This window comes from Nansenia antarctica (genome assembly GCF_963989245.1).
Source record: "Nansenia antarctica genome assembly, chromosome: 5".
Lineage (NCBI taxonomy): Eukaryota > Metazoa > Chordata > Actinopteri > Argentiniformes > Microstomatidae > Nansenia > Nansenia antarctica.
The window spans coordinates 26,343,811-26,486,968 of record NC_137690.1 but is presented as its reverse complement, the minus strand read 5'-3'; the positions used below and the strand labels follow the sequence as shown (position 1 = coordinate 26,486,968).

At 42.1% G+C, this 143,158-nt stretch overlaps 3 protein-coding genes across 4 annotated transcripts in view; 2 read left to right on the top strand and 1 right to left on the bottom strand.

Annotated features, from left to right (window-relative positions):
* Nucleotides 1-47,135: 47,135 nt before the first annotated feature.
* On the top strand, nucleotides 47,136-126,005 carry dapk1 (death-associated protein kinase 1; the record flags this gene model as incomplete). The annotated part of the gene is made up of 25 exons (XM_080530887.1): nucleotides 47,136-47,197; nucleotides 72,655-72,876; nucleotides 78,524-78,662; nucleotides 81,508-81,637; nucleotides 83,242-83,290; nucleotides 84,316-84,342; nucleotides 87,181-87,333; nucleotides 88,804-88,849; nucleotides 89,069-89,158; nucleotides 89,996-90,088; nucleotides 93,056-93,175; nucleotides 97,198-97,296; nucleotides 98,543-98,641; nucleotides 99,158-99,256; nucleotides 99,458-99,655; nucleotides 99,821-100,018; nucleotides 100,684-100,782; nucleotides 105,427-105,504; nucleotides 106,568-106,784; nucleotides 109,858-110,043; nucleotides 113,256-113,453; nucleotides 118,963-119,101; nucleotides 119,586-119,706; nucleotides 121,228-121,416; nucleotides 124,290-126,005. 25 exons carry the CDS (start codon nucleotides 47,136-47,138, stop codon nucleotides 125,634-125,636), a joined length of 4,398 nt encoding a protein of 1,465 aa, XP_080387013.1. The 3' UTR covers nucleotides 125,637-126,005.
* An 8,423-nt stretch (nucleotides 126,006-134,428) lies between these two features.
* Nucleotides 134,429-139,238, top strand: ctsla (cathepsin La). Its single transcript, XM_080533113.1, has 8 exons — nucleotides 134,429-134,508; nucleotides 135,567-135,701; nucleotides 135,826-135,948; nucleotides 136,069-136,221; nucleotides 136,990-137,214; nucleotides 137,825-137,993; nucleotides 138,367-138,484; nucleotides 138,759-139,238. The coding sequence occupies exons 2-8, from the start codon at nucleotides 135,573-135,575 to the stop codon at nucleotides 138,856-138,858; spliced, it is 1,017 nt and encodes a 338-aa protein (XP_080389239.1). The 5' UTR covers nucleotides 134,429-134,508; nucleotides 135,567-135,572; the 3' UTR covers nucleotides 138,859-139,238.
* A 2,365-nt stretch (nucleotides 139,239-141,603) lies between these two features.
* The window catches only part of fbp1a (fructose-1,6-bisphosphatase 1a), a gene marked incomplete at both ends in the record, with an annotated part of 17,445 nt that continues 15,890 nt past the window's right edge, over nucleotides 141,604-143,158 (bottom strand). For both annotated transcript variants that reach the window (XM_080531100.1, XM_080531101.1), the window contains one exon: nucleotides 141,604-141,789. In XM_080531100.1, the coding sequence (XP_080387226.1) occupies nucleotides 141,604-141,789 (186 nt within the window). The remainder of the gene's footprint in view (nucleotides 141,790-143,158) is intronic.

Below are 143,158 nucleotides of genomic sequence, written 5' to 3'. Positions count from 1 at the left end.
TTCCGTGTTCCGTGTTCCGTGTTCCGTGTTCCGTGTTCCGTGTTCTGTGTTCTGTGTTCTGTGTTCTGTGTTCTATGTTCTGTGTTCTGTGTTCTGTGTTCTGTGTTCTATGTTCTATGTTCTGTTCTGTGTTCTGTGTTCTGTGTTCTGTGTTCTGTGATCTATGTTCTGTGTTCTGTGTTCTGTGTTCTATGTTCTATGTTCTGTGTTCTGTGTTCTATGTTCTATGTTCTGTGTTCTGTGTTCTGTGTTCTGTGTTCTATGTTCTATGTTCTATGTTCTGTTCTGTGTTCTGTGTTCTGTGTTCTGTGTTCTGTGTTCTGTGTTCTATATTCTGTGTTCTATGTTCTATGTTCTGTTCTGTGTTCTGTGTTCCGTGTTCCGTGTTCCATGTTCTATGTTCTGTTCTGTGTTCTGTGTTCTGTGTTCTGTGTTCTATGTTCTGTGTTCTGTGTTCTGTGTTCTGTGTTCTATGTTCTGTGTTCTATGTTCTATGTTCTGTGTTCTGTGTTCTATGTTCTGTGTTCTGTGTTCTATGTTCTATGTTCTGTGTTCTATGTTCTATGTTCTGTGTTCTATGTTCTGTGTTCTGTGTTCTATGTTCTATGTTCTGTGTTCTGTGTTCTATGTTCTATGTTCTATGTTCTATGTTCTATGTTCTATGTTCTGTGTTCTGTGTTCTATGTTCTATGTTCTGTGTTCCGTGTTCCGTGTTCCGTGTTCCGTTCTGTTCTGTGTTCTGTGTTCTGTGTTCTATGTTCTATGTTCTGTGTTCTGTGTTCCGTGTTCTGTGTTCCGTGTTCCGTGTTCCGTGTTCCATGTTCCGTGTTCTGTTCTGTGTTCTGTGTTCTGTGTTCTGTGTTCTGTGTTCTGAGATCTATGTTTTGTGTTCCGTGTTCCGTGTTCCGTGTTCCATGTTCCGTGTTCTGTTCTGTGTTCTGTGTTCTATGTTCTGTGTTCTGTGTTCTGTGTTCTGTGTTCTATGTTCTGTGTTCTGTGTTCTGTGTTCTGTGTTCTATGTTCTGTGTTCTATGTTCTATGTTCTGTTCTGTGTTCTGTGTTCCGTGTTCCGTGTTCCGTGTTCCGTGTTCTATGTTCTGTTCTGTGTTCTGTGTTCTGTGTTCTATGTTCTGTGTTCTATGTTCTATGTTCTATGTTCTATGTTCTGTGTTCTGTGTTCTGTGTTCTATGTTCTATGTTCTGTGTTCTGTGTTCCGTGTTCCGTGTTCCGTGTTCCGTGTTCCATGTTCCGTGTTCTGTTCTGTGTTCTGTGTTCTATGTTCTGTGTTCTGTGTTCTGTGTTCTGTGTTCTGAGATCTATGTTCTGTGTTCCGTGTTCCGTGTTCCGTGTTCCATGTTCTGTGTTCTGTTCTGTGTTCTGTGTTCTATGTTCTGTGTTCTCTGTTCTGTGTTCTGTGTTCTGTGTTCTATGTTCTGTGTTCTGTGTTCTGTGTTCTGTGTTCTGTGTTCCGTGTTCCATGTTCTATGTTCTATGTTCTATGTTCTGTTCTGTGTTCTGTGTTCTGTGTTCTGTGTTCTGTTCTATGTTCTGTGTTCTGTGTTCTATGTTCTGTGTTCTGTGTTCTATGTTCTATGTTCTGTGTTCTGTGTTCTGTGTTCCGTGTTCCGTGTTCCGTGTTCTGTTCTGTGTTCTGTGTTCTGTGTTCTATGTTCTGTGTTCTGTGTTCTGTGTTCCGTGTTCCGTGTTCCGTGTTCCGTGTTCCGTGTTCTGTGTTCTATGTTCTGTGTTCTGTGTTCTGTGTTCTGTGTTCTATGTTCTGTGTTCTGTGTTCTGTGTTCTGTGTTCTATGTTCTATGTTCTGTTCTGTGTTCTGTGTTCTGTGTTCTGTGTTCTATGTTCTGTGTTCTGTGTTCTGTGTTCTATGTTCTATGTTCTGTTCTGTGTTCTGTGTTCTGTGTTCTGTGTTCTATGTTCTATGTTCTGTGTTCTGTGTTCTATGTTCTATGTTCTGTGTTCTGTGTTCTGTGTTCTGTGTTCTGTGTTCTATGTCCTATGTTCTGTTCTGTGTTCTGTGTTCTCTGTTCTATGTTCTATGTTCTGTGTTCTGTGTTCTGTGTTCTGTGTTCTATGTTCTGTGTTCTATGTTCTATGTTCTGTTCTGTGTTCTGTGTTCTCTGTTCTATGTTCTATGTTCTGTGTTCTGTGTTCTGTGTTCTGTGTTCTATGTTCTGTGTTCTATGTTCTATGTTCTGTTCTGTGTTCTGTGTTCTGTGTTCCGTGTTCCGTGTTCCATGTTCTATGTTCTGTTCTGTGTTCTGTGTTCTGTGTTCTGTGTTCTATGTTCTGTGTTCTGTGTTCTGTGTTCTGTGTTCTATGTTCTGTGTTCTATGTTCTATGTTCTGTGTTCTATGTTCTGTATTCTATGTTCTATGTTCTATGTTCTGTGTTCTATGTTCTATGTTCTATGTTCTGTGTTCTGTGTTCTATGTTCTATGTTCTGTGTTCTGTGTTCTATGTTCTGTGTTCTGTGTTCTATGTTCTATGTTCTGTGTTCTGTGTTCTATGTTCTATGTTCTATGTTCTATGTTCTATGTTCTATGTTCTGTGTTCTGTGTTCTATGTTCTATGTTCTGTGTTCTGTGTTCCGTGTTCCGTGTTCCGTGTTCCGTTCTGTTCTGTGTTCTGTGTTCTGTGTTCTATGTTCTATGTTCTGTGTTCTGTGTTCCGTGTTCCGTGTTCCGTGTTCCGTGTTCCGTGTTCCGTGTTCCGTGTTCCATGTTCCGTGTTCTGTTCTGTGTTCTGTGTTCTGTGTTCTGTGTTCTGAGATCTATGTTTTGTGTTCCGTGTTCCGTGTTCCGTGTTCCGTGTTCCGTGTTCCATGTTCCGTGTTCTGTTCTGTGTTCTGTGTTCTATGTTCTGTGTTCTGTGTTCTGTGTTCTATGTTCTGTGTTCTATGTTCTATGTTCTGTGTTCTGTGTTCTGTGTTCTATGTTCTATGTTCTATGTTCTGTGTTCTATGTTCTGTGTTCTGTGTTCTATGTTCTATGTTCTATGTTCTGTGTTCTATGTTCTATGTTCTATGTTCTGTGTTCTGTGTTCTATGTTCTATGTTCTGTGTTCTGTGTTCTGTGTTCTATGTTCTGTGTTCTATGTTCTATGTTCTATGTTCTATGTTCTGTTCTGTGTTCTGTGTTCTATGTTCTATGTTCTGTGTTCTATGTTCTATGTTCTGTGTTCTGTATTCTGTGTTCTGTGTTCTATGTTCTGTTTTCTGTGTTCTGTGTTCTATGTTCTGTTTTCTATGTTCTGTTCTTTGTTCTGTGTTCTGTGTTCTGTGTTCTATGTTCTGTGTTCTGTGTTCTGTGTTCTGTGTTCTATGTTCTGTGTTCTGTGTTCCGTGTTCCGTGTTCCGTGTTCCGTTCTGTTCTGTGTTCTGTGTTCTGTGTTCTATGTTCTATGTTCTGTGTTCTGTGTTCTGTGTTCTATGTTCTGTGTTCTGTGTTCCGTGTTCCGTGTTCCGTGTTCCGTGTTCCGTGTTCCGTGTTCCATGTTCCGTGTTCTGTTCTGTGTTCTGTGTTCTATGTTCTGTGTTCTGTGTTCTGTGTTCCGTGTTCTGTGTTCTGTGTTCTATGTTCTGTGTTCTGTGTTCCGTTCTGTTCTGTGTTCTGTGTTCTATGTTCTATGTTCTGTGTTCTGTGTTCTGTGTTCTATGTTCTGTGTTCTGTGTTCCGTGTTCCGTGTTCCGTGTTCCGTGTTCCGTGTTCCGTGTTCTGTGTTCTGTGTTCTGTGTTCTATGTTCTGTGTTCCATGTTCTATGTTCTGTTCTGTGTTCTGTGTTCTGTGTTCTGTGTTCTGTGTTCCATGTTCTGTGTTCTATGTTCTGTGTTCTGTGTTCTGTGTTCTGCGTTCTGTGTTCTATGTTCTGTGTTCTATGTTCTGTGTTCCGTGTTCTGTGTTCTGTGTTCTATGTTCTATGTTCTGTGTTCTGTGTTCTGTGTTCTATGTTCTATGTTCTATGTTCTGTGTTCTGTGTTCTGTGTTCTGTGTTTTGTGTTCCGTGTTCCGTGTTCCGTTCTGTGTTCCGTGTTCCGTGTTCCATGTTCCGTGTTCCGTGTTCCGTGTTCCATGTTCTATGTTCTGTGTTCTGTGTTCTGTGTTGTGTGTTCTATGTTCTATGTTCTGTGTTCTGTGTTCTGTGTTCTATGTTCTATGTTCTGTGTTCTGTGTTCTATGTTCTGTGTTCCGTGTTCCGTGTTCCGTGTTCTGTGTTCTATGTTCTATGTTCTATGTTCTGTGTTCTGTGTTCTGTGTTCTATGTTCTGTGTTCTGTGTTCTGTGTTCTATGTTCTATGTTGTGTTCTGTGTTCTGTGTTCTGTGTTCTGTGTTCTATGTTCTATGTTCTGTTCTGTGTTCTGTGTTCCGTGTTCCGTGTTCTGTGTTCTGTGTTCTGTTCTGTGTTCTGTGTTCTATGTTCTATCTTCTATGTTCTGTGTTCTGTGTTCTGTGTTCTGTGTTCTATGTTCTGTGTTCTATGTTCTATGTTCTGTGTTCTGTGTTCTGTGTTCTGTGTTCTATGTTCTGTGTTCTGTGTTCTATGTTCTGTGTTCTGTGTTCTATGTTCTATGTTCTGTGTTCTGTGTTCTGTGTTCTATGTTCTGTTCTGTGTTCTGTGTTCTGTGTTCTGTGTTCTATGTTCTGTGTTCTGTGTTCTGTGTTCTATGTTCTATGTTCTGTTCTGTTCTGTGTTCTGTGTTCTGTGTTCTGTGTTCTATGTTCTATGTTCTGTGTTCTGTGTTCTATGTTCTATGTTCTGTGTTCTGTGTTCTGTGTTCTGTGTTCTATGTTCTATGTTCTGTTCTGTGTTCTGTGTTCTGTGTTCTATGTTCTATGTTCTGTGTTCTGTGTTCTGTGTTCTGTGTTCTATGTTCTGTGTTCTATGTTCTATGTTCTGTTCTGTGTTCTGTGTTCTGTGTTCCGTGTTCCGTGTTCCATGTTCTGTTCTGTGTTCTGTGTTCTATGTTCTGTGTTCTGTGTTCTGTGTTCTGTGTTCTGTGTTCTATGTTCTGTGTTCTATGTTCTATGTTCTGTGTTCTGTGTTCTGTGTTCTATGTTCTGTGTTCTGTGTTCTGTGTTCCGTGTTCCGTGTTCCGTGTTCCGTGTTCCGTGTTCCATGTTCTGTGTTCTGTGTTCTGTGTTCTGTGTTCTATGTTCTGTGTTCTGTGTTCTGTGTTCTATGTTCTATGTTCTGTTCTGTGTTCTGTGTTCTGTGTTCTGTGTTCTGTGATCTATGTTCTGTGTTCTGTGTTCTGTGTTCTATGTTCTATGTTCTGTGTTCTGTGTTCTATGTTCTATGTTCTGTGTTCTGTGTTCTGTGTTCTGTGTTCTATGTTCTATGTTCTATGTTCTGTTCTGTGTTCTGTGTTCTGTGTTCTGTGTTCTGTGTTCTGTGTTCTATATTCTGTGTTCTATGTTCTATGTTCTGTTCTGTGTTCTGTGTTCCGTGTTCCGTGTTCCATGTTCTATGTTCTGTTCTGTGTTCTGTGTTCTGTGTTCTGTGTTCTATGTTCTGTGTTCTGTGTTCTGTGTTCTGTGTTCTATGTTCTGTGTTCTATGTTCTATGTTCTGTGTTCTGTGTTCTATGTTCTGTGTTCTGTGTTCTATGTTCTATGTTCTGTGTTCTATGTTCTATGTTCTGTGTTCTATGTTCTGTGTTCTGTGTTCTATGTTCTATGTTCTGTGTTCTGTGTTCTATGTTCTATGTTCTATGTTCTATGTTCTATGTTCTATGTTCTGTGTTCTGTGTTCTATGTTCTATGTTCTGTGTTCCGTGTTCCGTGTTCCGTGTTCCGTTCTGTTCTGTGTTCTGTGTTCTGTGTTCTATGTTCTATGTTCTGTGTTCTGTGTTCCGTGTTCTGTGTTCCGTGTTCCGTGTTCCGTGTTCCATGTTCCGTGTTCTGTTCTGTGTTCTGTGTTCTGTGTTCTGTGTTCTGTGTTCTGAGATCTATGTTTTGTGTTCCGTGTTCCGTGTTCCGTGTTCCATGTTCCGTGTTCTGTTCTGTGTTCTGTGTTCTATGTTCTGTGTTCTGTGTTCTGTGTTCTGTGTTCTATGTTCTGTGTTCTGTGTTCTGTGTTCTGTGTTCTATGTTCTGTGTTCTATGTTCTATGTTCTGTTCTGTGTTCTGTGTTCCGTGTTCCGTGTTCCGTGTTCCGTGTTCTATGTTCTGTTCTGTGTTCTGTGTTCTGTGTTCTATGTTCTGTGTTCTATGTTCTATGTTCTATGTTCTATGTTCTGTGTTCTGTGTTCTGTGTTCTATGTTCTATGTTCTGTGTTCTGTGTTCCGTGTTCCGTGTTCCGTGTTCCGTGTTCCATGTTCCGTGTTCTGTTCTGTGTTCTGTGTTCTATGTTCTGTGTTCTGTGTTCTGTGTTCTGTGTTCTGAGATCTATGTTCTGTGTTCCGTGTTCCGTGTTCCGTGTTCCATGTTCTGTGTTCTGTTCTGTGTTCTGTGTTCTATGTTCTGTGTTCTCTGTTCTGTGTTCTGTGTTCTGTGTTCTATGTTCTGTGTTCTGTGTTCTGTGTTCTGTGTTCTGTGTTCCGTGTTCCATGTTCTATGTTCTATGTTCTATGTTCTGTTCTGTGTTCTGTGTTCTGTGTTCTGTGTTCTGTTCTATGTTCTGTGTTCTGTGTTCTATGTTCTGTGTTCTGTGTTCTATGTTCTATGTTCTGTGTTCTGTGTTCTGTGTTCCGTGTTCCGTGTTCCGTGTTCTGTTCTGTGTTCTGTGTTCTGTGTTCTATGTTCTGTGTTCTGTGTTCTGTGTTCCGTGTTCCGTGTTCCGTGTTCCGTGTTCCGTGTTCTGTGTTCTATGTTCTGTGTTCTGTGTTCTGTGTTCTGTGTTCTATGTTCTGTGTTCTGTGTTCTGTGTTCTGTGTTCTATGTTCTATGTTCTGTTCTGTGTTCTGTGTTCTGTGTTCTGTGTTCTATGTTCTGTGTTCTGTGTTCTGTGTTCTATGTTCTATGTTCTGTTCTGTGTTCTGTGTTCTGTGTTCTGTGTTCTATGTTCTATGTTCTGTGTTCTGTGTTCTATGTTCTATGTTCTGTGTTCTGTGTTCTGTGTTCTGTGTTCTGTGTTCTATGTTCTATGTTCTGTTCTGTGTTCTGTGTTCTCTGTTCTATGTTCTATGTTCTGTGTTCTGTGTTCTGTGTTCTGTGTTCTATGTTCTGTGTTCTATGTTCTATGTTCTGTTCTGTGTTCTGTGTTCTGTGTTCCGTGTTCCGTGTTCCATGTTCTATGTTCTGTTCTGTGTTCTGTGTTCTGTGTTCTGTGTTCTATGTTCTGTGTTCTGTGTTCTGTGTTCTGTGTTCTATGTTCTGTGTTCTATGTTCTATGTTCTGTGTTCTATGTTCTGTATTCTATGTTCTATGTTCTATGTTCTGTGTTCTATGTTCTATGTTCTATGTTCTGTGTTCTGTGTTCTATGTTCTATGTTCTGTGTTCTGTGTTCTATGTTCTGTGTTCTGTGTTCTATGTTCTATGTTCTGTGTTCTGTGTTCTATGTTCTATGTTCTATGTTCTATGTTCTATGTTCTATGTTCTGTGTTCTGTGTTCTATGTTCTATGTTCTGTGTTCTGTGTTCCGTGTTCCGTGTTCCGTGTTCCGTTCTGTTCTGTGTTCTGTGTTCTGTGTTCTATGTTCTATGTTCTGTGTTCTGTGTTCCGTGTTCCGTGTTCCGTGTTCCGTGTTCCGTGTTCCGTGTTCCGTGTTCCATGTTCCGTGTTCTGTTCTGTGTTCTGTGTTCTGTGTTCTGAGATCTATGTTTTGTGTTCCGTGTTCCGTGTTCCGTGTTCCGTGTTCCGTGTTCCATGTTCCGTGTTCTGTTCTGTGTTCTGTGTTCTATGTTCTGTGTTCTGTGTTCTGTGTTCTATGTTCTGTGTTCTATGTTCTATGTTCTGTGTTCTGTGTTCTATGTTCTATGTTCTATGTTCTGTGTTCTATGTTCTGTGTTCTGTGTTCTATGTTCTATGTTCTATGTTCTGTGTTCTATGTTCTATGTTCTATGTTCTGTGTTCTGTGTTCTATGTTCTATGTTCTGTGTTCTGTGTTCTGTGTTCTATGTTCTGTGTTCTATGTTCTATGTTCTATGTTCTATGTTCTGTTCTGTGTTCTGTGTTCTATGTTCTATGTTCTGTGTTCTATGTTCTATGTTCTGTGTTCTGTATTCTGTGTTCTGTGTTCTATGTTCTGTTTTCTGTGTTCTGTGTTCTATGTTCTGTTTTCTATGTTCTGTTCTTTGTTCTGTGTTCTGTGTTCTGTGTTCTATGTTCTGTGTTCTGTGTTCTGTGTTCTGTGTTCTATGTTCTGTGTTCTGTGTTCCGTGTTCCGTGTTCCGTGTTCCGTTCTGTTCTGTGTTCTGTGTTCTGTGTTCTATGTTCTATGTTCTGTGTTCTGTGTTCTGTGTTCTATGTTCTGTGTTCTGTGTTCCGTGTTCCGTGTTCCGTGTTCCGTGTTCCGTGTTCCGTGTTCCATGTTCCGTGTTCTGTTCTGTGTTCTGTGTTCTATGTTCTGTGTTCTGTGTTCTGTGTTCCGTGTTCTGTGTTCTGTGTTCTATGTTCTGTGTTCTGTGTTCCGTTCTGTTCTGTGTTCTGTGTTCTATGTTCTATGTTCTGTGTTCTGTGTTCTGTGTTCTATGTTCTGTGTTCTGTGTTCCGTGTTCCGTGTTCCGTGTTCCGTGTTCCGTGTTCCGTGTTCTGTGTTCTGTGTTCTGTGTTCTATGTTCTGTGTTCCATGTTCTATGTTCTGTTCTGTGTTCTGTGTTCTGTGTTCTGTGTTCTGTGTTCCATGTTCTGTGTTCTATGTTCTGTGTTCCGTGTTCTGTGTTCTGTGTTCTATGTTCTATGTTCTGTGTTCTGTGTTCTATGTTCTATGTTCTGTGTTCTGTGTTCTGTGTTCTGTGTTTTGTGTTCCGTGTTCCGTGTTCCGTGTTCCGTGTTCCGTGTTCCGTGTTCCGTTCTGTGTTCCGTGTTCCGTGTTCCGTGTTCCGTGTTCTGTGTTCTGTGTTCTATGTTCTATGTTCTGTGTTCTGTGTTCTGTGTTCTATGTTCTATGTTCTGTGTTCTGTGTTCTGTGTTCTATGTTCTATGTTCTGTGTTCTATGTTCTGTGTTCCGTGTTCCGTGTTCCGTATTCCGTGTTCCGTGTTCTATGTTCTATGTTCTATGTTCTGTGTTCTGTGTTCTATGTTCTGTGTTCTGTGTTCTGTGTTCTATGTTCTATGTTGTGTTCTGTGTTCTGTGTTCTGTGTTCTGTGTTCTATGTTCTATGTTCTGTTCTGTGTTCTGTGTTCTGTGTTCCGTGTGCCGTGTTCTGTGTTCTGTGTTCTGTTCTGTGTTCTGTGTTCTATGTTCTATCTTCTATCTTCTGTGTTCTGTGTTCTGTGTTCTGTGTTCTATGTTCTATGTTCTATGTTCTGTGTTCTGTGTTCTGTGTTCTATGTTCTGTGTTCTGTGGTCTATGTTCTGTGTTCTGTGTTCTATGTTCTATGTTCTGTGTTCTGTGTTCTGTGTTCTATGTTCTGTTCTGTGTTCTGTGTTCTGTGTTCTGTGTTCTATGTTCTGTGTTCTGTGTTCTGTGTTCTATGTTCTATGTTCTGTTCTGTGTTCTGTGTTCTGTGTTCTATGTTCTATGTTCTGTGTTCTGTGTTCTGTGTTCTATGTTCTATGTTCTGTGTTCTGTGTTCTGTGTTCTGTGTTCTATGTTCTATGTTCTGTTCTGTGTTCTGTGTTCTGTGTTCTGTGTTCTATGTTCTATGTTCTGTGTTCTGTGTTCTGTGTTCTATGTTCTGTGTTCTATGTTCTATGTTCTGTTCTGTGTTCTGTGTTCTGTGTTCTGTGTTCCGTGTTCCGTGTTCCATGTTCTGTTCTGTGTTCTGTGTTCTATGTTCTGTGTTCTGTGTTCTGTGTTCTATGTTCTGTGTTCTATGTTCTATGTTCTGTGTTCTGTGTTCTGTGTTCTATGTTCTGTGTTCTGTGTTCTGTGTTCCGTGTTCCGTGTTCCGTGTTCCATGTTCCGTGTTCTATGTTCTGTGTTCTGTGTTCTATGTTCTATGTTCTGTGTTCTGTGTTCCGTGTTCCGTGTTCCGTGTTCCGTGTTCCGTGTTCCGTGTTCCATGTTCCGTGTTCTGTTCTGTGTTCTGTGTTCTATGTTCTGTGTTCTGTGTTCTGTGTTCTATGTTCTGTGTTCTATGTTCTATGTTCTGTGTTCTGTGTTCTGTGTTCTATGTTCTATGTTCTATGTTCTGTGTTCTATGTTCTGTGTTCTGTGTTCTATGTTCTATGTTCTATGTTCTGTGTTCTATGTTCTATGTTCTATGTTCTGTGTTCTGTGTTCTATGTTCTATGTTCTGTGTTCTGTGTTCTGTGTTCTATGTTCTGTGTTCTATGTTCTATGTTCTATGTTCTATGTTCTGTTCTGTGTTCTGTGTTCTATGTTCTATGTTCTGTGTTCTATGTTCTATGTTCTGTGTTCTGTATTCTGTGTTCTGTGTTCTATGTTCTGTTTTCTGTGTTCCGTGTTCCGTGTTCCGTGTTCCGTGTTCCGTGTTCCGTGTTCCATGTTCCGTGTTCTGTTCTGTGTTCTGTGTTCTATGTTCTGTGTTCTGTGTTCTGTGTTCCGTGTTCTGTGTTCTGTGTTCTATGTTCTGTGTTCTGTGTTCCGTTCTGTTCTGTGTTCTGTGTTCTATGTTCTATGTTCTGTGTTCTGTGTTCTGTGTTCTATGTTCTGTGTTCTGTGTTCCGTGTTCCGTGTTCCGTGTTCCGTGTTCCGTGTTCCGTGTTCCGTGTTCTGTGTTCTGTGTTCTGTGTTCTATGTTCTGTGTTCCATGTTCTATGTTCTGTTCTGTGTTCTGTGTTCTGTGTTCTGTGTTCTGTGTTCCATGTTCTGTGTTCTATGTTCTGTGTTCCGTGTTCTGTGTTCTGTGTTCTATGTTCTATGTTCTGTGTTCTGTGTTCTATGTTCTATGTTCTGTGTTCTGTGTTCTGTGTACTGTGTTTTGTGTTCCGTGTTCCGTGTTCCGTGTTCCGTGTTCCGTGTTCCGTTCTGTGTTCCGTGTTCCGTGTTCCGTGTTCTGTGTTCTGTGTTCTATGTTCTATGTTCTGTGTTCTGTGTTCTGTGTTCTGTGTTCTATGTTCTATGTTCTGTGTTCTGTGTTCTGTGTTCTATGTTCTATGTTCTGTGTTCTATGTTCTGTGTTCCGTGTTCCGTGTTCCGTATTCCGTGTTCCGTGTTCTATGTTCTATGTTCTATGTTCTGTGTTCTGTGTTCTATGTTCTGTGTTCTGTGTTCTGTGTTCTATGTTCTATGTTGTGTTCTGTGTTCTGTGTTCTGTGTTCTGTGTTCTATGTTCTATGTTCTGTTCTGTGTTCTGTGTTCTGTGTTCCGTGTGCCGTGTTCTGTGTTCTGTGTTCTGTTCTGTGTTCTGTGTTCTATGTTCTATCTTCTATCTTCTGTGTTCTGTGTTCTGTGTTCTGTGTTCTATGTTCTATGTTCTATGTTCTGTGTTCTGTGTTCTGTGTTCTGTGTTCTATGTTCTGTGTTCTGTGGTCTATGTTCTGTGTTCTGTGTTCTATGTTCTATGTTCTGTGTTCTGTGTTCTGTGTTCTATGTTCTGTTCTGTGTTCTGTGTTCTGTGTTCTGTGTTCTATGTTCTGTGTTCTGTGTTCTGTGTTCTATGTTCTATGTTCTGTTCTGTGTTCTGTGTTCTGTGTTCTATGTTCTATGTTCTGTGTTCTGTGTTCTGTGTTCTATGTTCTATGTTCTGTGTTCTGTGTTCTGTGTTCTGTGTTCTATGTTCTATGTTCTGTTCTGTGTTCTGTGTTCTGTGTTCTGTGTTCTATGTTCTATGTTCTGTGTTCTGTGTTCTGTGTTCTATGTTCTGTGTTCTATGTTCTATGTTCTGTTCTGTGTTCTGTGTTCTGTGTTCTGTGTTCCGTGTTCCGTGTTCCATGTTCTGTTCTGTGTTCTGTGTTCTATGTTCTGTGTTCTGTGTTCTGTGTTCTATGTTCTGTGTTCTATGTTCTATGTTCTGTGTTCTGTGTTCTGTGTTCTATGTTCTGTGTTCTGTGTTCTGTGTTCTGTGTTCTGTGTTCTATGTTCTGTGTTCTGTGGTCTATGTTCTGTGTTCTGTGTTCTATGTTCTATGTTCTGTGTTCTGTGTTCTGTGTTCTATGTTCTGTTCTGTGTTCTGTGTTCTGTGTTCTGTGTTCTATGTTCTGTGTTCTGTGTTCTGTGTTCTATGTTCTATGTTCTGTTCTGTGTTCTGTGTTCTGTGTTCTATGTTCTATGTTCTGTGTTCTGTGTTCTGTGTTCTATGTTCTATGTTCTGTGTTCTGTGTTCTGTGTTCTGTGTTCTATGTTCTATGTTCTGTTCTGTGTTCTGTGTTCTGTGTTCTGTGTTCTATGTTCTATGTTCTGTGTTCTGTGTTCTGTGTTCTATGTTCTGTGTTCTATGTTTTATGTTCTGTTCTGTGTTCTGTGTTCTGTGTTCTGTGTTCCGTGTTCCGTGTTCCATGTTCTGTTCTGTGTTCTGTGTTCTATGTTCTGTGTTCTGTGTTCTGTGTTCTATGTTCTGTGTTCTATGTTCTATGTTCTGTGTTCTGTGTTCTGTGTTCTATGTTCTGTGTTCTGTGTTCTGTGTTCCGTGTTCCGTGTTCCGTGTTCCGTGTTCCGTGTTCTATGTTCTGTGTTCTGTGTTCTATGTTCTGTGTTCTGTGTTCTGTGTTCTGTGTTCTATGTTCTATGTTCTGTGTTCTGTGTTCCGTGTTCCGTGTTCCGTGTTCCGTGTTCTGTGTTCTGTGTTCTGTGTTCTATGTTCTATGTTCTGTTCTGTGTTCTGTGTTCTGTGTTCTGTGTTCTATGTTCTGTGTTCTGTGTTCTATGTTCTATGTTCTGTGTTCTGTGTTCTGTGTTCTGTGTTCTATGTTCTATGTTCTATGTTCTGTTCTGTGTTCTGTGTTCTGTGTTCTATGTTCTGTGTTCTGTGTTCTGTGTTCTGTGTTCTATGTTCTGTGTTCTATGTTCTATGTTCTGTTCTGTGTTCTGTGTTCCGTGTTCCGTGTTCCATGTTCTATGTTCTGTTCTGTGTTCTGTGTTCTATGTTCTGTGTTCTGTGTTCTGTGTTCTGTGTTCTATGTTCTGTGTTCTATGTTCTATGTTCTGTGTTCTGTGTTCTATGTTCTGTGTTCTGTGTTCTATGTTCTATGTTCTGTGTTCTATGTTCTATGTTCTGTGTTCTATGTTCTGTGTTCTGTGTTCTATGTTCTATGTTCTGTGTTCTGTGTTCTATGTTCTATGTTCTATGTTCTATGTTCTGTGTTCTGTGTTCTATGTTCTATGTTCTGTGTTCCGTGTTCTGTGTTCCGTGTTCCGTTCTGTTCTGTGTTCTGTGTTCTGTGTTCTATGTTCTATGTTCTGTGTTCTGTGTTCCGTGTTCCGTGTTCCGTGTTCCGTGTTCCGTGTTCCATGTTCCGTGTTCTGTTCTGTGTTCTGTGTTCTGTGTTCTGTGTTCTGTGTTCTGAGATCTATGTTTTGTGTTCCGTGTTCCGTGTTCCGTGTTCCGTGTTCCGTGTTCCATGTTCCGTGTTCTGTTCTGTGTTCTGTGTTCTATGTTCTGTGTTCTGTGTTCTGTGTTCTATGTTCTGTGTTCTATGTTCTATGTTCTGTGTTCTGTGTTCTGTGTTCTATGTTCTATGTTCTATGTTCTATGTTCTGTGTTCTATGTTCTGTGTTCTGTGTTCTATGTTCTATGTTCTATGTTCTGTGTTCTATGTTCTATGTTCTATGTTCTGTGTTCTGTGTTCTATGTTCTGTGTTCTGTGTTCTGTGTTCTATGTTCTATGTTCTGTGTTCTATGTTCTATGTTCTATGTTCTATGTTCTGTTCTGTGTTCTGTGTTCTATGTTCTATGTTCTGTGTTCTATGTTCTATGTTCTGTGTTCTGTATTCTGTGTTCTGTGTTCTATGTTCTGTTTTCTGTGTTCTGTGTTCTATGTTCTGTTTTCTATGTTCTGTTCTTTGTTCTGTGTTCTGTGTTCTGTGTTCTATGTTCTGTGTTCTGTGTTCCGTGTTCCGTGTTCCGTGTTCCGTGTTCCGTGTTCCGTGTTCCATGTTCCGTGTTCCGTGTTCTGTGTTCTATGTTCTGTGTTCTGTGTTCTGTGTTCTGTGTTCCGTGTTCTGTGTTCTGTGTTCTATGTTCTGTGTTCTGTGTTCCGTGTTCCGTTCTGTTCTGTGTTCTGTGTTCTGTGTTCTGTGTTCTATGTTCTATGTTCTGTGTTCTGTGTTCTGTGTTCTATGTTCTGTGTTCTGTGTTCCGTGTTCCGTGTTCCGTGTTCCGTGTTCCGTGTTCCGTGTTCTGTGTTCTGTGTTCTGTGTTCTATGTTCTGTGTTCCATGTTCTATGTTCTGTTCTGTGTTCTATGTTCTGTGTTCTGTGTTCTGTGTTCTGTGTTCTGTGTTCTATGTTCTGTGTTCTATGTTCTGTGTTCCGTGTTCTGTGTTCTGTGTTCTATGTTCTGTGTTCTGTGTTCTGTGTTCTATGTTCTATGTTCTGTGTTCTGTGTTCTATGTTCTGTGTTCCGTGTTCCGTGTTCCGTGTTCCGTGTTCCGTGTTCTGTGTTCTATGTTCTGTGTTCTGTGTTCTGTGTTCTGTGTTCTATGTTCTATGTTCTGTGTTCTGTGTTCTGTGTTCTATGTTCTATGTTCTGTGTTCTGTGTTCTATGTTCTGTGTTCCGTGTTCCGTGTTCCGTGTTCCGTGTTCCGTGTTCTATGTTCTATGTTCTATGTTCTGTGTTCTGTGTTCTATGTTCTGTGTTCTGTGTTCTATGTTCTATGTTCTGTTCTGTGTTCTGTGTTCTGTGTTCTGTGTTCTATGTTCTATGTTCTGTTCTGTGTTCTGTGTTCCGTGTTCCGTGTTCTGTGTTCTGTTCTGTGTTCTGTGTTCTATGTTCTATCTTCTATGTTCTGTGTTCTGTGTTCTGTGTTCTGTGTTCTATGTTCTGTGTTCTATGTTCTATGTTCTGTGTTCTGTGTTGTGTGTTCTGTGTTCTGTGTTCTATGTTCTATGTTCTGTGTTCTGTGTTCTATGTTCTGTGTTCTGTGTTCTGTGTTCTATGTTCTATGTTCTATGTTCTGTGTTCTGTGTTCTGTGTTCTATGTTCTATGTTCTGTTCTGTGTTCTGTGTTCTGTGTTCTGTGTTCTGTGTTCTATGTTCTGTGTTCTGTGTTCTGTGTTCTATGTTCTATGTTCTGTTCTGTGTTCTGTGTTCTGTGTTCTGTGTTCTATGTTCTATGTTCTGTGTTCTGTGTTCTGTGTTCTATGTTCTGTGTTCTGTGTTCTGTGTTCTGTGTTCTGTGTTCTATGTTCTATGTTCTGTTCTGTGTTCTGTGTTCTGTGTTCCGTGTTCCATGTTCTGTTCTGTGTTCTGTGTTCTGTGTTCTATGTTCTGTGTTCTGTGTTCTGTGTTCTGTGTTCTATGTTCTGTGTTCTATGTTCTATGTTCTGTGTTCTGTGTTCTGTGTTCTATGTTCTGTGTTCTGTATTCTATGTTCTATGTTCTATGTTCTGTGTTCTATGTTCTATGTTCTGTGTTCTATGTTCTGTGTTCTGTGTTCTATGTTCTGTGTTCTGTGTTCTGTGTTCTATGTTCTATGTTCTGTGTTCTATGTTCTATGTTCTATGTTCTGTGTTCTGTGTTCTATGTTCTGTATTCCGTGTTCCGTGTTCCGTGTTCCGTTCTGTGTTCTGTGTTCTGTGTTCTGTATTCTATGTTCTATGTTCTGTGTTCTGTGTTCCGTGTTCCGTGTTCCGTGTTCCGTGTTCCGTGTTCCATGTTCCGTGTTCTGTTCTGTGTTCTGTGTTCTGTGTTCTGTGTTCTGAGATCTATGTTTTGTGTTCCGTGTTCTGTGTTCCGTGTTCCATGTTCCGTGTTCTGTTCTGTGTTCTGTGTTCTATGTTCTGTGTTCTGTGTTCTGTGTTCTATGTTCTATGTTCTGTGTTCTGTGTTCTATGTTCTGTGTTCTATGTTCTATGTTCTGTGTTCTGTGTTCTATGTTCTGTGTTCTGTGTTCTATGTTCTATGTTCTATGTTCTGTGTTCTATGTTCTATGTTCTATGTTCTATGTTCTGTGTTCTGTGTTCTATGTTCTATGTTCTGTGTTCTGTGTTCTGTCTTCTATGTTCTATGTTCTGTGTTCTATGTTCTATGTTCTATGTTCTATGTTCTGTTCTGTGTTCTGTGTTCTGTGTTCCGTGTTCTATGTTCTGTGTTCTGTGTTTTGTGTTCTGTGTTCTGTGTTCTGTGTTCTGTGTTCTATGTTCTGTGTTCTGTGTTCTGTGTTCTATGTTCTGTGTTCTGTGTTCTATGTTCTGTGTTCTGTGTTCTGTGTTCTGTGTTCTGTGTTCTATGTTCTGTTCTGTGTTCCGTGTTCCGTGTTCCGTGTTCCGTGTTCTGTGTTCTGTGTTCTATGTTCTGTGTTCTGTGTTCTGTGTTCCGTGTTCCGTGTTCCGTGTTCCGTGTTCTGTGTTCTGTGTTCTATGTTCTGTGTTCTGTGTTCTGTGTTCCGTGTTCCGTGTTCCGTGTTCCATGTTCTCTGTTCTGTGTTCTGTGTTCTGTGTTCTGTGTTCTATGTTCTGTGTTCTGTGTTCTATGTTCTGTGTTCTGTGTTCTGTGTTCCGTGTTCTATGTTCTGTGTTCTGTGTTTTGTGTTCTGTGTTCTGTGTTCTATGTTCTGTGTTCCGTGTTCCGTGTTCCGTGTTTCGTTCTATGTTCTGTGTTCCGTGTTCCGTGTTCCATGTTCTGTGTTCTGTGTTCTGTGTTCTATGTTCTGTTCTGTGTTCTGTGTTCTGTGTTCTGTGTTCTGTGTTCTGTGTTCTATGTTCTGTTCTGTGTTCTGTGTTCTGTGTTCTGTGTTCTATGTTCTGTGTTCTGTGTTCTGTGTTCTATGTTCTGTGTTCTATGTTCTATGTTCTGTTCTGTGTTCTGTGTTCTGTGTTCCGTGTTCCGTGTTCCGTGTTCCGTGTTCCGTGTTCCGTGTTCTGTTCTGTGTTCTGTGTTCTGTGTTCTGTGTTCTATGTTCTGTGTTCTATGTTCTATGTTCTATGTTCTGTGTTCTGTGTTCCGTGTTCCGTGTTCCGTGTTCCGTGTTCCATGTTCCGTGTTCTGTTCTGTGTTCTATGTTCTGTGTTCTGTGTTCTGTGTTCTGTGTTCTGAGATCTATGTTCTGTGTTCCGTGTTCCGTGTTCCGTGTTCCATGTTCCGTGTTCTGTTCTGTGTTCTGTGTTCTATGTTCTGTGTTCTCTGTTCTGTGTTCTGTGTTCTGTGTTCTATGTTCTGTGTTCTATGTTCTATGTTCTGTGTTCTGTGTTCTGTGTTCTATGTTCTGTGTTCTGTGTTCCGTGTTCCATGTTCTATGTTCTATGTTCTATGTTCTGTTCTGTGTTCTGTGTTCTGTGTTCTGTTCTATGTTCTATGTTCTGTGTTCTGTGTTCTATGTTCTGTGTTCTATGTTCTATGTTCTGTGTTCTGTGTTCTGTGTTCCGTGTTCCGTGTTCTGTTCTGTGTTCTGTGTTCTGTGTTCTATGTTCTGTGTTCTGTGTTCTGTGTTCCGTGTTCCGTGTTCCGTGTTCCGTGTTCCGTGTTCTATGTTCTGTGTTCTGTGTTCTGTGTTCTATGTTCTATGTTCTGTGTTCTGTGTTCTGTGTTCTGTGTTCTATGTTCTGTGTTCTGTGTTCTATGTTCTATATTCTGTTCTGTGTTCTGTGTTCTGTGTTCTGTGTTCTATGTTCTATGTTCTGTGTTCTGTGTTCTATGTTCTATGTTCTGTGTTCTGTGTTCTGTGTTCTGTGTTCTATGTTCTATGTTCTGTGTTCTGTGTTCTGTGTTCTATGTTCTATGTTCTGTGTTCTGTGTTCTGTGTTCTATGTTCTGTGTTCTATGTTCTATGTTCTGTTCTGTGTTCTGTGTTCTGTGTTCTATGTTCTATGTTCTGTGTTCTGTGTTCTGTGTTCTGTGTTCTATGTTCTATGTTCTATGTTCTGTGTTCTGTGTTCTATGTTCTATGTTCTGTGTTCTGTGTTCTGTGTTCTGTGTTCTATGTTCTGTGTTCTATGTTCTATGTTCTGTTCTGTGTTCTGTGTTCTGTGTTCTGTGTTCCGTGTTCTATGTTCTGTTCTGTGTTCTGTGTTCTGTGTTCTATGTTCTGTGTTCTGTGTTCTGTGTTCTATGTTCTGTGTTCTATGTTCTATGTTCTGTGTTCTGTGTTCTGTGTTCTGTGTTCTATGTTCTGTATTCTATGTTCTATGTTCTGTGTTCTATGTTCTATGTTCTGTGTTCTATGTTCTGTGTTCTGTGTTCTATGTTCTACGTTCTGTGTTCTGTGTTCTGTGTTCTATGTTCTATGTTCTATGTTCTGTGTTCTATGTTGTATGTTGTATGTTCTATGTTCTATGTTCTATGTTCTGTGTTCTATGTTCTATGTTCTGTGTTCTGTGTTCTATGTTCTGTGTTCTGTGTTCTGTGTTCTGTGTTCTATGTTCTATGTTCTATGTTCTGTGTTCTGTGTTCTATGTTCTGTGTTCTGTGTTCTGTGTTCTGTGTTCTATGTTCTATGTTCTGTGTTCTGTGTTCTGTGTTCTGTGTTCTATGTTCTATGTTCTATGTTCTGTGTTCTGTGTTCTATGTTCTATGTTCTGTGTTCTGTGTTCTGTGTTCTGTGTTCTATGTTCTGTGTTCTATGTTCTATGTTCTGTTCTGTGTTCTGTGTTCTGTGTTCCGTGTTCCGTGTTCTATGTTCTGTTCTGTGTTCTGTGTTCTGTGTTCTATGTTCTGTGTTCTGTGTTCTGTGTTCTATGTTCTGTGTTCTATGTTCTATGTTCTGTGTTCTGTGTTCTGTGTTCTATGTTCTGTATTCTATGTTCTATGTTCTGTGTTCTATGTTCTATGTTCTGTGTTCTATGTTCTGTGTTCTGTGTTCTATGTTCTACGTTCTGTGTTCTGTGTTCTGTGTTCTATGTTCTATGTTCTATGTTCTGTGTTCTATGTTGTATGTTGTATGTTCTATGTTCTATGTTCTATGTTCTGTGTTCTGTGTTCTATGTTCTATGTTCTGTGTTCTGTGTTCCGTGTTCCGTGTTCCGTTCTGTTCTGTGTTCTGTGTTCTGTGTTCTATGTTCTATGTTCTGTGTTCTGTGTTCCGTGTTCCGTGTTCCGTGTTCCGTGTTCCGTGTTCCATGTTCCGTGTTCTGTTCTGTGTTCTGTGTTCTGTGTTCTGTGTTCTGAGATCTATGTTTTGTGTTCCGTGTTCCGTGTTCCGTGTTCCGTGTTCCGTGTTCCATGTTCCGTGTTCTGTTCTGTGTTCTGTGTTCTATGTTCTGTGTTCCGTGTTCTGTGTTCCGTGTTCCGTGTTCCGTGTTCCATGTTCCGTGTTCTGTGTTCTATGTTCTGTGTTCTATGTTCTATGTTCTGTGTTCTGTGTTCTATGTTCTGTGTTCTGTGTTCTATGTTCTATGTTCTGTGTTCTATGTTCTATGTTCTATGTTCTATGTTCTGTGTTCTGTGTTCTATGTTCTATGTTCTGTGTTCTGTGTTCTATGTTCTATGTTCTATGTTCTGTGTTCTGTGTTCTATGTTCTATGTTCTGTGTTCTGTGTTCTGTGTTCTGTGTTCTGTGTTCTATGTTCTATGTTCTATGTTCTATGTTCTGTTCTGTTCTGTTCTGGGTTCTGTGTTCTGTGTTCTATGTTCTATGTTCTGTGTTCTATGTTCTATGTTCTGTGTTCTGTATTCTGTGTTCTATGTTCTGTGTTCTGTGTTCTGTGTTCTGTGTTCTATGTTCTATGTTCTATGTTCTGTTCTGTGTTCTGTGTTCTGTGTTCTATGTTCTGTGTTCTGTGTTCTGTGTTCTGTGTTCTATGTTCTGTGTTCTATGTTCTATGTTCTGTTCTGTGTTCTGTGTTCCGTGTTCCGTGTTCCATGTTCTATGTTCTGTTCTGTGTTCTGTGTTCTATGTTCTGTGTTCTGTGTTCTGTGTTCTGTGTTCTATGTTCTGTGTTCTATGTTCTATGTTCTGTGTTCTGTGTTCTATGTTCTGTGTTCTGTGTTCTATGTTCTATGTTCTGTGTTCTATGTTCTATGTTCTGTGTTCTATGTTCTGTGTTCTGTGTTCTATGTTCTATGTTCTGTGTTCTGTGTTCTATGTTCTATGTTCTATGTTCTATGTTCTGTGTTCTGTGTTCTATGTTCTATGTTCTGTGGTCCGTGTTCTGTGTTCCGTGTTCCGTTCTGTTCTGTGTTCTGTGTTCTGTGTTCTATGTTCTATGTTCTGTGTTCTGTGTTCCGTGTTCCGTGTTCCGTGTTCCGTGTTCCGTGTTCCATGTTCCGTGTTCTGTTCTGTGTTCTGTGTTCTGTGTTCTGTGTTCTGTGTTCTGAGATCTATGTTTTGTGTTCCGTGTTCCGTGTTCCGTGTTCCGTGTTCCGTGTTCCATGTTCCGTGTTCTGTTCTGTGTTCTGTGTTCTATGTTCTGTGTTCTGTGTTCTGTGTTCTATGTTCTGTGTTCTATGTTCTATGTTCTGTGTTCTGTGTTCTGTGTTCTATGTTCTATGTTCTATGTTCTATGTTCTGTGTTCTATGTTCTGTGTTCTGTGTTCTATGTTCTATGTTCTATGTTCTGTGTTCTATGTTCTATGTTCTATGTTCTGTGTTCTGTGTTCTATGTTCTGTGTTCTGTGTTCTGTGTTCTATGTTCTATGTTCTGTGTTCTATGTTCAATGTTCTATGTTCTATGTTCTGTTCTGTGTTCTGTGTTCTATGTTCTATGTTCTGTGTTCTATGTTCTATGTTCTGTGTTCTGTATTCTGTGTTCTGTGTTCTATGTTCTGTTTTCTGTGTTCTGTGTTCTATGTTCTGTTTTCTATGTTCTGTTCTTTGTTCTGTGTTCTGTGTTCTGTGTTCTATGTTCTGTGTTCTGTGTTCCGTGTTCCGTGTTCCGTGTTCCGTGTTCCGTGTTCCGTGTTCCATGTTCCGTGTTCTGTGTTCTGTGTTCTATGTTCTGTGTTCTGTGTTCTGTGTTCTGTGTTCCGTGTTCTGTGTTCTGTGTTCTATGTTCTGTGTTCTGTGTTCCGTGTTCCGTTCTGTTCTGTGTTCTGTGTTCTGTGTTCTGTGTTCTATGTTCTATGTTCTGTGTTCTGTGTTCTGTGTTCTATGTTCTGTGTTCTGTGTTCCGTGTTCCGTGTTCCGTGTTCCGTGTTCCGTGTTCCGTGTTCTGTGTTCTGTGTTCTGTGTTCTATGTTCTGTGTTCCATGTTCTATGTTCTGTTCTGTGTTCTATGTTCTGTGTTCTGTGTTCTGTGTTCTGTGTTCTGTGTTCTATGTTCTGTGTTCTATGTTCTGTGTTCCGTGTTCTGTGTTCTGTGTTCTATGTTCTGTGTTCTGTGTTCTGTGTTCTATGTTCTATGTTCTGTGTTCTGTGTTCTATGTTCTGTGTTCCGTGTTCCGTGTTCCGTGTTCCGTGTTCTGTGTTCTATGTTCTGTGTTCTGTGTTCTGTGTTCTGTGTTCTATGTTCTATGTTCTGTGTTCTGTGTTCTGTGTTCTATGTTCTATGTTCTGTGTTCTGTGTTCTATGTTCTGTGTTCCGTGTTCCGTGTTCCGTGTTCCGTGTTCCGTGTTCTATGTTCTATGTTCTATGTTCTGTGTTCTGTGTTCTATGTTCTGTGTTCTGTGTTCTATGTTCTATGTTCTGTTCTGTGTTCTGTGTTCTGTGTTCTGTGTTCTATGTTCTATGTTCTGTTCTGTGTTCTGTGTTCTGTGTTCCGTGTTCCGTGTTCTGTGTTCTGTTCTGTGTTCTGTGTTCTATGTTCTATCTTCTATGTTCTGTGTTCTGTGTTCTGTGTTCTGTGTTCTATGTTCTGTGTTCTATGTTCTATGTTCTGTGTTCTGTGTTGTGTGTTCTGTGTTCTGTGTTCTATGTTCTATGTTCTGTGTTCTGTGTTCTATGTTCTGTGTTCTGTGTTCTGTGTTCTATGTTCTATGTTCTATGTTCTGTGTTCTGTGTTCTGTGTTCTATGTTCTATGTTCTGTTCTGTGTTCTGTGTTCTGTGTTCTGTGTTCTGTGTTCTATGTTCTGTGTTCTGTGTTCTGTGTTCTATGTTCTATGTTCTGTTCTGTGTTCTGTGTTCTGTGTTCTGTGTTCTATGTTCTATGTTCTGTGTTCTGTGTTCTGTGTTCTATGTTCTGTGTTCTGTGTTCTGTGTTCTGTGTTCTGTGTTCTATGTTCTATGTTCTGTTCTGTGTTCTGTGTTCTGTGTTCCGTGTTCCATGTTCTGTTCTGTGTTCTGTGTTCTGTGTTCTATGTTCTGTGTTCTGTGTTCTGTGTTCTGTGTTCTATGTTCTGTGTTCTATGTTCTATGTTCTGTGTTCTGTGTTCTGTGTTCTATGTTCTGTGTTCTGTATTCTATGTTCTATGTTCTATGTTCTGTGTTCTATGTTCTATGTTCTGTGTTCTATGTTCTGTGTTCTGTGTTCTATGTTCTGTGTTCTGTGTTCTGTGTTCTATGTTCTATGTTCTGTGTTCTATGTTCTATGTTCTATGTTCTGTGTTCTGTGTTCTATGTTCTGTATTCCGTGTTCCGTGTTCCGTGTTCCGTTCTGTGTTCTGTGTTCTGTGTTCTGTATTCTATGTTCTATGTTCTGTGTTCTGTGTTCCGTGTTCCGTGTTCCGTGTTCCGTGTTCCGTGTTCCATGTTCCGTGTTCTGTTCTGTGTTCTGTGTTCTGTGTTCTGTGTTCTGAGATCTATGTTTTGTGTTCCGTGTTCTGTGTTCCGTGTTCCATGTTCCGTGTTCTGTTCTGTGTTCTGTGTTTTATGTTCTGTGTTCTGTGTTCTGTGTTCTATGTTCTATGTTCTGTGTTCTGTGTTCTATGTTCTGTGTTCTATGTTCTATGTTCTGTGTTCTGTGTTCTATGTTCTGTGTTCTGTGTTCTATGTTCTATGTTCTATGTTCTGTGTTCTATGTTCTATGTTCTATGTTCTATGTTCTGTGTTCTGTGTTCTATGTTCTATGTTCTGTGTTCTGTGTTCTGTCTTCTATGTTCTATGTTCTGTGTTCTATGTTCTATGTTCTATGTTCTATGTTCTGTTCTGTGTTCTGTGTTCTGTGTTCCGTGTTCTATGTTCTGTGTTCTGTGTTTTGTGTTCTGTGTTCTGTGTTCTGTGTTCTGTGTTCTATGTTCTGTGTTCTGTGTTCTGTGTTCTATGTTCTGTGTTCTGTGTTCTATGTTCTGTGTTCTGTGTTCTGTGTTCTGTGTTCTGTGTTCTATGTTCTGTTCTGTGTTCCGTGTTCCGTGTTCCGTGTTCCGTGTTCTGTGTTCTGTGTTCTATGTTCTGTGTTCTGTGTTCTGTGTTCCGTGTTCCGTGTTCCGTGTTCCGTGTTCTGTGTTCTGTGTTCTATGTTCTGTGTTCTGTGTTCTGTGTTCCGTGTTCCGTGTTCCGTGTTCCATGTTCTCTGTTCTGTGTTCTGTGTTCTGTGTTCTGTGTTCTATGTTCTGTGTTCTGTGTTCTATGTTCTGTGTTCTGTGTTCTGTGTTCCGTGTTCTATGTTCTGTGTTCTGTGTTTTGTGTTCTGTGTTCTGTGTTCTATGTTCTGTGTTCCGTGTTCCGTGTTCCGTGTTTCGTTCTATGTTCCGTGTTCCGTGTTCCGTGTTCCATGTTCTGTGTTCTGTGTTCTGTGTTCTATGTTCTGTTCTGTGTTCTGTGTTCTGTGTTCTGTGTTCTGTGTTCTGTGTTCTATGTTCTGTTCTGTGTTCTGTGTTCTGTGTTCTGTGTTCTATGTTCTGTGTTCTGTGTTCTGTGTTCTATGTTCTGTGTTCTATGTTCTATGTTCTGTTCTGTGTTCTGTGTTCTGTGTTCCGTGTTCCGTGTTCCGTGTTCCGTGTTCCGTGTTCCGTGTTCTGTTCTGTGTTCTGTGTTCTGTGTTCTGTGTTCTATGTTCTGTGTTCTATGTTCTATGTTCTATGTTCTGTGTTCTGTGTTCCGTGTTCCGTGTTCCGTGTTCCGTGTTCCATGTTCCGTGTTCTGTTCTGTGTTCTATGTTCTGTGTTCTGTGTTCTGTGTTCTGTGTTCTGAGATCTATGTTCTGTGTTCCGTGTTCCGTGTTCCGTGTTCCATGTTCCGTGTTCTGTTCTGTGTTCTGTGTTCTATGTTCTGTGTTCTCTGTTCTGTGTTCTGTGTTCTGTGTTCTATGTTCTGTGTTCTATGTTCTATGTTCTGTGTTCTGTGTTCTGTGTTCTATGTTCTGTGTTCTGTGTTCCGTGTTCCATGTTCTATGTTCTATGTTCTATGTTCTGTTCTGTGTTCTGTGTTCTGTGTTCTGTTCTATGTTCTATGTTCTGTGTTCTGTGTTCTATGTTCTGTGTTCTATGTTCTATGTTCTGTGTTCTGTGTTCTGTGTTCCGTGTTCCGTGTTCTGTTCTGTGTTCTGTGTTCTGTGTTCTATGTTCTGTGTTCTGTGTTCTGTGTTCCGTGTTCCGTGTTCCGTGTTCCGTGTTCCGTGTTCTATGTTCTGTGTTCTGTGTTCTGTGTTCTATGTTCTATGTTCTGTGTTCTGTGTTCTGTGTTCTGTGTTCTATGTTCTGTGTTCTGTGTTCTATGTTCTATATTCTGTTCTGTGTTCTGTGTTCTGTGTTCTGTGTTCTATGTTCTATGTTCTGTGTTCTGTGTTCTATGTTCTATGTTCTGTGTTCTGTGTTCTGTGTTCTGTGTTCTATGTTCTATGTTCTGTGTTCTGTGTTCTGTGTTCTATGTTCTATGTTCTGTGTTCTGTGTTCTGTGTTCTATGTTCTGTGTTCTATGTTCTATGTTCTGTTCTGTGTTCTGTGTTCTGTGTTCTATGTTCTATGTTCTGTGTTCTGTGTTCTGTGTTCTGTGTTCTATGTTCTATGTTCTATGTTCTGTGTTCTGTGTTCTATGTTCTATGTTCTGTGTTCTGTGTTCTGTGTTCTGTGTTCTATGTTCTGTGTTCTATGTTCTATGTTCTGTTCTGTGTTCTGTGTTCTGTGTTCCGTGTTCCGTGTTCTATGTTCTGTTCTGTGTTCTGTGTTCTGTGTTCTATGTTCTGTGTTCTGTGTTCTGTGTTCTATGTTCTGTGTTCTATGTTCTATGTTCTGTGTTCTGTGTTCTGTGTTCTATGTTCTGTATTCTATGTTCTATGTTCTGTGTTCTATGTTCTATGTTCTGTGTTCTATGTTCTGTGTTCTGTGTTCTATGTTCTACGTTCTGTGTTCTGTGTTCTGTGTTCTATGTTCTATGTTCTATGTTCTGTGTTCTATGTTCTATGTTCTGTGTTCTGTGTTCTATGTTCTGTGTTCTGTGTTCTGTGTTCTGTGTTCTATGTTCTATGTTCTATGTTCTGTGTTCTGTGTTCTATGTTCTGTGTTCTGTGTTCTGTGTTCTGTGTTCTATGTTCTATGTTCTGTGTTCTGTGTTCTGTGTTCTGTGTTCTATGTTCTATGTTCTATGTTCTGTGTTCTGTGTTCTATGTTCTATGTTCTGTGTTCTGTGTTCTGTGTTCTGTGTTCTATGTTCTGTGTTCTATGTTCTATGTTCTGTTCTGTGTTCTGTGTTCTGTGTTCCGTGTTCCGTGTTCTATGTTCTGTTCTGTGTTCTGTGTTCTGTGTTCTATGTTCTGTGTTCTGTGTTCTGTGTTCTATGTTCTGTGTTCTATGTTCTATGTTCTGTGTTCTGTGTTCTGTGTTCTATGTTCTGTATTCTATGTTCTATGTTCTGTGTTCTATGTTCTATGTTCTGTGTTCTATGTTCTGTGTTCTGTGTTCTATGTTCTACGTTCTGTGTTCTGTGTTCTGTGTTCTATGTTCTATGTTCTATGTTCTGTGTTCTATGTTGTATGTTGTATGTTCTATGTTCTATGTTCTATGTTCTGTGTTCTGTGTTCTATGTTCTATGTTCTGTGTTCTGTGTTCCGTGTTCCGTGTTCCGTTCTGTTCTGTGTTCTGTGTTCTGTGTTCTATGTTCTATGTTCTGTGTTCTGTGTTCCGTGTTCCGTGTTCCGTGTTCCGTGTTCCGTGTTCCATGTTCCGTGTTCTGTTCTGTGTTCTGTGTTCTGTGTTCTGTGTTCTGAGATCTATGTTTTGTGTTCCGTGTTCCGTGTTCCGTGTTCCGTGTTCCGTGTTCCATGTTCCGTGTTCTGTTCTGTGTTCTGTGTTCTATGTTCTGTGTTCCGTGTTCTGTGTTCCGTGTTCCGTGTTCCGTGTTCCATGTTCCGTGTTCTGTGTTCTATGTTCTGTGTTCTATGTTCTATGTTCTGTGTTCTGTGTTCTATGTTCTGTGTTCTGTGTTCTATGTTCTATGTTCTGTGTTCTATGTTCTATGTTCTATGTTCTATGTTCTGTGTTCTGTGTTCTATGTTCTATGTTCTGTGTTCTGTGTTCTATGTTCTATGTTCTATGTTCTGTGTTCTGTGTTCTATGTTCTATGTTCTGTGTTCTGTGTTCTGTGTTCTGTGTTCTGTGTTCTATGTTCTATGTTCTATGTTCTAAGTTCTGTTCTGTTCTGTTCTGGGTTCTGTGTTCTGTGTTCTATGTTCTATGTTCTGTGTTCTATGTTCTATGTTCTGTGTTCTGTATTCTGTGTTCTGTGTTCTATGTTCTGTTTTCTGTGTTCTGTGTTCTATGTTCTGTTTTCTATGTTCTGTTCTTTGTTCTGTGTTCTGTGTTCTGTGTTCTGTGTTCTGTGTTCTGTGTTCTATGTTCTGTGTTCTGTGTTCCGTGTTCCGTGTTCTGTTCTGTTCTGTGTTCTGTGTTCTGTGTTCTGTGTTCTATGTTCTATGTTCTGTGTTCTGTGTTCTATGTTCTATGTTCTGTGTTCTGTGTTCTGTGTTCCGTGTTCCGTGTTCCGTGTTCCGTGTTCCATGTTCCGTGTTCTGTTCTGTGTTCTGTGTTCTATGTTCTGTGTTCTGTGTTCTGTGTTCTATGTTCTGTGTTCCGTGTTCTGTGTTCTGTGTTCTGTGTTCTATGTTCTGTGTTCCGTGTTCCGTGTTCCGTGTTCTGTGTTCTATGTTCTGTTCTGTGTTCTGTGTTCTGTGTTCTATGTTCTGTGTTCCATGTTCTATGTTCTGTTCTGTGTTCTGTGTTCTGTGTTCTATGTTCTGTGTTCTGTGTTCTGTGTTCTATGTTCTATGTTCTGTGTTCCGTGTTCCGTGTTCTGTGTTCTATGTTCTGTGTTCTGTGTTCTGTGTTCTATGTTCTATGTTCTATGTTCTGTGTTCTGTGTTCCGTGTTCCGTGTTCCGTGTTCCGTGTTCTGTGTTCTGTGTTCTATGTTCTGTTCTGTTCTGTGTTCTGTGTTCTGTGTTCTATGTTCTGTGTTCCATGTTCTATGTTCTGTTCTGTGTTCTGTGTTCTGTGTTCTATGTTCTGTGTTCTGTGTTCTGTGTTCTATGTTCTATGTTCCGTGTTCTGTGTTCTGTGTTCTATGTTCTATGTTCTGTGTTCTGTGTTCTGTGTTCTATGTTCTATGTTCTATGTTCTGTGTTCTGTGTTCTATGTTCTGTGTTCTGTGTTTTGTGTTCTGTGTTCCGTGTTCTGTGTTCCGTGTTCCGTTCTGTGTTCCGTGTTCCGTGTTCCGTGTTCTGTGTTCTATGTTCTATGTTCTGTGTTCTGTGTTCTGTGTTCTATGTTCTATGTTCTGTGTTCTGTGTTCTGTGTTCTATGTTCTATGTTCTGTTCTGTGTTCTGTGTTCTGTGTTCTATGTTCTGTGTTCCGTGTTCCGTGTTCCGTGTTCCGTGTTCTATGTTCTATGTTCTGTGTTCTGTGTTCTGTGTTCTATGTTCTGTGTTCTGTGTTCTGTGTTCTATGTTCTATGTTCTGTTCTGTGTTCTGTGTTCTGTGTTCTGTGTTCTATGTTCTGTTCTGTGTTCTGTGTTCCGTGTTCCGTGTTCTGTGTTCTGTGTTCTGTGTTCTGTGTTCTATCTTCTATGTTCTGTGTTCTGTGTTCTGTGTTCTGTGTTCTATGTTCTGTGTTCTATGTTCTATGTTCTGTGTTCTGTGTTGTGTGTTCTATGTTCTGTGTTCTGTGTTCTGTGTTCTATGTTCTATGTTCTGTGTTCTGTGTTCTATGTTCTATGTTCTATGTTCTGTGTTCTGTGTTCTATGTTCTATGTTCTATGTTCTGTGTTCTATGTTCTGTGTTCTGTGTTCTGTGTTCTGTGTTCTGTGTTCTATGTTCTATGTTCTGTGTTCTGTGTTCTGTGTTCTATGTTCTATGTTCTGTGTTCTGTGTTCTGTGTTCTATGTTCTGTGTTCTATGTTCTATGTTCTGTTCTGTGTTCTGTGTTCTGTGTTCTATGTTCTATGTTCTGTGTTCTGTGTTCTGTGTTCTGTGTTCTATGTTCTATGTTCTATGTTCTGTGTTCTGTGTTCTATGTTCTATGTTCTGTGTTCTGTGTTCTGTGTTCTGTGTTCTATGTTCTGTGTTCTATGTTCTATGTTCTGTTCTGTGTTCTGTGTTCTGTGTTCCGTGTTCCGTGTTCTATGTTCTGTTCTGTGTTCTGTGTTCTGTGTTCTATGTTCTGTGTTCTGTGTTCTGTGTTCTATGTTCTGTGTTCTATGTTCTATGTTCTGTGTTCTGTGTTCTGTGTTCTATGTTCTGTATTCTATGTTCTATGTTCTGTGTTCTATGTTCTATGTTCTGTGTTCTATGTTCTGTGTTCTGTGTTCTATGTTCTACGTTCTGTGTTCTGTGTTCTGTGTTCTATGTTCTATGTTCTATGTTCTGTGTTCTATGTTCTATGTTCTGTGTTCTGTGTTCTATGTTCTGTGTTCTGTGTTCTGTGTTCTGTGTTCTATGTTCTATGTTCTATGTTCTGTGTTCTGTGTTCTATGTTCTGTGTTCTGTGTTCTGTGTTCTGTGTTCTATGTTCTGTGTTCTGTGTTCTGTGTTCTGTGTTCTGTGTTCTATGTTCTATGTTCTATGTTCTGTGTTCTGTGTTCTATGTTCTATGTTCTGTGTTCTGTGTTCTGTGTTCTGTGTTCTATGTTCTGTGTTCTATGTTCTATGTTCTGTTCTGTGTTCTGTGTTCTGTGTTCCGTGTTCCGTGTTCTATGTTCTGTTCTGTGTTCTGTGTTCTGTGTTCTATGTTCTGTGTTCTGTGTTCTGTGTTCTATGTTCTGTGTTCTATGTTCTATGTTCTGTGTTCTGTGTTCTGTGTTCTATGTTCTGTATTCTATGTTCTATGTTCTGTGTTCTATGTTCTATGTTCTGTGTTCTATGTTCTGTGTTCTGTGTTCTATGTTCTACGTTCTGTGTTCTGTGTTCTGTGTTCTATGTTCTATGTTCTATGTTCTGTGTTCTATGTTGTATGTTGTATGTTCTATGTTCTATGTTCTATGTTCTGTGTTCTGTGTTCTATGTTCTATGTTCTGTTCTGTGTTCTGTGTTCTGTGTTCTGTGTTCTATGTTCTGTTCTGTGTTCTGTGTTCCGTGTTCCGTGTTCTGTGTTCTGTGTTCTGTGTTCTGTGTTCTATCTTCTATGTTCTGTGTTCTGTGTTCTGTGTTCTGTGTTCTATGTTCTGTGTTCTATGTTCTATGTTCTGTGTTCTGTGTTGTGTGTTCTATGTTCTGTGTTCTGTGTTCTGTGTTCTATGTTCTATGTTCTGTGTTCTGTGTTCTATGTTCTATGTTCTATGTTCTGTGTTCTGTGTTCTGTGTTCTATGTTCTATGTTCTATGTTCTGTGTTCTATGTTCTGTGTTCTGTGTTCTGTGTTCTGTGTTCTATGTTCTATGTTCTGTGTTCTGTGTTCTGTGTTCTATGTTCTATGTTCTGTGTTCTGTGTTCTGTGTTCTATGTTCTGTGTTCTATGTTCTATGTTCTGTTCTGTGTTCTGTGTTCTGTGTTCTATGTTCTATGTTCTGTGTTCTGTGTTCTGTGTTCTGTGTTCTATGTTCTATGTTCTATGTTCTGTGTTCTGTGTTCTATGTTCTATGTTCTGTGTTCTGTGTTCTGTGTTCTGTGTTCTATGTTCTGTGTTCTATGTTCTATGTTCTGTTCTGTGTTCTGTGTTCTGTGTTCCGTGTTCCGTGTTCTATGTTCTGTTCTGTGTTCTGTGTTCTGTGTTCTATGTTCTGTGTTCTGTGTTCTGTGTTCTATGTTCTGTGTTCTATGTTCTATGTTCTGTGTTCTGTGTTCTGTGTTCTATGTTCTGTATTCTATGTTCTATGTTCTGTGTTCTATGTTCTATGTTCTGTGTTCTATGTTCTGTGTTCTGTGTTCTATGTTCTACGTTCTGTGTTCTGTGTTCTGTGTTCTATGTTCTATGTTCTATGTTCTGTGTTCTATGTTCTATGTTCTGTGTTCTGTGTTCTATGTTCTGTGTTCTGTGTTCTGTGTTCTGTGTTCTATGTTCTATGTTCTATGTTCTGTGTTCTGTGTTCTATGTTCTGTGTTCTGTGTTCTGTGTTCTGTGTTCTATGTTCTATGTTCTGTGTTCTGTGTTCTGTGTTCTGTGTTCTATGTTCTATGTTCTATGTTCTGTGTTCTGTGTTCTATGTTCTATGTTCTGTGTTCTGTGTTCTGTGTTCTGTGTTCTATGTTCTGTGTTCTATGTTCTATGTTCTGTTCTGTGTTCTGTGTTCTGTGTTCCGTGTTCCGTGTTCTATGTTCTGTTCTGTGTTCTGTGTTCTGTGTTCTATGTTCTGTGTTCTGTGTTCTGTGTTCTATGTTCTGTGTTCTATGTTCTATGTTCTGTGTTCTGTGTTCTGTGTTCTATGTTCTGTATTCTATGTTCTATGTTCTGTGTTCTATGTTCTATGTTCTGTGTTCTATGTTCTGTGTTCTGTGTTCTATGTTCTACGTTCTGTGTTCTGTGTTCTGTGTTCTATGTTCTATGTTCTATGTTCTGTGTTCTATGTTGTATGTTGTATGTTCTATGTTCTATGTTCTATGTTCTGTGTTCTGTGTTCTATGTTCTATGTTCTGTGTTCTGTGTTCCGTGTTCCGTGTTCCGTTCTGTTCTGTGTTCTGTGTTCTGTGTTCTATGTTCTATGTTCTGTGTTCTGTGTTCCGTGTTCCGTGTTCCGTGTTCCGTGTTCCGTGTTCCATGTTCCGTGTTCTGTTCTGTGTTCTGTGTTCTGTGTTCTGTGTTCTGAGATCTATGTTTTGTGTTCCGTGTTCCGTGTTCCGTGTTCCGTGTTCCGTGTTCCATGTTCCGTGTTCTGTTCTGTGTTCTGTGTTCTATGTTCTGTGTTCCGTGTTCTGTGTTCCGTGTTCCGTGTTCCGTGTTCCATGTTCCGTGTTCTGTGTTCTATGTTCTGTGTTCTATGTTCTATGTTCTGTGTTCTGTGTTCTATGTTCTGTGTTCTGTGTTCTATGTTCTATGTTCTGTGTTCTATGTTCTATGTTCTATGTTCTATGTTCTGTGTTCTGTGTTCTATGTTCTATGTTCTGTGTTCTGTGTTCTATGTTCTATGTTCTATGTTCTGTGTTCTGTGTTCTATGTTCTATGTTCTGTGTTCTGTGTTCTGTGTTCTGTGTTCTGTGTTCTATGTTCTATGTTCTATGTTCTGTTCTGTTCTGTTCTGGGTTCTGTGTTCTGTGTTCTATGTTCTATGTTCTGTGTTCTATGTTCTATGTTCTGTGTTCTGTATTCTGTGTTCTGTGTTCTATGTTCTGTTTTCTGTGTTCTGTGTTCTATGTTCTGTTTTCTATGTTCTGTTCTTTGTTCTGTGTTCTGTGTTCTGTGTTCTGTGTTCTGTGTTCTGTGTTCTATGTTCTGTGTTCTGTGTTCCGTGTTCCGTGTTCTGTTCTGTTCTGTGTTCTGTGTTCTGTGTTCTGTGTTCTATGTTCTATGTTCTGTGTTCTGTGTTCTATGTTCTATGTTCTGTGTTCTGTGTTCTGTGTTCCGTGTTCCGTGTTCCGTGTTCCGTGTTCCATGTTCCGTGTTCTGTTCTGTGTTCTGTGTTCTATGTTCTGTGTTCTGTGTTCTGTGTTCTATGTTCTGTGTTCCGTGTTCTGTGTTCTGTGTTCTGTGTTCTATGTTCTGTGTTCCGTGTTCCGTGTTCCGTGTTCTGTGTTCTATGTTCTGTTCTGTGTTCTGTGTTCTGTGTTCTATGTTCTGTGTTCCATGTTCTATGTTCTGTTCTGTGTTCTGTGTTCTGTGTTCTATGTTCTGTGTTCTGTGTTCTGTGTTCTATGTTCTATGTTCTGTGTTCCGTGTTCCGTGTTCTGTGTTCTATGTTCTGTGTTCTGTGTTCTGTGTTCTATGTTCTATGTTCTATGTTCTGTGTTCTGTGTTCCGTGTTCCGTGTTCCGTGTTCCGTGTTCTGTGTTCTGTGTTCTATGTTCTGTTCTGTTCTGTGTTCTGTGTTCTGTGTTCTATGTTCTGTGTTCCATGTTCTATGTTCTGTTCTGTGTTCTGTGTTCTGTGTTCTATGTTCTGTGTTCTGTGTTCTGTGTTCTATGTTCTATGTTCCGTGTTCTGTGTTCTGTGTTCTATGTTCTATGTTCTGTGTTCTGTGTTCTGTGTTCTATGTTCTATGTTCTATGTTCTGTGTTCTGTGTTCTATGTTCTGTGTTCTGTGTTTTGTGTTCTGTGTTCCGTGTTCTGTGTTCCGTGTTCCGTTCTGTGTTCCGTGTTCCGTGTTCCGTGTTCTGTGTTCTATGTTCTATGTTCTGTGTTCTGTGTTCTGTGTTCTATGTTCTATGTTCTGTGTTCTGTGTTCTGTGTTCTATGTTCTATGTTCTGTTCTGTGTTCTGTGTTCTGTGTTCTATGTTCTGTGTTCCGTGTTCCGTGTTCCGTGTTCCGTGTTCTATGTTCTATGTTCTGTGTTCTGTGTTCTGTGTTCTATGTTCTGTGTTCTGTGTTCTGTGTTCTATGTTCTATGTTCTGTTCTGTGTTCTGTGTTCTGTGTTCTGTGTTCTATGTTCTGTTCTGTGTTCTGTGTTCCGTGTTCCGTGTTCTGTGTTCTGTGTTCTGTGTTCTGTGTTCTATCTTCTATGTTCTGTGTTCTGTGTTCTGTGTTCTGTGTTCTATGTTCTGTGTTCTATGTTCTATGTTCTGTGTTCTGTGTTGTGTGTTCTATGTTCTGTGTTCTGTGTTCTGTGTTCTATGTTCTATGTTCTGTGTTCTGTGTTCTATGTTCTATGTTCTATGTTCTGTGTTCTGTGTTCTGTGTTCTATGTTCTATGTTCTATGTTCTGTGTTCTATGTTCTGTGTTCTGTGTTCTGTGTTCTGTGTTCTGTGTTCTATGTTCTATGTTCTGTGTTCTGTGTTCTGTGTTCTATGTTCTATGTTCTGTGTTCTGTGTTCTGTGTTCTATGTTCTGTGTTCTATGTTCTATGTTCTGTTCTGTGTTCTGTGTTCTGTGTTCTATGTTCTATGTTCTGTGTTCTGTGTTCTGTGTTCTGTGTTCTATGTTCTATGTTCTATGTTCTGTGTTCTGTGTTCTATGTTCTATGTTCTGTGTTCTGTGTTCTGTGTTCTGTGTTCTATGTTCTGTGTTCTATGTTCTATGTTCTGTTCTGTGTTCTGTGTTCTGTGTTCCGTGTTCCGTGTTCTATGTTCTGTTCTGTGTTCTGTGTTCTGTGTTCTATGTTCTGTGTTCTGTGTTCTGTGTTCTATGTTCTGTGTTCTATGTTCTATGTTCTGTGTTCTGTGTTCTGTGTTCTATGTTCTGTATTCTATGTTCTATGTTCTGTGTTCTATGTTCTATGTTCTGTGTTCTATGTTCTGTGTTCTGTGTTCTATGTTCTACGTTCTGTGTTCTGTGTTCTGTGTTCTATGTTCTATGTTCTATGTTCTGTGTTCTATGTTCTATGTTCTGTGTTCTGTGTTCTATGTTCTGTGTTCTGTGTTCTGTGTTCTGTGTTCTATGTTCTATGTTCTATGTTCTGTGTTCTGTGTTCTATGTTCTGTGTTCTGTGTTCTGTGTTCTGTGTTCTATGTTCTATGTTCTGTGTTCTGTGTTCTGTGTTCTGTGTTCTATGTTCTATGTTCTATGTTCTGTGTTCTGTGTTCTATGTTCTATGTTCTGTGTTCTGTGTTCTGTGTTCTGTGTTCTATGTTCTGTGTTCTATGTTCTATGTTCTGTTCTGTGTTCTGTGTTCTGTGTTCTGTGTTCCGTGTTCTATGTTCTGTTCTGTGTTCTGTGTTCTGTGTTCTATGTTCTGTGTTCTGTGTTCTGTGTTCTATGTTCTGTGTTCTATGTTCTATGTTCTGTGTTCTGTGTTCTGTGTTCTATGTTCTGTATTCTATGTTCTATGTTCTGTGTTCTATGTTCTATGTTCTGTGTTCTATGTTCTGTGTTCTGTGTTCTATGTTCTACGTTCTGTGTTCTGTGTTCTGTGTTCTATGTTCTATGTTCTATGTTCTGTGTTCTATGTTGTATGTTGTATGTTCTATGTTCTATGTTCTATGTTCTGTGTTCTGTGTTCTATGTTCTATGTTCTGTGTTCTGTGTTCCGTGTTCCGTGTTCCGTTCTGTTCTGTGTTCTGTGTTCTGTGTTCTATGTTCTATGTTCTGTGTTCTGTGTTCCGTGTTCCGTGTTCCGTGTTCCGTGTTCCGTGTTCCATGTTCCGTGTTCTGTTCTGTGTTCTGTGTTCTGTGTTCTGTGTTCTGAGATCTATGTTTTGTGTTCCGTGTTCCGTGTTCCGTGTTCCGTGTTCCGTGTTCCATGTTCCGTGTTCTGTTCTGTGTTCTGTGTTCTATGTTCTGTGTTCCGTGTTCTGTGTTCCGTGTTCCGTGTTCCGTGTTCCATGTTCCGTGTTCTGTGTTCTATGTTCTGTGTTCTATGTTCTATGTTCTGTGTTCTGTGTTCTATGTTCTGTGTTCTGTGTTCTATGTTCTATGTTCTGTGTTCTATGTTCTATGTTCTATGTTCTATGTTCTGTGTTCTGTGTTCTATGTTCTATGTTCTGTGTTCTGTGTTCTATGTTCTATGTTCTATGTTCTGTGTTCTGTGTTCTATGTTCTATGTTCTGTGTTCTGTGTTCTGTGTTCTGTGTTCTGTGTTCTATGTTCTATGTTCTATGTTCTGTTCTGTTCTGTTCTGGGTTCTGTGTTCTGTGTTCTATGTTCTATGTTCTGTGTTCTATGTTCTATGTTCTGTGTTCTGTATTCTGTGTTCTGTGTTCTATGTTCTGTTTTCTGTGTTCTGTGTTCTATGTTCTGTTTTCTATGTTCTGTTCTTTGTTCTGTGTTCTGTGTTCTGTGTTCTGTGTTCTGTGTTCTGTGTTCTATGTTCTGTGTTCTGTGTTCCGTGTTCCGTGTTCTGTTCTGTTCTGTGTTCTGTGTTCTGTGTTCTGTGTTCTATGTTCTATGTTCTGTGTTCTGTGTTCTATGTTCTATGTTCTGTGTTCTGTGTTCTGTGTTCCGTGTTCCGTGTTCCGTGTTCCGTGTTCCATGTTCCGTGTTCTGTTCTGTGTTCTGTGTTCTATGTTCTGTGTTCTGTGTTCTGTGTTCTATGTTCTGTGTTCCGTGTTCTGTGTTCTGTGTTCTGTGTTCTATGTTCTGTGTTCCGTGTTCCGTGTTCCGTGTTCTGTGTTCTATGTTCTGTTCTGTGTTCTGTGTTCTGTGTTCTATGTTCTGTGTTCCATGTTCTATGTTCTGTTCTGTGTTCTGTGTTCTGTGTTCTATGTTCTGTGTTCTGTGTTCTGTGTTCTATGTTCTATGTTCTGTGTTCCGTGTTCCGTGTTCTGTGTTCTATGTTCTGTGTTCTGTGTTCTGTGTTCTATGTTCTATGTTCTATGTTCTGTGTTCTGTGTTCCGTGTTCCGTGTTCCGTGTTCCGTGTTCTGTGTTCTGTGTTCTATGTTCTGTTCTGTTCTGTGTTCTGTGTTCTGTGTTCTATGTTCTGTGTTCCATGTTCTATGTTCTGTTCTGTGTTCTGTGTTCTGTGTTCTATGTTCTGTGTTCTGTGTTCTGTGTTCTATGTTCTATGTTCCGTGTTCTGTGTTCTGTGTTCTATGTTCTATGTTCTGTGTTCTGTGTTCTGTGTTCTATGTTCTATGTTCTATGTTCTGTGTTCTGTGTTCTATGTTCTGTGTTCTGTGTTTTGTGTTCTGTGTTCCGTGTTCTGTGTTCCGTGTTCCGTTCTGTGTTCCGTGTTCCGTGTTCCGTGTTCTGTGTTCTATGTTCTATGTTCTGTGTTCTGTGTTCTGTGTTCTATGTTCTATGTTCTGTGTTCTGTGTTCTGTGTTCTATGTTCTATGTTCTGTTCTGTGTTCTGTGTTCTGTGTTCTATGTTCTGTGTTCCGTGTTCCGTGTTCCGTGTTCCGTGTTCTATGTTCTATGTTCTGTGTTCTGTGTTCTGTGTTCTATGTTCTGTGTTCTGTGTTCTGTGTTCTATGTTCTATGTTCTGTTCTGTGTTCTGTGTTCTGTGTTCTGTGTTCTATGTTCTGTTCTGTGTTCTGTGTTCCGTGTTCCGTGTTCTGTGTTCTGTGTTCTGTGTTCTGTGTTCTATCTTCTATGTTCTGTGTTCTGTGTTCTGTGTTCTGTGTTCTATGTTCTGTGTTCTATGTTCTATGTTCTGTGTTCTGTGTTGTGTGTTCTATGTTCTGTGTTCTGTGTTCTGTGTTCTATGTTCTATGTTCTGTGTTCTGTGTTCTATGTTCTATGTTCTATGTTCTGTGTTCTGTGTTCTGTGTTCTATGTTCTATGTTCTATGTTCTGTGTTCTATGTTCTGTGTTCTGTGTTCTGTGTTCTATGTTCTGTGTTCTGTGTTCTGTGTTCTATGTTCTGTGTTCTGTGTTCTGTGTTCTATGTTCTATGTTCTATGTTCTGTGTTCTGTGTTCTATGTTCTGTGTTCTGTGTTCTGTGTTCTGTGTTCTGTGTTCTGTGTTCTATGTTCTATGTTCTGTTCTGTGTTCTGTGTTCTGTGTTCCGTGTTCCGTGTTCTGTGTTCTGTTCTGTGTTCTGTGTTCTATGTTCTGTGTTCTGTGTTCTGTGTTCTGTGTTCTATGTTCTGTGTTCTATGTTCTATGTTCTGTGTTCTGTGTTGTGTGTTCTGTGTTCTGTGTTCTATGTTCTATGTTCTGTGTTCTGTGTTCTATGTTCTGTGTTCTGTGTTCTGTGTTCTATGTTCTATGTTCTATGTTCTGTGTTCTGTGTTCTATGTTCTGTGTTCTATGTTCTATGTTCTGTTCTGTGTTCTGTGTTCTGTGTTCTGTGTTCTATGTTCTGTGTTCTGTGTTCTATGTTCTATGTTCTGTTCTGTGTTCTGTGTTCTGTGTTCTGTGTTCTATGTTCTATGTTCTGTGTTCTGTGTTCTGTGTTCTATGTTCTATGTTCTGTGTTCTGTGTTCTGTGTTCTGTGTTATATGTTCTATGTTCTGTTCTGTGTTCTGTGTTCTATGTTCTATGTTCTGTGTTCTGTGTTCTGTGTTCTGTGTTCTGTGTTCTGTGTTCTATGTTCTGTTCTGTGTTCTGTGTTCTGTGTTCCGTGTTCCGTGTTCCATGTTCTGTTCTGTGTTCTGTGTTCTGTGTTCTATGTTCTGTGTTCTGTGTTCTGTGTTCTGTGTTCTATGTTCTGTGTTCTATGTTCTATGTTCTGTGTTCTGTGTTCTATGTTCTATGTTCTATGTTCTGTGTTCTGTGTTCTATGTTCTGTATTCCGTGTTCCGTGTTCCGTGTTCCGTTCTGTGTTCTGTGTTCTGTATTCTATGTTCTATGTTCTGTGTTCTGTGTTCCGTGTTCAGTGTTCCGTGTTCCGTGTTCCGTGTTCCGTGTTCCATGTTCCGTGTTCTGTTCTGTGTTCTGTGTTCTGTGTTCTGTGTTCTGAGATCTATGTTTTGTGTTCCGTGTTCTGTGTTCCGTGTTCCATGTTCCGTGTTCTGTTCTGTGTTCTGTGTTCTATGTTCTGTGTTCTGTGTTCTGTGTTCTGTGTTCTATGTTCTATGTTCTGTGTTCTGTGTTCTGTGTTCTATGTTCTGTGTTCTATGTTCTATGTTCTGTGTTCTGTGTTCTATGTTCTGTGTTCTGTGTTCTATGTTCTATGTTCTATGTTCTGTGTTCTATGTTCTATGTTCTATGTTCTATGTTCTGTGTTCTGTGTTCTATGTTCTATGTTCTGTGTTCTGTGTTCTGTCTTCTATGTTCTATGTTCTGTGTTCTATGTTCTATGTTCTATGTTCTATGTTCTGTTCTGTGTTCTGTGTTCTGTGTTCCGTGTTCTATGTTCTGTGTTCTGTGTTTTGTGTTCTGTGTTCTGTGTTCTGTGTTCTGTGTTCTATGTTCTGTGTTCTGTGTTCTGTGTTCTGTGTTCTATGTTCTGTGTTCTGTGTTCTATGTTCTGTGTTCTGTGTTCTGTGTTCTGTGTTCTGTGTTCTATGTTCTGTTCTGTGTTCCGTGTTCCGTGTTCCGTGTTCCGTGTTCTGTGTTCTGTGTTCTATGTTCTGTGTTCTGTGTTCTGTGTTCCGTGTTCCGTGTTCCGTGTTCCGTGTTCTGTGTTCTGTGTTCTATGTTCTGTGTTCTGTGTTCTGTGTTCCGTGTTCCGTGTTCCGTGTTCCATGTTCTCTGTTCTGTGTTCTGTGTTCTGTGTTCTGTGTTCTATGTTCTGTGTTCTGTGTTCTATGTTCTGTGTTCTGTGTTCTGTGTTCCGTGTTCTATGTTCTGTGTTCTGTGTTTTGTGTTCTGTGTTCTGTGTTCTATGTTCTGTGTTCTGTGTTCCGTGTTCCGTGTTTCGTTCTATGTTCCGTGTTCCGTGTTCCGTGTTCCGTGTTCTGTGTTCTGTGTTCTGTGTTCTATGTTCTGTTCTGTGTTCTGTGTTCTGTGTTCTGTGTTCTGTGTTCTGTGTTCTATGTTCTGTGTTCTGTGTTCTGTGTTCTGTGTTCTATGTTCTGTGTTCTGTGTTCTGTGTTCTGTGTTCTATGTTCTGTGTTCTATGTTCTATGTTCTGTTCTGTGTTCTGTGTTCCGTGTTCCGTGTTCCGTGTTCCGTGTTCTATGTTCTGTTCTGTGTTCTGTGTTCTGTGTTCTGTGTTCTATGTTCTGTGTTCTATGTTCTATGTTCTATGTTCTATGTTCTGTGTTCTGTGTTCTGTGTTCTATGTTCTATGTTCTGTGTTCTGTGTTCCGTGTTCCGTGTTCCGTGTTCCGTGTTCCATGTTCCGTGTTCTGTTCTGTGTTCTGTGTTCTATGTTCTGTGTTCTGTGTTCTGTGTTCTGTGTTCTGAGATCTATGTTCTGTGTTCCGTGTTCCATGTTCCGTGTTCTGTTCTGTGTTCTGTGTTCTATGTTCTGTGTTCTCTGTTCTGTGTTCTGTGTTCTGTGTTCTATGTTCTGTGTTCTATGTTCTATGTTCTGTGTTCTGTGTTCTGTGTTCTATGTTCTGTGTTCTGTGTTCCATGTTCTATGTTCTATGTTCTATGTTCTGTTCTGTGTTCTGTGTTCTGTGTTCTGTGTTCTGTGTTCTGTTCTATGTTCTATGTTCTGTGTTCTGTGTTCTATGTTCTGTGTTCTATGTTCTATGTTCTGTGTTCTGTGTTCTGTGTTCCGTGTTCCGTGTTCTGTTCTGTGTTCTGTGTTCTGTGTTCTATGTTCTGTGTTCTGTGTTCCGTGTTCCGTGTTCCGTGTTCCGTGTTCTGTGTTCTGTGTTCTGTGTTCTGTGTTCTATGTTCTATGTTCTGTTCTGTGTTCTGTGTTCTGTGTTCTTTGTTCTGTGTTCTATGTTCTGTGTTCTGTGTTCTATGTTCTATATTCTGTTCTGTGTTCTGTGTTCTGTGTTCTGTGTTCTATGTTCTATGTTCTGTGTTCTGTGTTCTGTGTTCTATGTTCTATGTTCTGTGTTCTGTGTTCTGTGTTCTGTGTTCTATGTTCTATGTTCTGTGTTCTGTGTTCTGTGTTCTATGTTCTGTGTTCTGTGTTCTGTGTTCTATGTTCTGTGTTCTATGTTCTATGTTCTGTTCTGTGTTCTGTGTTCTGTGTTCTATGTTCTATGTTCTGTGTTCTGTGTTCTGTGTTCTATGTTCTATGTTCTATGTTCTGTGTTCTGTGTTCTGTGTTCTATGTTCTATGTTCTGTGTTCTGTGTTCTGTGTTCTATGTTCTGTGTTCTATGTTCTATGTTCTGTTCTGTGTTCTGTGTTCTGTGTTCCGTGTTCCGTGTTCTATGTTCTGTTCTGTGTTCTGTGTTCTATGTTCTGTGTTCTGTGTTCTGTGTTCTATGTTCTGTGTTCTATGTTCTATGTTCTGTGTTCTGTGTTCTGTGTTCTATGTTCTGTATTCTATGTTCTATGTTCTGTGTTCTATGTTCTATGTTCTGTGTTCTATGTTCTATGTTCTGTGTTCTATGTTCTATGTTCTGTGTTCTGTGTTCTATGTTCTATGTTCTGTGTTCTATGTTCTATGTTGTATGTTCTATGTTCTATGTTCTGTGTTCTGTGTTCTATGTTCTATGTTCTGTGTTCTGTGTTCCGTGTTCCGTGTTCCGTTCTGTTCTGTGTTCTGTGTTCTGTGTTCTATGTTCTATGTTCTGTGTTCTGTGTTCCGTGTTCCGTGTTCCGTGTTCCGTGTTCCGTGTTCCGTGTTCCATGTTCCGTGTTCTGTTCTGTGTTCTGTGTTCTGTGTTCTGTGTTCTGAGATCTATGTTTTGTGTTCCGTGTTCCGTGTTCCGTGTTCCGTGTTCCATGTTCCGTGTTCTGTTCTGTGTTCTGTGTTCTATGTTCTGTGTTCCGTGTTCTGTGTTCCGTGTTCCGTGTTCCGTGTTCCATGTTCCGTGTTCTGTGTTCTATGTTCTGTGTTCTATGTTCTATGTTCTGTGTTCTGTGTTCTACGTTCTGTGTTCTGTGTTCTATGTTCTATGTTCTATGTTCTGTGTTCTATGTTCTATGTTCTATGTTCTATGTTCTGTGTTCTGTGTTCTATGTTCTATGTTCTGTGTTCTGTGTTCTGTGTTCTATGTTCTATGTTCTATGTTCTGTGTTCTGTGTTCTATGTTCTATGTTCTGTGTTCTGTGTTCTATGTTCTATGTTCTATGTTCTGTTCTGTTCTGTTCTGGGTTCTGTGTTCTGTGTTCTATGTTCTATGTTCTGTGTTCTATGTTCTATGTTCTGTGTTCTGTATTCTGTGTTCTGTGTTCTATGTTCTGTTTTCTGTGTTCTGTGTTCTATGTTCTGTTTTCTATGTTCTGTTCTTTGTTCTGTGTTCTGTGTTCTGTGTTCTATGTTCTGTGTTCTGTGTTCTGTGTTCTGTGTTCTATGTTCTGTGTTCTGTGTTCCGTGTTCCGTGTTCCGTTCTGTTCTGTGTTCTGTGTTCTGTGTTCTGTGTTCTATGTTCTATGTTCTGTGTTCTGTGTTCTATGTTCTATGTTCTGTGTTCTGTGTTCCGTGTTCCGTGTTCCATGTTCCGTGTTCCGTGTTCCATGTTCCGTGTTCTGTTCTGTGTTCTGTGTTCTATGTTCTGTGTTCTGTGTTCTGTGTTCTATGTTCTGTGTTCCGTGTTCTGTGTTCTGTGTTCTGTGTTCTATGTTCTGTGTTCCGTGTTCCGTGTTCCGTGTTCTGTGTTCTATGTTCTGTTCTGTGTTCTGTGTTCTGTGTTCTATGTTCTGTGTTCCATGTTCTATGTTCTGTTCTGTGTTCTGTGTTCTGTGTTCTATGTTCTGTGTTCTGTGTTCTGTGTTCTGTGTTCTATGTTCTATGTTCTGTGTTCCGTGTTCTGTGTTCTGTGTTCTATGTTCTGTGTTCTGTGTTCTGTGTTCTATGTTCTATGTTCTATGTTCTGTGTTCTGTGTTCCGTGTTCCGTGTTCCGTGTTCTGTGTTCTATGTTCTGTTCTATTCTGTGTTCTGTGTTCTGTGTTCTATGTTCTGTGTTCCATGTTCTATGTTCTGTTCTGTGTTCTGTGTTCTGTGTTCTGTGTTCTGTGTTCTGTGTTCTATGTTCTGTGTTCCGTGTTCCGTGTTCTGTGTTCTGTGTTCTATGTTCTATGTTCTGTGTTCTGTGTTCTGTGTTCTATGTTCTATGTTCTATGTTCTGTGTTCTGTGTTCTATGTTCTGTGTTCTGTGTTCTGTGTTCTGTGTTCTATGTTCTATGTTCTATGTTCTGTGTTCTGTGTTCTATGTTCTGTGTTCTGTGTTTTGTGTTCTGTGTTCCGTGTTCTGTGTTCCGTGTTCCGTTCTGTGTTCCGTGTTCCGTGTTCCGTGTTCCGTGTTCTATGTTCTATGTTCTGTGTTCTGTGTTCTGTGTTCTATGTTCTATGTTCTGTGTTCTGTGTTCTGTGTTCTGTGTTCTATGTTCTATGTTCTGTTCTGTGTTCTGTGTTCTGTGTTCTATGTTCCGTGTTCCGTGTTCCGTGTTCTATGTTCTATGTTCTGTGTTCTGTGTTCTGTGTTCTATGTTCTGTGTTCTGTGTTCTGTGTTCTATGTTCTATGTTCTGTTCTGTGTTCTGTGTTCTGTGTTCTATGTTCTGTTCTGTGTTCTGTGTTCTGTGTTCTATGTTCTATGTTCTATGTTCTGTGTTCTGTGTTCCGTGTTCCGTGTTCCGTGTTCCGTGTTCTGTGTTCTATGTTCTGTTCTGTTCTGTGTTCTGTGTTCTGTGTTCTATGTTCTGTGTTCCATGTTCTATGTTCTGTTCTGTGTTCTGTGTTCTGTGTTCTATGTTCTGTGTTCTGTGTTCTGTGTTCTATGTTCTGTGTTCCGTGTTCCGTGTTCTGTGTTCTGTGTTCTATGTTCTATGTTCTGTGTTCTGTGTTCTATGTTCTATGTTCTATGTTCTGTGTTCTGTGTTCTATGTTCTGTGTTCTGTGTTTTGTGTTCTGTGTTCCGTGTTCTGTGTTCCGTGTTCCGTTCTGTGTTCCGTGTTCCGTGTTCCGTGTTCTGTGTTCTATGTTCTATGTTCTGTGTTCTGTGTTCTGTGTTCTATGTTCTATGTTCTGTGTTCTGTGTTCTGTGTTCTATGTTCTATGTTCTGTTCTGTGTTCTGTGTTCTGTGTTCTATGTTCCGTGTTCCGTGTTCCGTGTTCCGTGTTCCATGTTCTATGTTCTGTGTTCTGTGTTCTGTGTTCTATGTTCTGTGTTCTGTGTTCTGTGTTCTATGTTCTATGTTCTATGTTCTGTTCTGTGTTCTGTGTTCTGTGTTCTGTTCTGTGTTCTGTGTTCCGTGTTCCGTGTTCTGTGTTCTGTGTTCTGTTCTGTGTTCTGTGTTCTATCTTCTATGTTCTGTGTTCTGTGTTCTGTGTTCTGTGTTCTATGTTCTGTGTTCTATGTTCTATGTTCTGTGTTCTGTGTTGTGTGTTCTATGTTCTGTGTTCTGTGTTCTATGTTCTATGTTCTGTGTTCTGTGTTCTATGTTCTATGTTCTGTGTTCTGTGTTCTGTGTTCTATGTTCTATGTTCTATGTTCTGTGTTCTATGTTCTGTGTTCTGTGTTCTGTGTTCTATGTTCTGTGTTCTGTGTTCTGTGTTCTATGTTCTGTGTTCTGTGTTCTGTGTTCTATGTTCTATGTTCTATGTTCTGTGTTCTGTGTTCTATGTTCTATGTTCTATGTTCTGTGTTGTGTGTTCTGTGTTCCGTGTTCCGTGTCCCGTGTTCTGTGTTCTGTGTTCTGTGTTCTATGTTCTGTGTTCTGTGTTCTGTGTTCTGTGTTCTATGTTCTGTGTTCTATTTTCTATGTTCTGTGTTCTGTGTTCTATGTTCTATGTTCTGTGTTCTGTGTTCTGTGTTCTGTGTTCTATGTTCTATGTTCTGTGTTCTGTGTTCTATGTTCTGTGTTCTGTGTTCTATGTTCTATGTTCTGTGTTCTGTGTTCTGTGTTCTGTGTTCTATGTTTCACCTGTGACTGTGTGTGTAGAGAGTGACTCAAAGGGTCTCAAAGTCGTTTTTTTTCTTCTTCTACTGATCCTGGGTAGAGGGCCAGAGAGTCAGCTGGCGCTCCTGTGTAGCTGTATGCTCTCCGTTGTCCAGTCCCTGCCCTCTATGTTGATCTTTTAGTCCCTCTCTCTATAGCCTCTCAGAGAGGTGAGGTTAGTGCAGGTCTGTAATGCTGACACACAGGCACATATATTCACAGTGGACGCTAGTCCAGAAAGATGGAGCAACAGGAACTGATGATGAGTTTTTCACTGAAGCATGGCCCTGCCTACTACCTCTGATGTCATAATGTGCTCCTGAAAAATAACAAGACTCCTCCTAATATAAGGTTTCACTGCAACAAAAAAAAGGGAGAAAAGGGGAAATGGGACCCCTTAACCTGAATATTTGGAGTTAGTGTGTGGTGATGACACTCACACTTGTTTAACATCATACACACATACTCACAAGAAGGAGCATACATTTCTCTTCCTCCTCCCAACCCTGGAGCTTTGAACTGATTCTTCTTTTGTTTTTCCTGATAGAGGGTGGAAAGGTGTTGCTTGGTATCAGACAGCTCTGGCCCTCTGTTTCCTAGCCTTCCTTTGCTCCATTGCTCCAAAGTAGCCCGTGGTCCTGGCCATGACCATTTCCCACCACTCTTTTTCAGGGAGTTAAATAGTTGTCTCAGTTCTCCACTCCAGGTAGCATCTGGAGCAGGAGAGCCTGACCGCCAGGGTACAGGAGAATAGATGTATTCATCTTCCAGGACCCCCTACCTACTAAACTAGTGTGGGGGTGGGGGTAAAGTAAGCAAGAAAGACCGTAGTTTCCTGAACAGGGTCACGTTTGTGGCGGCCGTACACATTAATGACTCTTTAAGGCAAACCCTGGGTCTCCAGGTCTAAAGCCAGGATTCGCCCGCAACTCAACAACTTTAGTGGCTTTTAGTTGGAGGTAGGGGTTGGTCATCAAGATGCTGACCCAATCTGCTCTGGCGGTGTTAGAGCCTGACCAGGGAGAGCTTCTGGGTGTTCCTCCTCCAGGATGGAGTCCATGTAAATCATTACAGTCTTAACAATGCGCAAAAGAAAGAAAAAGGGTCAGATTCTAAACAAAAACAACGTAAACATAATTGGTCAATACAATAAAAGCAGCAAAAAAAAAAAACTGCATCACTCAACACAGCATGCTTGACGCGGTCTACACACCTGTATAGAGTATACACACCTGATTATATAATTAGGTATGTGATGCCACTTTGCTGGAGGATGCAGGATGTCTTCTGGGTGTTCTGTGAGATGTTTGAATACTGTCTGCCTCTTCTCTGCTTGCCTAATGCTTTATGCATGATGGCTTGTGAAGGAGGTCCGGATTTGGCCAGGTTATTGTAAAAGTGTTAAAATGGTTGAGTGGGTCGAAATCAAATGGAAGGCTTTGTCCACCTCTAGCCACTAGAACTGCAGGCATGTGCACAGGTTTGTCAGTTCTAGGTTTCATATCTCCAAATATACATTTGTGAAAGTAGCTGGACAACGGAATGCAAGTAAGTGGATGAATAGTTTAAATCGTGTCTCAGAAAAATGGTTTTTCATTTTGGCAATTATTCCCGAGGACAGGGGATCTGTAAGGATCTGAAACTCGAAAAAGGTTTCAAAAAGCATGTTTCAGTTCCTCTTACTGTATATGAACACATTATTCATATAAACAAAACACTGACGGTTTATTTGTTAACATCATATTCAACATTCATTGACATACATTTATTGTGACCTCTATTTCATTATGTGACAATTATGAAATTGTATTAGCTAATGTGTGTTTTTGTCGCCCTATACTCTCACTGCCCTGGGGGTGGTGGGAAGGGGGGTCGGGTAGTGGTAGGTGACTTTGTGATTTGGATTTTAAGGTGTGTCACTGTATTTTTTTGGGGGGGGGGTGGAAGAGGAAGCATGTCTGTTTCTTTGATTTGTTAATTAATAAAAAGGAAGCGTGCATACACTAAAATCGTCTAATTTGAAGTTTTTTTTATTTTATTGTATTGTTTTACTTATTACACTGTATTGTGTTGTTGATTGGTGTTGTAGAGCTGCTCTGCCTTCGTTTCGTTGCATTGTGTACTTGTATATGATCATGATGACAAATAAACTTGAACTTGAAGTTCTAAATTCCTACTACAGAAATACAGTCTGTAGCTGTGAGTGCTTCTCCTTTCATAAAGCATAGCCGGCTGTAGGGGTTTAGTTTGGTTACTAATGTGACACAGTGGGTCTTCAATACCCACCATAGGAATTAACCCCTTGTCTACCTTGATGAACTGATCCAGTTGACAGGCTACCTATGATCATGCTCGATGCTGCCTCCCTGCGACCGAGGCGTACCACTATCCACACCTACTAGTACCACCAACCCACACACAGGGAAGGATACACACCAGCAGGCTGCTACATTGTTACAATCCTTCCATTTCCTGCAACATTTCATTTTCATGTTCTGAAGGAAGGTACTGCTGCTACGTAAAACGCATTCACTCGGGATTAACCTGCCACCTGTACGGCGAAGCACCCGGGGACAGTAAGATACTTTGATGTCGTGTCTTCGATGCGTTGTTCCAATGTTCCGACGAATGTTGTAGTGAGAATGCTGTACCAATGATTGGCATGAAATTGGCTATCAAGCGCTGAATCAGTTGTAGTTGGACATAATAATAGCCTCCTATGATATAAACCACGTGCATTTGTTTCCTTACTTTCTGGCCGCAATTGAAATGGTTAAGCACCTGCTCAGATGTAGTAAAAAAAATAAGATTCGTAAGAAAACCATAGTCGTGCCTCTTGCACTGGGTAACCAGACCTGCATGCTGTAGACTGGCCGGCTGGACCCGTGTTCCCTTGGCTACACCAAGCTTTTGAGTCAGACATGTCTTGAAGCCGGTCACTAACGTATTTCCTATGATGGACATCACTGAAAGTTCGAGGTGTTTTCTACAATAGAGAGAATAACTAGACAGACAAACATACTCGTTGTCGGTGAAAGTCGTGACGTCTCTCGACCCTCGCCAGCTGCAGGTTTCTGCTCTTAGCTGCCAGGGCTCCTTTTGTTAAAGTCGCCTCATCTAATATCCAAATGCCAACTCCTCCGTGTGTCACTTTCATTTCAACGCCCACGTTTTGCACCACGTTTTGCACTAACGTTATGACATTTTCCTTTACAATTTGAAGAGCAAATATGAGAAGTATCCGCCGTGAACTGTCAAGAGGTTGACAGGGGATGGGTCGCTGAGAGCGGCGGCGCTGGTTCTGGATCTCGTCGGGAGTGAACGCGCCTTCCAACAACATGACCGTCTTCAATCAGGAGAATGTGGAGGAATATTACCTAATTGGAGATGAGCTCGGGAGGTAAGTGATCACCTTTTTTGCTAACATTGCTAACATTTTTCAGACGGGGAGAGGCGGATGGTGGTCTTTTGTTCGTTGTGCAGAGCTGCTCAGGGACAGAAGACTAGAGAGAGAGAGAGAGAGAGAGAGAGCCAGTCAAGAAGACAACACAACTCGAATCTCATAAAAGCTTTGTGTATTGTAGGCTTCCACAGTGGGTCTTATAATGCATAACCTCTATAGTGACAGTATGGCATGAGGTCAAGACATCTGGCTCTCCTTTTTTAATAGCCTATTGCGCAAACATGAGCTATTAGTGAAGAACACCTTGCAATGTGTATCTAAACACTTGAAGACATATACAGGTGATGACTTGAATTGGCTGTGAAATGTTTCACTGTAGACAACTTGAAATGATGTGTATAATCAGAGTTTTCATGCTTTCATGTTTTTCCATGCATGATTTATCCGAAACATATTGACTTATCCAATAACCTACATATTTAGAGTTATGGCAAGATGTTATCGTTTGCTATTGTGGCTGTATTTCATAGCAGGATCCATCTGACAGCGAGGGTCTATATCTCCCAGTTAATTTACAGCTTGTCATGTCCCCAGTCCATCTATCTGATGTGTGGTGTGTCAGCCAACCTGCTGAGGCACTTGAGACTGCTCTCACCAGAGGAAAATATGTCATTAACAGAAAAGGAGTGGATGAATTTGAATAGTCTGTGTGAATTTCCGTGAAGGAGTGCATTCTCTTCGATAGAGTGTATGTGGGTGGTGTGTTTCTTGCTTTCATCTTGGGATGGCTGTGTCATCATTATCCTCACTGCACGCTGCTAGGAAATATGAGCCAACTAGATTTTAGGAAATTATTTCCTGTTTATCATACCAGTATAAACAGGTTACAGTTAAGATCCAAATTGTACACATTTTTGTTGCCTAATGCATGTAAGAGCTAGGCTACGCGTTCTCAAGTGATTGCAAGGGAGTTTTTAATAGATGAAGGATGTTATTGTTTTGTTTTGGGGGGTTTTGTCCAAAGGGACCCATGTAGGCCTATATCAATCATAATATTGATAATTGTGTTGTCCAGGGAGCACTTTGCTGTGTTCCTTCAATGACCTAGTCCAGTGCGTCTGTTTCAATGGTACAGGAGTACTAAGGTAGCTGCTGCATCCAACGAGTCTTGAAATGGAGAAGGCGTGGACCTGCGTAGAACAGTATTGAATTACTGACTGGAGGTAAAGACACAGTTGCTGGAGTGTGAGATGTCTCATTTGGGACTCATTCAAATCAGCATTGATTGTGTATTGGATTCCTGTTCAGAATGTTACAGATTTCCAGAAGGGTAATTCTGCCTGAGAACATTTAGGGGGAAAAAATGGTTCAGAGTAGGGAAATGCCTGTTATTGGTTAGATTGGTTGGAAAGTATTCCCTCCTGACTCGTTGACTCTGTGCCAGGGTCTTGCCAATATCCCTCTATAATTCCATGCCCATATCTCTGAATACTTGAAGAAGAATCATTAGCTTTGTGGAATGTCTGTTTACAAAAACAGGTCCATCTTTTGTAGAATCTGCCCTTGTTTTTGCTTAAATGTGGAATTAGAAGGACAGAAAACCTAGGTTTATAATGATTGCCTACTGCATTGCATGTGAGCTTGTCTATTCATTGGCTATATTACACCAGAGTGACCTGCTTGGTAATTCCTTGCACGCTTAAGACAGAGAGGCTTTTGATCTGACTGTATTCCACCTCTGACTGTATTTGGAACGAAGCCCGTTCAGACTCGGGAGAGTGGGAAATAGTCCAAGCAAAGTGTAGTCACTTGTGGGTGCTAGGCTAGCCATGCCTGGCTTCACTGAAAGCAACCTGAAACCTGGAAATTGCACAGCCAAATAGATACGCTTTACAGTATGGAATTGTTTATGTTTGTAGTTATAGGTAGGGCTAGTTATCTCTTATCAGTAGTCGCCATGGTATTTTGTGGCTACATCATGTTTATCGTTAAAGAAAAGAGCTGTTACGGTCCAGAAATTCACTCAGCAGCAGCTTCTCACCAAAGAATCCTCAATTTTTTCCTAATAAGTGAGAAAGTAAAGGATTGACCACATCACTGCTCAATTGAACTCCTGTACAAGACCTCAGCTAATTGCTCATTGGAGCCTTTGAAAGTTCCTGTTTAGTGTCTTAGATCTGCGAGGGAATTATATTGCACATATATATATTATAACCATTGTTCACTGGCCTCTCGTTTGATGCCCGTCAAAGTGGTCGGTCATGAAAGGGGCCCAACTTCTCCGTAACCCTTTAGCGGCATTGAAGCGTTTAATAGTTGTGCAGCAGTGGTGTGCTATGGGCTTCTCAGGCCCCAGGGTTAAACACACAGTCTCCCTCTCCAAGGGGGCTTTGAAGCCTGCGGCCAGGGGACTGGCAGACGTGAGGGGGTACTCCTCATTCTTCCCGGGGGCCTCTTTCGCGGGTGGTCCCCCATAATGGTAGCAGGCACTTGAATGGGCACCTGAAGATGCCTGTTCCCATTGGCATTCAACCACTTTAATCTACGTTGCCACAACTTTGGAAACTCTGTTGGCACGTATTGTAGCCCTCAGAAGTGGCCGTAGATGAGAAAGCTTGCACAGCAAAATTGGCCGTTGGTCATTTCTGTGGAGATTCGTCTGTGAATTTCAATTGATCATTTTTGTTTAGGATCCATTGATCTGAACACTTGCTGTACAGACATTGATCAGCCTAGTCTGTTGGGAAAATATATATTGCTAAATCATCAGCATATAACCCGGTTTGTGGAATTAGTCTTCCTCTAAAATTGTAAGTGCCTTCCTTTCATGTGCTGCGCTGTACGTCGATATCTTTTTTAACCTCTCTTTGTATTACACTGCCTCTGTCAGATCTTCAGTAGTTAGCCTGGCTAGCTACTCTGCTAATTGAGGTGTGGGTGTGGGTGTGGGTGTGTGTGTGTCTGTGTGTGTGTGTGTGTCTGTGTGTGTCTGTGTGTGTCTGTGTGTCTGTGTGTCTGTGTGTCTGTGTGTGTGTGGGTGTGTGTGGGTGTGTGGGTGTGTGGGTGTGTGGGTGCGTGGGTGCGTGAGTGCGTGTGTGTGGCGCATATTCATTGTGGATGTTTTGTGTGTGAAGAGGAGCAGGTATTCTCAAGAAATACCACTGTAAAGCAGGCCATCATAGTACTGTATTTGACAGTCATAAATCGCATTACCATGGATTACCATCTCCATACCAAGTTGGGTGAACCCCCTCCATAATTCAATGACACCCCACCACCACTGCTACCTCTTAATACTATGCATACATGCAAAATGTTTCCCACAGATTGACCTAGATCCCTCTTACAATGCATGTGGTAAGGAGGGCTCTGGCACTGGAGTGGTCTGCTGGCTGGATGGTTAGAATGACAACTCGTCATGACGGGGCTGTGTGTGTCGTCTGTGTCTGTGTCTGTGTCTGTGTCTGTGTCTGTGTCTGTGTCTGTGTCTGTGTCTGTGTCTGTGTCTGTGTGTACCGCCTGAGAGACCACTGTGGGTACGGTGGCGAAGTACTAAGTGACTGCCGTGTCACAGATATAGCAACTAAGACAAGGGAACGAAGATGGGTAATAGAAAACCATTATTTGATTTGATCATCAGATTAGCCGATTATGAGTGCATATTGGTTTATCGATTCTGTCTGTCTTGTTGGTAAGAATATATATTTAAAAACCAGCACTCACTCGATTTTGTCTTATTGATATAATAGTTCTCAAAAGACATTAGCCTACAGTTAAGACAATGCCAACATGTTTTGTAAGTCTGTCTGTCTTTCTAGATGTCTGATGCCTTCTGATCACACAGACTGTTGATTTAGCCTAGTTTGTATTCTAGTGACGTTGGGAAGCCAACTGAAATCCAACACTTGGGAAATTCTCAAGGAACATGATGAGGTAATTTCAAGAATCAGTCTCTAAATTGAATGCAGGATCATTGGAATAGTGCCAACTGTGTTAACAGTGAATGGAGAGGGTGCGTCACACTAATGTATGTGTGGGAGCACTGAGCGTGTACTGTAGGGCTGGGCTTCAACAGTCTTGTGGGACCTAATGGGGTTGCTTGACAGAGAGAGAGAGAGAGAGGGGCAGGCAGGCAGGCAGGCTGGGAGTGGGGGGGGAGACTGGGAGGGGGAGGATCACAAGACAAACTCATTGCTGTCAAAGAAGTGAGAGAGCTCTGCCCAGTCAAGCATGGTGGAGAGGCCGAGGGTGATAGCATGGGAGAAACCCAGATTCTCCGTTCTCGCCCCCCCCCCCCCTCTCTCTTTCACTTTGCAGACGAAGGAGCTGTAGTGTTCGCAAAGCGGAAGACAATCACACCGAGGCAACGCGTTGAGAACATCTGGTGTGGCGTGTGTGGATAGAAAGAGGTTTAATGTCAGATCGACAACAACTGCCTCTGCATCGCACCCCAAAAACACAGCATCATCCACCCAAGACATTGAAGACCCACTGTATGGAGTGTTTCCTCTTGCATTCCCTCAAGCTCTGACACGGTGACCCCTAGCATTAACAATGGCTATGTTTCGATATCCACACTAGCATACTAGAATGATTGTCCCGGCATGCTAAGTAAGCTGTTGTTAACCTCTTGAAACACAACCAACATCCTGGTTTCATTTGAGATGGTGTTTGTTGTGCGTGGGTTTTGTGGGTTTTGTATGGTGGCATTTCAGGAGGCCTATTAAGAATGCACTACAATACACGCCACATGGGACTTCAGAGCCACTTGTCAGCACTTATTGATTGAGTGTATTGTCTTTAATATCCCTTGTTTTGGGGTTTGGCCAGGCCTCTCTTACTCATAATGATCTTGAGTATATTATCTATCTATTCAGATCTGCACACGTGTCTAGAGAGTATGCACAAGGGGTTGGTTTAGAATGGGAATAAATGGGGCCTAGGACATGAAGAAAGACTAACCACCAGTAGTAAGTCATTTTCTGTGGCTCTTATGTCCCTCCCTAAACCTCATTCATTCATTGTAGTCCAGGCCTGTTTAGGTGTACATTCACTGTAGTCCAGGCCTGTTTAGGTGTACATTCACTGTTGTCCAGGCCTGTTTAGGTGTACATTCACTGTTGTCCAGGCCTGTTTAGGTGTACATTCACTGTAGTCCAGGCCTGTTTAGGTGTACATTCACTGTAGTCCAGGCCTGTTTAGGTGTACATTCACTGTAGTCCAGGCCTGTTTAGGTGTACATTCACTGTAGTCCAGGCCTGTTTAGGTGTACATTCACTGTAGTCCAGGCCTGTTTAGGTGTACATTCACTGTAGTCCAGGCCTGTTTAGGTGTACATTCACTGTTGTCCAGGCCTGTTTAGGTGTACATTCACTGTAGTCCAGGCCTGTTTAGGTGTACATTCACTGTTGTCCAGGCCTGTTTAGGTGTACATTCACTGTAGTCCAGGCCTGTTTAGGTGTAGCATTCATTGCAGTGTAAACTCACTCTGCAATCAAAGCCCTGAGCGTCCCCTATTGTGGTAGACACCGGTTCCATGTGATTAATGAGTCGCCCATTCGCAAGGATGGTGGGGGCTCTGACAGAGGGGGATGTTTCATGCATGTTGATTGGCTTGGCTTGGAGCTCAAGCCATGATGCTGCATGTCAATGATGGATAGACACTAGGGTTAGACGGTTTCCCATTTTTTAAACCGATAAACCGTCCCCGAACACAACCGCGGTATTTCGGTTAACCGAATTCAAAATGACATTGTTGTCGGGTTTTACTGAGCCGCCAATTTCAAATGATTAAGCTTAGGGGTGGGCATCGACGATCGATAATTGATCGATAAGGATCTTGGTCGATCACAAAATAAAACATTTGGTCGATCACAAAAAAAAAAAAAAAAAAAAAATTGTGATCGACCAAATGTTTTATTTTGTGATCGACCAAGATCCTTATCGATCAATTATCGATCGTCGATGCCCACCCCTAAGCCCTGTCCTTTCTGCGAACCTGCTCGAACACTTTCCACGAGCGGTGCTGGAAAATGCGCTTCAAATTAATCAATACAAACAGTGCTAAAAATACTTTTGATTCGTAATGAGACTATGTTTGGGAAACACTGCACGTTCAGATTCAGTTAAAACAAAAGTCGCTGGATACGTAACTAAGTAGGAAAGGCTAATTTAGCAATTGATGATCTAGCTTGGTAGTTAACGTTAGCTCGACATTTTTGGGTATTCAAATGAGGTATTATGATGAAGTAAAAACTGGAGACACACATAACCAGCAACGCTATAAACTAAAATCACCCATCGGGCGTTTCATGTCAGATACTTGTTTGACTCTTGACTGAACAAATTAGCAAGCAACGTTAGCTACACAGAACTCCGTAAGAGAATTTCCAAAACCTAGGACCGCAGGGGAAGGCTCTAACCCTAACCCTAATGAGCCTTCCCCTGCCGTCCTAGGTTTCAGAAATTCACCTCCGGTAATTTCAGAGAATGTGTTTGCCATAAAACGAGTCAGGGTCACCACTCTATGAGTCTGAGAGAACAAAGGATATAGTTTGATTGCAGTGAACACATAATGTCAACGTTCTTTTTAGCAAACTAGCATAACAGTCAAACCCATAGATATCCATACTGTGGTCAAAACATCTGGTGAAACCCCCATACGTCACAACTGCGACTCGCCCAATTCCCACCATAGAAACATACTGGTGAATTATTAGAGTATCAGTAGCATCCGCTACAATATAGCAATTTAGGACGGTTTTGACAAAAAAACCGGTTCACAGTTAAACCGTAAAACTGTCCAACCCTAATAGACAATACATGCGTTTTACATGTAGCCTATTGTACAGTAACTGACATGTGAACATTAAAATGACCCAGACTTAGCTTGCAAGCTAAACCAAATGCACCTTTTAGTTATTTTGAGAGAACAAATACTATTTTGCATATGTTTGTCAACCCACAACCCCAACAGATAAAGCATGGCTCAGTCGCTGATCTAATTCACTACCAGTGGAATAAGCAGCCGATGGTCTTGATGTCAGGAGTTGATTAATAATATTCCTATTAAATGTCACAATATTTATATTCACTCTGACATCTATTGTCTATATTACAATTCCCTGTCATGTATTTGTTGCCTGAGGGGCACAGAACAGAAGAAAAGGGAAATTCTACTCTTGACAGATGCATTGATTATATGAAACAAATAGCCCACATTTTGCTCAATCTCTAGTAGGACATTGTCCTTACATTTTACAATGTTTTGTTACAACATATATTGTACTTGAAACTGCACTCCTTCTGATAACATTATGTCATTGTTACAATCAGTAATAACTCAAAATTAATGTAGGAATGTTTTTTATCAGGCTATGGAATGCTTTCGCAAGCACGTTCAATTATAGCTGCATTTGTGATGGATTTCAGACATTCCACTCAGTCTTTGCAATCATGCCATTGACCCTCTCACTCAAACATTCTTTAGCTTCACGTCTTGTTTGCTGCATATCCATTTTCCAAGTATTCACACCTGAGTTTTTCCTAAACTTTCCCTGTTAAAATGTAATAATAATAATTTGGTTTGTTTAAAGGTCAATTTATGTTTTGGTTATAAACCCCCTTAGCTTTTGAAGAATACAAAATATAAATACAGTAACTTAAAGATCTTAACACTACTTAGTTATATAATAATAATCCAAAGGGTATTCTTTGATAGGGCTGTGAATAGTTATGCTTACATCTTCAAGTTTCTAAGACCCAACAGTGAATCAGGAAGACCAGACCGTCCACTGACAGTAAATATTAGTTAGTTATAGCTTCAAACAATGTTAAAACATTTGCTTCTTTACCTCAAGGAATGTCCACTACAGATACTATATAGAAGAGCTATTTCCATGTAGAAATGCACCTTTAACAACACAATACATAGAAATGAGGTTAACTGAACAAGGTTTGATCAAACCGTCTGAAAAGCCCTGCAACGTTTGTCTCAACAAAAACGACCACCAAAAAAACCTGCCCTTTTTTTTCCAGCAATATTTTTTGCATAGGAGTTTCTTTAGAAGTTATCTGGAAGAGGAGGGCAAAGGGGCAGTCAAGTCAAGCTTCTTTAAACCTACAAAACCAGTCCGTGGCCTTTAACTCTCCATGTGGTGACAGACGGAGACGGGCCACCTCGAAACCAGGTGAATGTCAGTTTCAGTAAACATAGGGGCCCGTTCTGAAGACCAGGCAAAAATAACACAGGAGGGAGATTACAGACTCTCTCCCACGTCCCCCCTCCCTCCCACCCACCCTCTTGTCTGTGTGGGTTGCCAAGACAACAGTCTGTTTATCTATGTGTCTTCCGAGCGTGGCCATCAGATCGGCTCATCGGTCTCACCCCAGTTTCTCCCTATAGACACACTTTAGGTTATTATAGGCAACTTTTTGTGCCACTGGGCCATACTTATTTCCCCACATACTCATCTGAGTATAGTCTACCCAGCGCCCATACACTATGCCCAATGTCAAATCGTTTTAACTGGCTATGGTGGACTTATTACCACATGTTCTACGTCCAACCTTTCAGATGTAGTGCATATGGGTAGCAAAAAAGAAAAGGGTTTCAAATATTGGTAGATTTAGCTTGCATTGCAAGTGATGTTTGCTCTTCTGAGACAATTCCACTGGTCCCATTGTACCTGACCAGTTAAATCTAGCGCATGTAAAATATTTGAAACCATTTTAAATATGTATTTTGCTGCCCAGGTCTGATGGGTAAGTGCTAGTGGTGTATTTGGAATTGAGCAAAGGCATCATTGATTCCGCCATCGGTAATTTTTTATGAAATGGATGGATGTTGTCCCCCTTGCTGATTTGATTGTGGCCCTGTAGTTGTTGTTATTATTAATACCCCCCCCCCCCCCCCCCACCCCACTCTCTCTCTCTCCTTGCCTCCAGATACAATGTGTCCTTTGTTGTCTTAAATCCACAGGAAGGAGGTAAATTACATTCCATTGACATGTTGAATGCCTGTCGAAGTAATTAGATAAAAAGGCAAAGACCCAGCGTTGGATTGTTTACTTCTGTGTCATAGTCAGTAGTGATGGTTTTGCATGTTTTTGGTAAATACCTTTCTCCATGGGCCAGGAGAAACTGTAATCCATTGTTCAGTTGTTTTAATAGCCATTAGTAACTTCAGCTAACTTTAGCCAACGCTAACAAAACACAATGGGATTGATTGTGGGAAAACAAACAAAAAAAGTTCAACATCTGTGACTAAATCACCTCAAATTAACACTGATGTGGTTGAAAGTTACTTTGTTTGAAGTAGGCTATGTGTGTGCGTGTGTCTCAGGCGAAAGGCCTAAGTGTTTGTATTGGTTTGGCTACTCTACATTGTGAAAGCAGAACCAGTCTCCAGATGTAAAATGCTAAGAACCTCAGCTGGTTGTCCCAGAGCTATAGCTTTCCAGTACTCAAGCATGACAACAAACAATGCATTTCATCACCACGAAAAGACAACTCTCAGTTGACCTTCTCTGCTTTGACCTTAAACTGCTCCCACTGGTTAAGTAGGAAGCCCAATTTATGGGTGTTTTTCCACCCACCCCAGACACCAGCTTTAGAGGCTTTTGCCTTTCAGACCAACCGATATCCTTATTCAAACCGTGAAGTGTGCCTCAGCTAATTCTGCCACAGCGCTAAAGCTGTTTCCTTGGTTACCCCTCCCTGGCACACAATGGCAGCGAGGGGTTGCGTAATTTTTTTGTTAGTGGCGAGGTTTGTGGCACTACAGATTAGTGGGCCGGTAGCACTCAGCACTGTCCTCCCACAGTCGCTCCTCATTAATGAATAGGTGTGACTCACTGGGGAATTATCATTCTAAATAATACACCTCCAAACATGTGCAAGAGCTGTGTTGCTGGGCCCTGTATTGTTGCCATGCTGTGTAGAGTGGGAAGGGTACTCTCCACGCTCTGCCGCCATTGGCTGAACTTTGGTGATGCGAGTCGGCGTTTTATTGGTTGATCATTGATAGTGAAAGTGTCGGGATTGGTCAGACTTTGATTGTATGAGTGGGTGTGTGCCCGGAGGATCAGAAGGAATACATCCAGTGTCACGACTCGAGTCATTCTCTAGTGGAAACCAAGAGTAGGGCTTAGCGGGACTTGTGTTGACAGTGTCTTTCCCTTCAATAGTGAAAAGCCAGTTTATCAGATGTTTATCTTTTTTGGAACGGTATTGATAATGATCACAAACTGTGATAGGCTCAGGGAGGGAGGCAGCTATGGTACCTCCCATAGAGCTGATCTGTGGTCATGTGATTTGTGTTTTGAAAAGGAGGCACGGATAGAGGACACAAGGAATCAAGGAAAGACTTCAGATTTAGCATATGATTCTCTGGTTACTCTCAGTGATTCTCTGGTTGCTGTCAGTGATTGCTGTCAGTGATTGCTGTCAGTGATTGCTGTCAGTACTTATTAGCATGTTATTTACTTAAATAATGTATAATAAGTTGTGGACAGAACTAACATCAATCAAATGCATTGCAGCGTAACACTTAGGCTACCTTTACGCTCATTTCCTGTGTACGTCCCTAGAACGGCAGTACCACTGAATGAGATGCAAAAAGGCTCACCAATTTATAGGGTAATTTGGCCACTGGCAATGGTTCAGCTTGTTAGCAACGCATCAAGGCTCTGTTTGACCACCATGAACCAAACACAATTCAATTAACCAGATGAGAGCAACTCAACATTTTGAATACAATACAGCCAGCCACTGCCAGCCTAGTTCATCAAGCTGTTTCACCAGCTTACTCCCCCCCCTCCCCCAAAACCTCAGTCTCCTCCCTCTCTTGGTACCAAGGATTTTAGCTGCAAGCCATGAAGAGAAGAGAAATATGAATCTACATGTTGACCATTAAGTTAATTGAATTTCATTCATATGCATGTGCATGACTCTTAGATCTAGAGGTCAAGTTCATCAGAATCCCAAAGTTTAATTGTGTCTATGTATTTTGACAAGCAGCAGTTGAACTGTATGCTAGCCTATTCCCTAGTCAATATGGTGGCCACTTTCTGCATGGTAAGACAGCTAATAAAGTCAGCTTTATTATGTTGGCTAATAAAGTATTGATGAATGGGTGGCCTTGGCTTCAAGGCTTTGTACACACACACACACACACACACACACACACACACACACACACACACACACACACACACACAGACACTAATCTCGTTCCCCATTTCCCCCCATTATGCTGGGAAGGTCTGGTAGACCAGCGCATCAAAACATAATTTACCTGGTATCACCTGACAGACACCATCCTGTAGCTCGGTTTCACTCTTTCATCTCTATCTTCATCTTCTATCTTTCCACACACCTACAGTTTGCAGAAGAAGGTCTACCAGACCTTCCCAGCATATTGGGGGGAAGTGGGGAACGAGATTAGTGTCTGTGTGTGTGTGTGTGTGTGTGTGTGTGTATGCGTGTGTGTGTGTGTGTGTGTACACCCATTTGAAGCCAAGGCCACCCATTCATCAATACTTTATTAGCCAACATAATATTTACCTGGTATCAGTCATCTCCCACACCACTTCCCCCCCAGTCCTTACACACCACAGGGTTCAGGCCTTGCAGTCATGTGATTTGCTTAACAAATAAATCAGATAATGACAAATACTTTACTCAGTAAATTCACTCCCTCTAAGGCCAGGTTTGAGTCGTTGTTATTCCAAGATTATGTGCACAATAGCCTGGGGTCGAGGTTAGATGTTCATGGTCTTCTCTTGCACATCCTTATCTCACCTCCAAAGCTAGCCTACCTTTTAACAAGTAAACCTCCCGAACCGTCCTGTGAATTCACTCAATAACGGTAATAAATGATACAGACAGTAGAGCAAACCGTATAGTAGCCTATAAATACTGATATATGTTTTTGTCCTATACGTCCATCATCAGTGTCGAACTGAAATGTCCCAATTTATTTAGCAATCTTCTATACAATCTGCAGTTGCAGCGGGAATGCTTCCACAGGGGAGAATCCACACCCAACTCATCATGCCAGGTGCCACCACCTTCAGTGCTGAATGGCCATAACCGGTCCACTGAGTACCATCTCAGCTGAAATACATTTCCACTTCTTTCAGCTTTACAAGCCAGATGAACTGTAAACAACTGTTTTAGGCAATTCCCAGGCTTGCAATCGGCCCTCAATGAACAGCAAAGCCGGAGCTTTGAAAATGACCATTGGGCTTGACATTTGAGGAGAGAAGCTACTCCCTTGGTTTCTAATGAGCAAGCGTTTAATATCACACTTAACACTTATATTTCATTTTGAAGAGATGGTTTGGCATCTGTAAGTTTAAGAATCATTGCTCATTCTCCAGGTCATTCTCTTACCAAAAACCCACGTAAGTGTAAGATATTTTCAAATGTCTCTCTCATGAGGGGCAAGAATAATTAATGTTAACAAAAGTAAGAAGTATATTGTAGTGTTTTTTCTCTTATCAACTTAGTTAAGTCAATAAGTGATTAAAGGTTGTCAACATCCTCACCAAGCACCTCATCTCATGCACAAATATGTAGTGCAGGAAACTGCCATTATAGTCTATGAAATAGATGATGGGTCAAACATAAGAAATTATTAAACATTTTCCTGCAGGACTCCCAGACCCTCCGTCCAAATTATCAATATGAAGTTATGTGCCAATATTTCGACATAAGTTTGGCTGAAAGTGCTGTGTGTAGGGGGCCATAGGCCTACTCTCTAGTAGTCTAACGATAATGATGCTGCGTGTAGGGGGCCATAGGCCTACTCTCTAGTAGTCTAACAATAATTAAATGTAGCCTATTTGAGAGGAGCCCACCAGTACCCCAAAAAATACACCCCCAGTTTGGACACACTCTCTGCTGTATCTCTCTCTCTCTCTCTCTCAAACCAAGCATTAGAATGAGGAAGAAAGGTGATTTAAGTGACTTTGAACGTGGAATGGTTGTTGGTACCAGACGGGATGGTTTGAGTATTTCAGAAAGTGCTGCTCTACAGGGTGCCACTACAGGGTGATGCTACAATTTAAAATTTAACAATAGCAGATTGGAAAAACGTTTCCTGGTCTGATGAGTCTCGATTTCTGCTGTGACATTCAGATGGTACGGTCATGGATCCATCCTGCCTTGTATCAACAGTTCAGGCTGGTGGTGGTGGTGTAATGGTGTGGGGGATATTTTCTTGGCACACTTTGGGCCCCTTAGTACCAATTGAGCAAGGTTTAGATGCCACAGCCTACCTGAGTATTGTTGCTGACCATGTCCATCCCTTTATGACCACAGTGTACCCATCTTCTAATGGCTACTTCCAGCAGGATAACGTGCCATGTCACAAAGCTCACTAGTTTCAAAGCTCAAACTGGTTTCTTGAACATGACAATGATTCCACTGTACTCAAATGGCCTCCACATTCACCAGATCTCAATCCAATAGAGCACCTTTGGGATGTGGCGAAACAGGAGATTCGCATCATGGATACAGCCAACAAATCTGCAGCATCTGCGTGATGCTATAATGTCAATATGGACCAACATCTCTGAGGAATGTTTCCAGCACCTTGTTGAATCTACAGTCATATTCAAAAAGATAGGACACCCCATGAAAACTTATTTTTCAATATATTTCAAGATTTGATCTTTATTTTATATATATATATAACTAAACAAATAAAACTGAAAAAAATAACATTTAAAACAAATTATTTGTAAAATGTAATTAATAGAAATTAAATGTTCTTGTGATGAAAAACTCCCATGATAATTTCACAGTTTTCCATACGTTCCAACGTTCTTTCTATGAACTTGAGAGTAGTAACATATCTCCAACCCCATCATTCAGATTTATGTGGCAGGGCATAACTCTCCCTACTAGCTGTCCTCTGCCTGGGGGTATTCCTTCAACATCACTAAAGGAAATCAAGTTATTTTTGACAAGTCTCGTGTCATTGATGGAATTACCCCCCTGTACTGCTCTCTGGGCTGTTGTGATGTCAGTTTCAAGTTTCAAGTTCAAGTTTCAAGTTTTATTGTTACATCACATTACATGTGTAAGAGAAGGAAACAAGTGTAAGAGAGGAAAATTCTTAGTCTTCGGTTCCTGACATTGCAGCACAAGACGATAAGATATAATAATTCAAGATAAAAAGTGACAAATGTAGTAAAATGTGTAAAGTGATAAATAGTACAGGACATAAGTGACAAATAAGAAACTGAAACAGAAACTAACCTTTGACCCTCAAGTATACAGTAGAATGAGCACAGGGATAAATGGCCTGCTTAGTTCAATATTTGCACTCTGAGTGGTGCCCAATCACTTGAACGTGAATTGAATCGCAGACATGAAAGCTCTAATAAGGTTTTCCAGCACACTCAGCTTTGACACCCGCTATCACCATAACATTGCTGGTCTCCTGTAGTGCTTTCAACAATATACCAACCACTGGTCAAGTTGCTCAGGATTCAAACCTCCTCAATAAACCGTGTGCTGGAGGACCTTGAGAGCTACTGCCATATTCTAATGTTTCCATACATGTACACATAGACATGGATTTACTGTACAAGTTGTTTGATTTACCCTACAGAAGCATTTCCCAGTGTGTTTGGTAACATTAAGCTCCAAGGCTCATATGGAGGCATGCCGACATCTAATAGTGGACGTCACACATTTGTCCTCCTCTACTATTTCACATTAGCGCTTTCAGGGTTGGTTTCAATGTCTATCAATAATAGGCTTACAGAGGTGCTTGGAAACAACACCAGGATCAATGCTGTGGGAATCTTCAGTACCTTTTGCCTGATTGCTAAATCAAAGATAGTATACTGTAATGCATTAAGCCGGAAGTGAGTGTCTTGCTGATCTCAGCCATAGGAATTGTTGCAACATGCACTAAAGTGTAGGAATACAGGGGGTCCTCTGGTTTGACATGTACTCCCAGTATAAGCCTAATTTGTATGCCTTCACTTCTTAAGAAAATAATATGCTTCATGACAAACCAAGGGTACGGTATCTAGCTTCCAGGAGACACTGGCGGAGGTAGAAATCCGGAGGTTTGATGCCATTGTGTTTGATACCATTGTGTAACCATTGTGTAACAGAGTTAAATATGTTATTGTGAATGTTCATCAAAATGTTTGTTTTGAGTACGTTTCATGTTGTATACACTGCCTGGAGGTCTCTCTTATTTGTATTGTAAAACTTACACATAGCGTCAGAGGCTGCGACATCTCTCATTCTCTTTTGACTCACTTGCTGAACAGACGTGAGCCGCGTTTTTGAAAGGCTCTAGTCTAGGGAATTAGATTTTAACATTGGGAGAAATTAGATGTTTCGCTGTCTAAATGTAGAATTTAAACCATAATGTACATAAGTGTCATTCTGTTGGCAGCTATGTATTTCATTTACAATATGTTAGGCTAGATATTCTTTGATTCTGTCTAAGCTAGCCAAGTGTCCTGTTGCTAGCCAGTCTAAGATCATGGCTGAGTATAGCCAGTTTAGCACGCAATATTATTTGTATTAACCTCTGAACAGGTATGTGGATGTGTTAAATTTTATTATATTTTATATTAGCCTAATAACTGTGGGTTCTGTGAATTGGTGTTTTGTTTTATTTGAATTTATGAATAGCAGTGTACAATGTATATTGTATATAATGTAGCCTATTTTGTAGATATTATTATTATTCATACTTTTTGCGCTCTTTTGATTCACTTGCTGAACAGAGATAGAGGAGGAGATCTGAGTGTCCCTGTTGACGCAATATTATTAGTTTTAACCTCTGAACAGAGAGGAGGAGATGAGACCCAATAAAAGAACAGACCCACAGCACAACCTTCTTGTCCTCCTTTCTAATACACAACGCAGAGGTTAGGGGGACTGGACAAGCAAACACACTCCCATTACATATGCATTAGGTCCTTTGATTGCTGCCTCCACCAGCCTCCCATGATAGCTAGCTCAAAAGCCCGCTAACGCCATCTGTATGTGAGAGATGTCGGTTTGTCTGTATTGACCTGAGTGTCCACCAAGAAGCATAAGGTAGTGGATGCAAACACTCTCTTCATCAATTTACCATACCTCAATTATCATTTATGGCACACATGCTGAATGTATACCAACATAATTGTGTGTGACGATTTTCAGAAGAATCGAAACAAAAGGCTAAATTGATGGTGTTGTAATAATCAGTCTCAGTTATAGAGCAGATGATTCACTGTCTCTTAATCTAACAGCTTTTGTACAGTACCGGTATATGTATTGTTTCTTCTCCCCCCCCCCCCCAGATGGTCTGGTTGATTTTCCACCTTGCTATTTCCAATTACTCACTTGAATGCACAGGACCAGCTGCACAAAATTGAGGTTCTTTTAAACAAGTCGACTCGGCAAATGCCGAATGAAAACACCAGCTCTAAAGCCGCTGCTCCTGATTGAGGGCTCTAGCGCATTCTTTGATAGAGATGCTTTCTCTCCAAAAGCAATCAGTCCTGTGCCATCATTTACAATGGGATTCATAACAGACTGGCATAAAAGGAGTCCAATTCTAGAAAAGCCTGTCTCCATAATGTACAGTGCACACTGACATTTTAGGCTACATTTTAGCCCCCCCCCCCCCCTCTCTCTCTCTCTCTCTTTCTCTCACCTCACCTCCCTTCAACCCCAGAACAGCAGAGTGTGGATCTGACTCTTAGGGTGAAAGCACCACGTCAGCTGGGGCTTGTTCTCAGATCAGCTCTCCAGAGTGAGTAAAGACAAGGGCAGATTTTCAAGGCAGGTGTCTGGGAAAGCAGCGTTGGGAGGTGTCAGGGTAGTCTGAGTCAGCCGGTGTCAGCTATAGCTCTACAAATTAGGCACCCTGAGGTTTTCACAGCGTGCACCACGTGTGACCGTTAAAGCGGCATGCGGCTTGTCTAACTTTCTATTTGTTCTGTCAGACTAAGTTACCGCTTGTATTCCACGCCTGATTCCACGCTCTTGAAATGTTTTTGAAACAGTGGTGTTTTCTATTGGTACTGGTTCAAGTTTGATTGTGCAAATTCTAATGATTTGTCTTCCAACTCAAAGCATGGGTACTCCATTCTCGATTTTTTTTTTTACTGATACTCATTTCCTCAGTTTTTCCTTCCACTGTAGATCATTCCATTGAAACTGGTTAGTTTGATTGAACAGTGATGCTGCATGTTGGATGTCCCTTGTCAGTCTTTTACATCATTGTGTTCATTGCTGTTTTTCCTGAGTGGAACCTGACAAGCATGCTAGCTGACTAGCATGTGTTTCTCTGGGAACTAGAGACTGCACTGGCAGGCCATTATGTAGTACAATGAAAATGTTATGTGTACCTGCTTTAACAAGTACTAAAACATAAAGAAATGTCTTCTGATGAGACAGGTGTAAAGTGCTAGGGTACCATAAAGAAAGCTAACAGAACCCCAAAGCACACCTAGTGATGATCTTGATGGTTGGAAATGCTCTCGATGATTGGAAATGCCCTGCTTGAGGAGGAGAACATATGTTGCTCTGGGTTACTGTAGTAGAGCTTGACTGAAACAAGCTGCACTCTCTCTGGTGTTTTACATTCTCTAGTGCTGCTATCCTGGATTCACCCCCCACACTTTAGAGCTAGCCAGTTACTGAGGAAGCAGCTCATTACTGAATGAGAGCAGTTCTCTGGACTGGATAGTATCCTTCACTTCACAGCTGCCAGTGTTCTGACAATCTGGACAATCGTAGCTACTAGGGCTCAGGGCCGTTCCCTGTATAAGGGCCCACGAGGACCAGAATGTGAAATCCATCAGACTCAGAAGCATATTAGCTTCACTGCCTACTGTTCCTTGTTAATTGTCATTTCATACCGAATGGCATGGGACCTGCAACTCTCATCAGAGCCAGCAATTGGTTGTGACATACGCCTTTGTTCAGAAAGCTAGCAATAACCTGGGATTGTGCCGCTTGAGGTTTAGAATGGAACACTAAAGTCTGAGACAATTGGGGTACATAATTAGAGTGATTGCAAATGGGGACCTTCCCTGTTCTATTGTTTTTCTCTCACATGGCACTATTTTGAAATACTAGAAATTCTAGGTAGCATTATTTAAAGGCTGGTGTGTTTGTTTGTGTGTGTGTGGCGCAAAAATAAAGGGTAAGAGGGCTTATGTATATTTAATCAACAGCATTACTAGCAATATGCAGTTATCGATAGCAGTTATTTTATGTCTGAAAGAAAAGGCTAGCTGAGGACTGTAGCCATGTAGCCATAATTACCTTGCCTGTTGTTAGCGTGGAATCCGAGCACACACAATCCACCAGTATGTTTTCCCCCCAGTAAACCCTCCCACCCACAAGTGTTGTGTAATGCAAATCTCTATTTGTGCCGAGGACCTCTCAAGAAGAGCTTTGATAGGTACAAAGAAAACAACAAGCAGACTGAAACAGAGACTGCTCACATCCCTCAATCTACATCCACATTTCCCTCCTCCTCTTCCCACCTCTTCTCCAGTTGCTCTTTGGAGACAAGTAGGCCAAAAAGTTGGAAGCTACATGCATCCTTAAAGCATGACAAAGGGGAACAAGCAACTTGATCCCCTAACCAGACTTTGTTGTTTGTGTTTCAGATAGGGAGGGAAAACTACTCTCTAAGGAAATAGATGCCCTACTGTGTTTCTCAGTGATGTAAAAGCATAGTTTTTAGTCATTACCCTCTCATTAATTCTCAGCTTTGCCCCCTCTGCGACACGTGTTTGTTCAGCGGAGTTAACCCGCAGTTGCAGCATGTGGTATTCCCTCTAGGATCCCCTCTGTAATTAGAACAAGGGATTTTCTAGCTACTGTAGCATATGCAAACACAAATACACATAAACTGACTCCAGATATGTGTCGGTGGGGAAATAGTACCCCTAAACCTCAGTCTTGAACTTGAACTACTTAAAACCTCTTGTCACACTCTGCAAGGAAAGGGCTCTTGAATGTTCATGGCAATAACACTCATTTGGTTTGATTCCATGGCCTCACCAGGGGGTATGGCTAATTTGAACCACTGCCATTTTCCCTGGTTTGTATCTATGCACAGCTGGTGTTTTGTGTGTGGGAGGTCGGCTCTTATTCACCATCTATGCACATATTGCTCAACATCTGTGGGGCTGTAGCTTTGAAATAACATCAGTGGGGGGGTTTTAGCGCACCTCCCATGTGGGAGCCCTCAGAACGCATTTGTTATCCTAGCATTAGCGTTAGCCTCCAACCATTGCTCCATTCCATCGAAACAGGCTTAACATGTGGGAGAGATCTTGGGAGGTTCCCCTCTTTTCTCATGGTGGAGTTGGTGATTTTCTCCGGGCCTGTGACTCTGGAACGCTAATTCTAAGAAAAGGCTTTGATACTTCTGAGCCTATGCAGGATTACTTAGCTCCTGGAGACGTGGCGCCTTCGGCACAAAATGTAAAGCTGTGTAGATCTCATAAGGGGATGTGATCGGTTGGGGTGGCCGTATCACTTCATTCTAACTGGTATTTTGGCGAGACTTGTTTTCTTAACCAGTGGTTGTTTTATAAGTGGCGTGTGTAGCAAATCCCCTAGAGGTATTTGCTACAGGATTCCAAACAATGGTTCATGAATGAGGAAGGGAAAGAAGATATATGAATCTTTCATTTTTCTCTTCCTCATCTTGAGTTGGAAGTTTTTCTTCATACCCAGTGGCATGAGGCCAAGTATGACATAGGCCTACTTCATAAATTCTGAGATGTTTTTCGGTTTCCATTCAATTTAACTTTATTTCAGGCACATAGGTCCATATCAGTATAAAACATAATAAAATACAATACGAGGACAACAACACAAATATAATCAGCAGTTCACAAGTTACAAGGTTTGTATACAACATGAGAATTATGTTAATTGATCAAATTGAACCTCGTTAAATCCACTCACATAGGCTTTATTGTCTGTGCACTGCAGGTTGTCCTCAAGGGCACAAACAAACAGTTGTCCAAAGCCACCGTGTTCCCCTAATGCCACAGCGTTGCCCCTCCACCAAGGACACATTTTTCACAATGCTCATTCTGTAGAGAGATGCAACCATTGGCAAGCAATTAACTAGCCTCAGCTATTGCCAAAACACTTTATCACCATGGTGTAAGAGACCAAGACAGATCACCCTGGTGTGAGAGACCAAGAGAGATCATCCAGGTGTAAGAGACCAAGAGAGATCACCCTGGTGTGAGAGACCAAGAGAGATCACCCTGGTGTGAGAGACCAAGAGAGATCACCCTGGTGTGAGAGACCAAGAGAGATCACCCTGGTGTGAGAGACCAAGAGAGATCACCCTGGTGTGAGAGACCAAGAGAGATCATCCAGGTGTAACAGACCAAGACAGATCACCCTGGTGTGAGAGACCAAGAGAGATCACCCTGGTGTGAGAGACCAAGAGAGATCACCCTGGTGTGAGAGATGTCATGAACCTTGCCTCTTGGAGAGTGTGAGCACTCATATCCGTATGCCCATATCCATCTTGAGATGCAAAAGTGATGTTCAGAATTGGCTTAGGGTCACAATGTCTTGCTGCTTAACACTCTACTTTTGGGAAGATGTGGCAGGCCTATGGATGCCCTCATTAAATAGTGTATGACATACTAGGAGGCTGCCCATTCAATTAATGACTATTTGAGAATGAGAGCCTTGAAAGAGTGTTTGAGTTTCCCCTTTTTTGATGTAAGTTGGACTTTATGGAGAATCATTACATCTTTAGTTTATGCGTGGAACCTTCCTCATGCCTGACTGCTGCTGTTCTTGTGGTTTAACATGGGGGTCCCTGGGGGTGCCACAGTTGTAATGATCATGAATACAATGCCTTTGTGTGCAATAGGGGTTCACGGTATGACATTTTAACAGTACGATAACCTTCAAGCTCAAGTTCTGGGTAACCACAGTTGTATTTATTTTTTATTACAGTTTAGAATTGTTTTAATCAAATTAAAAAATCTAAAATAATTTCGCAAATGAAATAATACAAGTGTGGACTGAAAGAATGGTATTTTAATTGCATAAGTGCATTTATGAACAGTGTTTTGTTCAGAAAAATATAAAAACATTAATTAATTAATTACTCCTACATATTAATCTTTAAGCTGAGTTGATCCTTGAATCGTAAAAAGTAACCATATACATCACCAAAGGTACAGGGGATTCCATAGGCCTCCAGCATAGCCTATAAAATAACTCTTTGGCCTGTCATTGTGAATCTTCAGACAATCACAAATTGGCCTACCTGTCTGTAAAACCATAGTCATGAAGTCACACGTTAACTATTCAGAGGAGATAAGGCATAACATAGAAAATTAATCTCCTGTCTTAGAGCCTGTCTTAGAGCCTACATTTTAAACTCTACAATAGATCATAATGTGTAAATTAAGAGTGGTTTATGAAGTTCAGAAAGTAGCTGGCATTGGATTGGTAGTTGGCTTCTTGGCTACTCGCTTGTGAAACACACTAGTTGAGAGGTACACTAATCATGGTACTCCCTTATATACTATAGTGAACGGTACAGTAGGTTTGTGGCCAATACATAAGGATATGCATATTATTGCATTATAATGCAGGCCCCTCCACTCTCTCCTCAGGCTCTCTCCAGGGCTCAAATAAAATGCTAATGTCTCGTCGTTATCTGTTCAAAGGCCTGGTTGGAACCTGGCCCACAATAGTTGAAGCCAGAATGAACGGGGAGCACTGGAGCCACGATTAGCATAAGTAAGCCCCGTCCCAAGCACCCCTTTCCTTCCCCTCATTGTCTAGTTTATGTCTCTGGCTCAAAGGCAATTGTCACTTCCTCTGAAAGTCTTGATACCCTGTTCTTTGCCCATGAATGTGACGAGGGATCCGTCAGTTGAGCTGTGTTTTGCGTTGTAACTTGCAACTGTAAATCGGATTGACTGACATGAGATTTGTTTTCAAAAGTGACCCTGTTGGCTCTTCATAGAGTCAGTCCATATAGCTTCTGAATCTAATGTAACTGCTTATAACATCTGAATCTGCTTCTTCATGCACATGGCAGCATTTTTGCCACTAAAGCTCTGTCAAATACTGGAGCTTCACTCTTCCAATAAGCACTGTATGACTCTTGTACTCTCATACTGTGTACACCTTACCTCTGTGTGTATCTCACTCAGGTTCTTTCTCTGTCGCTTGCTCTCTCGCTCTCTGTGGGTGTACTAACTAAGTGCTCATATTTACCAGAGGCACAAACCGCAAAGGCATCAGCCACAGCCACTACTCAAGTGTCCCTGCTATCTGCTACCGATGTTATGGCACCGTGCTGGCATCCATGTGGAATTGGGTATTGCAAAGGAGTCAGTGTTATCTGCCGCGATAACATCATCACAATAGTGACGACAAAAGTAGCATAGGACAACTACTGTCTGGTTTTTCATTAAACACTTGGTTCTGGAAAAATGATGGGGGCTCGTCCCGGAGATATACATAAGAAAGGCCTATCACTAGTCTGTGGTCAGGTTTGGTCAAGGTCAATTTGCAGTCTTCTTAACTATCTTCTAAAGTAAAACATGTCATGGCCCCAAAAGCGGATAGTGTATCAATTCAATTGGGATTCAATTAGGGACGTGTGCAGTCTGGGATGTAACATTTGCGCTCATTTAGTGACAATACAGCTTTCCAAACATTTACCATTTATCATGATGGCGCTTTCCAGAAGCAATCCTGAGCCCCTACTCCCTAGAAACATGATTTGATCTTGTTATGGATCTTAGTTTTGGATTAGTAGACACAAGATGACAACAAAATCCACTAAGGCCATTAGAGGCCAAGAGGGAGCTACTGCCATCTTGCCTATCCACAACCCTTTCAGATCTATAAAACTGTATTGGGGGAGTAGGGACTAGGGATTGTTTCTGGACAGTACCACTACTTTCACAAGACAATAAACAAGATGACTCTCATAAGCAGGCCATCACCATGGTCTCTCTGACTCAGTGTAATAAACTGAGCAGTATATCTCCCCTGACCTTAGCTGAGGCTGATTTCTCCTGCCAGTCAACAATCATACACATTGTACTTAGCTAAACTACCAACACATCCCTTCCCTAATGAATTGCATGGGTTCCAGCAGTACACAGGGAGGGTGGGGACCGTGGTTCTGTGTCTTGGATGGCATTCAGCTGTGAGTTGTGACTCAGTCCAACCACGGGAGTCTTCAGTATGTCACAGTGAGAACAGGGTGTGCTGCCTGTAAATTGCAGTCTGTTGCGAAACCCGTGAGCAGGGCTGTTGTGTATGCCAAAACAATTTTCTTTTGGCAACTTCTCAGTTTTCGTTTTTGAAGGGTGTCTGTATGTGATTAGCATCTTAATCTGAGTGCAGTGTAGTGCAGTTAAGCTAGAATAGTCCCATTGGTGAACCGTAGATTTAATGCCAAGCAACATGCTAAGATGTTTATCTCGATGGACACTCCCTACCTCTTAGCTCTGTTGCCCTTCTGTCTACATTGTTTTACCTCTCTGTGGCAATTAAGTATTTTTATTTAATCGTCACTCTGGATGTGGCATCGAGAAGAGTATTATTTTAGTGGAAATATGTGTAATTTCTGTGATTAAATTCCCAAATATCTGAATGCCTTGTTCGAAAAGTGACAACTTCCTTTTCCAGTGCTTAGAGTGGGGTGATGTAGGTTTCTCTGGAATGAATTCCACCTTTCCGTTCTCATGTATTGTCATAGAATGAGGAAATGAAACTAGCACTGGAGTTGGCCTTTAACTTAGTTTTGTCTCCATAATAATTACATGAATCATATCCATCATCTGTATGATATGCATGTCGGAAACTGGTCTGACTGTTTTTAATAGACCACAAGGAGATGAGGATCCATCCATGTGTATGTCCATGTGTCTGTCCATCCATGTGTATGTCCATCTTTGTGTATGTCCATCCATCTGTATGTCCATGTGTCTGTCCATCCTTGTGTATGTCCATCCATGTGTCCGTCCATGTGTATGTCCATCCATGTGTATGTCCATGTGTCCATCCATGTGTATGTCCATGCGTATGTCCATCCTTGTGTATGTCCATCCATGTGTATGTCCATGTGTATGTCCATGTGTATGTCCATGTGTCCATCCATGTGTATGTCCATGTGTATGTCCATGTGTATGTCCATGTGTATGTCCATGTGTATGTATGTCCATGTGTATGTCCATGTGTATGTATGTCCATGTGTATGTCCATGTGTGTGTATGTCCATGTGTATGTCCATTAGGGCTGCACGATTAATCGATTTTAAATCGAAATCGCGATTTGAAATGATGCGATTAGCTAATCGCAAAGCCTGCGATTTGCCTGCGATTATTTATTTATTTATTTATTTATTTTTAATCTATTTCAATGTTTACAGAAATGACCTATTCTTTTTTACTGGACATTTTTATTAGCACTTTATTTAACTTGATTGCAGTATGTGCAATATTTAGATGCTGCTCCTGAGCCATAATTAAATAACCTTGTTTGTAGAAAGGTCCTATTTTATTTTCATATTGGAATTGTTCAAAAGAAATGGACACTTGAGAGAAACAAAATGGCAGCTGTTTAAAAAAAACATACATAAATATGTTGTTCCAATTCATATCTTTTAAGTTCTCATCCTTGCATTAGAACAGTTTGATGGCATAAGAGCAGTTAACAGTTTGATGGTATCATGTGGTAATGCTCTCTGAAATTAGCCCATGATAGAAGGTGATAGACAGATTCATCCAATCACCTGCCAAGTATTTTTTGAAAGTACCTGCCCTTTTCCAAACAGCTTCCAATTAAGCTTTCCTAGATGGTTGTGTGAAACAAACCACCTGAGTCAGGTTAGTAATGCTCCATCACATGTTTTAATCTGAAGCTTGATTTTAAAGCAACCCAACTTTAAAGCAACCCAATGTAAGTTTAGTTCTTTCACTCGTAGCTCGGGCTGTGGGGGTGCTAGAGGAGGGAGCCTCTAAGTCCCCTGAAGACGTACAAACAAACTGCACGTTGATACGACCTTCCTAGCCGGAGATATGGCCACACTTTACAAAAACTCCCTTTTTATTTTTTTTAATTTTTTTCTGCTATTTAAAAAAATAATAATCGCTAATTAATCGCAATCGCGATATCTGTCCAAATAATCGCAATTCGATTTTTTTCCCCAAATCGTGCAGCCCTAATGTCCATGTGTATGTCCATGTGTATGTATGTCCATGTGTATGTCCATTTGTATGTCCATGTGTATGTCCATGTGTATGTCCATCCATGGTGTATGTGCCTGTGTCCATACATCCATGTGTGTGTGTATGTGTATCTTTATCTTACGTGTGTGTGTGTGTGTGTGTGTGTGTGTGTGTGTGTGTGTGTGTGTGTGTGTGTGTGTGTGTGCGCGCATCTTTATGTTCCAGCGGTCAGTTTGCGGTGGTGAAGAAGTGCCGCAGCAGGAGCTCAGGCGTGGAGTTTGCTGCCAAGTTCATCAAGAAGCGGCGGAGCAAGTCGAGCCGCCGCGGGGTGACCCGGGAGGACATCGAGAGGGAGGTCAGCATCCTGAAAGACATCCAGCACCCCAATGTCATCACGCTGCACGACGTGTTTGAGAACAAGACCGACGTTATCCTCATCCTGGAGCTGTAAGTCACGCTTATGTCTCACCCCCAATTTAAAGTGGAGGTGTTTATATTAGAATTGACATTGGCCATTGAATAGACATTTGGGTTGTTGGCTGACATTTGTGGTTGTTTGTTCTAATGTCTTTGTTCTTGTTTCTAATTTGTCAAATGTATTTGTAGGTCGCTTTGGATAAAGGCGTCTGCAAAATGCCAAAAATGTAATGTAAATAGCTGTGGTCCAATTTTCCTTTCTAAACTGCAAGGCCTGCAAAGGTTCAGCAGTCTGATAAGTTAAACCTGTTCACCTGGTGCTCCAAACCAGTTTGGCCTGTTTGCTTTGAGCAAGCTCATTGCTTTATCAGTGTAGCCTGGAAAAGGGGCCATTGTGTGTGTGTGTGTGTGTGTGTGTGTGTGTGTGTGTGTGTGTGTGTGTGTGTGTGTGTCTGTGTGTGTCTGTGTCTGTGTGTGTCTGTGAGTGTGTGTGTCTGTGTGTCTGTGTCTGTGTCTGTGTCTGTGAGTGTCTGTGTGTGTGTGTGTGTGTGTGTGTGTGTGTGTGTGTGTGCGTGCATGTGTCCGTGCATGAGAATGCATGGATGCAAGCGTGCACGTGTGTGTGTAATCTACACACGATGGTGAACACAAAGATTAAGTTGAATTCAGGTTAGTTCGTTGAGAAAATGTGTCCCTTGAAAACCTGATTATGAAGTCAATATTTGTGCACAGGCACAATGTAAGGGAAGACAACAGCCAATGTATTATATAAACACAAACTCCCAACCCCATCACACACAGTGCCCTCCATAAGTGTTGGAGAGATGAAGCATTAGTCTTGTTTTAGCTCTATACTCCAACAGTTTAGATTTGAAATCAACGAATGACCTTGCGATTCTCAGCTTTAATTCAATGTTTTCTTTTTTCAGATTGGTTTCACTATTTAGAAATTACAACCCGTTTTATATATACATATTTCAGGGCACCAAAAGTATTTACATATAAATATAATATACATACAAATGATCTTGACAGGTGATTCTGGTTAGTCAGGTGTGTCTCATCACATCATTTGTGGCATACGGGTTAGGCATAAGAGAGATGTCAATGTCTAGTATTGAATTTAGACTTTGCATTTGCATTTGGAGTCTGCTATTGGTGTCTGTCAACATGGGGAACAAAAGAGATGTCAAGGAAACCATTATGAGGCTGACATATCAGGAAAAAATCTTATCAGAAACCTAGCCAAAACCTTGTACTTAACAAAATCAACAGTTTGTGACATCATGAAAAAAGAAAGAAAGCACTGGTGAGCTCAGCAACCGCAAACTGGCTGGTAGGCTAAGGAAGTTTTCTACAGTGGATGACTGAAAAATGCTTTTTGATTGATTGATTGAAAACTTTATTAGAAGATTTGCAGAAGTAGGTACATGAAAGTACATATTACATACAAGGTCAACTAACAGGATAAAAACCCAAGAAAGCCAATGGCTTATTTCAATTGGGGTCCTTGATTCTCAATTCATCGTTACATGTAAGACAGACATCCTTACAGATCAGGAACACTCCCCAGTAGGTAGGCATGAATAATGTCAGAGACTACGCTCTGCAGAATACGTCTCTGAAGAACTAGAAGAAACAAAACACTGAAGAATAGAGGACAGGTTAAAGACAGCCTACATTTATCCCCAAGTACAACTTCAAACGGTTATGGACATGATGAAGTGAACTCAACACTAGTGGTCACATGCCCAATTAACACATGTTAACATTATGGCATACCTGACTCCAAAAGATATTTCATGGTTAATAAAGATATATGATAATGCTTTGCTCATCCCTGTGTGACAGACAAGCGATCATGTCGGATTGTAGATTCAATTAAGAATACCCAAAATTCACTTTTACCATGCAATCAAGTTAAGATAAATCTGATTGTGAGGAGTTTATGCTCAGGCCAATATATGAAGCTGATGACTCAGTCTACGTGTCGTTAACGATGCTTGTGATCATTAGACATTAAATTGGTGAACCTGGTCACAAGTATGTTTGGAGAAAAAAGGATCTGCCCAAGATTTATAGCATACCACCTCATCTGTGAAACATGGTGCAGAGGGTACTATAGTTTGGGCATGGTCGCTGCCACAAGAACTAGCTAATTTGTCTTAATTGATTATGTTACTGCTGACTTCATTGGATGGCATTTCATCAGTAAGACAATGACCATAAACACACTGCCATAGCAACTAGGAGGTTTTTCAGGACCACAAAGTTGAAAGTTGTTGACTGGCAGAGTCAATGTTCAGATTGATTGTTCAGTTGATCATTTCATTTCAATACGATTTTAGGCAAAAAGACCAATAAAAAGACCAGCAATATGTCCAGTTGAGTTTCCTTTTGCTTCCCAAGAGTGACTGTGTATAGGAGTCTTTATGTCAGTCAGTTTACTTCTCCAAGCACCTGCACTACACTGCAAGGTGTGAGCACTTTTATCTTCTCTGTTCACACAGTTGACTTGAATGTTGTTTGGTCTTGCCTCAGATACCAGTCTTGATTGGATGGGCCAGAAGGTTGTGCCACGTTTGGGCTTCACCTGTTCAAGAGAAGCGTGTGTGAACTGTGGGGCCCTTCTCAGAGTACAGTTACAACAGGAAATGTCTTTTGTGTTCAGACAATGTTTGTCCTTTGTCGGTTTCTCTCCACATGGTTCTATTGTATATACACCCCCACCACACATGTATTCAATCACAGCACCAAGAGATAGTTTAACTATGACTTAAAGTATGGTGTGTTGTGGATTAATAATGAGACTCAAGATAGGATCTTTACAAGATGCAGTATAGAGCATTATGAACTGCCATACATCCATTGGAGAAATCCATTACAGGTGTCAAAACATTCGACTTTTGAGTTGTTGCTGTGAGTGACGCAGGTCCCAGGACCGTAACCTTTTCATGTTGTGACATGTTGTCTGTCGTTGCAGCTTCGCTTGTTTGTCGACTTGGGCAACAGGCTGAAGTTGCTCAAGGGCACAACAACATTTTAACATACCGCTTAGTTCCCTCACCCCTCCACTGAAGTTGAGTTCAGTTTATGAATAGAAAATGTCATGCCATGTTTGCTTGTGTGAGATTTTGCGCAAGAACATAGGTTGATCCTGAGTTTGTCAAACCGAGATCAAAGAAGTGTGAAGAGGGTTGGAAAAATGTGAGTCTACGTTGGCCTCGGAATTGTTTGGCCTGAGTGCATGTGTGTCGGCCCAGAGAGCAATGCTTCCTTTTCTACCAGGAGCTGGTTATGAGGTCACAGTTCCTTGTCCTTCCTGAGTGACTTGTTTACAGATTTGCTTGGCATGGCATTGTCTGTGTGTGAAATCTGTGTGTCATATGTAATTCTTTGTTCCAGTCCATCAATGGGTCAGAACAATCCATCAAATCCATTACGATTGTAATCGAGTGCAGTATTCTTACTATAGCCGTTTGAGTTGATCAGGTAGTTAACCAAATATTGGTGGTAGAATTAACACCAATGGCATAAGGTTTTAGTATCACTATTTAAACAAATTGTATTATTGGTTAATTGTTTAAACAAGAGTTTAAATAGGCTAAATTTAAAGAGGCTAAATGTTTCCAAATGATTTAAAACCTCTGGATTCCAATAACTATAGGATTTAGAGATTAATTATTTAAACAAATCACTTCATCAGTGAACGTCACATAGTAATTATATTGTTGTTTAAGCGTCAGAAGTTTGTTAGATCTTTCTAATTATCCTTGACACAGTAACTGCAAAGACATGCGTGCTGTGGCATGTGTGATGCAGAGTAGGTCATCAAAGATGGGCCGTGTCACAGGGTTGCTATGCAACGAGTGTAAAGACGCGGAAGCGGTTGGAACCACATGGAGTTCTTGCAAAATGATCCAAGTTGAACAGACTTTGGTCTCTCAGTTCAGAGATAAATAAATACCTTGAAAAAACAATGCAGTGTCATTCAACAGGTGTTCTACTAATAAAGCCGGTGTGGCATTTCAACCTGCATGAACCAAAATTAGGAATCAAGGTCAGTCGCATAACAGGGTTATCAAACAGGGGCAGCACTGAATGAGACCTTGATGGGTTGGTAAGTCGAGATCGTCCTCAACAGGGGTACCAGAAGTCCTAAACAGAGGTACCAGTCAACTTCTGCATGAAACTGATATACTCAGGGGGGTGTCCCTGAATTAGCCGTTTGATAAGATTGTAAGGCAAGATCAAAATTGCTAAGGCATTTTATACTGTTGGATTCCTTGAAGATTAGTCTCGCTTCAGTTAATTTAAACTGAGCAATCAGGAGCAATGACGTCTCCTTGGTATTCCCAAGGGCAGTTACTGTAGTTAGAGATCATTACTAACACCAGACCTTTTCAGTGTTTAAGGCTCTGAAATGCCAACTCCACTCGCTTGTATGGTTGGCTATAGCCAGGCAAATGGGCAAATTGAAACAGCTATCTAAGCCAACAGACGTAAGGATTGAGCGTTGACCATAGTTTTTATAGTTGAATGAGAACCGAGAGGCATTGTGAATATATGTGTATAATGTCTCCATGAACACACAGAATGTTTGGGCCAAAATTCTGTAAGCCAATGAAAACAAACTCACAGATAGAATTTCATCCGCAAAGGCAGATTAGCAATGCTTTTATTTTATAACCGAAACATATTTTTGTCACTGCTTTTTGTTTTTATTCACATTTTGTGACATTTGTTTGCAAATGTAAGAGCATTTATTGACAAAATATAGCCATATTTACAAATAATGTAGCAGTAAATTTGAAAAATTATAATATATATACTGTATATACTGTATATAAAATGGTTTAATCTAAATACACTCCAGGGCAGCTAGCTACCATACAGTGGATGTTCAGTATGTGTGGGGAAATTGGCCCTTTATGATTGCTGTGATTGTTGTTGCAGCTGGGTGTCCAGTGACTACTCACACCGTGTTTTACGGCTGTGTGTTGTTAATATGAACTCACATTATCTTGTCACAGCTGTGCAGCTGGCGTTCTGCTTCCGCCCTCAGGGGGGAAATACGCATGGACCGCCGTGATTACAGCCATCTACCATCTCTACCCCTCCTCTCTCTCTCTCTCTCTCTCTCTCTCTCTCTCTCTCTCTCTCTCTCTCTCTCTCTCTCTCTCTCTCTCTCTCTCTCTCTCTCTCTCTCTCTTTCTCACACCATTCCCTTGTTTTTCGCTCTTACTTTCTGTTCATCACTCCCATCTTATTTGTCTTCTTTCTTTCTTTCTCTTCTTGACACTCATAAGCCTCGTCTGTCTCTCTCTAGTTCATACAAAATAGTCATCAAAGAACTGCAATTGGCTAGAGAAAGAAGACGTACAGTAGAAGACATACGTTATTGTTGTTGCAAGCCGTCCCCAGGACAGTTGCTGGACGTCCGAAATGTGTGTCTTTGTTAGTGTCACAAAGGTTAGGTTGTTTTTCTATCCAGTCTTACTCAGGTAGCAGGTAATACTTCTCATTAGTGGACAAATACATTAGCTTGGCTCTAGACTCTGGTTTGACTCTGGTTTGTACAAAGCTTAAAGATAAGTAGACACAATCCCAATGTTGAATTCCCTATCTTTCTCTCTCCTCTCCCCCTGTCTTTCTCTCCCGCCCTCTCTCCTGTCAGTGTGGCTGGCGGGGAGCTCTTTGACTTCCTGGCAGAGAAGGAGTCCCTGACGGAGGAGGAGGCCACAGAGTTCCTCAAGCAGATCCTGGACGGAGTCTTCTATCTGCACTGTAAACACATTGCCCACTTTGACCTGAAGGTACGAAACACACCACAGCACAGACAATGTTTTCTCTTGTGTTTCTTTCTTGAGTTGCTTTTTAGACAACTAAGTAGGGTATATTACATTATATTATTAGTAGAGTATTACATTGAATTTCATTCGTTCTCCTGAATTGACATGACTTGAAATGGAATTGTTCCCTACATGATCACATGGGATACATTACAAATATGAATGGGCCATTTTGCTTATGGATAGATTGATATACAAACTATAAACTCATCAATGTCACTCTGCCTCTCAACTGTGAACAATCTATTTGACTGCCGCCAGACAGTGACCCTGTGACCTCTTAAAACCACGGGCCAAAGTTCAACCCCAGCTAAAACGTCGAGTGCCTATTGAAATAATTAGCTTGGCACTAAACCAGCCCCAACCAATTCATGTTAGTGCTTTCACCAAGCCTTGTTATCCTGTCTCCGGTCGTCATCATCACTCATCATTATGAATTGGTTGCTGGTGAGCAGGAAGTGGATCCCTTACAGACGTTCATTGGAAGGCCTGGGTTGAGATGTGACAGTGTGACCGGCCATGAGCGTGTAACAGGTCACCTTGGTACCGGGGGTTTCCAACATTTGTCTATTGATTTTTCCAGTCAAACATAAATGAAAAAATAAAAAGAGAATCAAAGGGGAACAATAGACAGAAGGTGTTATATAAGGTTTGGTCATTTCCTTGTTATTCTGTCAGCTGATGTGACTGACCCAGAGCCATGATGATGTTACAGGGTTATGACCAATCCCCTCAGTTCCAGACAGGCGGCTAATCCGGTTAACTTCTAAAGTTACTGATAACGTATTTACACTGTCAGTGATTTCTCTTATTACTGGATCTCAGCGAGTCCATTTGATGTTCACAGTGGCTCCTGTTTCTAAAAGCATACTATAGTCTAGTCTAGTGCATTGTCTGTCTGTCTGTTTGTCTGTCTGTCTGTGTCTCTCTCTCTCTCTCTCTCTCTCTCTCTCTCTCTCTCTCTCTCTCTCTCTCTCTCTCTCTCTCTCTCTCTCTCTCTCTCTCTCTCTCTCTCTCTCCCTCTCCACTTCCTAGAGAGGGTTCACTTGTATTTGCATGTGATTTCCATGTGTGATGGCTCTCTTCCTTCCCCCTCTGCTTCTTTCTCTTTCTCTCTATTTCTCAGAACTCCTCAGTTCATGTCAATCACAAGCATACCCATAACATGATGAAGCCACCGCCATACCTGAACATAAATATACGGTTACTTTTTGATGTTTTGTGTTAGATTTAATTTTCCTTGTTTTCTATTGGCGTGGGAGTGACTAGAGTGACAGAGTACCCCACACAGTTACCTCATATTTATTTTCAGGTAAGGCAGTGGGTTCATCATGCTATAGGTATGCTTGTGATTGACATGACCTGAGGAGTTTTTCAGTGTCAAAAGAAATGGGTTGGAATGTTTTGGGGGATTAAATAAAAGATAAGATGTTACTTTTCTAATTGTGAAAATAAAAAACGTAATTTACTACTTAACAACTGTCTTATTGATCTGAGTATATTAAGTAGAATTAAAATGTCCTATTTATTTAAGCATATACTGTATCACAGGCCTTCGTCACATGGTGGTTATATGATATTACACCGTCGCATTGTTTTTCCAACGTTGGGAAGCTCTCTCTTTTTTCACTAAAACATGTGTTTGCATCCTTGGTTTTAGAAATAAGGTTGCACGTTTTGTGGTCATATCAGTAGTGTAAAAAGGCTGGCTTTAGATTAAATGTAGCCGCAAGCGGCAATTAAGGGCCCACGGGTTAACCTCAAATTTGCTACACATCTCTGTTATGGCACTGTGTCAAAGCACACTAACTTTGAGATTGACTGACATAGCCCTATTTGCATGTCATCATTCATGATACATATTAATTTGCATGTAGCTGTGTATTTTTAGACGTATGAACTTGTCCTTCGCAAACTTTGCCGGGACTGGTACAAGCATACTATGTAAACATTTCTGTGTCAATCGGACTTGAATTTCCAGATTTGGAAGGAAGCTCATTTGTTAGAGGAAGGAGGACATGGAACAGTTAGATAGACGGAAGGCAGCAAAACAGTTATATAATAATAATTAATTTACACTCATTTAGAAATTATTTTAGTCCTAGTGGACTAGATCTATGACTGGAATTTTCAGCATTTAACAGACTGTTCCTCTGATGTTTACCACACTTTGCTCACAATGTGTACTACAGGGTACTCTGTGATAGATTTACACTGGCTACGTACTGAGTATTACATATGTATGCTCTGTCATTTAGGAGGCACTTAAATAGTTGTACTGTATACCTTTGATCCGAGATTGAGCTTCATCCATGAGCCCCCCCTGGACCCTTTTACTGGTGCGCCAGCCGTTGCGTTGACCTCAGTCTGTCTCACACTGTTGTGTTAATGTCACACCTCGACTGTCTCATATCATCTGTTTCTATCTGTCCTCAAGGCACGCTAAGGCAATGATTAGACTGAACTTTGCCTATTTTATGCCAATAAAAGCCATCAGCTTTATGCCAATAAAAGCCGCCAACATATGGGGTTATTTATGATTGTATCAATTGTGGTTGGGTGTGTGTGTGGGGGGGGTTCCTTTGTTTCCTTTGATTACATCAATAATTATATTATTATTATTATTATTATTATTATTATTATTATTATTATTATTATATGGTTCATGTTTGCACTTGTTATAATAATGTATTCTTTGTTTAAGGCATCAGCTCTGTCACAACAGGTTAAATGTAACCATGAAAGTGTGTTAGAACTCAACTCCTTCTCCCTCCCTCTCCCTCTCCCTCTCCCTCTCCCTCTCTTCCAGCCAGAGAACATTATGCTGCTCAACCGAACAGTGCCTCACCCGCGCATTAAGCTCATTGACTTTGGCCTGGCCCACAAGATTGATTTTGGCAACGATTTCAAAAACATTTTCGGCACCCCGGAATTTGTAGGTCAGTCTCGTCCGCTGCTCCTCTTGTCACAGTACGTTGCAGTCACTTGCTCCATCTGGGTGTGTGTTTCTTGCGCAGGTGTTTCAACAGTGTGGGTGTGTGTGTTTTGCTAGAAGGTTAGTTACAGTACAAGACTTTAGGACCTAGCTGTCACTTCCTCTTTTGTCTCTTTGTACAGTATATGCTGTTGAGTCACACCGGTTTAACACCAGAAGATAAAAACATACACACTCAGACACACACACACACGCACAGCGCATTTATGCCCACACAAACATCACACTCATGTGCATACAGTATGTTCTCACAACACACATTTAAGCACACACACCACTCACATTTAAGCACACACACACACACACACACACACACACACACACACACACACACACACACGCACACACTCCAAACACCAATGCCCTGCCTCCTTGGCACCTAACCCTGTGCATTCTGAGTAGCTGCCAGTTGTGCCATGGGGAGTTGATGAGACAGAAGTGATAATAGAGAAGAGATTATCAGAGAGGCCCAGCAGCGCTGCCAAAACAGACATGGCTGCCCGTGCCCCAGCCTCTGCCCCCAGCCTGCTTTTGTCTGTGCCCACTGCCCACCTACCCCCCTCTGCTCGCTAGCGTCCACCACCCTTGCCAGTCTGCCACAGGACAGAGCTGTGCCCAAGCCAACAGTGGCCACCAGGTGTGCAGAGACTAAGTATAGACCTGACCGTGGCTGTGGGCCACATGTACAACACAATAAAAGCTCAATCAGTAGTTTAATGAGCTGTTTAAGTAGCATCACACACACGTCACCTATGAATTCCTAGATAAAGTAAATACTTGGTTTGGCCATTGCCACCTTGCTAATAATAATGGGCAGAATGCAAGATTTTTGGGTCATAGTGGAGGTGCTATCACGATCATTTGTGGTGTACCTTTATTTTTCAATATTCCTGATATTGCTAATTATGACTAGAAATTTGTTTAATTTGGACATTTATAGACCTGAAGAACACTTATCAAGATATTTGTGACCCATGTCCTGTCTTTGTTGTCTTGTGTATGATGTTGTAGTGATACCACTGCACTACTACCATTATCACCACTACTACTACTACTACTACGACTAATAATATTAATAATAATAATACTGCTACACCTACTACTACTACTACTACTACTACTACTACTACTACTACTAACACCACCATTATCACCAACACTACTATTACTACTACTACTACTACTACTACTACTACTACTACTACTACTACTACTACTACTACTACTACTACTACTACTAATAATAATAATAATAATAATAACAATGATGATGATGATAATACTGCTACACCTACTACTACTACTACCACTACTACCATTATCACCATCACCACTACTGCTACTAATAATAATAACAATAATAATACTAATACTACTGCACCTACTACTACTACTACTACTGCTACTGCTGCTGCTGCTGCTACTGCTAGTAACACCACTACTATTACTACCACTACTTCAGTATGTTTGAAAGGTTTTTGATGTACCAGTTTTAGTGTGTTTTTCTGGTTGAAGTGTTTGACTGATGCTTTTGTCATGCTTTTGCAGCTCCAGAGGTAGTTAACTATGAGCCACTGGGACTGGAGGCAGACATGTGGTAAGAAACACAGGGTTATGTTTATCAAAGGTAGATCCGGCGATATGAAGTCCTTTAGAAAGACTTGCTTATTTTTGATCAAAGGTAGATCCACCGATATGAAGTCAGATCAGGGTTGAGGCAGAGTTGAAACTCACCCAATGAAAAAGGAACAGAATTGAAATTGAAGTTACCCTAAATTGTTAAATTTACCTTTTCTTCCAGGAAGAATTTTTCAATTGAATTCCTGAATTCTTGCATTGAGTGAATTGATATTCCGATGGTCCCTTTATGCTGGGCATACACTAGATGATTTCCAAAATCTTAATGCCAGAGAACCTCTCACATTTCGTGATCCCCATGCCAATATCTAACCCATGCCAATATCTGTGTATTTCTGCCGCTCTCCAAGATGAGGGTTTTCACATTATACGATTTAATTCATAGATTGACGTACCGGTATATGATTTCAGTAGTGAATTTTCACAGTAGTGAGTGATGTTTTGTGAGAATAACAAGGTATTCAAATAGCTGTTGGTTGTGCTATGTCATTTTGTGTAGCACATGAGAGACGCTGTATTGATTATGTGCTCTGGTTTCCCTGAACGGAGACAGTTCTACCTACAGCTGACTCTCCCACCTCCGCCCCCGCTATTTTGTCATCAGTTTATCTGCTGGTCATACGTTTCTATTCCCTACAATACACCTGTATTCCTATGGTAATTGACACATAGACCCTCTCACACTAGAAAAGTGCTGACCAAGATTTCAGACATAAAAGAAATAGTGAAAATAATCGTCACATCTGAACCAGGCCCGGGAGAAAGTATTTGACCTGCTCACACTATGCCAGAAACCACATCCCCAGTCCTAGCTTAAGTTCATAGAATTCCCCTACATTCATAAAATTCATCTGGGACGGCAACAACGTGGTGAAATCATGTAGCGTATGCCCAGCATTACCCTGGCCCAGATTCTTTCAGAGAGATCCCCATCGTTAACCCAGTTCTCTTCTTGCCTTAAACCATCTTCCTCTCTCATTTCAGGAGTGTCGGCGTCATCACATACATACTGTAAGTACTGGGATCCTAAATGGAAGTCATGGTGAATAATTATGTTCATTGCTTTAGGAACATTCAACGTGCGTCTGTGTGTGTCCCCATAGGGCCAATTCAGCAGCTACATGCATGATGATGACATAACAATTTATTCACAAAGCTGGGGAAGTAATCATACAGTAGGTTATAGACGTGTGTGAGTTTGACTGCCGGTATAGTGCACTGCAAGGGATTGCAGTTCGTCATCATCATCATCGAGGAAGTGAAGGTTGAATGTGTAACAGTTTCCTGTAATCATTTTGATTGCACTCACTTTCCAGGTCTCCCATGAATCACGACACTGGCATTAATGAAGCCACTGATGTGTGATATGAATCAAAACAACATTTATAGCAACCTCTGGAACGGGCGATTAGTATTGTGCGTGTGCGTGTGGGCGTGCGCCCACGTTTTCATGTCAGAATGTGAGAATCCTGCGACGACTCCTGGGTTTGGCAGCAGCCGCAGTGTGATCGCTGTTGATTTCAACACTTCTTTTCCCTCCCGTTGAGGTCATGTAACCTGTCTTGTCCCTGGTTGTTGAAGAGAGGGCTTGGCTGAGATGGTCATTTGTGTCTCCCTGCATGGGATGACACCTGGCAGCTGAAACGGCCAGAATGGAGTGTTATAGAGATGCGTCTATGGGCAGCTTCCAATCTACACAGGGTACTGTCCAGGGCTCACCACCATATCAGAGGACTATAAGGCTCTCTTTCGAACAGGAAAGGGACCTGCGAGCATGGAGTGACTGTAAGGGCAATCTGTGGTCGCTACGCAGGAAGAAATGTTGGCCATGCATTGATGTAAATTGCTGCGAGTCAAGTTTGGGCCAGAAGGGAGTTGTGTTCAGCGATGCAAAGCCAATCCTCCCCCTCTGCCTAAAGGAGATACTGCACAATACTGTATGATGCACTCCTGGTGAAACCAACCACCCACAAGGCATCGGCATCATGGGTCATCAGGACTCAAATAGGACCGTGGTCTGCCGCACACTTGTCCACTTGTGTTAGACAGACCTAATGTCTTACATGGCTCTACTCTCTCAGCCCCATACCCACACACATAGGGCTTACACACCGGCAGTTCCGAACGCCGGTTCGCGTTCGCGTTCGGAAACCTCCGAACGTTGGCGCTGTCTGGCGAACGATACACTGGTATGAACGCGGGCTCGTTCGCCAGACAGCGCCAACGTTCTGAGGTTTCCGAACGTGAACGCGAACCGGCGTTCGGAACTGCCGGTGTGAAAGCCCTAACAGAGACACATACACACACATACGCACACACACGCAAGCAATCTGCTGCACATTACATCCCCATGTCCTCCATGACAGACTCGCCCCTGCACCACCCCCTCACTCCACACTCAGATGTCTTCCATGGCTCTACTCTCTCACCCCCATAGACACACACACACACACACACTCCCCCACACACACAAACTGTACACACAAACTTACATCAAACCAAGAAACCTTTAGTCTCTCCAACATCGCTTTCCCAGATCCTCCATGACAATTTTGCACCCACACCACCCCCTTATCACACACATGCAGACACACACACACACACACACACACACACACACGCACAGCCTACAGTGGAGCAGTCCTTCCGTGGACCTCTGTGCCCAATCCACCCACACTGCTGTCGTAGGCAGGTAAAAAATAGAGCCATGTCTTAGAGCTGCTTATTATCACAGCTTACACAACTCACAGGCCATCAGACTTGGTCTGTGGAGGGGGGCTGGGGGTCGTGTCTCACATCGCCACACGCAGGTGGTCCTCCCGCTCATCCTCCTTCGCTTTCTCCTCCTCTGGAGCTTCTGTCCGTGCTCCGTGGAGAATCGACTTAATTGGCTGTTTTTGCGTTCTGAGCAGCTGCGCTCAGACATTCCTGACATGCAGAGTTCTTTCCACTTCTTAGACCGTTGGCAAGATTTCCACCTTTGGTTTTGTCTTCCCTACAATCCCCCTGTATGTTACATATTCACACTAATTGCTGCATGGCAGAATTTAACCTTGTGACTATTTGGTGTGTGTGTGTGTGTGTGTGTGTGTGTGTGTGTGTGTGTGTGTGTGTGTGTGTGTGTGTGTGTGTCTGTGAAAAATTCCTGTATTACAATAACACTTCCCTATGTAGGTGGTGGGATTGACACCTGGCCAATTTGATTTAGTGGCCAGTGTTTGACTTCCACTCTCCTAATGCCTCTGGTTGATAGCAGCCCATGGCAGAATGACACAGCAACATTAATTAACAGTACTTTCCCAATCAGGCTCTCCGAGAAACAAACACTAAGGCACTTGTGTGCTGTAAAACACTCTTAAACTCTCAAACACTCTTAAACTTTGACCTAAGTCTCAATACAAAACACTGGAAGGCAGTTTTGAATTGTGTCAATATATTTCGAAAGATCTAAATGCGCAGTCTTGTGTCCAATTCTTTATTAGAATGGATTGGAGAGAGTAGAGTAGAATAGAAGATAATACTAAACCAAAGGGGTAATTGTCTTAGCAATATGTAGCCATCTACAGTACAGACAACATCGTGAAGAGTCTGTGGCCTTTGTTTTTGACTCAAATCCATCCATCCTTCCTCCCTACCTTGAAGAGGTCACTGATCTGACATGACTTGATAGGTGAAAGCAATGCAATGAAAAGCTTGCTTAAGACCATCCCACTCATGTTAAATCAGCCATTACTTCAATAAAGAGGGGATTGCATTTCTAGTATTTGAACACGGCCCACGGCCGATATAGCTGATTGCAACTGACGTCTGTCCGCCCCTCCCCCCGCCCCCATCCCCCGTCTGGACCAGTCTGAGCGGGGCGTCTCCATTCCTGGGAGACAACAAGCAGGAGACGCTGGCCAACGTGTCGGCGGTGGACTACACCTTCGACCAGGAGTTCTTCAGCAGCACCAGCGCTCTGGCCAAAGACTTCATCACACGGCTTCTCATCAAAGACCCTAAGTATGCCCTGCTCCACCCCACCGTGTCAATAATAAAAACAACACTACACGCACACACACACACACACACACACACACACACACACACACACATCCACACACACACACACAGTCCACTCCCGAGACTCCTGATGAGTGCAGTGTCTTGGGACTGTCTTTGTGCAACACTAAAACTGGAGCATGTAGAAATATTTCCAGAGAAAGTAAAACATGTATTTGGAAAGGATTATGACTGGTTAACTGCAGAGCACTTCTGGCTTGTCCTATGTGCACTTATCAGAAGTGGGCTCTATCATATTACAGTACCCTGCATATACATGTATTACATACCGTGAAACCTCAGCAAGTATTTTAACATGTTATTATCCTAATGGCCTTAACAGAGGTTGCCACGGTAACTGAATAAAAAGAGAACAGAGATGAGGTTTCCATCGTGGTGTTTTTGCTGGTGGCATCCCTGAATATAAAGACTCATTTTATGCCTGAAATACTTGTTGTTAGGGGGAAATCGCCTTTCCCAAAAAAGGGAAATGGTGGTAAGGTTCAAGAGGAAGCAGTACGTGTACACATAGGTGTTTTGACAACAGCATTTCCTGTTTTGGCTCTTCTTGCTTGGTATCCAACCACCACACATCTCTCTGCAATGCACCATACAATGAGTTGATAGTTGGTCTAGTGTTCCCATTTAAGTCTTTATGTTATCAGTTTGGCCATGTGCCATTTTCAGGTGCATTGAAAGAGAAGTTGGTTGTCTATGGCGATGCCCAATACACCTGGGAGCTTCAGTCCATTCACTGCAAGAGAAGCAGTGGTGGTAGTGGTGGTCTAGTGGATAGTGAGTTGGACTTGTGATCGGAAGGTTGTGAGTTCAAATCCCGCCTGAAACCACACCACTACTAGTGTGCCCTTGAGTAAGGCACTTAGCCCTCAGTTACTCCAGGGGGAATGTCCCTGTAATTCGTAATTGTAAATCGCTTTGGATTAAAAGCGTCTGCTAAATGGCAAAATTATTTAAAATTATTAAGCATGGTGGTGTTTTAGCAGGGGAGGCTGGTGGAGGTAGACATCGGAGGAGGGGCTCATTCCATTCATTACGATGCAACTCCGATTTCTACCTCCACCAGCCTCCCCTGCTGTTCAGTACACACTAAACGGGAGCAAACTCTTTGAAACAAAGTGAACCAGAGGAGGTGCTGCCTGAATAGGTCCAATCAGAACACACACTCTTGTTTTCCTTGGCCAAACGTTGTGCCATGGCGTGTCCTACCGAACAGACCCCAGGTGTGCTACAAATGATGTGACTATACAGGCAACCCATTGCTGTCCTCTTTCCTTCATTCACATCAGACCAGCCCCAAAAAGTAGGCCTCCACTTGAATCCCATTCACTTCACTCTGTGCCCCTTGCTTACTGACTCTGCCCCTTGCTTACAACTCAGCAAGTTGTTCTTTTTTCTATTTGCAATTTCCAGAAAGAGAATGACCATCCAGGACAGTCTCCAGCATCCCTGGATCAAGGTTGGTCGACATCACTGTCAATCCGTCCTTCTTATAACTACATTTATGAACATTTGTGCAAATTCCACTTACCAATAGAAAGAACATCCTATACTATGAACATCCTATCCAATGCTACGCTTAGGGATTGCTTTCTCAAAAGCATGATTATGATAATTCATAGCATTAATGAATAAGATATGATTGACTGATGAATGTTTTCACTCTCTCTTGGATCAGCCAAAGGACAACCAGCAGGCCCTTAGCAGGAAAGAGTCTGCAGTCAACATGGAGAAGTTTAAGAAGTTTGCTGCTCGAAGGAAGTGGAAGGTAAATAACACTCCTTTCTCTGCCTGCTCTTCTCTCTCTGTTTAAGGAGATTGTCCGTTGAGAACCGTTTCAGGGGATCATAGTGTTAAATTGCTATCTAATGAAAGAGGAATATAAGTCTGGTTTCTTGGACACAAATTCTGTCAAATCCTACCTACCTCTAGACTAAAAAGTATCTTCAATGGAATTCCTTCGTTGAAAGTGGGATTTAGTCAAGGAAGGCTTAACCTGTGTCCCAATGTCCTGTTTCAACTAATTCTCAAAGAACAATTAAACTGACGCTAAAATAAAACGGCAGAACAGCCAGAAAGTCAAAGTGGATGGTATAGAGGGGGATCGGCCCTTGCCTGTTTTGTTTAGTCGTAAGGCCCTGTACTAGGCCTGTAGACATCTCATCCGTCATGGCTAAGCGTGTCAGTGGTTCAGTCGAGGGTAACGGACAACGCTCTAGTCACGCAATGTCTCTCCCCGCTGCGAGGACGTCGCCTCCACCACACTGGAAAAGTCACAACAAGGCCTGTCTCATTCACTAACACTCAGCCTGTGGCACACTGGCATTACCCAATACTTTCCTCTTCACTTCACCACTCGCATCCCAAGCTTTTTTTCTGTTTGTTTTTCTACTAGTGTGAGGATCACTCTTAATAGTTAGACTGATCAAACTGATTATTAAAGCACGTTAGGGGTGTTTGAGGGCATTCCGTTGCATCCTCAAAACAAATGTGTGATATTGTGGCATACTTGGTGGCATACTTGGTAGCACTCTGGGACAAACAAGACACTGAAATACTGTGACTCGACTCTCACTCTCTCTCTGTTTTGATCCCTCTTTTCCAGCAATCCGTCCGCCTCATCTCCTTGTGTAACCGCCTCTCCCGCTCCTTCCTGTCCAGGAGCAACATCAGCGTGGCTCGCAGTGATGACACACTGGTAAGACCTGGGATTATATCTGGGATACCAAAACTGGGATTATATCATACCAAAACTGACCTGGGATTATATCATACCAACACTGACCTGGGATTATATCATACCAACACTGACCTGGGATTATACCATACCAACACTGGTCACTCCTACTATCATACCTGGGATTATATCATACCAACACTGGTCACTCCTACTGTTTTACCCTGCCTAAAACCATCATAAGCCAAACAACAATACTGACATTGGTTTATTTGATTACAATTCTAGTTGATTGTATTTATAGAGCTCTTTTTCAAATCAAAGTCTCAAAGTGCTTGACATTGTAAGGAGAGACTCGTTTGTTTCACCACCAAAGTCTCCAAGCATAATATTACACGATTTTCAAGAGATTGTTGGGTTTTTTCTGTGATGAAGCTGACAGTGCAAACTCTTTCCTCACTTTTGCCTCCACAACAAACATCTCCTTTGTGTGTGTGTGTGTGTGTGTGTGTGTGTGTGTGTGTTTTCATAAATGCTAAAGGCTAACATTGATGTAAAAAATATCTCACTGAACTCTACCCCTGCTGGGTGAGGGTTAATGATTTGCGAAGTTCTAACAGTCAGCCACTATGTGAGGCCTATTTACTTATCTAAACTTTACACGATCACTTCCTTATATTACCTCAGAGCTGGTTCTGGGAAGCAACAAAGTGCCTTTTTGACAACAGGGCCCCCTAGATTTCAAAAAGATTATTGCAGGGACAATATTTGATTCGTCGGTTGAAGTGTTCACTGCTATGGAAAGACAAGCTTTTCTTGGGTTTGCTGCACAAAGAATCAAGAACTTGTACTCTACAGGATGTCAACATTTTATTTTTTATAATCTGAAAAAGTTTTGCGCTGATTTTCCATCTCCATCGCAACATTGTATTAATTTCATCACATACACTTCAAAACACTAGTCACACATAACATAGAGTGACTTCCAGTTTGTGTTGTGTTGCAATCATCAAATTACAGTAACTATTTGCAATCATCTTAGTGTTAGTGACATATGACTTTGGAATGTGTTGTTGTTTTTTTTGTTGTTTTTTTGTGTGTTTTTTTTCAGATTTTATCCCTTTTTCACCCAATTTGGTAGCCAATTGAACCCAACCTAGCATCCAATTATCCCCTGCTTATTGCATAGGATCCGCCGCACGACCCCGTGGCCGGCAGTCCCAGAGGAGGCCGCCAGGCAGACTAGCTGACTGGCTCCTCGAGCCCAGCACCGTTATTCCGGCACCTAGGGGGCGGTGTTGCGCGACGGATCCTTGTCCGGAAATACTCCTATACCCGCCCTCGGGAGCGGCCGCCCAATATGCCGCTCCCCGTATGTGCCCCAGCCATATCCGGGTCTGGCGAGCTGGGATTCGAACCCAGTCCCCGGTGGGTAGCATGCACTAGTGGCCAGTGCTTAGGGCCCACGTTGTTGTTTTTAAAAGGAGTGCCAAAGGAACATTTCACAATTATTATCACGACTCAACTTATTTACGGAGGCACGTCAAAGCTAAGTTGCATGTTATACATGTAACACAAGTGATGGATGTATGTGCTAGCGCAGTGCTTATGGATCTAAACAAACCAGGCAGTGGCTAATTTGGAAACGATAACCTCACTCCTCCCTTAAAGCTCCAAATATAATATATGTCACTCAGGGTAACATCCTCAAACTTGCCTTACCTAGCTTTTGTGAAGAACACATTTGAAAGCTGTTTTCACATGCCCACGTGTTCATATGGACATGTTGTTTTAAGTAAACAATCTGTAAAGCACTGATTTGTTTTTTTGTTTTTTTACTTTTACACAGTCTCAATCATTTATCACCATCAGTCACTGATATGTAACCATCATGAATGGAAAACCTCAATCAAAGCCTGTGCTCTGTCATAGCTATCTGTTGAAATTGACATTTCATTATGTATCACCTGCCTATGCAATTCTATTGTGAGAATGTAAATACCCTTCCTTTTTAGTTTGTGTAGCTATGGCCTCTCACCCCTAAGCCTAGCACTGTTGTCTTTTGACTGTTTTACTTTTCACATTTAACTCCACACTTAAAGTGTGTGTGTGTGTGTGTGTGTGTGTGTGTGTGTGTGTGTGTGTCTGTCTGTCTGTCTGTCTGTCTGTCTGTCTGTCTGTCTGTCTGCCTGCGTGCGTGCGTGCGTGCGCTGTGTTTCTCTGCACACAGCTGTATTGGTCCCTCTCCACCTCCTTGCCTGTGTATGTTGGGTTGGGAAATGTAGCTGCCGTTCATTCTTGGAAGAACATCTCCACTCCTGTCTCCTCCCTCCCTCCCCACTCTCTCACTCACCCCCCAGCCACCCTTATCTTGTAGCCAGTGCATTCTAGCTGTGCAGCTGAGCATTGTGCCCCCACACCCCCATGTCAGAGCTGTCAGACTCGCTTTGAAGGTTATTGGGTCACATGGCTAGCTCGGGAAAGAACGAAGAGAAGAACTAAAGCACCACTCTCTTCCTTAGAAATGTTCCTCAGTCTCAACTTCTATGGTCGGCCATCTTATTCCCTGTAATATGTGGTTACATACTTAAAATAGAATAAAAAAGAAGTGTGCAATTAGCTACCGAGGAACGTTTTGTTTCTCTTGTTAAGTGTAACAGGATTGTATCCGATTGAGACCACTAAAAGAGATGAACAATGTTTACTGAATCTGTCTATTGGATGATATGGTTAGACCAAAACTCCTAGTTGTTTCCAGCAACATTGTCTCAAATGTTGCATTTCCCTTAGCCTTGAGAGTAACATCGGTGGGTGAAACAATGTTGTAGTCATTTAGCGGTCAAACTGTTTGTTTGAAACTAAGTTTGATAAAAGCACTTGACCAACCAAATCCGTATTGGGTAAAATAATTTGTCTTCAATGACCTGGTCAAATAAACATTGTAAAGGTTAAAGACGAGTGTTATAATGACACCTTTTGTGTTGTCAGGATGAGGAAGACTCTTTTGTGATGAAGGCCATCCTCCACGCCATCAATGATGACAACGTGCCTGGTCTACAGCACCTGCTAGGCTCCCTCACTAGCTACGACATCAACCAGCCCAACAAGGTGAGAGACACACACACACACACAACACTCACAGATATGTACAATAGGTCAGGTCGAGGAGCAAAATTGGCAAAATCGAATTAATTATCGCAGCTCATGCAGGGAGGAAGAGCGGAAATGGTTTAAATATCAGGTTATCTTAATGAGGACCGAGCAATGGGTCCACCTACTCTCCTACCATCATCATGCATTCTCTCTCAGCACCGTGGGGACAACAGGGGGCAAGGTTTCAGTCTGACATGAATAAGCACGAGTCAGCTTTAATAATGTAACATATTAATTACAGAATGGAGTTAGGAATTTTCATGCAAGACAGGAGTAAGGATGTTGGGTCTCAGTGGGATTGAGACTGGATAGAGAAGTAGCCTACAGCTGTTATCATTAAAGTCATAATAGGGTCATAATAGGGTGGTGAACCACCACATTTTCAGCTAGGGCAGCCTTCTCTCATTCTCACAATGTAGGCATGATGAACAGATTCATAAAAACACATTAAATATATTTTTTTATTATTTGTTTCATTAAAAAAAAATGAAAAATGTCAACCTACTATGACAACAAACAGACCTGTCATTACATCAGAGTTCTGAGAGAAAACAAATCTCTGAGTAAATGTAGTTTATTATAGTAAGTTGAAGAGTGGAAGAGATAAAGAGTGGAAATGGTTTAAATATCGGGTTATCTTAACGAGGACCGAGCCAGGAACTAACACATAAACTGTGAAATAAAACAACCCTGTTGTTTGTTGCCTATTTCCGAAAACATGTGATTCAACAAGCCATTAATATTTGCGGGGGGTCACGGGGGGTCTACTTCTCATCCAAGTCATCTGCGAGTACCATATATATATATATATATATATATATATATATATATATACAGCTCTGGAAAAAATAAGACCACTGCAAAATGATCAGTTTCTCTGGTTTAGCTATTTATATTTATGTGTTTGAGTAAAATGAACATTTTTGTTTTATTCTACAAACTGCTGACAATATTTCTCCCAATTTCCAAATAAACAGATTTAGAGTGTTTATTTGCAGAAAATGACAACTGGTCAAAATAACAAAAAAGAAGCAGTGTTTTCAGACCTTGAATAATGCAAAGAAAAACAAGTTCAAATGGTTTAATTTAGGAAGAGTTCAGAAATCAATATTTGGTGGAATAACCCTGATTTTCAATCATAGCTTCCATGCATCTTGGCATGCTCTCCACCAGTCTTTCATATTGCTGGTGTTGGGTGACTTTATGCCACTCCTGGCGCAAAAAATTCAAGCAGAATTAGACAATTGAGTCCAACTGAAAATGTGACTCATCAGAGAAGATGACCTTGCTCCAGTCTTCTATGGTCCAATCCTTATGGTCTTTAGCAAATTTCAGCCTGGCTCTCCTTTGCTTCTCATTGATGAAGGGCTTTTTTTCTAGCATTTCACCCCAGCTGCCATTTGCCATTCCTTTTGTAGGTCACTTGATGTCATCCTACGGTTGTTGAGCGACATTTGAAGTAGTTGGCGTTCATCCCGGTCAGTAGAGTCGTTTTCGCCCTCTGCCGGTCTGTAGCTTTGTTGTCCCCAATGTCTGCTGCTTGACCTTGTTCTTATGAACCGCCGTCTTTGACATGTTAAGGATGGAAGCAACCTGACGTTCACCGTGTCCCTCTGCCAGTAAGGCCAACCTGACGCTCACCGTGTCCCTCTGCCAGTAAGGCCAACCTGACGCTCACCGTGTCCCTCTGCCAGTAAGGCCAACCTGACGTTCACCGTGTCCCTCTGCCAGTAAAGCCAGAATTGAACCCTTCTTTTCCTCACTCGAAACTTTTCTTTTCAAGTCTTTTGGCATGGTCAATAGTTCTTTTTTTATTATTATTTTTTTTTTACTTTTGAGGTACTACTGGCACTGTTTTTGCCATCCAGCTATCTATTGCAAGAGGATAGTGATGACCACAGCAGTGGTTTTTATACTTTTCCTTATTAAATAAGATTCAGTTCAGGTGATCACCTAATCAGTACCTCACTAAGTAGAATGGACAACACTTGAATGGAATAGCTGCCATTTATGTAATTGTGGAACTAATGTCTTTGTTTTTATTGGGTCTCTGATTTGAATATGAATCATTTACAGACTGTGTGGATCAGGTTGTCATTACAAACTGAGGAAATGGAGAGGAACAAAACCTCTCAGGAATATGACCCCTAAGCCTGGGGAGACGTACAAAAATCTACAAATTTGAAGGGTTGAGAGGAAAAAGCACAGTCAATGACGGGACATTATCTCAGTCACTCTACAAAATTGGTCTATAGCCAAGTGGCCAAAAATAATCTCTTAATGGAGAATAATTTCATATCCAGAATTGTGTTTACAACAATGAATTCAAGTGATGCAGCAAAGCAAGTAAATGAACACAAGCATTTGATTATTTTCATGATGTAAAACGGAATTGATAACAGTTCTCTACCATATTATGCAATGTCAAAGTAAGACGGAGAGACTTGTTATGTTCTATATGACAACTGCATCTTAGCATGGTAACATACGCAGGCTAACATTAGACAGTATCACAGAGCCATGACGAACGTCTCTGCTGCGATAAGTGGGTCGTGATGGCCACTGAATTACATATTGAGGCACGGTGTGCAGTGGGGGAAGGTTGAGTTTGAAGGTTGAACTTGCTGTTAGCGACTCAGACCTGAGCACTAGTCAGCCTTGGAGCAGCGCTCTGCAATCCTGTTCCTGTTTTCAATTGTATAGCATCACAATGTATATACAGTAGATATATATATATATATACGTATATTCCACAAAATATTTGTGATTCAATAAACCTAAACCCTAAACCAAAACATAAAAACAATCTGATTGAACGACTTTTCATTCATCATGGTACTGGGTTGAGCTACTGGAATTCTATCGTATGTATTTATCAGACTAACAAACTGTTGCAAAGTTTAGAAGCAAACATCTCTCTAGATCTCACAAGATCTCTCTCTCTCTCTCTCCCCTACTAACCCACTTCATCTAATCCCACTATCCCACTAACCCGCTTTGTGAATAAAAGGTCTTGCTCCACATCTAATCAGAAAGCCTCATTAAGCTAGGAATTAGCCGTAATTAGTGTTAGGGAAAGAGACGCCGGACCATATCTTATCCAATTTGGGGCCCTGGCACAGATATGCCACGCATGCCCACCCACAGCACGTGTGTTGCATGGCACCAGGGCTCGGAAGAGACTGGCATGGACATAAACCGTGGCATTTTGTCAGGCTCCTCATGTCAACCTCATGTCCCTCTCCAAAGAGCTGCAAATATCTGTCAGGGTGGCGCTGCGTGCGTCTTTGACGGCCAAACGATTTTGTTTGTAAGAGGAGAGAAAGTGAGGAAGGAGGGGAGGAGGTAATGGAATGGTAATTTGCTCAGTGAAGTGAGGTAGAAAAAAGGAGGGGGAGAGAGAGGGGAGGGGAGATAAGACAGGCTGAGGGAGAGAGGGAGAGGGGGGAGAGCAAGAGAGCGAGGGAAAGAGAGAGAGAGAGAGTGTGTGTGTGTGTGTGTGTGTGTGTGTGTGTGTGTGTGTGGCACATAATTGGGTGTGAAGCAGCGATGTTGATTGCATTGCTCTGAGCTGTCCAGCTGTGTGCCTATGCTAACTCTCTGGGCTCATGTATGTATTCATGTCAGGTCCTCCAGTCCTCTGCAAATCATTTCACCAGTCCTCATTTCAGAGAGTATTTAAGCTACCACAGAGGGATGAGGAAGATAACTGACTGGCCATTAGGAAAACTGTGTAAATCATCATAAAGGAATTGAAACTAATGAAGCCACAATTATACTGCACTAGGTGTGTGTGTGTGTGTGTGTGTGTGTGTGTGTGTGTGTGTGTGTCCAAGTACTGTATGAGCCGTTTGTTTGTATAAAGGACCCATGTTGCGTATGCAAGTGTGTGTCTTGTACCTGTTAGTGTCTGCTTCAGTGCACAGATCGCTCAATGACCCTGCAACCCGTAACATGAGTGTGTGTGTGTGTTTTAGCATGGGACTCCCCCCCTCCTCATCGCAGCCGGCTGTGGAAACATCCAGATCATCGACGTGCTCATGAGAAAAGGAGCTGAGATCCAGGCCCACGACAAGGTATCATCATGTCTACTTCAATTCTGATTCATTTTAATTTCCAAACAAACCAGCAACCAGGATTCCTAAGACACACACAGCAAGAAAACATCATGCTTGTTTGAGTTAATAAGATTATTCATATACAGTACAGTTGAGTGTCTTTTTGTTTTAGAATTTAATGAATCCAAATGTTTATTCCTGAAAAGCTGGGCAGGCCCTGTACTAGTCATTTTGCCAATCCGCAACGATTAAAAACAAACACAGCACCTCACACTATGCATTAAGGTCTCCACGTCTCTTTATGGTGCAGGGATGCACACTGCGCACATGTCCCTGTAAAAGCTCTCCATCTGGCCCATTTCAGTAGGTGAAAGTACATAGCAAATTGTGTACAAACTCTATTATTTTGCATAATGATAAGCTATACTACAGATGTCGTTTTTACAGTTTGTTAAGATGCTATAACAACTAGCTACTGGGCTACTGAAGAGATACAGGCAATTTCTCTGTATCCTCTAGATTCGATAATAAAAAGACTAATGTTTGTGTTTTGAAAATGTATCTGGCATAGATTGTACAGCTTTTGTGCACATCCAGGCTACAGTGGTTGCTAGTTTAGTTTGACGAGGGCCCTTTCTCCCCATATGCAGAACTGTAGGTCCAACACAACTCTTTCTTTGGTGTTTATTTATTACAGTATGATCACTATTTGATAGTTTTTACAGCTGTCCTCGTAGGAGAACCCTTTGTAGAACCCTTTTGGTGCGATGTAGAACCTTTAAGGTGCCATGTTGAATCCTTTTGGTGCCATGTTGAATCCTTTTGGTGCCATGTTAGAACCCTTTTGGTGCCATGTTAGAACCCTTTTGGTGCCATGTTAGAACCCTTTTGGTGCCATGTTAGAACCCTTTCAGTGTAGAATCATATCCACAGAGAAGGTTCTACATAGCACCAAAAATGGTTTTTCAAAGGCTTCTCCTACAGGGACAGCTGAAGAACCCTTTTTTTATTCTAGAAAGAACCTTTGTTTTCTATGAGTAAAAGAATACCAGAATCTTGCCAATATGACGTATGCAAACATCACCGAAACCCTTCAGTCTTTCATTCTTTCAGTTGGTTGAATTCACTGTGTAGTGAAGTATTTTGAGGATGAGTGTGTTGCTTGAGAATGGATTAGCTGGTAATAATAATAATAATAATAATGTTTGAGGCCAATGACAAACAGCCTTCTAACAGTCTCCATGAAACGTATTCTCTCCCCCAGTCTGGTGCCAATGCTATCTACTACGCAGCACGACACGGCCATGTGGGGACCTTGACATTCCTTTATGAAAAGAAGTGCCCCCTGGACATCCAAGATAAGGTGATCACCTCAACACACACACACACACACACACACGTATTACTCACACCTCGGCAAGAATCTCAATCACAACACACTCCAATCCATGAGGCTCCCGAGGGAGGCTCCTTTGGTTTTCAAACACACACACACACACACACACACACACACACACACACACACAGACACACACCCTGAGTTCTGTGATTCCTGGTTTCTATCTGCTTATTTGCTGTTGCCATGGATACGAGCCCGGCAGGGAGAGATGGAGCTCTGCTGCGCTCGGCGCTTGTCTGGTCTAGATTACTAAACGTGCTTTGTCAGCCCAAACCACAGACGCTGCACTCAAGTGTTCCGCTTCAAGTGTGCGATGCACTGTCACACTCTGCATTCCTTCTGATTTTATATGAATGTAAATGAAACATTGCTGCACCGCTGTTCTCTCCACTCGATTGGTGCCTGTGTGTGTGTGTGGGGGGGGGGGGGGGGGGGTAGATGTGTGTGTGTGTTAACCCTCTGGTCTCCTTCCCTCTGCAGTGTGGAGAGACGGCCCTTCACGTGGCAGCTCGCTATGGCAACATGGACGTGGTCCAATACCTGTGCAGTATTCAGGCCAACCCAGACCTCGCAGACAGAGTATGTACTGCCCTGGACCTCTACACACACACACACACACACACACACACACTCACACACACACACACACACACGCACACACTCACTCACTCACACACACACACACACACTCACCCACCCACCCCCCCCCCACACACACACACCACAGGTATTGACACTCTGGTTCAAAGGTCATGGTGTTTCTCCCCCCCTGGCCCTTAGGAGCAGGAGACGCCCCTGCACTGTGCCGCCTGGCACGGCTACTCCACGGTGGCACGGGCCCTGTGCCAGGCTGGCTGCCAGGTCAACGCCAGGAACCGGGAGGGGGAGAGCGCGCTGCTGACCGCCTCGGCCCGCGGCTTCAGCGACATCGTGGAATGTCTGGTGGAGCACGGGGCTGACCTGGAGTCAGCAGACAAGGTGGGTCGTCGCTTACCCGCCGCGCCGCTAAAACAGGATGTAGAACTAAGATATTAGAGTGTGAACACAATCACTCACCCCTTAGCCTTAAAGGGGCAGTCTGGAATTGTTTGTGTATTCAATTGTTAATGTGTGTGTGTGTGTGTGTGTGTGTGTGTGTGTCAGGACGGCCACATTGCCCTCCACCTGGCTGTACGGAGGTGTCAGGTAGACGTGGTCCGATGCCTTCTCCGACACCACTGCTACGTAGACCACCAGGATCGCCACGGCAACACCCCTCTGCACATCGCCTGCAAGGACTGCAACCTGCCTGTTGTCATGGCGCTGTGCAACGCCAAGGCCAACCTGGACATCCCCAACAAGGTGAGAGTTGGTTCGGTCCACTTTGTGTCAAGCCATTACTATTGTTCTAATAGTACAGTACATAATACCCCAAAGGCCACGTGCAGTGGGGTTACAACATAAACACATTGTTGGAGAAGATAAATGGGTTCTTACTGGCTTACTGGCTTAAAAAAAAAATTTGTTGACACCATACAATTGTAAATGAATGTATTCAGAGATGGGATTGCTTGTCACAAATTGAAGCCATCCCTTTATTTCTGGGACGCCATGTGCACCGATGCAGGAGGGACAATGTCTGAAAACTGTAATATGTCGCATTCATTATTTATTTTTTGTTCTGCAGTATTATTCAAGCTCATCTGTAGCGGCATGTCCGTTTGTAAAGAAGAGGCACATAGCTTGAGCTACAGATGAATATTTCTTCGCTTCCAATTCAAAACTGTCAGGCAGAGATGGCTAAAAGGGAATATCTGCATAGCTGCAAATTGAAACAGGGTGCAATAGATTTGTTTTCCTCCCACAACGTCAGACACGTATTTGATGGGTTGAATCAGCAAATGCTCTAGTCTAATAGTCTAGTCTTCTGGTCTAAAGTTCATGTGAATAGCTGCAATGGAAATATGTTGAATTAAAAGATTGTTGAATACTTATTTTCCCCCACTGTATATTATACTATTACACAGTTTGGAAGGACCCCCCTCCACCTGGCAGCTAACAATGGAGGTCTTGAGGTGGTCCGTCACCTTTGCGTCGCCGGGGCCAACACAGACGCCATCACCAATGTAAGTGTCCATGCATGTGACGTGTCAGTAGATTGCATTGCCCCTATTATAACACCTTACTAAGTCTCCACTTGACATTTTATAAATAAAACCTCATCTAACACCAATGTGTACTGTAGCACCACATGATCAAACATTTACATACCAGGGTTGGAGTCAGTGGAGTTTACATACCAGGGTTGGAGTCAGTGGAGTTTCCATTCAGGAACTGATTTTAATTTACAATTAAAATACAGAAAAATGGAAACAATGTGAAATGTTAAACCTTTTCAGTTATTCAGAAATCATTGAATAGAAATGTCCTAATTGCAATAATTGTAACTTCCATTTACTTTCTCTTCTGTCGAATGTTCTGTCGAATGTTCTAGGCCTTTGTGCCTTAGGTAAAAAATAAAAGAATGATAATAATATAATTTGTTTATATATGAATATTGTTCATCTAAGTGTCCATTGTCAGGCATTTACTGTGAAAGCTTCCATCATGTTGCTGTGATGTGATTAAACCATAGTACAGTACTTCTGTATGCACACTTGTCTCAAATGTTGTGTTCCATAATAGGGTTAGATAACATCTAAGATAAAAATATATAAAATAGACATCTGAAACATGATATACAGTAAGTCCATTATGATTTAACATCCCCCATATGATATCATATGATAATGATATGGGGGCAGAAGTAGCCTAGAGGTTAGGGAGGCCGACTAGCAGGTCGCTGGCATCAGGAGGGAGCTGCAGGTGCCCTTGAGCAAGGCACTTAACCCCCTAATTGCTCCAGGGAGGCCGACAATGGCTGACCCTGTGCCTAGAGCAAAAAAGAAAAAATTGATTGGATGGCAAATAAAACATTCTACAAACAAATGGTGTTTGAGGGTTTTGATGGTTCATTTTCTCGCTATAAACCCAGACGCTGTGCAGTCATTTTGAATAAGACGAAGCTCATTTTGGTTCACATGGAATCTTGTCTCCAGATGATACAGTGGCATATCCACTGTAATAACATGTAGTGATGCCAGAGGGAATTATGGCCATACCATGCAGCCTTGGAGCGAGCAAGACATGTCCAGAAATAAATAGTTAATGTCCCCCTCAAAGACATCGATCAGCCCTCTCTTTCCATCGACATGCAGCAGACGTGTACAGTAGTGTGTATTCAGACACTCGAGCATCGATTGGATCTTTGGTGCATCTGCAAGGTTCACACAATAAGCTTAAGAGTGATGATTCTTCATTCTTTCTTCACACCCTCACACACACATACACACTCGCAGCCGCACACATGCAGACACACACACACACACACACACACACAAACATATACAACATATCCCCAGGCAGTGGTTCTTCATACAGTAACAGTTGATTGTATGTGGGTGCGTGCGTGCGTGCGTGCGTGCGTGCGGGAAGTTGTATGTACATGCATGCACAAGGCTTGTGTTTGCTTTCATTTGTGTATGTGTAAGCGGGTTCTAGATTTGACAATCAAAATGAGGCTTTTCATTTCTGTGTCTCCTCTCGCTCTCTCCTTTCTGTCTCCATCTCTCTCTCAGCCTGGAGCAATGTCAGCTGTTCAGCCCACTCTCCCTTCCCCTCCTTAATTAAATAGCAGAACTTGTGTGCCCGCCTGTCACTCAAACTCCCACTGCAGGGAGTGCAGACGAACCCTGATACACTCCAACTCGACAGAGCAGACCAAAGCAATCCATGCCTCACTCTCGCGTGGGTCCGCTCTTATATTTAGCACAGAGTGAGGGTGAGCGGTGAGCACAGCAGTATGATAGACTGAGCCGATCCCAATTCACCCCTACAGCTCTGTTTTCACCCCTACGGCTCCGTTTTGCGCGTTCACGTTTAGGGTAGGGGTGTCCAATTCATATTTCATCAAGGGCTAGTGGGAAGGGGGAGGGCTATCCACGGCTTCGTTTGGAGATTTTTCATGACCAGACTACGTTCAGAGCTATAACCCTCGCTCCCAGGATGCATTGCGAATCATCTACAGAAATCTGATTTCGCTCTAGGCAATGCGGAAGACAACCACAAATGTAATTTACTTTTTTGTAATAACTTATTAATAAAGATTCGAAGAATTATGATAATCATCTTATTATCTTAGTTGAATGTTATTTCAATGCATTATAGACCTTTTCTTTATAACAAGCATAACAAAAATAAAATAATGGAGTAATCCTTAATTCAAGGGTAATAGTTTATGTAATTTTGGAATTCATATCTTTGTTTTTATAGTGTTTCTGATTTGCATAGGAGTCAATTACACATTATGTAGATTAGAATGTCACTACCAACTCCTTGCACCCAACTTATTGAGTGATTTGCTGATGACATTGTGCATTTTAGCTCATTTTAACAGTGCCGTAGCAGAGGGTCTGAATACTTATGTATATGAGGTATTTCTGTATCTCAATTTTAATAGAGAGTAACATGAGTAACATGTTTACAAACATGTTTTCACTGGCAAATTCTTTTAATTTATTCCATTTTAAATTGAGTATAACGCAACAAAATGTGGAAAAACTGAAGGGGTTTGAATACTTTCAGAAGGCACTCTATACTGTATAACTCATTTTGGCCAAAATGTCACTTTGACCGATTGCGTGCCAAGCCTTCAAAATATTTGAGGGCATTTCTTATTTCAGAATGTAAATTAAAATATAGTACCACCATACTGTTGGCTTTCCTCAGTGCCTGCCCACTGTGTTTTATGGCGTTAATATTGTATTGTCACTGATGCACTGAGCATGTAAAGAAATAAGGTACTGAGATCTATAATTCATTTCACACTGCATTACGGTCAGTAGCCTTTCATGAAGCAATGTCTTCAGGAATGTCTTCAGATAGCCACAGTGTTCTGGGTAGTGGTGGACTAGTGGATAGTGAGGTGGATTGGTGATCAGAAGGTCATGAGTTCAACTCCCACCTGGAAACATCACCTCTAGTGTGCCCTTGAGTAAGGCACCTCGCCCTAAATTACTCCAGGGAGTGTAATTCCTGTAATCTCTCATTCTAAATCGCTTTGAAAAAAAGCATCTGCTAAATGGTTAACATGTAAATGTCCCTTTTTCAAGAGTATTAAACATTTGTACTTTGTACATTTGTACATATCATTTCTGTGATATGTTCCATCCTAAACAATTTTCAGGCACCAGTTGCGTAAGGTGTTTTGTCTCTGTTTAGTTTTTTTTATTATACCTCAGTAACAACTTGCCTTGTTTCACCATGGCTGAAGAAGAACAGAGCATCCAGATTTGACCTTTTATGTCATAAACATCACCAGTTGTCCTTCAATACTATTGAGCTATCTTTATTTTTGATTTCCAGCATTTTGTAGTAAAAAATTGTTTTTGGAGAAACTAAAACAGAGGTAGGGATTCATTTTGTCATGAATAATGTTACTACAAGACATGATTGAGAGAGAAAAAAGAGTGTGAGAAGATGTTGAAGAGAAGGATGTCTGAGAAATGCCCGATTTGTGTGGGTGCAAGGTGTGTGTGTGCACACCAATAACACTGTCACACTTGAGAGAACTGTAATTGACAGCCGGGCTTCCTGTTAAATGGAGCAGACACTCGACAGAGGAATAATTACCAAGCCCCCCCCCCCCCTCTCCCTCCTTAATCACACAATATGTCTGAACAAGAACAAGGCACTTGGCACCTATGTCCAACTCACCACCTCAACGGTCCCCATTCATTCATTTAATTTTCCTCCCAGTTCAGTAATACTTGTTTTCTGTGTTTGTATAGTGGTTGAGTTACATTGCTGTTGTGGTAGGGTGCCTTGTCTGTGGTGCCAGATGGGTTTGTGTGCTTCATGCTGTGGTCTGACCATGATAACATATCTGAGCATAATCCTCAGGGTTGACTACCATCTTAATTCAGACTGGAATTAACGTTTGATCTCCATGCATCCGACATGTGAACTCCTACAACATAGGGATATGGTTGCATCTTTGAGGGGACTTTGATTTTGTCCTTGACAGGCAGGGTATATGCCCCACTGTAGAAAGGAGGCTATTGAGTCCCATTAACTTGATCAGCAGTAGTTATAGCACAGAAGTAGGTTGGAGGGGCTAGCTCGTTCATCTGGACTGAGGATGTGGAGTGGACCCTTCACGCTCACACACTCCCCGCAAGTCGGAGGAGTGGTAGGAGTGGTGCTCAGGTGAAAGTCAATATTTCGTCTCCTGAGCCGATTGAACTTGGCAGTTCCCTCTCTCAGGCCATTACAGAGAGCCAGTGGAGAGGAATTAAGTACTAATACAGAACAGATAGAGGTGCTTCATCCTTGCTAGGTGCTTTTATTTACTCCTGTTAGGGTGTGTGTGAGGGGAGGTTAGTGTGTGTGTGTGTGTGTGTGTGTGTGTGTGCGTGCGAGAGGAAGAGATAGATAGACTACCTGGAAAGCTCTGGTACATTGCCATACTTGCTGTAATGCTCTTTCACTGCAGATGTTTCATCCCTGTCTCACTCTTTCTCTCCCTCCCTTTGCCTTCCTGTCTCTTCCTCTCCCTCCCTTTGCCTTCCTGTCTCTTTCAGTGCAGTTCTATTCAATACGATACTATGGACATGACATTATGGCAAGTATCCAATGTTACTAAAGCTGTCACTCTCTCTCTGTCTCAACAGGATGGAAAGACTGCTGAGGATCTGGCTACAAGTGAGCAACAGGAGCACATTGCTGTGTTGTTGGGCAAGCTCAAGAAGGTATGTACACTACACACACACACACACACTGCCCTTTTTAGAGGTGGTAACATTCCACTGACATTTTAGTCTAGCATGTATTACCAACCAACTTGAATTCAATACCTTGTCCACGACTGAACTCAATACAAAAGACTCATAGAAAGGGATGCCATAATGCAGCGCTAAGCTAGCTGCGGCTAGCTGCCATCCGCTACATTAACCTATCAAGACATATTGTTAGAATCTAGTATTTACAGTTTGCTATGCTTAGTGATTAAATAAATGTTAACCTTCCTCTCCAAGACAACCTGTGAAGTACGGTGTGAAAGTGTGAAAACTGTAACTGTGAAAAGCGTCACAGCCTCCATATGCTTGGCTAATTTGAGAACCACCAAAACTCTCTCCTTGCAGTTTGACGAGTGCGTTCTTCGAAGTGTTTGGTATTTTCCTCTGACAAGTAACGTCTTGTTGTTTTAAACCTCTCACTAATGTGCAGCCTTACACAGGCAAGCGTACACTATACGGCCCACATTTTATAAATAGAATATGAATGATTGCCCTGATGATGAATGATGCATGGGTTCCATAGAAGGTCCCATAGCTCTCTGTCACAGCGCTGAACCCCCCATATATGTCCGGGGGTCATATAAACCAGACTTGACTTTGTCTTAATTGCAAATACTAGTGTTTCCTTGAATCTACCTAAAAGTGCCACATTTCTTTTACTATTCTATTTTAAGATTGTGCTTTGTTTGCACTGTGATTAGCATTCTGTGTGGAATGATATCAGATTTGGCAGATTTCTCAGCCTTTTTGTGTTGTTCCAAAGCAAACAAAATAAATAAACGTGTGAATACCAAAGCATTTATAATTGCAACAATCTTCTGGGAGAAATGGTGCATTATCTGACAGAAGTGCAGGGGTGCCAATATTTTTGAATCCCTGAATTTGCTCTTCGCTGCCAAAAACAACAACATTTGACTCGCAACTTGTCATTAGATCACAAAATAATGACGGGATACTATTGAGATTCAAAATTGGACACGTCTTATTGTGTCTGGTCATTTGTTTGGTCGGGCAGGACAACCACAAAGGCAGCTACATCCAACAGCTGAGGCCCACCCAGACGCCTCAGCCCAGGATGAAGCTCAAGCTGTTTGGCCACTCCGGAGCAGGCAAGAGCACCCTGCTGGAGTCCCTCAAGTGTGGCATTCTGCGCAGCTTCTTCAGAAGGAGGCGTCCGCGCATGGCCAACACCGCCCGCCACCCCAACTCCCCCATGGCCTCTAAACCTGCAGGTAGGCAAACCTCCAAACTGCTCAGGTACATCATGTTGCACCCATGTGGATTTTGTCTCCTTTTCTCTTGCTTTACTGTAAAACATAATAATAATACATCCATTTTGTGAAAGAATTCAAATCCATATACAAAATCTATCACAAATGTATGTAATATTGCTAAATAACTTCTCTATAGATTTAAAATGTTCTGGTTGAACTGACTAAGGTAAAACTTCTGAAAGAGTAAACAATCCCTTTAAAGCTGCTGTCCACCATGGCGGCTAGTGTGGCACTGGGTAGGTCGGCCCATTGCTTTCCCAATGACAAAGATTTCAAATGTTGTGGTCCATCCCTGGTTTTTAAAGGAACCTCACTTAGATCATTTAATTAATCTTTATCAAGGACTCTACATATAGTCTAGAACTAAATCCTCAGAAGCTAAATCATGATTCAGAAATCAACTGTTTTATTCTGGATTAATTTAAGTAGAATTAGGGGCTGATTTAAATGGAACTCTGACCCTAACCCTAATCCTAGACTAAAAAAGCATATTCAATGGAGAATGTCATCATATAGGCCTATTGTGGCTATACAGTATAACATGTACATAACTAGCTATAAAGTAATATTAAGCTCCAATTCCATTTTCTTGAACATGCTATGAAGTCTATACATCACAAACTGCAGAATGTAAACATAACTGGAGACAGACGTCACTGTTGTGATTGCTAGCCAAAGTAGAGCCTAGCGGTTGCTAACAAACAGTAAATATCTTCAGATTTGGCCCAAGGTTTACTATGATTGAAAGTAATGTACATTTTGTAATTTACTGGAATTGACCATTAATCTGTTTCCAAGTTGACTCTCTTGTGCTAGCAATCATAAGGATGACGGCCGTCTCCAAAAATGACTATGAGGTATGATAAGGTAACTAGTCACATGGATTTTTTTGTCTGAATGCCAGCAAACTCGCTGAATGGTTTTCTCCCACGCCTAATTTAAGCCTAAGTAGACCTTCCTAACCAGATAACACATTTATTAGCTGGCTAATTATCAAGGAGTGAAAGTTGGCTAGACATTTTTTTTGATATAATCATTAATGAATGGGACATGAACTCAGTGATCCCATCACTCTCTTTAAAAGGAGAGCAGTCAATACTACTCTTCTCTCTGACTGGACTCAAAAAAGCATTTGAAGGAAGTACAAATTCTGGGGAAGAAATTGCCCAGTGCCCTGTCAAGTGTCTCAGACGTGCTCAGTGTGGTGTGACAAACATTTACTTGGAAAAAGGACAAATCACACACACACAGACAAAAACTCTCTCTCTCTCTCTCTCTCTCTCTCTCTCTCTCTCTCTCTCTCTCTCTCTCTCTCTCTTTCACACACACACACACACACATTCACACCATTAATGTGAGTCACCACATCCATCCACAAGTCCATTCTGTTATCTGTAACTTCCTCATTATCTATGGTAGAGGTCAGGGCTCAGGCATTAGCCTCTCTCAGACAGAGTTCCTAGCACCACAGAATGCTCTCTGACTGGTGCATTAGAGAGAAAGAGGTCCTTCTCGTAGGACATGCTCATTGTAATGCATGGAATTGTAGGGCCTTTATAGGTTAATTTGATGTCTCCCCAGAATGGAATGAGGAATGGTATCTGTGTTCGATGCATTAAACACATTAAACATATCTGTGTTTCATGTATTACAATGAATCCGTTCTCTTTTCTACCTCCGCCGGCCTTCCCTTGTCTGTGGCTGTTTTTTCCTGTGTGAGGGGGAAATGTCTGCTTTTGACGCTTCCTCGTGAGATGTCTTTGTGAGTTCTGTGGAGTTGACAGTTAGCGTCAGGTTTTGGGGAAAGGTTTGTATCTTTGTATGTCTCTTCGCAGAGGAAGATGGTATGCTTCTTGGAAATGTCTAGAGTGAACAATATTTCCTGCCGAAGGGATAAAAGTGCATACCGTACTTGTTTTAGTCACACAAGGGTTTTTTCAAGTGGAAGCCTGATAGTATTTATGAGGGAACAGCACCACCATTTGGTTAAAAGTATACCCTCTCAACTAAGATAGATGATAGATGACAGATCGATAGATAGATACATAAATAGATAGATAGTTTATTGGTCTCTAAGGGGAAATTCAGCCATTACAGCAGCTCAAACCGCAAACAACAACAAATATAAATAAAGTGGCATTTAATAGTCGACTAAAATTTTAAAAAAAAAAATAGATCTCTGCGGCAGGCAGAAAAGACCTCCTATAGCGCTCCTTTGTGCAGTGTGGTTGCTAAAGGAGCTTCTCTGCTCTGCCACAGTGTCATGTAGAGGATGGGAGGGATTGTCCATGATGGCCAGGAGTTTGGACCTCATCCTCCTATTGGCCACCTCCTCCACTGTGTCCAGGGAGACAGAGGACAGAACCAGCTTTCCTAATAAACTTGTTCAGCCTCTTGGGGTCACCTCCCTTGATGCTGCCCCCTCCAGCATACCACCCCGTACAGCACTGCGCTGGCCTCCACTAACTGTTCAGCAGAGTCCTCCACACGCCAAAAGCCTTAGCCTTCTCAGGAAATAAAGCCGGCTCTGTCCCCTCTTGTACAGGACATCTGTGTTACCAATCCAGTCCAGTTTATTATCCAGGTGCACCCCCAGGTAGGGATGGACATTTATGAGATTTTATCGATACCAATGCCATTATTGATTCTGCTTATTGGTCCAATTCCTTATCGATTCCGTTATTGATTCCTGGAAAAAGAAAGTAGGCCTACACAGGTTTTCAGCATCAACGCAGCTGTCGTATTTTCTCTCGAGTCTCTGAACACAGTGTAGAATGTCTGCCTAATAATATTTGAACATGTTCAAATAAATTACAATGCTCCTTTTCTTAAAAGGATATAACTTGGAAAACAAATCTAAAACTGAATACCGTATTAGCATATTTTGTCAAGACAACACACACCCTTCTCGGCGAGCCAGGTACAGATGGGAAGCAGAGGTGTTTGCGCATCATATTGTCACTTCTGAAAGTGAGTGTGTGCGTGCGCGTGTGTGTGTGTGTCTATTTACTGTATGTGTGTGTCTCCCCAGTGTCAGTGAGCATCTCCAACCTGTACCCGGGCTGTGAGAACGTGAGTGTGCGGAGCCGTAGCATGATGTTCGAGCCCAGCCTAACCAAGGGGGTGCTGGAGGTCTTCTCCCCCATGCACAGTGCCCTGTCCTCAGCCGACGAGCAGGCCACCAAGGCCATCGACATCCAGAACACAAACATTAACGGTGAGTGAGCAGGCTGCACTAGTCTAGAAGAATTAAAGCTAAATGCACACTGGTTTGTGCTCTAAAAGAATGATGGATAATACTGTATACTGTTTATCATATATGTGACATGTTATATGAATAAACATTATTCCAAAGATACAGATATAAAATAGTGAAGGTAAGATAATGTAGTATGTGTTGTGTCTGGTTAAGCCATGTTAAAAGGACAATATGCGATTCAAACAACAACAAAGTGGTCTCCCCGCCATTTCTTCAGTAAACAGCTGAGGGATGGGGCTGGAGAAATGTAACCACTCTCAAATGCATAGACAGAGCTATGCATGCCAAGACTGACTATCCATGAGATCAAAATTATAGTTTTACCAAAGCCTCTTTAAAGGAAGCTGGTTCACTCTTCCACCAACTGTCAGTGCGCCATTGTCCGTGTCTCTCCCAAAACCAGTAGTTAATCAAGGGAGTGGCATATCTCTAGAACAGCGGTTCCCAACCTTTTTGGACTCACGGCCCACTTTACAAATCTCTACAGTATTCGCGGCCCACCTAGTGTGCGAAGCGTGTAAAGAAAAGGTCTATAATGCATTGAAATGACATTAGTACATCAGACATTTAATAAAATCTCCCAGAAATCTCCCAGAAAAAATCTCCCAGAAATCTCCCAGAAATCTCCCAGATCTCCCTAAAATCTCCCAGACCCTTCCTCTTCCTCTGAGTCATCGTCGTCAGAAGGGCGACACAGGCCCAACAGTCTGGCCCGTATGCTTCCATCAGGGTCGTCCTCGTCTTCAGACAAGTCCTCGTCTTCAGAGGAGGAGGGGACGTAGCGAGGAGAGGGAGGGCGTGGGGGGGCCCAGGAGCCGGCGTGGCGTGCCGAGTCATCGTCAGAGTCCGAGTCGTCATCGGACGCACAGGAGGAGCAGCTGTACTCCTCCTCCTCCTCCTCTTCGTCACCTCTGGTGCTGACGGTGACAGGAGAGACGTAGTCATCGACGTAGTCATCGTCGTCGTCAGGAGCACTGTGCTCGCCGTCGCTGTCCAGGGTGGTGTGGCGTGCTGAGCCCTGCAGCATCCTCAGCAGCATCAGAGGGGTCGCGATGCCTCGAGGACGTCCAGCCAACATCCTGACGCCTGGAGGACGTCTAGCCCCCCGTACACCAAGCACCGCCAAAGGATTGTGTCGTCGTGTTTGTCTGCGGGCTGCTGGGACAAAATAGGACAACATTATAGTTATATAATGTAGCTAATATATATAATATAATATAACAGCACTTCCTAACTAGGCATACAGTACATTTTACAGTTCTTCTATCTAACCTTCCTTGGTACATACAAGTAGGCCTACTTGAAACTCAAACATTCATTACAATCTTGGCCAGGGACCACAGATGAAAACGAGCCTCCTGGCTAAATCTGGCATATTTACACTTAATTAATTAATTGGTAAAGTTAATTGGTATGCATTGTCCTTTCTTAAATAAACTGAAATTCAAATTGAGATTCTGTACAAAAGAAGAGATTTGGTGAGGCTGCATTCTCATGTTATGCACACAGATTGTGGAATGCACTGCCAGTTTACCTTAGGGATGCAACCTCAGCAAATATGTTCAAGTCAAGACCCAAAAAAATCATCTTTTTAATATTCATAAATAATAAAATTATGATTATATAATGATTAAAGCACTTTGAGCTGCAACATTTGCAGGAAAAGTGCTATACAAATAACGGTTATTATTATTATAATAATAATAATAATTATTATTATTATTATAAAAGTACTTGTAACAGACTCAAACATTCATTATTTCACTGCTGATAGATGTTTGTTATCTGTAACTATGAATGAATGAATGAATGAATGGACTTTATTGTCATTGCTACAGTACAGGTACCAAACAACGAAATTTAGGAGGGGTGGCTCCCCTGGTGTTAGGAAAGGGAGAAAAAAAAAAAAAAAAAAAAAAACTTTTTAAAAAAAAACACTTTTTTGAAAATCACAAAAATCACAAGAAAATTAGAAGAGAATAGAAGACTTACCGAGGCCATCGACCCACCGGTTACTATTGATAGAAGACATTGTAGTGAAGGAAACTTCACTACAGGAAACTATTACTAGTTGTGTTCTTGTTCTCTCAGCTATGCTATACGTAAGGCACAGTTGTGTGTGAGCTCTCACAGGTGTGACTGGTCTTCAGTGTTGTGTACAAATACAATTTGATTTGATTTGATTCTGGGTTCTAGAACGTTGGTGATGGTTTGTGACAATCAGAGTTGGATGTTCTTAGGTGAGTGTGTGACATCACAAACAGGACAGAATGGCCATACAATTCAGTGATATATATAAAATAGACTTTATTGTCCTTATACAGTTGCCTATACGATGAAATTGTAGTGGTTCTTCTGAAGGTACAAAAACAGAAAACATATTCACATATTCACAAACATATACACATATAACATATCACAAATATTACACACTAGACCAGCGGTTCCCAACCTTTTAGGACTCACGGCCCACTTTACAGCTCTCTTCAGTATTCGCGGCCCACTCAGCAGCGCGATTTTTCCCCCGCGTGCACGCGCATGAAACACGCACGAGCGCTCAAAACAACAACGTAATTTTACCAAAAACTAGAGGGAGCGTGGCAAAAAAATAAATAGCGGTTAAACCATTAAAGCCGAGCGGCGATGTTTTATATAGCAGGTGATCAAATACCAAGATCGTAAATGTTGTATGTGTTCAATATTTACGACCAAACATCCTTATGTGTGTGGGCAACTCCCGACTCCCGACCAAGGTTGCCAGATGGGCTCGGTTTTTTGGGGTGGAATTAGAGGTTTTAGACTGTGGTTAGGGTGGAAAATGTCGATCCCATCTGGCAACCCTGTTCGCGAGTCCGGGATGGAATGTAGCCAATAAAGAAGCGAGCTGACGGATGGAAATATCGGCGCACACCACACACAATACGATCAAGGCTGTTCAATCCAAGATTTTTTATCTTTTTAAAATTAAAACGTTTTTGTAACAAAAAAAACAAAAAACATCAATAAAACAATTTTCTTGCCCATGATTTGGCGGCCCACTTGCAGTACCCTCGCGCAGTGGGCCGCGGCCCACAGGTTGGGAATCGCTGCTCTAGAATATACTGTCTCTACCTTTGTCGATACTGTAGGATAAATGACAGATTTACTATGCTCTCTCTCCCCCTCTCCAGGCGTGGGGGACTTCAGTGTGTGGGAGTTTTCAGGTAACCCGGTGTACTACTGCTCCTACGACTACTTTGCAGCCAACGACGTGACGTCTCTCCACCTGGTGCTGTTCAGCCTGGAGGAGCCGTACGAGACGCAGCTCAACCACATCACCTTCTGGCTCAACGTGCTCAAGTCCCTCACCCTGCCGCAGGACTCCATCGGTCAGTCCCTACTGCTGCTAGTTTCGCTGGAGAATCTGCCCTGTCTATCTGTCTGTCTGTCGGCCTGTCTGTCTGTCTGTCTGTCGGCCTGTCTGTCTGTCTGTCTGCCTGCCTGCCTCTCTGTCTGTATACTAGGGGTGCAACGGTTCTCGGTTTTTTTACGGACGGTACGGTTTGCGTTCCACGGCTCAATTCACTAGTGAACCGTGACGGTTTTCGGTTTATGCTGCGATTTGGCTGCGTTCGTAAATTAGCTCTGAGAGCGCCGCAACAGTTTGAGGAAGCCCCGGATTCCTACAAGTCTGCGGTGTGGGGTCATTTCGCTTTTCCCGTTGAATACGACAATAAGGGGGGGAAAACAGTGGACAGAAATATTACTGTCTGCAAGCTCTGCTTAAAGCGTGTGCCATATGCAAATGGTTGCACCTCTAACATGAACCAGCATATTCGCCGCTACCACTCAACGATAACACTGACTGGGAGCAGGAAAGCCAGTCAGGTAGCGTCAGTGAGCAGACAGCAGTCTCTCTCTGATGCGTTCGGACAGACGTACACTACCACTTCAGAGAAACACAAAAAAATAACCAATGCAGTGGGGATGTTCATTGCAAAGGATTTGCAGCCCTTTTCGGTGGTTGGAGATTTGGGTTTTCGAAATCTGATAAAAACTCTCGAGCCCCGTTACAGTGTCCCCTCCCGTACATCATTCAGCACCAAAATAATCCCCGGTATTTACCAAACAACGCGCAGAGGCATTGAAGACGATTTGGCAAAAACACAGAGCTTTGCACTGACTACGGAGGGTTGGACCTCCCGGGCAACGGAGAGTTACCTCACTGTCACGGTCCACTACATGTCACCGGATTGGGAGATGAAGAGCGCAGTACTGCAAACTCGTCCACTATACGAAAGCCATACCAGCGCGCACCTGGCAGAGGAACTAACAAATGCAGTGACTGAGTGGAAGTTGGAGAGGCCAAACATAACTTGATTGATTGATTGATTGATTGATTGAAAACCTTTATTGTCCCCAATGGGGAAATTTTGTTGTCAAACAGCTCAGTTAGGGCAGAAAACATTCAGTACAGAAAACAGAAAAACATTCAATAAAATACATAAAACAGTGCAGGCTCAATAAGTAAAAAGTTCCAAAAGTTCCATCTCCAGGTCTCCCCGACCCTGCAGGGCCTGGTTGTAGAGTCGGAGTGCAGCTGGAATAAAGGACTGTCCAAATCTTTTTGTACTTTGACGGGGGAGAACAAATCTGTGGCTGAACTTGCTCCTCATCCCTGCCAGCTCGCAGTACATCGGGTGGGAGGGATTGGCCAGCATGGCCGCCAGTTTTTTCCCCATCCTCTGTTCTGCCACCACCTCTAGGCTGTCCAGCCCGGTCCCCACCACAGAGCTGGCCTTCTTCACCAGTTTGTTTAGCTTCGCAGCATCCCTGGCACAGATGTTTCCACCCCAGCAGGCCACGGCGAAGAACAGAACGCTGGCAACCACCGACTGATAAAACATTTGCAGCAGCTTGTTGCAGACACCGAAAGACCTCAGCCTTCTCAGGAAAAACAGTCTGCTCTGCCCTTTCCTGAGAAGAGCCTCGGTGTTGTCAGTCCAGTCCAGTTTGTTATTAATTTGTACTCCCAGGTACCTGTAGGAGTCCACCCTCTCGACTTCCACCCCCTTGATGATGATGGGGGCTGGGGTCCTTCTCTTCCTCCTAAAATCCACCACCAACTCCTTTGTTTTGCTGGTGTTAAGCAAAAGGTAGTTGGTGTCGCACCACTGCACGAAGCTCTCCACCAGGGCCCTGTACTCCTCATCCCTGTCGTCTGTGATGTAACCGACGATAGAGGAGTCATCCGAAAACTTCTGCAGGTGGCACTGGTCGGAGCTAAACTGGAAGTCGGAGGTATAGAGGGTGAAGAGAAAGGGTGACAGAACAGTTCCCTGGGGGGCACCGGTGTTGCACACCACCACCTCAGACTGACAGCCCTGCAGTCTCACATACTGACGCCTGTCTGTGAGGTAGTTGTGGATCCAAGCCGTCAGGGAGTCCTCCACACACATCACTGCTAGTTTGTCAGCCAGCAGTGATGGCTTGATAGTGTTAAATGCACTGGAGAAGTCGAAGAACATGGTCCTCACCATGCTCTGTGGCCTCTCCAGGTGTGTGTAGGCCCTGTGCAGCATGTAAATGATGGCGTCCTCCACCCCCATGCTCTCCTGGTATGCAAACTGCCGGGGGTCCAGGAAGTCCTTCACCTGGGGCTTAAGGTGTTGCAGCACTAGCCTCTCCAGGATCTTCATGACCTGTGGTGTCAGGGCGACAGGTCTGTAGTCGTTTGGGGTGCTGGGCCGTCCCTTCTTTGGCACTGGGACGATACAAGAGGTCTTCCAGAGCTGTGGCACCCTCCTCAGTCTTAGAGATAGACTGAAGAGATGTTGGAATGTGTCCGCCAGCTCTCCAGCACACACCTTCAGAACCCTGGGGTTGATGTTGTCTGGACCTCTGGACTTGTTCACATTCACCCTGGAAAGCTGCCTTCTCACCTGCTCAGATGTTATAAAGCTGTGAGTACCGGTGTCTCCAGGTGTGAAGCATGCTCCCTGGCTCCTGTTGTTGGTAAGGGGAGGCAGTTGCTGCTGGGGTGCTGCTGGGGTGTCAGGGGGAGTGGGGGCTACTGTTGCCAGGGGTGCGGTACATTGGAGAGGGGAAGAGAGGGTCGGGGGCTGTGGGGGGTGACAGGGGGATGGGGGGGGTGACAGGGTCGGGGGCTGTGACAGGGTCGGGGGCTGTGACAGGGTCGGGGGCTGTGGGGGGTGACAGGGGGATGGTTGGTCAAACCTGTTAAAGAAGCAGTTCAGGTCATCTGCCTGCTCTCGGGTCCCCTCCGCCACAGTATGTGGCTGCTTGTGGCCCGTGATCTTCTTGAAGCCCTTCCACACCTCCTTGGAGCTGTGGGCCTCTAGCCCGCCCTCCAATTTCCTCCTGTATTCCTCTTTGGCTGCTCTCAGCTCCTTCTTCACCTCCTTCTGAGTGGCCCTGGCTCCCTCAGTGTCCCCTGCCTTAAACAGCCTCCTCTTCCTTTTCAGAAGGTTCTTGATGTTCCCATTTATCCACGGCTTGTTGTTAGGAAAGCACCGTACCTTTTTAATGGGGACGATGCTCTCCTCGCAGAACTTGATATAGTCTGTGACACAGTCTAGCAGACCATCTATGTCCTCCCCGTGGACTCTCTGGAACATCCCCCAGTCGGTTGTTTCAAAACACGCCCTCAGCTCCTCCTCCACGTCTTCTGACCATTGCTGGACAGTCCTGGTGGTGATAGGCAGCCTTTTTATGATAGGGGTGTATGTTGGTTCCATCCAGACCATATTGTGATCGGATACAACAATTCCCGTAACAACAGACAACGCAGCAAATATCGTAAATGCGATCCATGAAGCTGGTGGACTGGGGCCACAGATCGGCTGCTTTGCGCATGTCGTAAATCTCGCCGCCAAGAAGGCAGTGGCAATAACCCCGGTGTCCCGCCTCCTGGGTAAGATCAGACATGCAGTCACTTTCTTCCACAAAAGCACCACAGCCCACCATATTCTGACAATTAAACAAGATATGTTAGACTTACCAAAACACAAATTAATCCACGATGTCGCAACTCGTTGGAATACAACACATGACATGTTGGAACGCTATGTGGAAAGTGTTACTTTTGTAGTGTGAATTTGTTTTCCTCCTGTTTGTATACGGGCTACCAGCTGTCAAGGCTAAAGTGCACTTTTACTTTCGAAAGTGTTTATTTATTTTTGGACATTTTAAAGTGTTTTTTGTTTATATACAATTATATATACATTATATACATAACATATACATGTGTATGTTAAAGTTCCATATTATGTATAAGCAAAATAAAGTAAAGTAACAGTTTGTAAATAAATAGTAGCATTTGTTTCTGAACCGAACCGTACCGAAAACCGTGACCCAAAATACCGAACCGTACCGAACAGTGGGCCAACTGAACCGTTGCACCCCTACTGTATACATGTATGTACATACAGTATGGTATTGTTGTAGAGTTCTCTTCAATGAACTTTCCCATCTGAAGAATCATCTTTCTCTTTCACTTTGTCAGACCAAGGTCAAAGTAGTATTAGTTTTCTTCCTTTAGGTGCTCTTGATGTAGCTTTCCCATTGTAATGCAACTAAAACACCTCGTGTCGAGGTGTCCTTGGGCAACACACTAAACCCCAAATTGCTCCCAATGAGCGGGCCGGCTCAAGTGCAACACTGCCCACCAGGCATGCCATCTGTGTCTTGTCCCAATTCCCTCCCATCTTGCCATCCTCACCTCTCATCTATCCCATATTCTCTCATACTTTGGCTTGCCTTCTCTTTCTTTTAAAATAGGTGTACATTGTGTAAGTATGCTCACGTCTATCCATGGAGTAGATAGTGGAGTAACTGCATTAGACATATGATACAGTATTGTGGGTTACACTTTATTTTACAGTCCATGTTTCACTGGTATTTACTAGCTTGGTCATAGGCAATAGGGTAATTCAAATGACCACGTATTTACTTTTTGGTTTCAATGTACAATTTGATAGGTTGGTATTAACTGAATTATTTGAAGTTACAAAGAAAGCAACCAGTGTCATCACTGAAACAGGACTGTGAAATAAGAAATGTTCAGACAGCACATGTAGTTGAATTATGCGCTGTACTATATCAAGTGTCAAAATGTAAAGGTTTGATCTGCAGACCAGACCAGAGGATTACTGGCAGTCTACAAAAGGTTTAGCTGTCATGACGTGAGAGGAACTTCTAAGAAGCTGTCTTACATTACAGCTGTGCTGTGCAGACGATCAGATCTCATAACACCTGGAGAAGTGTTTCATGTCTGAGGGAAACCCTATCAATATGATATAGCAATCTGCACATTTGCACAGCTCGTCTGAAATGTACAGTTGTTGACTTGGAGTGTAATCACTATAAGAGTCCAGGGGTAGTGGTGGTCTAGGAGATAGTGAGTTGAATTGGTGATCTAACCCTGCCAGACGTACTGCACTTTATAAATTGTAAATATTGACTATGTTCTTGTCTTGTGGTTATGTGTGTACATGTCCATGTGATAGTTATGTGCAATGTGTGTAATGTTTGTATGTTTTTGACACTGCTGTATTGAGCTTTTCCACCTGTACCGAAAACAAATTCCACCGACCTAGGTCGTGTGGTCATTAAACGATTCATTCATTCATTCATTCATCGGAAGGTCATGAGTTCAAATCCCGCCTGGAACACCAACACTTGTGTGCCCTTGAGTAAGGCGCTTAATTAGTTTAATACATTTCTTGAGTTAGGCCCTAAATTACTCCAGAGAGAATGTCCCTGTAATCTTTAATTGTATCTTGTTTTGGATTAAAAGCGTCTGCTAAATGGTAATAATTAAAATGTCAATGTAGTCAATCAACTGACCCAGCATGCTTTGCCACCTGTGCCCCCCAGCCTTCGGAGGCAGGGTCAAGAGCCCCCTGCAGGTGGTGCTGGTGGCCACCCACGCAGACATCGCCAACCTGCCACGCGCCTTCGGAGGAGAGTTCTGCTACGACAAGGAGAGATCACTGCTCAAGGAAGTCCGAAACAGGTACCGAGCCAGTCGGTCTTGGTTGGATAGATGTCAGGCCTGGGTCTAAGTACTACTGATGTCAGGCCTGGGTCTAAGTACTACTTACATTTGTTTGCCTGACTTGAGACCATCCCGTTGTGCCAGGCAAACTCAACGAAGCACAGAAGAGTATTTGAAATTATTTTAAATACAGTTTAAACCCAAGTCTAATTGATATGGCTTTTTTCACAAAGTCTCAAAGTGGTTTGTCTAGTTAAAGACCCCCTTCCAGAGGGGTGAAAATGGGGTGTCACGTGGTATACCTAGCAATGGGAACTTTTCAGGTAATCGACAATTGGCAGTGTAGGAAGAAGCTGGTCTGCACACCAAGAATGACGAGCACTAAAGTACTGTCGATAGACAAACGTGTAAACCTAGCGATTATATTCCCTTCCAAGTATTGGTAATTTCGGTGGACTTGGTCATTGATTGGCTGATCATTGGTGATCATGTTTGTTTGCAGGTTCGGCAACGACCTGCAGATATCTGAGAAGCTGTATATCATGGACACAGGCGCCTCCAACTCCAAAGACATGAAGATGCTCAGGAATCACCTCCAAGAGCTACGCAGTGCCATCATCTCTGTAGGTTCTGAGCACGCACACACACACACACACACACACACACACACACACACATACACATACACATACACATACACATACACACACATACACACACACACAAATACAATCACACTCTCACACACACACACACACACACACACACAGACACACACACACAAATACACTCACACACACACACACACACACAGACACACACACAAATACAATCACACTCTCGCTCACTCTCTCCTATTGACACACACACTCTCTCTTTTTCTGTCTCTCTCTCTCACACACACACACACACACACACACACACATACACACACACACACATACACACACACACAAATACAATCACACTCACACACATGCACACACACTCTCTCTTTTTCTGTCTCTCTCTCTCTCACACACACACACACACACAAACAAATACAATTACACTCTTGCTCACTCTCTCCCTCTCTCCTATTGACACAAAACACACACACACACACACATACACACACACAAACAAACAAACAAATACAGTCACACTCTCGCTCACTCTCTCCTTCTCTCCTATTGACACACACACACAAACACACACACACACACTCTCTTTCTCTGTCTCTCTCTCTCCCCCTCTGAGTGAACTCTGTCCTCCCCTGTCTGCCTCGCAACACAGCTTCATTGCACTTGTTCTTGCACTCTCTCACTCCCACTCTCTATATTTGTTCTGAAACATATGAATCTCACTTGTTCAGTACTGTAATAAAAGCACTTCTGATCTGATCTTGTTCACTCAGTCTCTCCTGCTCCCCTGCTGTACCTGTCTCCCACGCTTTCTCTCCATCACCCCCCTCTCTATCCTCGCCCTTTATCTTTCTTTGTCCCCCTCTTTCTCTCTCTCATTTATTTCCTCTCTTCCCCCCCCCCCCCTCTGTCTTCTCCCTCTACTGCTGTCTAATGTCTCCCTCTCCCTACCTCAAACTCACCCCTCCCTCTCTCTCTCTGCCTCAAACTCACCCCTCTCCCTCTCCCTGCCTCAAACTCACCCCTCTCCCTCTCCCTGCCTCAAACTCACCCCTCTCCCTCTCCCTGCCTCAAACTCACCCCTCTCCCTCTCCCTGCCTCAAACTCACCCCTCTCCCTCTCCCTACCTCAAACTCACCCGTCCCTCCCTCTCTCTCCCTGCCTCAAACTCACCCCTCTCCCTCTCCCTGCCTCAAACTCACCCCTCTCTCTCTCCCTGCCTCAAACTCACCCCTCCCTCTCTCTCTCTGCCTCAAACTCACCCCTCTCTCTTTCCCTGCCTCAAACTCACCCCTCTCTCTCTCCCTGCCTCAAACTCACCCGTCTTTCCCTCTCTCTCTCCCTGCCTCAAACTCACCCGTCCCTCCCTCTTTCTCCCTGCCTCAAACTCACCCGTCTTTCCCTCTCTCTCCCTGCCTCAAACTCACCCGTCTTTCCCTCTCTCTCCCTGCCTCAAACTCACCCCTCTCTCTCTCTCCCTGCCTCAAACTCACCCGTCCCGCTCTCTCCCTGGCGTTCCAGACGTGTAGTCCCATGACGTTGCTGGCGGAGCGTCTGGTGGGCACGCTGCCCTCCTGGAGGAAGCTGAACGGGCCCAACCAGCTCATGTCCTGGCAGCAGTTTGTCCAGGACGTCCAGGAGCAGATCAACCCCTTGGTCAGTGAAGAGCACCTCCGAGGACTGGCCCAGCAGCTGCACAGCATGGGAGAGGTATGTGTGTGTGTGTGTGTGTGTGTGTGTGTGTGTGTGTGTGTGTGTGTGTGTGTGTGTGTGTGTGTGTGTGTGTGTGTGTGTGTGTGTGTGTGTGTGTGTGTGTGTGTGTGTGTGTGTGTGTGTGTGTGTGTGTGTGTGTGTGTGTGTGTGTGTGTGTGTGTGTGTGTGTGTGTGTGTGTGTGTGTGTGTGTGTGTGTGTGTGTGTGTGTGTGTGTGTGTGTGTGTGTGTGTGTGTGTGTGTGTGTGTGTGTGTGTGTGTGTGTGTGTGTGTGTGTGTGTGTGTGTGTGTGTGTGTGTGTGTGTGTGTGTGTGTGTGTGTGTGTGTGTGTGTGTGTGTGTGTGTGTGTGTGTGTGTGTGTGTGTGTGTGTGTGTGTGTGTGTGTGTGTGTGTGTGTGTGTGTGTGTGTGTGTGTGTGTGTGTGTGTGTGTGTGTGTGTGTGTGTGTGTGTGTGTGTGTGTGTGTGTGTGTGTGTGTGTGTGTGTGTGTGTGTGTGTGTGTGTGTGTGTGTGTGTGTGTGTGTGTGTGTGTGTGTGTGTGTGTGTGTGTGTGTGTGTGTGTGTGTGTGTGTGTGTGTGTGTGTGTGTGTGTCCGTGCTCACGTGTGTCCAAGTACTGTATGAGCTGTTGTTTTTTTTTTTTTAATGATTAATAGTTTTTATTATTTTCAATAAACAAACAATGAACAGACATCCATCACAAGTAACAGTTGACATTGGACAATAAATTAAAAAGACAGCAAATAGACACAACAAAACATAATGGTGATGTACAGAAATGTAAAACTACAGCATTGTCTAACAGTCATACTTATAGCAGTTTACTTTTTTCTTTCCACGTTTTACATATTGGAATATTGCTATTTACATGAGCTGGAATTGCCATTATTTCTCAATATATGAGTGATACTGCCCCCATGTCAAGCGATATTCCTCCACCTTATCAAGCAGCCTATATGATAGTTGTTCTAGGGCAGCCAACTTCCCAAGAGAAGTGTGCCACAGAGATGGTGCTGGTGCTGATGAGGCCTTCCACTCTTTAACTAATAGTTTCCGTCCTAGCATTAAAGCAGTCTGGATCCAATTGGCTAGTGGTGGAGTCACCTCACTTAATGCTGTGGGATCACCCAAAATAAAAAGACTGGGGGTGAACGGAATATCAAGGCCGACAATTTTTTCCATAAAACCATGTATGGCTAGCCAAAACTCTGGGTTTTTGGACATCCCCAAAGCATATGCACTAGAGTACCATCCTTGTCACTACACCTCCAGCACTCCAAACTGTCAACCAGACCCACTCTATGTAGCCTGGATGGTGTCCAGTAGATTCTGTTTATAATCTTGAATTGGATCAATCTCGTTCGCAGTTCCCTTGACATTTTTTTCCCATTCTTGAGAATTCTTCCCCATTCTGCCTCTGTAAATGATACATTTAAATCTGTTTCCCATGTTAGTTTAAGGGACCATATGTTTGGGTCTGAGGCCACAAGGATCCTCGATTAGTAAGCAGAGGCTTCATGGCCTAGTCCAAAAATGTTCAGAAACCATTCAAGTGTATCACCACTAGGTGGGGCAATTGTGGGGGAGCCAAATGATTGCACCAATAAGTGTCTTAGCTGCAAATACTTCCAAAATTGATTGTGTGGTAAATCAAATTCCCGTCTAAGAGCCTCAAAAGATTTTAGCGTTCCATCCTGATATAGGTCTCCTAGAACTTTGATACCTTTTTGAAACCAGGACTTCCAAAAGAAGGGCGATTTATCTATACACAGCTTGGGGTTTAGCCAGATCCCAGCAGACTGGTGAAGATAGGGGTCAAATTTAAAGATGTAAGCAACTCTCTTCCAAACCCATTGAATATGGGACAAAATAGGGTGCGATCGATTCTCTTGGGCTAGTCTGGCTGATGAGCTGTTGTTATGATACTTGTTCGTATAAGGGATGTGTGTGTGTGTGTGTGTGTGTGTGTGTGTGTGTGTGTGTGTGTGTGTGTGTGTGTGTGTGTGTGTGCGTGCGTGCGTCTGGGTGTCGAGTAAATGCGTGGAGATTTTCTGAAGTTGTGTGTATGTGTATGGGGAGTGATATGTATTGTGTGTGTGACGTTTACACATACTGCCACTAAGTGTCACTATCTGGTCAGTTCATTGATGCAGTATTTCCAATGATTACAACAATGATTCCTACTAACCGTTGAGAACAAGTTGTTCTCTTGTTGTGTTTACAAGAATGTGTTTGCTCAGAGAGCTGCCAACTGGCCTGCTAAGACTTCTAAAACCCCTTTCCCTCGCTCTTGAGCAATCATTGCTTCATTTCTGGATTCTGTTATTGTCATGATAGATAGTTGATATTTCAAGAATGGAGAGTTGACATAGCGTTTCTTAACCTGAATATATAATCGTAAAGATAATGTAAGGCATTATTTGCCAAAAGAATTTGCACTACTTACCGTACACATTTTTCCTCTCCACTCTCTTGATCGCTCCCTTACCCTTTTCTCTCCCTCTTTCTCCCCCCATCTTTCTTTGTCTCTCTCCCTGTGTTTATGTATTGCCAACCCTCTCTCACCCCATATCACATTCCCTCCCCCTTATCTCTCCCCTCCTGTTTTCTGCCCTTTTTTCTCTTCTCTCTCCCTCTGTCCTCTCCTCCTTCCTTGTCCCCTCTATCTCTCTCCTCCTTCCCTCCTCTCTTGCTCTCTCTCCCCTCTTTTGCTCCTTCCCTCTCTGCCTTCTCCCTCTCCATCCCTTTCTCTTTCCCCCTGTCTACACCCTCTTTCTCCATCCCTCTCTGTCTTCTCCCTCTCCATCCCTTTCTCTTTCCCTCTGCCTTCACCCTCCTCCTTTCTCTCCTTTTTCTCCTCCCTCCCCCTCCCAGATCAACATCATGCAGAGTGAGACGGTGCAGGACGTGGTGCTGCTGGACCCCCGCTGGCTCTGCGCCTCCGTGCTGGCCAAGCTGCTGTCCATCGAGACGCCCAAGGCCATCCACCACTACAGGGGGCGCTACAGGCTGGAGGAGGTGCAGGCGCTGGCCCCGGAGAGCGATGTGGACGAGCTGCTGCAGATCCTCGACGCCATGGACGTATGTGCCCGCGACCTCACCAACCCCACCATGGTGGACGTCCCCGCCCTCATCAAGACCAACGGCCTCCACCGCTCCTGGACGGAGGAGGAGGACGAGGGGGAGGAGAACATGATCTACGGAGGGGTGAGGCTGGTGCCCATCGAGCACCTCACGCCCTTCCCCTGCGGCCTCTTCCACAAGCTGCAGGTCAACCTCTGCCGTTGGAGCCACCAGCAGAAGCCAGAGGAGGAGGGGGGCGGCGGCGGCGAGGAGCAGCCGGACGGGGACATCCGCCTGTGGACCAACGGAGCCAAGGTGACCCAGGGAGGCGCCGAGGCCATGGTCCTGCTGGTCAACCACGGCCAGGGGGTAGAGGTGCAGGTGCGCGGCCACGACTCGGAGCGGGCCAAGTGCTACGCCCTGCTGGACACCATCTGCAGCATCACCGACAACCTCCTGGCGTCCACGCTGCCGGGCCTGCTCACGGCCAAGTACTACCTGAGCCCGCAGCAGCTGCGTGAGCACCAGGGGCCCATCATGATCTACCAGCCCAAAGACTTCCTCCGCGCCCAGGCCCAGCGCGAGTCCTCGCTCACCAACACCATGGGAGGCTACCGCGAGAGCTTCAGCAGCATCCTGGCGTTCGGCTGCGCCGAGGTCTACCAGCAGGGGAGCCTGGGGACGGACATCCACATCTCTGACGTGGGTCTCCTGGCCAGGAGGAAGCTGTGCAGGATGCTGGACCCTCCCGACGCCCTGGGGAAAGACTGGTGTCTGCTGGCTATGAACCTGGGGCTCACGGAGCTGGTGGCCAAGCACAGCGGAGGGATCCCCAACGGGAGCCCCGCTAACGGAGCTCCTCCACAGGGGGGGGACTCTTCTTCGAACTTGGACTCTGAGGCCGCCGCGCCCCCGCCAAGCCCCACGGCGGCTCTGCTGCAGGCGTGGAGCGGGCAGCCCCAGAGCACAGTGGGCATCCTGACGGCGAAGCTCCGCGAGCTAGGGCGCCGCGACGCCGCCGACTTCCTCCTCAAAGCCTCACCCGTCTTCAGGGTCAACATGGAAGCGGTGGTGGGCGGTCCTACGGAGGCTGTCTACGCCCCCACCTGCAATGGGGGCACCTCCTACAATTCTATCAGCTCTGTCATATCCCGATGAAAGACTCGCCAAGTTCTGGGGAGAAGTTGGCCCTTCGGTACAGATCTGGGATCAGCTTACCCCTCGTCAAATCCGGACCTTAAGCATTACTGGGAGGATGCAAAACTGGCCTTAGATCAGTGTCTAAGGGCGAATTCGTCCTCCTGCGTAAGACTCAGCTTACTAGGTGTTCACAAATATTAAGTGCAATCTTTTAAAGGGGGACTGTTTGCCCCCCATCCCCCCTTAGATCAACTTATTGAGCTGTGATTCGTACACTTTCCCATTGTTGCCCTCCCCTCCCGCTCCATATGAATGTTTTAAATCAACTGGTTGTCCTGAGCTCCAAAGAGGAAGGCTGTCCTGAAGTGAATATTTTGTTTTACCATATAAGAGTCAATCGTTTTCATTTCGTTTTGTTTTGTTTTTTCTTCTTCCCTTCATCTGTTTCGCTGCTGGTGACTATATCACAATTCCATTACAACTTGTGTATGAAAGAATTGAAAACTAAAACTTCTCCTCTGCACTCTTGAGGACTACTGTATCAATTTGGGACAATGTCATGTTTTGAAACTAATGGTTCTATTAATAGCTTAACGTCTTGCTCACTTCTTAACGACGATGTAACCATGTCAGTTTTATGCTCGACAAGTACCAAGAGGAGAACATTTTTAAAAGAGTGCCTTTGCAGTGGTGAGCTATTGTTAGTTAACCATCTTTTGGGAATGGGCATGCCTTCTACCTCCCCTTAAAAGCACAAAGGTTCTATCAGAAGTAACTCTCTCCTAGTCCTGTAACATTACTACATGGTTCTATCAGAAGTAACTCTCTCCTAGTCCTGTAACATTACTTCATGGTTCTATCATAAGTAACTCTCTCCTAGTCCTGTAACATTACTACATGGTTCTATCAGAAGTAACTCTCTCCTAGTCCTGTAACATTACTACATGGTTCTATCAGAAGTAACTCTCTCCTAGTCCTGTAACATTACTACATGGTTCTATCAGAAGTAACTCTCTCCTAGTCCTGTAACATTACTACATGGTTCTATCAGAAGTAACTCTCTCCTAGTCCTGTAACATTACTACATGGTTCTATCAGAAGTAATACCCTCCTAGTCCTGTAACATTACTACATGGTTCTATCAGAAGTAACTCTCTCCTAGTCCTGTAACATTACTACATGGTTCTATCAGAAGTAATACCCTCCTAGTCCTGTAACATTACTACATGGTTCTATCAGAAGTAACTCTCTCCTAGTCCTGTAACATTACTTCATGGTTCTATCATAAGTAATACCCTCCTAGTCCTGCAACATTACTACATGGTTCTATCAGAAGTAATACCCTCCTAGTCCTGTAACATTACTACATGGTTCTATCCCAAGTAATATCCTCCTAGAGCTGTAACATTACTACATGGTTCTATCACAAGTAATACCCTCCTAGTCCTGCAACATTACTACATGGTTCTATCACAAGTAACTCTCTTCTAGTCCTGTAACATTACTACATGGTTCTATCAGAAGTAACTCTCTCTTAGTCCTGTAACATTACTACATGGTTCTATCACAAGTAACTCTCTCCTAGTCCTGTAACATTACTACATGGTTCTATCACAAGTAACTCTCTCCTAGTCCTGTAACATTACTACATGGTTCTATCAGAAGTAATACCCTCCTAGTCCTGTAACATGACTACCATGGCAGGTGACAAAACAGAATAACAGGAACTGTGCCTTGGTGTTTTAAAGGGGCAATCTGGGATTAAAACAATACAAAACTATTTTTGGGTAAACCACTGAGGGATGGAGAAATAACCCACTCTCAAATTCATAAACAGGCTATGGATGCAAGAACTAAATCAAACATATAGTTTAACCATGTTTTATACACAGTAGATATACAGTTTATTAAATTACAACGTACATTACCACAAGCTTATATTTTGGGGTACGAGTTCAAACTCATAAGGCATATTACGTTATATTATTTGAGAATCAATGCTTATATATCATTCATTGTAAAGTCAAATAATTGATGTGATCAATCCCAGATTCCCCCTTTTAAAGGAAACATAATACATACATACATGATTATTATGATTTACCTCAAATTAAATCAAGGAGAAGTCTGGCCAACAGGTCAGGTAGCAACTTTGCAGTCAGAAGGTTGTGACATGGACATGACTGATACAGTAAACATGGACATGGACATGGATGATATAGTCAACATGGACATGGACATGGATGATATAGTCAACATGGACATGGACATGGATGATATAGTCAACATGGACATGGACATGGATGATATAGTCAACATGGACATGGATGATATAGTCAACATGGACATGGACATGGATGATATAGTCAACATGGACATGGATGATATAGTCAACATGGACATGGACATGGATGATATAGTCAACATGGACATGGACATGGATGATATAGTCAACATGGACATGGATGATATAGTCAACATGGACATGGACATGGACTGATATAGTCAACATAGACATGGATGATATAGTCAACATGGACATGGACATGGACTGATATAGTCAACATAGACATGGATGATATAGTCAACATGGACATGGACTTGGCTGATATAGTCAACATAGACATGGATGATATAGTCAACATGGACATGGACATGGACTGATATAGTCAACATGGACATGGACATGGCTGATATAGTCAAAGTGATTGAAGGTATTGTCCTCTCTTGAATCCTCCTGATGGTAACCAGAGTTAATCTAGACAGCATTCCCTTATTCGGACTAGCTCAAATCTCTAATTACTTTAAATGCTAAATGTTAAAGGAGAAAAATAATTCTTGCATATATGAAGTACTGTATGAGAAATATACTCTAAGGTGTTTACACATGCAGGCAAGTCATAATGTAAAAACATAGAATATGAAGAAATAACGGTAAAGCTTTATTTTGCTCCTGGTTACCAGGTATTTACATATAATCTAAGTGGTGGTAACAGTGTAATTACATTAATTACTTTGAATTACCTTTGAATTACTTATAATGTCCACTTAATATTATACCATAGTAAATACCACAAATACCAATGGTAATAGGACTGTAAAAGAACATGTTACCAACATATGTTATGATGATGAGAGCTGCATTCATTAATACATGAACACAAATACAATAACATTTTTAACAATGATGAATTGCTAGATGTCACGTTTTGATAGAACATGATTATTGCATGTTGCTATCATGGAAGTTGTAATGGCACATCACTTAAACATTCAACTGCTGAGGTATACTAGTAATCCATGTTATCCATTTGTGTAGATTGGGTAATGGCTAAATGAATGTTACCATTACAATGATCCTTATAGTCAGTTAAATGTCTTGACTCACAAACAAATCACATCACTCCATCAGTGATGTGACGTGCACAACCTTAGTTTAGAGTCTGTTTTCCTGGACCTAGATTAAAGGTATACTCAGTGGTATGATGTTATTATTGGAAGTTGACTTGGTGACTTAAGCGACGTTTCAGATTCACCCAAGCAAGACGGTATACTTGCTAGCGATTCCGTCATCACACAAGCACAATGCAATGTGATAGTGTTACCCAAAGGCTACTACATGAATTTTTTCGTGAACTATCTCGGCCAGTAGTCGCCCCGCTATTTTGTAGCTACATCTTATTGCTGAGTCTACCTTTAAGACCTAGACTTAAACGTATTTCCCATGGAGAGTCTCCCATGAAAGTATGATTTAGTCCAGGCCTTGGCTTAATGTCTCAAAAAAGTACAATGCTCTCTCTGACATTCTAACAGGTTGTTCTTCCCTACCTAGCTTTTGCTCGCTCACCCATCTCTTACTCTGTTTTTCAGATATACGTTCTAAGGGCCTAACCTAGCTCTCAACACACCATTAATTAAAAGAGTCCGTAAAACAAGGGAACATTGATGAACAAGTATTGATTTTCTCCACCAAAGTTAAGCATGTTATGGGGTTGGAACAACTAAAATCTACTTATTTATTACAATTACTGTACATGGGTAAGGAGTTGACACAGAATAGCTGCAGGTAGAACTGGTTTGTAAGCACAGTTCTAGGGTCATCTTATAGTACACTCACTCCATCTTTATTTTAACGGTAGGGGGAATAAGGCAACTCTGACCACAGATCGGCATCTTATGGGCAGTGTCATATTCCTCCCACAGTGGAAGGTGGCAGCCATTTGCCACCAGAGAGCGCATGTTCATCACTATGTTGTAAATAACTGTAGGCCTTGACAGTCTTCTCTGCCTATTACGATTTTCAATTACCCTCCATTTTGTAAACAGTGTTGGACTCAACTGAATTGTATGTCATCTGAACAAGTTGTGGAAACAAATTGAATGTAGTAGATTTCCATGGTGTTGATGATCGGGGTGGACACACTTGGTGGTGACAACCCTCTAGGAGCAACGTTCCCTGTTGGAGTTTTGGGGTGGGTTACTGTTAGCAATGAAATGTGGTAACAACAAAGTGTGTGTGTGTGTGTGTGTGTGTGTGTGTGTGTGTGTGTGTGTGTGTGTGTGTGTCCACACATACACTGCCTCTCAGCTTTCTGTACCGTTGCCTTGTAGCCAAGCTGAAAAACTATGTTTCTGAAAGGGAAATTAACATAATGTCTTTGGTTTTTTTCCTCATTCAAAAAGGCACATCTGTTTTTTTTTTTTGTTTTTTTTTTTGTTTTTTTTACTGGGAATCACTTATATGTATTATTGAGCTTTTATAAATCTCTTAACTTACATTTGTTTTTGTTTTTCTCAATGATCCTGACGGGGAGTGGTCTTTCTTCTATCCTTAGATGTCTTGGTACATCAGAGGGAAAGGAAACAGGTGTATTTAAGACTTTGTACAGTCATCTCTTTGCACAATAACTTTTGTTTCTATTTATATCACGTTCCTGCAGCATGTCAAGGAACGCTATGTCCTTAATACATCCTGAAACTTTATAGTGTAGTACATTTTTATAATAAATTCTTTACCTGATGCCTTCTATTGTGCTTAATTAAACACATGGTTGGATTTTTCATTGGTCATTTCAATTCATGACAAACAGTATACCCATGTATTCTTGAAGAATAACTTCTACATGCCTCATTAGATTACATTAGATTACATTAGATTAGATTACATTCAACTTTATTATCATTGCAGAATACAAGTACCAGACACCGAAATCCAACCTCTCTCATGAGCCTAGCACACCAGTCTTACCCTATAACCTTAAAGATAAGGTTTTATTACTTGATAGTTTGCAAACACAAGAACATAGACAAATCTTTGGCTATAAAATACAAAGAGCGTGTGGTTGTCATGGACTGTTAGTCCTGAATTTCAGAGGGGTTACGTGCAGGTGGTCATTTCGCTAGTTACAGATTGGGCCTTTAAGGGACTTTACACACTACAGGGCCGACTCCAACCATACTGTGCTGGCTCAGATATTGTCCTTTCACATTGTCCTTTCCAGCACTGTTTCAGCAACTATGGTGAATGCTTAACCAGCCCAGTACAGCTCAGCTCGTCTGTCTTCTGATTATTGTTTGCTTATTCCCTTTTCAAAATGACACGTTGTCTGGCAATTAAGTAATGGGATTACAGTGTGTGTAGCCATTGTTCCGATAGCTCATAATTGTGCTCTATGAAATTCCATGCAATAACTTGCAGTTCTCTGCTTCCATTGTGAGAGGGCCCAGTGATTGCACAAATAGAGCATAGACCAAAGACACAAAAAGCCATCCACTCACTGAGATTAACTAGTATCATGTGTGGTCATCTCATCCTATGGAGTGGAGCATTCAGTGAATATACCAGCATGTCCTTTGCAGCAGACATCTCCTCTTACCATACACATCATTGACACATCCGTAGGTAATGTTTATCCAGTAAGGACAACACATTTTGACAATTTTACCATTATGACACATGCATTTGAGCAATTGCAAATACCCCATATTATCCGGCGGCTGTGGCGCAGGAGGTAGAGCCGGCGTCTAATGATCGTAAGGTCGGCAGATCGGCGGTTCCAGCCCCGGCTGGCCACATGTCGAGGTGTCCTTGTGCAAGACACTGAACCCCCAATTGCTCCCAATGAGTGGGCCGGTGCCTTGCATGGTAGCTTGCCGCCATTGTTGTGTGAATGAGAGGCCATTGTAAAGCGCTTTGGAATAAGGCGCTATAATTCAGTCTGTTTACCATTTGTAAAGAGGAAGAGAAAGAAAGTGTATAACTACACAGAGATGATGGCCAACCATTTACAGGCCTAAACAATAGGACAGATGAAGTGCTGTGGCTGGGGCTCCAGACAGCTCTTATCATGCTTGTTAGAGAACATGATTACCTGACTTCAACCCTAAAGGTTCTTTCGCTTTATCTGCTAATGTGTACAGAGTGCAAGTTAAAGGAAACACAATTTAAAGATTTTTCTGTGTTGTTGTCAGTCATATCTTGGCCTATAGTAGCAGCTATGAGGTCATTGGTATTTGGATATTATGGTCAGAGTATTTGACCATAACAAGCAGAAGGTAGGAAGGACTATAACATGGGCTGTATACTAAATCGAGTTCAATATGTTTACTTTGTTTAGGAAATGAGAAATTATAGATTCCTCTGTTATTGTTTTCAGACGAAACAGTATGTTCCACTGTTAAAGCGGTGACACTTTCTATGAGTCACACGTATGATGTATTGTACCTCACCATAAGCATGTGGGTCACAGACGGATAAGCTTTTCAAAGTAGCAAAAAATGTTAAATAGATTAAAGTACAGAAAGCTAAAGCTATTTCTGTTCATTAGAGTGTAATCTATGCAACTGGTTTGGTTTGGTTCAAGAAAAATACCAATAATTGAGTTATTATGATTTTCCCTATGAAGACTTTAATTCAGTATGTTTCTTAACCACTTGATTAGATATTCATTCATGCACAAATATGTTCCACTCTGGAAGTTTCAATTTCATTAACAGTGAAAATCTTAAAAGTGTACTTAATGCCTAATTAAGTAGTTATTGAGAAACTTTCCATTGAGAAATGAAAATAACTAAAAAGTTGTTTATAAATGCATTACACTCAATTAGCAGAGATGATTCTTGCATCTGAAGGTATTTAACATATATATATATATATATATTTAGTATTAAAGATTATCATGAATGACCATGTATCGTTAAACCAAATGATATACAGTGTGTTTTATCATTGCATTGTAGTTTACAATAATTGTTTTACCAAAACAGATGTATACACACATTCAAATTCTATACACTTTAAGTCAGTTGTGAGAACAGTATTTCAGTATTTTATTTTCAGTTCAATATCAATAATAACTAATTATCTGAGAGAATAGTCTATGACTAAATTAATTTACTTTTTCCACTACCTGCTTAACATATTACCTTTATAAGTAACTGTTACAGCCATTGCTTGAATCAAATATGGTATGGAAGGCGGGGGGACTACTCATGTCAGTCTTTCATGTCATCATCATGGGATCCGGCCCAGAAAGGCTCTTAAATGTTTGTTATACTGAATGACTGATTAAATCAAAGTTTGGGGACAAAAGTAATTCAAACATAGCTAAATCATGCTGTATAATGTTGTTACCATATTGATGTAGACATTCATAAAATGATTAACACTTATAGTTACAATAAGTATAAGGACATTTGCTAAGCCTTTTTTAAAATCCAATTTCAGTGTGGGACCAGACGTTGCTTTCTGACACTTATTACACACAATTGGACTGCAATTTGCACAGCAGTCATAGACTAGTTATGGTAGTGACTCATAGTTATAGTATTGAGCTATTTGAAACACAGGCATGGATCTGTAAGAAAGCTATGGAAGTGGAACTGCTGCAATATCGAAACTCACTCAAAAAGTGGAAAAATGTTCTGCTTACACAAGCATGATGCTGCCATATTCTCATACCACAACCTCTGTCATGTTTTTGGTGATGTAGTAGCAGTGCATTTAGTTGCCACTACTAATTGAACTCACAGTTAGCCTATAAGAAACACACATTTCATTCAAATATGTGCACAATGATCACAGATGTGCCCTCTGCTTTAACATACAGAAATGTGATCCATTTCACTGAACTGAAGTGAAAATGGAACAAAGTTGTGTCTTGTTTGAAAATGTATGTTCTCCCAAATTAATAAGTGTGTGTCCATATTTGTTTCCATTTAGTTATTTTTAAAATCTCATAAACAACAAAAGGCCACAAGGGTGAATAACAAAATCACAAGTTCAGAGTTTCGCAATGCAGTTAAGTCACATGAGTACACCCTGATAAGACTAGATATTACCTGTGCCTATGCTTTAATGATTTACTTTCTTCCATGTCATGTTGTATAAGGCTAAAGATAATTTATTGAAATTCCAATGAGTGCCATGTATGAGATTGATTTGAAATTAGGGTCTTTGTTTAGACACATGGATGGCGGCCTAGTTTTAAGTTTAGTACTTGATTTAGTTTAGTAGTAAATGTACGAAATATCTCGTTTTATTCGCTGATATTAAGTACCATAGTCATATTTAACATCTATCAACTAATTTGAATAGTGTGTGTATGCTTCTCAGTCACTGAATGCTCTTTTACTCTTTTTTGCGTGGCCAGTCAAACAACATATGGTAGTTGGCTTTTTTTCTCCAAGGATGTGCCCAAACATCGGGATAGAATCACGTGTTCACAGATCACATGCAGGGATGACTTCACACAGGGGCGGGATTAGAACAACCATCATCTCCACCAATGAGAGGACACCGTTGAGATTAGTCAGTGTTCATATAAGCATAGAAACTTTGTGAACCTTGCATGAAAGGGTAGTTTCTTCTTCTTCGTTATCAAAGAAAACAGTAAGTCTTGTTACATTGTTGTTATATTTTTGCTGCTGGTCCTGTTGACAAAATGTGCCCATTGTAATAGTCTGATGTAATAGTTTTCTGTTGATTTTTTTTGATTTTTAAAATTTGTTATTGTAGCAATTACAGCCCGTTTTACTACAATTACAACATCATTACATTGCGTCATTGATGTGCGTGCACTAGTTTGAACTACAGATATATTTATTTGCATGGTTGTAACAGTTCTATGCGACATTTGTAATCGTTACGATGTTTTACTGCATCCTTTGTTGTCATTGCTGTGGGATTTGGGACGCTGCTGAACACAGTAATGTAAAAAAAAAAAAAACGATTTGCCACCTTAAAGACAACCGTCTTATGATGTTGTCGATGTATATATCATAGACATACAGTAGTATCGCTTTTATCTTCGATATCCTGATACGTGGTTTCGATCCTTGTTTTCTTCCCAGAGAGCTGCTTGGAACGGGGCCGCCCAGGTCCCGTGACTAACAATGGCTGCGTTCGTAAATACGCTCTGGAAATCTGATCAGCACTCATGGGAGTGGCTCTGGTCCAATCGAATTACTTGGTCCCTTTGTGGCGTTGAACCCAGTGTGCGCTCCGGCGCTTTGAGAGCGAATTTACAAACGCAGCCAATGCTAATGTCTTTTGCAAAGCAGTCTACAGCATTGACCCACTGCCACGATTAGAAACCGCTTAAATTTTACAATCTAGACACGTTTCTTTTGTGTTTTTCATACCATTATTTCCGTGATGGCCCTTTCTGAAATCGAAAAGATCGGTTACCCAGTCACAATATTGTTCACCACTCAGGCACGAATCCCATTCCTAAAGAATGAAGAATCTTGTTTTTCATACTGTAAATATGTAACCTGTCGTCGACCTAATGGATGCAGGCTATTACTAGAAGAAATGGCTACCCTAGTGGGAATGCGAGCCCTTCCCGTACACCCTGTTGCGCCATTGTGGTTCCATGAAAACATTACAAGCCACAAATGAAACATGAGCTTGTTTTTTTTTTTTCTCTCTCCCTTCTCCTCCGCCAGACCGCCATGATGATGCTGCTAGCGGCCGTGTTGACGTTGTGTCTCAGCTCCGTGCTCTCTGCCCCGGCCGTGGACATCCAGCTGGACGAGCACTGGGACCAATGGAAGGATTGGCACACTAGAACATACCATGAGGTTGGTCAAATATTTAAAAATGGCAAAGGAATTGATGTATCTCATAAAGAATAGGCTACTTCTATGCACTGATACAAACAAATGTCTCCCAGTAATGTCATGTAATTGCATTCTTGTATTGCAGAAGGAGGAGGGCTGGAGGCGAATGGTGTGGGAGAAGAACTTGAAGAAGATTGAGATGCACAACCTCGAACACTCCATGGGCGTCCACACTTACCGCCTGGGCATGAACCACTTTGGTGACATGGTAAGGCCCATCCAAGGCCAAATAGTCTCTTTAGCCTAACGTTTATCAAATGCTGTGTCCTCTCTGGTTGTTGCAATGAAGACATTACTACTACTTACTATGAGGCATTTTTATTTTCAGACTAGCGAGGAGTTCAGGCAAGTGATGAACGGCTACAAGCACAAGACGGAGAGGAAGTACCGAGGGTCCCTGTTCATGGAACCCAATTTCCTGGAAGCCCCTCGTTCAGTGGACTGGAGGGAGAAGGGCTACGTCACCCCTGTCAAGGACCAGGTAAAAAAGGACGAAATTCCGGTGTGTGCACTGTTCAGTCTTTGTTTCCAGCCAACAACCAATCATGGCCTTTGATTGGCCTAGTTGAATCAGGTGTGTTTGTGCTGGACTAGAATGCAAGTCTGTTTGCATTGAAGCGCATTGGGTCACATTTTGTGAGAAATGCACTATACAAATAAATTTGTTTAGACCTGTTGGTCTCCAGGAACATTATTACTGTTGTTTGCCTGGGTTACTGTTACTGGGTGACTGTACAATCTGTGCTAGACATATAGCACCCCACCCCCACCGTACACCAGGCATTTTGTTTGTCTGTAAGATGAAACCGGTCTTTCCACCGTGCCATAAAAGGGTGGAGTAGTGGCGTGTACAGAAGCACATACATTTAGCTAAAGGGCTGGCCTGGAGTCAAGTGTTCAGTGACGAAGCATAGCGGTTCACTGTAAAAGGGGAATAATAACCTGTCAACGTTGATCACCACCAAGTATTTCAAATCTGGTATTTCGAATCTGAATATAGTTCAGTCAGACATGAGAAACAGCTTGTGTATGCTCAATAAGCGTAGCCATTTCACAGCTAATTCCAAGAGCCTAAAAATGCTAGTTTTACGCTAAAAGGTACGACTATGCACATAGCACACTAAACCCCGCTATAAACCAATTCAAGTATACCAGATTGTATACTCTTTTCCATACTACATACTTGTGTTCCATAGGTCAATCTGAGATTAGCTAACCACCTTCCTCCTCCTCTGTTGTGATCTAACAGGGCCAGTGCGGCTCTTGCTGGGCTTTCAGCACCACCGGTGCCATGGAGGGCCAGGTGTTCAGGAAGTCTGGCGAGCTGGTGTCCCTGAGCGAGCAGAACCTGGTGGAATGCTCCCGGCCCGAGGGCAACGAGGGCTGCAATGGAGGCCTGATGGACCAGGCCTTCCAGTACATCCAAGACAACAACGGCCTGGATTCCGAAGATGCCTACCCCTACGTGGGAACTGTAAGTTCCCTGTTTGATGCTGCAATTGTGTCCCCTTGCCCACCTTGGGTTGGGCAGGAGGCTGGCCATGTTTCAGAGGACACTGTGTTATTCAACATTCAGCTAAAAATGTATGGTGTAGAGCAGCAGGTGTGATTATCTTCCGTGTAGAATAGGGACTCATCAGCTCTACACATTTTATTTATATCTGCAATGTTCTGGATGTTTCACCCTACTGAATATATTCCTGTTGTCCTCCTGCCCAAAGTAGGCTGGCAGTTTTAGTTTTTGAGGCCTTACTGTAGAAATAAATCTCTGTGGAAAATGGCTCTTAGCATGGCATAGTTTGGGGTAGTGGTGGCCTAGTGGATAGGAAATTGGACTGGTGATCAGAAGGTCATGATACCATCTGGGAACGCCACCACTAGTGTGCCCTTGAGTAAGGCCCTTAGCCCTAAAGCCCAATTTATGCTTCTGCGCAAAATCGACGGCGTAGGCTACTGCGTAGCTTGCCTTCCCATAGCGCGATTCACATTTACGAGATGTACAATCCTGTTTATTTAGAAATAAATGATTAGTGACGTTAGTTTGTGTGAGAAAAAACAAATGCTGACAGGCCCTCTCCCCCCAGGACGACACGCCCTGCCACTACGACCCCAAGTTCAACTCTGCCAATGACACCGGCTTCGTGGACGTTCCCAGTGGCAAGGAGCACGCTCTCATGAAGGCTGTGGCCTCTGTGGGCCCCGTGTCTGTCGCCATTGACGCCGGCCACGAGTCCTTCCAGTTCTACCAATCAGGTCTGTTGTCACTGGAGGGTTTTGCTCTGGAAAGATGATCAGAGACTAGACAGTAGTTGATAGTTGTGTGTGTGTCTTAGAACGTAAGAACAGAAATGTGATCAGTGAATTTTGTAAAAAAATAAATAAATATGTTTTGCTGCAGTTTTTCTAGCGAGTGACTAGTTGCTGGGGCATGGATTTCGCACTGATTTCTCACTCTGTTTTAGAATGATTAACAACCTATGCTTTATTAATATTTGTAGCAATTTTAAGCTTTTGGGGTTTCAGTATCATTTGAATGGTCCCCAAATTGTATTGAGACCCAATCCATGTAATGCCATGCCATCTACAAAATGTCTCACAGTGTAATAACAGGGTTGTCTGTCTCTAGGCATCTACTATGATAAGGATTGCAGCAGTGAGGAGTTGGACCATGGTGTTCTGGTGGTGGGATATGGCTACCAGGGCCAGGATGTGGATGGCAAGAAGTACTGGATCGTCAAGAACAGGTCAGTTAATGCCCGACTCTGGTATTACTGATAAACTTCACTGGATTTGGTTGGAGGTGGCTCTTTAACAAGTTCGTCAGTTCAGACAATCAACTGGATTTTAAAAAATGTATTCTTGAACATACTGAATTTGAATTAAGATCCCTTAGAATCACATTTAGAATATTTCAAATTCTCAATAGTTGATTTTGAGATTTCTATAGAACTTTGTAAGTTCAAATCAAGTGGAGCTCTATAGATGACATGTTTTTTCTACTTCTTTCCACCTCTCCAGCTGGAGTGAGAAATGGGGGGATAAAGGATACATCTACATGGCTAAGGACAGGAAGAACCACTGTGGCATCGCTACAGCTGCTAGCTACCCTCTAGTGTAGCCTGGACCAGGCCCCACTTAGTAGCTAGTGTTGTTTTGTTTTTTTTGCAATGGTTTGACCATACAGACCATGTCTGTATTACAGCCTGAATGAGGCTTGGGTTGGAGCAAAATGCCTCTGAAATGTTTCTGTAGCGATTATCGAGAAACACTGTTTTAGGGAATTATTAATGCCATTTTGTTTTGGCAGATTTGTATGCCACTTTATCTTGTGGCATATTATCTGTTTTTAATGATTTTAATTAGATTTTTTTTTGTCTTTGTAAATATGTGTGCTACTTGTTAAATGTCTTTTATAGGTTGCTTTGGTCGTTGTACAAACGTATTGTTCTTTTTTTTCTACTTCCACCATGATCAATTAAAGTTATGAGAAGTTGTGAAACAGAACTGTCCCCTGTCTTTTCTCAGTTGGGGTGAAACAAGTGATCTGCTAACAAACTGAATCTGGGGGGGGCGGGGAGTAGCTAGCTAGCGTGCGCTGAATCAAAACACATAAGAAGGCATGTTTACTAGCAATGTAAACAGAACAGCATGTCTTATCCCTGAAAGGATCCTGTGTGTTCTGCACTGATCATCTCAGTAATTAGATTTGTCGTGGTAGGTTTTAAATGTTTGCCCTCCCCCATCCTAATTTTAACCATAATTCGTTTTCCAGCCAAATAGCTGGCTTGCCACTTTCTTTCTTATAAAGTGTAGAGATGGTTGTTCATTCATATTGCAGACAACAGCTCGATTTCACCTCACTCCAAAAGGTTTGAGAAAAGCAAAAGTGGAGTTGTCTTTCCTGCGGATCAAGCAGTTGCCCACAACTGTGAACAAATGTACGGTCTTTCCTTTGGGACAGGTGCATCTGGCAGCCCTAATCTCTGGGCTGCGTTCTCTTGATGTTGTTCCCACCACAGCAGTACATGTTATGGTGCATAACAGCAAGAGAACTAATGCAAGACCTGTATAGACAAGACCATGTCACATGCACTGGTATGTCTACGGTTAGGTTAGTACTTTTACCTGTAACAACAAGCATAGCATACCGAGGATGAAAGGTTGACACATTTGATCAGTTTAGAAAAGATGAATAATATTGTTATAGTTTGAGCAACATATAGATATAGAATGTATGTGCAGCATATTTCCTCAGCAATGTTAACTTAATGAAACTCCAGAAGGTTTATGAAAAAGGATCACTTTTATATTTGTATACCCTTGTTAGTTGTTAGTGTTCCATTTGGAGATAAGACACCCTCGTACCATGGAGTGAAGTAAAGGTTAAACAGTTCCACGTGTATTTAGAGGCTGTGTCTGCGGCCCCATTACAGCTTACAAGCCCTCATTGACCCAGCTACAGTAAAGATTGTAAATAGGGTGTGTGTCTGTGTACACGTGTACACAGACACTATTACGATCATTCTTGTACACTTGATTGTGGTGTTTATATGTGTACCCATAGATAGTAACTGTGTATGTTTTTTTTTTTGGGGTGTATATGGTGTGTCTGTCTTTGTATATTTATACATCGCCTCTTGCTGTGTGCTAGCTGATAGGAGGAGCCATAGCAACAGTGGGACTGTTGAGGAAGAAGAGGTCATGGTACACTGTGTGTTCTAGTTGTCAGAGTGGGACAAAGATTAATAATCACTTCATCAACTGCCCAAGGAACAGTTTGATTGTCTAAACCAATAATGAAGTACTGGACTGCCATAAATGAATCTATATATTCATTCATAAAATATGTTCATTCCCATTGATCAAGGAGCAATGTTGTGGAAAGTTCATATAGAAATATATTATCTAGAACAAACATTAGATTAGATTCAACCCTTCCACGGGGTCAGCCATAGACAGGACACAACGGCAGTGGTAGGCACCTTAGATATGAAGCCAGCAACCCTCCAGTCACCAGCTCACGTGCAGCTCCCTCCTGGGGTGGGGATCGAACCAGTGACCTTCCGATTGCTAGCCGGCCTCTCTCACCCCTAGGCTACCTGCCGCCCCCTAAACATACGGCGTAACCAGGAAGGCAGGAAGTCACTGGTGCTTGCCCCCGGAGAACCTAGGATCTGCTGCCAATTCAGCCCATGCTGACTCATCATTCTCTCTGATGAAAACAAGAGTAGAACAGCAAAGTCGTGGGCTAAGCTTTAGTAAGCCCTGCACGCACCTGAACAAACACAAGCCATCTCTGTTTCTCAATGCTACACAACACTAGAGCTATGTTGGAACACTGACAAAAGGTTTCTCAATGGTCTGAATGCAGTAGAGTGACCATGTCTGAATTACTGAATATTTGTAGTTTTTGAATAGTGTTGGTGTGATACTGTCTAAATATGCTAGACAGATAGACATAGGTTAATGGCAATATGATACTGCACCCAGAATTTCACAACATTGCTTTCAACTTACATCCGTTGCAGGGAGTATGATGGCCAAGAAGAAGAATAAATATTTATCTAAAAGTAATCTCATGAAATATCAGACTTTAAAAAAAAAAAATCTGCAAAACTCTAATTATTTTGTATGCCTTTAATGATTTCGTATTTTGAGAACTTCACATAAAAAAAGAGAAATAATTACACATCTGAACACTTAATGTAACAATTGACTTTATAACGGTTTCTTAGAAATGGACCTAAGAAATAGATAATAAATATTTTTGGCATGTTTGGTATGACCCATTCTTTGGCGGTATCAAGGGGGCTGTCTGAAAGGGGTGTCTGAGGAGGTGCCTGTCAAAAAATGATCACAGTTTCTACTGGTGCTTCTTGACAAAGGACAGGTACTCGTTCACGTCGTCGGGAGAGCCAACAACAAAGGGTACGCGCTGGTGGATGCTCTCAGGCTGCACGTCCAGTACCCTCTGGGTCCCTGTGGTGGCCAGGCCGCCTGCCTGCTCAATGATGAAGGCTATGGGGTTGCACTCGTACAGAAGCCTCAGCTAGGGGACAGACAAGCATTACAACAGATTAGAACAGAGATAATATGAATGTGTGAAACAGTGTTTTAAAGGAACATTCTGTGCCAGAGATTTGGTCGAGCCGGTCCACCTATTGCCATGTGTGTGCACATGTGCATCGTCCCCTGGAGACCTAGGTTCAAACCCTCTGTCCTGTCATCCCTCTCTGTGTCATACCCCTCTTATTCCCACTGTCTGAAAATAAAAATATGAAAGGAGGCTAGAAAAAATAAGATGTATTCTGTCACTTTAATACTAGGCACTAAGTAACCCTAATAGGAACTGAAAGAAACTGTTATATTCGCTGAGACCCAACCCCCATGGTGAAAAAAAACAATCGCAGGTGCGGACTGGAAAAGAAAGTTAAAGACTGTTGCAACTTTTGTTGATATTAAACGTTTTGAGGGGTGAGATGGGGAAGCTATGGCTGCACAACTTAAGCACTCCATTGCTCAGTTCTATAATCACAAGTGGGGAGACATAGCTAAACGTTTTAAAAAGACTTTGACATGTAGCCTACAGTATTTATCAAGCACTAGTCTAACATGAATCTATTTGCGCCATCATCAGAGATATGAACATAAGTTAAAACTATAGGAAACAAGAAATGTGTAATGTTGATTAGACAATACTTCATCCTTCCCCACTACTGGTGTATGGCCTATGGAAAGCATCTACTGGTGTATGGCCTATGGAAAGCATTCAAGCAAAAAAAGTAAAGGCCAAAAAGTCACTCAATGGGGCTGAGTATAACAAAAGCAGAAAGCACACCAAGCTGTGATATTAAACTGCAATAGCTGGATCGTTATGAAGTACCATTACAGCCAAGTCCTGGCTCAAAGCCACATTCTTCCTCTTAAAGATAAAGCACTGATATTGTGTAAATGCCAGGAAGTCTATCATTTACTGTCGGTCATAGTGTAAACTAAACTAATCCAACCTGTGGGACAGAGAGAGGCATACTGCTATTGCAACAGTTGGATCAAGAAATTGTAGTTCATGCAGTCCATGTCTTGTTTATGAATGAATGAATGAATGAATGGTCTTTGTCATTAATATAGTACAGGTACCAAACAACGAAATTTGGGAGGGGGGGGCTCCCCTGGTGCTAGGAAAAAAAAACTAAAAACAAGAAGGGAAAAGAGCTGGTTTACATAAATAAAGGCTATGTACACTATCCACTATACTATACTATACAAATAAAACACTGTGCTGTACTGTGCTTGTTTACCTCTGGCAATAAGCAAGATCAAACCAAATACTGTTGTACAGTTGTACTGTTGGTTTCCTCAGAGAAACCATTTGCCTATATCACTGGCATCCTGTAAAAACCTGTAAAAAAAGTAACTTT

Bases quoted from the DNA above. Each gene is read 5' to 3' on its own strand.
- ctsla (XM_080533113.1), top strand. From the start codon at position 135,573: ATGATGATGCTGCTAGCGGCCGTGTTGACGTTGTGTCTCAGCTCCGTG. The intron at 135,949-136,068 runs GTAAGGCCCATC...TTTTATTTTCAG, and splicing joins TGAACCACTTTGGTGACATG to ACTAGCGAGGAGTTCAGGCA. The intron at 138,485-138,758 runs GTCAGTTAATGC...CCACCTCTCCAG, and splicing joins TACTGGATCGTCAAGAACAG to CTGGAGTGAGAAATGGGGGG.